This window comes from Brienomyrus brachyistius, chromosome 13, assembly GCF_023856365.1.
Source record: "Brienomyrus brachyistius isolate T26 chromosome 13, BBRACH_0.4, whole genome shotgun sequence".
Lineage (NCBI taxonomy): Eukaryota > Metazoa > Chordata > Actinopteri > Osteoglossiformes > Mormyridae > Brienomyrus > Brienomyrus brachyistius.
Genome location: NC_064545.1, coordinates 7,782,919 through 7,905,481, shown reverse-complemented (window position 1 = coordinate 7,905,481; position 122,563 = coordinate 7,782,919). Strand labels below are relative to the sequence as shown.

The 122,563-nt window shown below is 48.0% G+C and overlaps 3 protein-coding genes across 9 annotated transcripts in view; 1 reads left to right on the top strand and 2 right to left on the bottom strand.

Annotated features, from left to right (window-relative positions):
- The first annotated feature begins 10,926 nt into the window (after nt 1-10,926).
- On the top strand, nt 10,927-80,063 carry brsk2a (BR serine/threonine kinase 2a). 7 transcript variants are annotated; one of them, XM_048973477.1, is made up of 20 exons: nt 10,927-11,042; nt 32,465-32,550; nt 35,944-36,084; nt 42,582-42,698; nt 48,842-48,875; nt 49,062-49,130; nt 52,820-52,966; nt 56,266-56,297; nt 57,445-57,609; nt 58,458-58,555; nt 59,075-59,225; nt 61,908-61,973; nt 65,747-65,807; nt 67,652-67,859; nt 68,670-68,718; nt 70,147-70,270; nt 70,953-71,133; nt 71,857-71,946; nt 74,015-74,065; nt 78,584-80,063. In XM_048973477.1, exons 1-20 carry the CDS (start codon nt 11,037-11,039, stop codon nt 78,757-78,759), a joined length of 2,052 nt encoding a protein of 683 aa, XP_048829434.1. In that variant the 5' UTR covers nt 10,927-11,036; the 3' UTR covers nt 78,760-80,063. The 7 variants fall into 7 exon arrangements, with proteins under 7 accessions (XP_048829434.1, XP_048829433.1, XP_048829436.1 ...); XM_048973476.1 differs by having other exon boundaries at nt 78,536-80,063; XM_048973479.1 differs by lacking the exon at nt 61,908-61,973 and having other exon boundaries at nt 78,536-80,063.
- Nucleotides 80,064-87,612: 7,549 nt separating this feature from the next.
- On the bottom strand, nt 87,613-89,667 carry LOC125706711 (zinc finger BED domain-containing protein 4-like). Its single transcript, XM_048973534.1, has 2 exons — nt 88,651-89,667; nt 87,613-88,471 (listed from the first exon to the last, which is right to left on the bottom strand). The coding sequence occupies exons 1-2, from the start codon at nt 88,968-88,970 to the stop codon at nt 88,222-88,224; spliced, it is 570 nt and encodes a 189-aa protein (XP_048829491.1). The 5' UTR covers nt 88,971-89,667; the 3' UTR covers nt 87,613-88,221.
- Nucleotides 89,668-91,933: 2,266 nt separating this feature from the next.
- Nucleotides 91,934-122,563, bottom strand: part of abtb2b (ankyrin repeat and BTB (POZ) domain containing 2b) — a 34,975-nt gene continuing 4,345 nt past the window's right edge. Inside the window, 16 exon segments of the mRNA XM_048973461.1 lie at nt 91,934-92,822; nt 92,954-93,067; nt 93,392-93,460; nt 94,441-94,522; nt 94,607-94,709; nt 94,815-94,920; nt 95,050-95,228; nt 95,516-95,781; nt 95,920-96,055; nt 96,541-96,637; nt 96,775-96,876; nt 97,016-97,105; nt 97,194-97,359; nt 97,954-98,106; nt 102,253-102,460; nt 106,151-106,300. Coding sequence (XP_048829418.1) covers nt 92,634-92,822; nt 92,954-93,067; nt 93,392-93,460; nt 94,441-94,522; nt 94,607-94,709; nt 94,815-94,920; nt 95,050-95,228; nt 95,516-95,781; nt 95,920-96,055; nt 96,541-96,637; nt 96,775-96,876; nt 97,016-97,105; nt 97,194-97,359; nt 97,954-98,106; nt 102,253-102,460; nt 106,151-106,300 — 2,210 coding nt within the window. The 3' untranslated portion in view covers nt 91,934-92,633.

The window sequence follows — 122,563 nt, the reverse complement described above, 5'->3', positions numbered from 1 at the left end:
CTTCTCCTTTGGACGATTTTCCTTCATGGGGGCGATGGCAAAAGCTCCGTCCTATGACTGTGGATGGCCTGCTGTGCGTGGGGCCCATCCAACTGTCAATGGGGGGGGCCCAGTGGGATGTTGGGCTGGTATCGAACGCTTTTACTGCCACCTCCTTCACGATAATTAGGCGAGGGGGCTAGACAGCTTCCTTGGGGGGGTGGGGTCTGTGTCGCTCTGAGTGTTCTCGTGAGCTTAGAGGACGTGTGTGGGGGGATGCAGGTGCCCTGAAACACAGTGCAACACCGGTCTATCGTTGTCCTGGATGTATACCCCCCCCCCCCCCCCCCCCCCCCCCCGGGCACACTGGAGGCGGTGTCCCATCTCTGGTTGCTTGTTGCAGAAAAGTGTTAGTAAATGGAGTGTTGGCAGTAGTCTGTCCCTCTCTATTCCTTCATCGCCTGGTGTTGCTCCTGCAGCAGTGCCTATCCTTACCTTTCTTTTACGCAAACAAAGACCGCTATCGGCCGCCCCCAGCAGTGCTTGGTAGCGGGGGAGTGCTATGTAGAACCATTACATCAGGGTGGACGAATTATCGGGGGACCAGACATATTTATTAGTGAATTCCAGGCAGTTTGTAGCATTTGTAACATCTTGGGTAAAATTGAGTGTGCGAAGGTAATAAACAAAAACACCATTCTTGTCTCACTTCATCATCCACCCGGCATTTATCTTGTGTCAAAACATTGTCTAATTAAAATCTGCCAATTACTTGTAGCTAACCTTCAGATGATATTGGAGTTTATTTTCCCTCCTGCGTTTGAGTAACGTACAAGCTGGGGGGAGGAGCGGGGACAGAATTCTGGAAATCTAGCTGGTGTGAGACACACCAGACATGCTTTGGACACGAAGATCATTTTCAGGGAGCCCCCTGCCAGCAAAGGCCGCGAGGCAGACTACACCCCACGTCTGAAAGGTGTCCAACTGATACAGGAATCTCTGCCGCATTGAAGATGCCTTTGCATGCTTTGGAAGCTCCAAAGGGACAAAGGAATAAAGCTACCTGCATTAAGGAAGGAGCCCTGCAGGGGCGTGACTGACCCCTGGGTTGATCATCTGTAGCTTCCATCAGCTTGTTGAGATTAAATCTGGCAGACCTGGTTAAAAAGAACAAAAGCAGCCTCTGTGTTTCTACTGTAGCTCCTGAGCTCCTACTCAGCTTTTGTTAGGTTCAAATGAACTCAATCCCAATCACCATCATGCCAGCTACAAAAACACTGTTACTGTGGGTTTAAGGGATGATCGTGCCGGATTGTCCCCAGGATCCTCGTACCTGCGGTGTCCGTGGAGCATGTAGGGGCTTGGGGAGGGGGGGGGGTGGCATGTCCTGCAATGTATTCCCAGCTCTTTTCTGGTCCCATTCTGCCTGGTGGCATCTTGAAGTGGGAAAGGAAAGTGCCCCCCCCTTAGAAAAACAGCTTCTCCCTAACCTCATCATCCGTGGGGGTGTGCTTCCCCAGGCATGAAGTCAAAGGGCAGCGGCCAGCACATATTAGAGGAGCAGGGCTTCTGTTCTTCAGAGTCAAAAAGTTGTCCTTAATGCATGACAGCGCCCCCCCACCCCCCCCCCCCCCCCGTCTCCCCTCCCCAGGGTTTACTTACAACCTGAAGTTTGGTTTACGGACTGCTTTCTTGCAGCTCGGGGACACAGCAGGTAATTTCCCACAGGGCCGCTGACCTGCTTGCTGGGGGGAGTGGGCAAAGCCCATTATGTCCAATACCCCAAGACCTCCCCCCCAGCTGGGTCATGTGCAGGTTCCTGAAAGAAAGTAGTTTGATCGCTTAATGTAATTCCCATCACTGCACTTAGAACAGGACAAGATCTACTGCCGCAACATCTGTCCTCCTCTGTGCTTCACCGCCTGTCAGACCCTCCCCTTCCCCTAAACCTCTGTGCTCAGCGAATCGGAACAACTCCTCGGTTTGATTGACAGGCCCTGCCTAGCCTTATATGGATAATGATTCATCCACATGAGGAAACTTACTAAATAATCCACACCACAGTGCATTGGATGGATGTAACTGCTGAACGACAGCTTTTGGGACATTAAGATGATGTAGTGAGCGTATTTTGGTTGCAAAAATATAATTTGTCGTATATCCATGCGTGGTCTTGTCTCGAGTTGTTGAGTGATCCTGAGCTGAAACTCTTGAGTTGCGTTACATGCATTTCAGAGGGGTGGAGATCAATGTGGAGCTTTCGAGGGGGGTGTCAGCGCTGTTGTACGAGATAATGGGACATGTGTGTGACAGGTTTGGCAGTGCAGCTCGAGATGGCAGCACGATCGATACCCTCCCGTCAGGAATGAGTTTGTCATTACCCGCATCAAGGCCCGTGGTTAGAACCCCATGTTGCGCTTTGGAGGAGCCCCGCTCCCCTGCTGTGATTCGCTTGCCCTTCCTCGCTAGTATGGGGGTGGGCTGTCTCCCCATGTCTCCGTCTTACATGCAGCGGGTGGGGACGGCGGGTGGCGCGGACCCCCGCCCTAATGGGCGAGCTGCCGGGGATGTTGGCATTCTCGGCATGTCGTTACTCCTGGCGTCCTTTTTCGAGTGACATTCAGACATCAGAAGACAAGGCCCGGAGGGGGTGTCGAGCAGATGTCTCCATTTCCCTCGTGGTGGGGGGGGGGGTTCTGTCTCTCCTCCTCTTCCTCCCCCTCTCTGTCTCTTTCATTCTTAACTTGTACTTAATTCTTGATTCAGTTTGCCCTGCCAGTTTTGCTTTGAGCAGGTAAGGGCAAGTAAAATACCATTGTATCGCAGATCCCAGTGCATTGTGACCGTCTGCGCAGACCACTCTCCGCCAGTACTGATGTTCCCATTTATTTCATCATCCCCGTTCCCAGCTGTGCTGTGATTCTCCAGTGAATGTGGGGGTGGTCAGCAGAGGGAGGGGTCCTGATACTCCCTGGGTTCCTGGTTTTTTCAGACCCTTCGCTGGAGATCGGTGATACCCAGGCAGCATGGTCGAGTCACTGTGATAATCAGGAGTAACTTCTCAGGTAGTAGAGGAACTGGAGGAGAATAGATAGAGAGGGAGAGAGAAAGAGGGAGGGAGAGGGACGGAGAAGGAGGGATGAGACAGAGAAAGGGAGACAAAGAGGAAGAGAGAAAATGGGAGAGGGAGGGAGAAGGAGGGATGAGAGAGAGGGAGAGGAAAAGTAAGGGAGAGAGAAAAGAAGAGAGGAAAAGGCAGTGGGAGAGAAAGAATGGGGGAGAGGGAGGGAGAAGGAGGGATAAGAAAGAGAGAGAGCAGTGGTGGGTGCTGCTGTGAGGACGAGCAGTCGGAAGGTAGCGGTAGCTAATGGAATCTTCCGGGCAGATATATCGGCGTGTTGCAGTGTGAGTGTAATGAGCTTTCTGCCGCTGACCTGTTGATTTTGTTTGGGCTCACGGAGATGAGCTGCCCCACATGCAGTATTTCAGCGGCCCTGGGGATCTCCCCCCACCTTCTGTCGCTCATTCCTGTCAAACATACCTCTGACACCCCCCTCCCCACTCTGTGTAGCTCAGTAAAGAATTACTGTCACACGGGGCAGATTAATGGTGACTGTCTGGAGTAGAGCAGGCCCTTGAGAAAGACTATTTATCAGCAGAACCTGTGCATACTTGCTTATTTAACATTTCAATTATTTAGATGCTAAGCAGCCTCCTTTATCCAAAGAAACATGCAGGTCTTACACTTTTATTCAGCAGTTCTTACATTTATTTTGCTGGATGAATGACCTCTGTGCAGCATGAGGGAAGCACTAGCATTGTGGCCTTTCGCCTCCAAGGTCGAGGGTTCGAATCTCATCCCTGATGTAGTCATGTTGTGTGGGTTTGCTCTAGGTACTGCCTCCAGTGTAAATTCAGGTGTGTGGGCTTATTGGTGTCTCTGAACTGCTTGTGGAGGGTGAGTATGTCCTCTGCTTCCTGGGAATGGCCGCAGGTCCTCTCTGACCCTGCTCTGGGTAAGCAGTACAGAACAATAAGAATGGATGGGCTATAGAGTGTATTCCAACATAATTCACATTAATAGGCTATTAGGGATTCTTGTTATTACTGGCACAGGCAAATGAATCCTGTGTGACCTTTGACCTCTGACCCCCACCTTACAGAATCTGCCCCCAGCAAGTCTACCGCTGATGATCTTCATGGTTGCTCGCTCACAGAGCTACAGCAGATTCCTCCTGCATCCTGACTGGCTTGTAGTGTTCCTCAGTGTTGGAGATGGCTTCACGCTACCCCCCCCCCACCCCGACGGTACTGCAGAATAAAGCTGGGAATTCTGTGCACCCGCAGATGTGACAGTGAGCTAACGGCTTGCGATGGACCCTGAGAGTTTTTGGGGACCGGTGGTGGTGTGCTTGTCAAGACGGACTCTGCACGGATGGGAATAAGCTGGCATCCTCAGACGAATGCTCCATGGTGGGTGGGTGGGCGGGGTGTCTGGTTTGTATGCCAGGCATGGTTCCAGTCTTGCTGTAAATTGTTAACCGGTGAGCTGTGACGTTGGAAGGGGGCAACTGAAATACTCCGCAGAGCCCCGGGCACTGCCAGCCTGCCACCATCACAGAAGACTTCTCCTCCCTGCATGGGGCTCTTGAGCCCAGACTGGAAGATGGCAGAGTGAATGTGAAGAATTCGTGGGACTTTGCACCAGGCAATGTTAGGGGAGTCCAAAGGAGGGGAAACTCTCCCAGCTGGGGCAGCCTCCTCATCACTTTATAGAAAAAGTAACAGTGGGGTGTGTTTCACATGAACCTGGATTTTTCCCTTTGCTCTGGATGGGGTGGGGGTGCCTATGCTTACCCTCTAAACACACTCACAGACATTCACATCCACTCCCCTCTGAGCTCTGACTGTTTACCTCTCCACACACACCTCCCATTTGTTTGCTTCTCCACACCTCCAAACACCTCTTGTTCTCCTCTCCACACACACACACATACACACACACCTCCCGTTTGTTTACCTCTCCACACACACCTCCTGTTCTCCTCTCCACACACCTCCTGTTTGTTTACCTCTCCACACACACCTCCTGTTCACCTCCCCTCCACCATTATCCTGTAATTGGCCCTCTCCCGGTCTCCTCCATCTACTGGAAACTGGTTTCCATCATATCACCTGCAAGTTGGCCTCACACCCAGCAAACTGAACCTGACCACATATTCTGACTACCTTGAGGCTGGACGGTGGAGGATCTGAATGAGCCAATTTCTGGCCACGTCATTAAACGACGCGTGTTGATTTCCCAGTTGTTTTGTCTTGCTTAGCAGCACGGAAAAGCCTCAAGACACTACCTGTACTGACCTTCATGAAGCATCGTCCGCTTGAGACAGCTCAACGGAGACAAAAAAAAGTGAAAGATTTGATAAACGCTTTCCTTGCGTGTCACGTCTGACCTCTATTCACAAGAACCCCCACTGAGTCTCAGAGTTTTGAGTTGCTACTATTCCTTTTCTTTTTTTAATGTCCTACCCTCTTGTGTTCCTATTCAGGCTGAAATTATTAAATAATTTTGCATTCTCATTTAAAGCTGGATCTGGTCGGGCGGGGGGAGAGTTAGCCTCCTCCGGGCCCCACCGCCCCCCCCATTCTGTCATGGAGCCGGAGATCGGAGACGGACGAGCCAAATGAGACTAAACATGCGATCCACCCGCGGTTGTGCTTCGCATCTCGTGGAAGGTCCTGCCCCTCCCCCAGTAACGGTGGGACCTCATTAAGCACCGCGCACACTTCAGCACTCCCCGCTGACTCTGATACGTGATAAATAACTGTTTTCAAACTGAAACAAAACATTATTAAAGGAGCAAATAAAGAGGAAATGTGTTCTCTTCAGACGCTCCTGTTCAGTAATATTCTCTCTGTGCATTTAATGTTCGTGGGTTTGGGAATTTTTCACTCAGACAAATATCACCCCTGACGTGCCAGTCTCCCCCCCTTCATATCCTCTTCTGGTTTCCCCCCTGCATTCATTGGGCTAATTATTTTCAATTAAAAGTGGCCTCTCTCAAAGCACACCCATGGGGGGAGGGGCAATTAAGACCATCCAGTATTTATTTCTTTCTGCTCCTCCTGTTGGAGGACAGCGTGACAGAAGTTAATTGAAAACCCGTACTTAGGCTGAATTGCGATGCTGATTTTCCAGGGGCCCCGCCTCCACCATTAAACCCCCCCCACCCCTTCCCCCCTCAGTGCCCACCACTCTCAGGAAGGCGGGCTGGTCACCATGTCTTTGTGAATTCTCTGGATTCTCCATGGACTCACTCACGACACTAATCTAATAACTGTTTAGCACGTAGAGAACTAGTGATGTAATCCAGCAGGCCCATGGTGGTCAGGAAAGCAGCCCGAGCCTCACTAAGATCTTTCACGTGATCTCTAGACAACCAGACATTGGACTCTTGAACATTTTTACTCCTCCAAACATAAGCAATTGCCCATACCCCCCAATTATACAGTCTAAGGTCATATGCTCCTGTGACTACATTTCCCATGGTTCTTGGATGCGAAGTCACATGCCACACCTTTGCTCCTGTAATGAGTCTCTTCAATAACTCTTCTGTTTATTCAGTTTGTGATTGTATCACACATTACTGCCCCCGGTCTTTCTAAAGCAAAGTCAGTTTTCACTTCAGCCGGGAGAAAAATAGATGCAGCTGATAATTCTTGTAAAAGGGGCCGACAGATAAGTTATGCATTTAATATATTTAATAACACTGTCGAGGACATAAAAAAAATCACTACTGAAATCTTCGAAGCTGGAGAAGACTTATAAATGTTGCTCTTTATAATCTGAAACTGAATCGGAGTGCAGGGGGCTTAAGTATTTTAAATTTCACATTACTGTGAAATCACCCACATCTGAAACTCAGACACACGGATTTCCAATTAAGACCTCGGCTGTGAGTCCCGCGTGGTTTGTGGGAATGTATTCCATCTTTTCCTCGCTTTTTCCTCGGGGTTTGGAGGATTCATTTGCTCAAATAGCCCCACCCTGCCCCCCAAATGATATGGAACAGAGATAGTCATTTGGCTGTGGGGACAGTAGTGAGTGAGTGGCGGACTTTAAGCTTCCTTCATGGTCAAAAATGATATTAACAACAGTAATTGTAGTATATTCATCAATAAAAGTAAAGTGCTCAGCTTGAAAGTTCAGGGACTAGAGGAGGCAGAACCAACTAATCATGATGTCTGGGTCCAGCCACCTCCTATTAAATCTGATTGGTTATCTCTCTGAACCAATCATTTTTTTCTTCTGCCCCTCAGAACATTTTTGTATAAATAAAGATTCCGACGAGCAAGTTGCTCAAGTCTCAGGGATGTTACATGACACCCTCAAGTCTTGCTCTTTTAGGAGATGTTGTAATGTACGGCACCAAGGCTCTGTGGTCGTCAGCCATCTTGCTTACTGCGGTTCCCACAAAGTGTTTTCCTCTATCACTTTCTCCTCATGGGCAAAGCCTTGTAATCATCGAATCTCCATGACACAAAAGTGCTTCTCCCCTGGTCTTGGTGGGGTTCGTATCTGGAAAGAAAAGAAATGACATTTTTGAAAAGATAATTGAAGAGAGTGCCCGACAAAGTGTTGTAGTGCCTGGATGATATGCGTATGGACATTTACATGTTGATAATCTCAGATCCGTATGGAAATGTCATAACCCATTTTCCATGAGAAATACATTCAGATAAGTCCTTTTCCCCGTCGATTTGCCGCTCTCTATCCAGACGCATTTGCAGAACTCCTGCAGGAACTTAATGAACCTCTCTGTCACAGGGGCTCCCATGCCTGAACCGCCCCTGTTGATTGCAACCCCTGCCAGTTCTTCTAGGACTCTAGGAAACTTCTGCTACTTTTTACTTGTAAAGCAGTGCTCTGAATTTCAATGCGCAGCGTGAACTTTTCTCTGGTGTGAGAGTCTGATCTGCTGCTGGCCATGTCTCTGTCACCCTTTAGAACCTCTGCTATGAAAGGCAGAAATTCGTAAGAAGTGCAGAACACAGTGCAAAGTGATTGGCGGGTCTGCCGGTCAGTCACCTCCCATCTTGTTTGAAGATGTCCCGGTTGCCCTCTGATTGGCCAGAACTCAGCTCAGCAGGTGGGGTTTTTCCCTCTGCCAACAGAAGGAGGCAGATGAGAAGGAGAGCAAAGGGCTTGTCAGAGCTCCTGACCGCGTGTGATGTCGACTGCCTTCTCGGAAGGGGGTTCTTTGGGTTGCGGAGGAGGATTTTCAAAAGTCGGAGGGGGGGTGGGGGGGGGTGTTTGCGGTTAGGATGCATCATTGGCGGAAGGTGAAAGTGGGATCCCGCACATATTGGGTCATTCCTTGCCTTCATCGTAAAATGCAAGATGAGAGCACACGAACGGCACTACAAAGTCGTATTTATCAGTGGGAGTTCCCGAGTTGGGGAGGAAGGGGGGGGGGGTGTCATTACAACAGTCTTGGCGGATGCAATGGATAGCTCCTGTGTGAAAGGCAAATTAGTTTGAAAGTAGTGAATTTTATGTAGCGTATCATTGCACTTGAAGGCAGCAAGTGTAACAAAGGGTTTCGGTGTCCAGGCCATCCTCTACTCACGTGACTGATAGCTGAACACGACAGCCTCACCATTACCTCACCCTCGGGCCTCAGGCTTCAGCTCATCGCTGGGGGCGTCGTTCAACACTCCTGCTGGTGATTCGCTGCTCCCGCTCTGCTCCCGTAAGGAAGCTGTCTGTCCAGTGGAGCCCCCGCATGTCACTTGTCCTCAGCCTGGGATTCCTGGCTCCTCTCTGTCTTCACAGCGTAAACGAATGTCGGTACCGGCCTCTCTCTGCATTTCCAGCCACAGCTTATGGATTCAGCTCAGCTCTTTGCCTTCAGGGCTGTATGTGGGGGGGGTCAGCGAGCTGTCTGGACCTGTGGGTTTTCCTCCCAGCCACACTGCTGGACCTACACCTACCCGAACAATTCATCATATGTCTCGTGGTTGGATCACAGAAAACAGGACTCTTTCTGAGCCACGTCTGGGAGGAAGGCATTACTGCAGTGAGCCCCCCCCACATAACAAGCCCACAAACATACACCAGTATGCTTCATAGAGAAGATCGGCTCCAAAGGATCATAGCTGTGTGTGCATGCAAGCCCCCCCGCACACACACTCACTTACACTCACGCACGCATACACACAGCTAAGATTTACCCAATACCAGGTAACATTCTTTTCATATTTCTCTATTCGCTGTGATGGGGGTAGGCAGAGGAACTTTTTTTTTGCCATTCAGGTATCACCCCCTGTGGGCCTACACATCAGAATAGATGGGGGGGGGGGGGGAGTGCCCAGTGAGGGTCCCAATTTGGCATGTACGGTCATTCCTGTGGGATTCCAGTGAGCGGCCAGACTGGGAGATGGAGACACTGCTGGGGAAACTGCTCTGAGAGCCTGGTCTGGATCGGGGGGCAGGACTGGGAGGAGTGGTCAGTGATGCTGGCCGTCCAGAAATGCAGGAGTGTGTGTGTGTGTGTGTGTCTGCTGTGATTGTGTGTGTGTTTGTCTCCTTTGATTGTGTGTGTGTGTGTGTCTGCTATGATTGTGTATGTGTGTCTCTCCTGTGATTGTGTCTGTGTGTGTGTGTGAATGTCTGCTGTGATTGTGTGTGTGTCTCTCCTGTGATTGTGTGCCTGTGTGTCTCTCTCTCTCCTGTAGTTGTGTGTGTGTCTTTCCTGTGATTGTGTGCCTGTCTGTGTCTCCCTCTCCTGTGATTGTGTGCGTGTGTGTGTCTCTCCTGTGATTGTGTGTGTGTGTCTGCTGTGCTTGTACTGAGGACTCGTAGTCTGTCATGCAGAGGCATGAAGATGCGGTCTGTCCTGAGCGACATGCAGAGTTCAGATGTTCCACCTTCAGAGGCCGGGATGGCTCACAAACCCCCCCCTCTGTGACAGATCTGCTCGCTCACCCTGACGGGGGCTGCTGGCGTTTCCACTGAGCGCTGGGGCTTAGCTGAAACAGGGAGCCAAATACCTGGCTATTTCCACAGCTGGGGGCCAGATGCTGTTTCCCATGATCCTTTGCCCTCAAGTAAAGCGGGCTACCCCCCCCCCCCATCCTACTTCACAGCAAAACGCTTCGAGCAGCAGACCTGCATGCAAACTGAGCAGTCAGTTTGTTTTTATTTTAGCTGCCAACCAGGAGATGTTTACAGTGATTTACTCACAGATAGTTATTTTTTACCGAAGCCGACCTGAACCAGGCTCAGAGGTACATCAGCAGTGCCTCTGTGAGATCTTGAACCTTCTGTCTTGTTTCTCTGTAACGCATTCGCTATTGCGTGATTTCCGCATGATGCTCTTGCTAAAAAACACTCCCACGCAGAGCTCTGGCGGTCTCGGGGCCGCTCCCATCACGCCTTGGAAGGGCTCTTGGGTACGAGGGGGCGCTTAAAGCTGTATGCCCTACCTAACACTAGGGAGATCTGTGGCTTCCCTGCTCAGAGGGAGTTCAGGCGTGATAAGAGCACGTACCTGTGCGTGTTGGGGTGTCCTAACGCATCGAGCAGCGGCTTTACGTCCGCTGCTAGATGCGAGAGGAGCAGAGATTTCCCAGCTGCATGTACTGGTTAAAAAACAACCCAGGAAGACTCTCAAAATTCGATTTCCAGCATGTTTGTTCTCAGTCACCTGCTGACATTTTCTTTGCTTCACAACACTTCTGCTCCTGTCACCACGGAGGAACTTATTTGGATGTCGTGGCTTTGAGAGACAGTTTATTTACTTGGATTTATTTTGGAGCCTGTCCTTTTCCCCTGCCTGAAAGCGGTTTAGGCCTCCTGTCCCGACGTGCGTTACAGCACCTGGCCAACATGATGCTAGCACAGGCAGGGGGGCGGGTGGTGACCTTCTCGTCTGACAGATGTCCTCTCCCCGCTGTCTTGCAGGCCTGGTGAAGCTGGGGGGGTTCACTGTGTCACATGTCAAAAAGTCGCCATAAAGATCGTCAACCGAGAGAAGCTCAGCGAGTCAGTGTTAATGAAGGTAAGGAGGTGTGTGTTTGTGTATGTTCGCACATTAGTGTGTGTTAGTGTATGAGCGTGTATTTGACTGCGTGTTTCAGTGTGTATGTCAATGCGTGTGCGTGTCTGAGTATGTGTTTAATGGGTTAATGTATGAACGTGTGTTTCAGTGTGTTAATATGTTAGTGCTATTGAGTGTGCTAATGTGTGTGTGTATGTGTGTGTGTGTGTGTGTGTGTGTGTGTGTGCACATTCTTGACTCCTCTACAGTGGTGAATGTCTGTGTTGTGCGTCCCCACTGTCCTGCCCCCCCCCCCCCCCCCAGCACGGCACGTGTCCTCCGTTTTCTTCGCCTGTTCCTTTTCCTATTTGATCCGGCTTACAGGAATCACAGTCGTACCTTAACAAGGTTCTCAGGCACTCAGCCAGGAGCTGCAATCCGGGATAATGTCATTTTCAATAAAACTTAGGAAATACATTTAATATCTTATTATTTGTAGTAAAATATTATTTCCCGCCTATTCAACAAGAGAACAAATCCCAGACAGCTGACAGAAAAGCCATTTCATGAAGCTTTAGCGACATGGTGACCCATGTGTGCTTGACTAGCGTGGAAGGGGGGGGCTCAGATCCTGTTCGCTCCCCTTTATTAAGTTTGCTGTCCGTGTGCAGCTCATGAATGGTGACCCGTCTCGGCCCAAGAGACAGAACCGGATTTCAATGCCATGTAGCTAAGATGGGGACACGTGAGTTTGAACTTGACTTTTGTGGAAATCGATAGCTGTGTTCCAAGTCGTACGTCAGCATGTGGGACATGCGTCATACCAGGCTGCCTTTTGAATCTAGAGGGCAGCAAGGCTACCTTAATGCTTAAATCCCATAAGCTGTCACCTTACTCCTACCTGTTTGCTTATTGGGTGACAGCAGAGATGGAGAAACATTCTGATTGGATGGTGGGCTGTTGTAGCTTGTGGTTGGTGTTGAAGGGTTCCTTGGTGATTGGAAACTGGAAAAAACCATCCTGGCAGGTGTACTGCTGTTTGACCTTGCCAGTCTGACGGCTTGCAGACTGCACAGAGGGACTGGATGTCAAAGAAGATTTTCGAAGTGTCACCTGAACTCAAGCCAAGCTCACCTCTGCACCGTATCTGCTTTGAGTGATGTGGACAGCAGGCCAGATCGAGCAGTCTCAGATTCTAGATTCAATCACAATGGACCTGTCTTGAAGTTAGCTTAGTGTATAGAGCAATGTTTCCCAATCTGGTCCTTGGGGACCCACAGACAGTCCACGCCGGGAGGGAGCAAAAAAGTGGACCGTCTGACAGGGAGCTGGGAAGGAGCAAAATGTGGACCGTCTGACAGGGAGCTGGGAGGGAGCAAAATGTGGACCGTCTGACAGGGAGCTGGGAGGGAGCAAAATGTGGACCGTCTGACAGGGAGCTGGGAGGGAGCAAAATGTGGACTGTCTGACAGGGAGCTGGGAGGGAGCAAAATGTGGACTGTCTGACAGGGAGCTGGGAGGGAGCAAAAAAGTGGACTGTCTGACAGGGAGCTGGGAGGGAGCAAAATGTTGACCGTCTGACAGGGAGCTGGGAGTGAGCAAAATGTGGACTGTCTGACAGGGAGCTGGGAGGGAGCAAAATGTGGACTGTCTGACAGGGAGCTGGGAGGGAGCAAAAAAGTGGACTGTCTGGCAGGGAGCTGGGAGGGAGCAAAAAAAGTGGACTGTCTGGCAGGGAGCTGGGAGGGAGCAAAAATGTGGACTGTCTGACAGGGAGCTGGGAGGGAGCAAAATGTTGACCGTCTGACAGGGAGCTGGGAGTGAGCAAAATGTGGACTGTCTGACAGGGAGCTGGGAGGGAGCAAAATGTGGACTGTCTGACAGGGAGCTGGGAGGGAGCAAAAAAAGTGGACTGTCTGGCAGGGAGCTGGGAGGGAGCAAAAATGTGGATTGTCTGGCAGGGAGCTGGGAGGGAAAACCCCCATTTTTGCCTCCTTTCTCTCCTTGTCAGTTGCAGGTGGGTGAACCTTAGCTACACACCAGCCCTGATAGGCCGGGCCCTACCTGTCAGAGCAGGTCCAGAGGAAAAAAAAAAAACACCTGACTATAAATCACAGAGCGGAGGGCAGGGGGAGACTGTGTTTAGGGTCCTCCCAGTTATGCCGTTTCCGGAAGTTCTTTCATAATTAGCCCTTCTGCTGGGTTCTGCCTGGGGACCGGGGTGAAATTGAGCAGAGTGTAATTTTATGAAAGATGATTGTCTTCCACCGGAGGCGCAGAGATGAGTTATGGGGTAACCTGGGAAATACCCAAGTCTTAAAAAATGCTCACAAGAAGGAGCTTCTAGTTTGAGAATGATTGTTTCGCGTAGACGGATTATTTCGCCATATTGGCATGCATTTCAGGTCTGTTGTACTTTGGAACCATTGATTGAGGTTCAGCTTGAGGGTTTATTTATGAGTTTTGCTATTGCCTGTTTGTGGGAGCAGACAGTTGGACCTACTTTGAGGAAATTGGTCTCTTCAGAAAAGGTGTTGCCCATATTAGCCAAATCTCTGACTCCCTGGGTAGCAACACCCCTACAAAGCTCTCCTCCCATCAGTGACATGTGACATTAATGGGGATGGAGAGTCACCTACGGGACCGACGCTAGCATGGAACCAGCGTCGGTCCCATAGGTGAATTTCTGCTGAGTTGGATGGCAAGGGAGGGTTACCTGGGGATGTAGCTTTTTAAATGTTGTTTTTGTGATTTTTTGTTGTAGGTGGTTGGGGAGGGGGGGGGATGCTGCCTTTACTGCTGAATTTGCAGTTTTTCCTCCCAATTACTGACTTCCTGTCTTTCTTCTGGTTCCTGTGTTTAATGAGTACATTGGGAACAAGAAGAAAATAAATGAAACTCAAAGCTGTGAGCTGCATTCTCTTTAACGACTTATCTGATCGGGTTGATTAATTAGCTGATGACTTATCGTCCTTCAGCTGCTTGTCTGACATTCCTCAGTCGCAGAAGATGTCTCCAGTGGTGCAGATACTCTTATATCATCGCCGGCATTTATCCATTGTCCATAGACTGAACACCCAGAACAGGCTTGTCCTGGATGGTAGAGCTCAATAAATGGAACCTTACTGAGGGTCCACAAAAATCTTCTAGTGTTAGAGGTTTCACCTAAAAGCAAGTCAAACGTTTGGGGCCTCGTCGGCAAAGTCTACCAGGGGAGGCCAAGGTGACATTTTGCCAGGGGGCCCAGAATTCCTAGCTGCGACTCTGCTTACAATGGTCAGCTTTGAAATGGTAAGAGAGGGAGAAAGAGATGGAGAGAGGGAAAGAGAGAGGGAGGGAGAAAGAGAAGGGAGAGGCAGAAAGAGGGTGACGAGAGAGACAGGAAGAAGAATAAGAGAACAAGGGAGAAGAGCGGTAGGGTGGAGAGGGAATATATAGAGGCCAGCTAGCTGCCTACAGCATTGTCCCCTTGGAGGTCCCCCTCCACTGTAAAGGTGGCATGTTAGTATGATTCCTGGCACCTCTGAGTGACAGGGGCCCTAAAAAGGGGAACATAATTATAATTATCAAAAATTGTATTGGTTGGAGTTGGAGATCCACAATCAGTAGCAGCACCCCTGCCCATGTTCACCCCCTTAGGAAACTGCCTCTACCACCTTGGATTGGGAGTGGTTGTAGGGTATAGAACACTCTAGATGGGGCCTGACATTCTCCCGTGGGGGTTACAGGTGACCCCCTTTTTTCCGCATCCTTTTTTTTATTGTTCATTACAGCTCTGGGATGTGGAAGAGGATGTTTGGTCATGTTCAGCCATAATTCTGGTTTGTTGTTTTCTTCCTTTCTCTTTCCTCTTAGTGGGCAAGGCGCACATCCATTACCATTTCTGTGGAGATTCACGGCTAGTGTCTAGCTGCACCTTGATCTCGTCTCGTGTCCAACCCCCCTCTATCTTCTTTCCCTCCACGACCACCTTCTACAGCAATACCTACAATTTTCCTCTGGTGAAAAGCAATTGACAAATTTAGCCACTCGCACGAGCAACCGCCCCATGCTGAGTCGCTCTCGGTCTTCCATGCCACCCCTCCTGGTTCTGATAGGACCTGCCTTGGATCCTTGTGAAATCACACTACTCATGTACTAATACGGCACGTGGTAGCAAGAGACCCATGCTAGTTCCATGGGGGCCATGCCAGCAGACCTTACATGTGCCACAGCAAAGTATTTTTGACAATTTAGGGAGAGCCTTACTGTCTTGAGGTCCCTGTTGGCCTCTTGTTCTGCGTTCAACATTCCTCCTCCCTCACTCTCAATGTCACCTTTTTAAATGCTAACAAAACCGAGTCCCTTGCCCGTTATTAGGGGAACAGGACAGCTCCCAGGCAGGTGTGCGTGACAGTCTGCTCAGGGTCGGCCCAATGACGGCCAGAGCTGGGAGGGCTCGGTGCCACGGGGCCGCGGGGATAGGAGCACAGCGTTCTGATGGTCCCAAGCCTGGGGAACACCACGCACTGTGAACACGCCTCACTCACCAAGGATTAGACCTGCTGTGGCATGGTGTGGACATCATACACCCGAGAGTAGGATGGCTATAGGTGAGTGGACCTGGAGGGGAGGACTTGTTTCCATAGAGTCCTGCAGGAACCGTTCACATTTCTGAACCTCATCCAGGCATTGGCTGGAACATGAGGCCTTGGGGGATTTGGCTTGAGTGCAGGGGTGTGGGAGTGCATGTTTCACTGGCTTTGTGGGGACAAATTAGTCAAGCAATATGCATTGAGTTTCCCATAACATTTTATGTAAAGAATCAATAGAGATCTGTTTGCATCCCTACTTTAGTCTCGTTAGGCTTGAGTAGGGAAGAATTTGGTGCCTTAAATCAATGTTTTACTCGTCGCAAGGGTAGAGCTTGCAGATGTGTGATTGAGTATCCAATTCAGGGAAATGACGTACATGGGATCCCCGCCTGTAGCATGATTCCCCTGGACTGTGTTCCCTGATTTCAAAAGAAAAGAGAAGCAAATGCATTTCCCAGAGTTATGAGGAGTAACAAGGGGTTCTTGTCCCTCCCCCCAAGAATAATGGAGGAGACTTTACATGATTGGTGGCCTACTAGTACCCAGAATGCTCAGTGTTGTTGGCTTCCGCTAACAGACCCGGAGGTCATGTGACATCATGTTGGTGGATACTCTGAGAGAGGATATGAGCCAGGCCAGTGGAAGCATCACCTGCTGCCTGGTAGTGTTACAGGCTCTGATCGTGTTCATGGGTCAAAAAAATATGGTCACTCAGACCTGCCTTCAACCTTTAGGCCAGAATATGGAGCCGTGGGTAGACAGACAGTCTGAGACACAGCCACAGACATGCTGGTGGACTCATAAGAAAAGACCCAAAAGCTTGCTTGAGCACACGGAATAAGGCACAGGAATCGTGCGGGGAGAGATGTATGCATGCCGTAATCATGGCACCAGACAGGTCACAAGCTGAAGCCCCAAATGAATGCAAATGAGTCCCGAATAAATGTGAACGAGCCCTGAATGAATCCAAACAAGTCCAGAATGAATCCGAATGAGCCCCGAATGAATGTGAACGAGCCCCGAATGAATGCAAATGAGTCCCGAATGAATGTATATGAGCCCCGAATGAATCCAAACAAGTCCACAATGAATCCGAATGAGCCCCGAATGAATGTGAACGAGTCAAAAATGAATGCAAACGAGTCCTGAATTCTTCCAAACAAGCCCTAAATGAATCTGTACAAGCCTTGAATGATTTATTTATCACAAATGTTTGAACAATCATTCTCTCAGTTTCCATATAACACAACAATCGTAGGCTAGGGATGCATTTCCCCAGACCTTAGTGCTATAATCACTGTAACTTCAGAGAGAGAATTCAATAAAATAGCCCTGGGACAGATTAGGTCTCTGGGCCAAAGCCCTGATGTCTTAAGATCCTATCAATACCTCTACATGCGACTGATGATGGGAGTACAGCTAGAAGCACACATACTCCGTCGGTGACAGGGCGGACAATCAAACGTGCGCGAACCAAAGCTGTGAATGTTTCATACCCATAAGAGGAGTTACAGAGAGATACACTACAACATCCATGCGTTTATGGAAACACAAACATTTCCAAAACTTTAAAGTGGTAAGGGGTCCAATGAACTGGGAACTAGAGAAAACGAGACATTTTATAGAACAATATTTCAGATTCAGAAGGAATGGGGAATAACAACCTTTTGATATTTGTGTGGAGAACTTGAAAGCCGGGCTCAACTGAGTCTTTATGGCTTTCCGAAACAGTTTAGCTACATGGAGGAACATGCCAATTACCCCTTATAATCTAGACTCCGTCTGCAGCATGTAAGCGGAATTGGAGCAGCATCAGTCTGCTTTAGCTGTCCATAAGTTGCCCAGTGTGGGGCCCCTTGGCTGTCCCACCCCAATCTTGAGACCTGGGGTAATTGGTTTGGTGTCCTGCTGAGAAGGGAGACACATAACCTCTGCTGATATCTGCTGAAGAAGGTGGGGATTATCTCCACCTGTCTGCCCATCACCGCACTGTTGATTTATTTCTAGAAATCTCTTTTTAATTAAAATGTATTTTTTTATGAATACATTTTTTACATGTTTGGATTATCTATTTATTTGTTTATTAATTTTAATCCCCTCTATCCCCTAATCTCCAAATGAGACCCGGAAGCTGGTAATGATGGCTTTACCAAGTGTATGACAGAGTGTTCCTCTGTCAGGTTTTGACTGGACTTTCCCCATTTTTTTGCATTTATCATTTTTCGATACACCTTCTCGCTCCTTGCAGAGGGACAGGTGCTCAGCTGGGGAGGGTGGGTTCCCTCTCAGTTAAATTTAATTTATGGGTGGGGCTTGTCAGTCATTATCAGTGACGGGGAAATGGCACCCAGGACCTTAAATGGAAGACACTTTAAATAATTCAGCCAAAAGGGGCAGTTACACAGTTGCCCCAACCCCTTGCTCGTTCCTGTAGTGGGTGGTGGGGGGATCCAGCCCTCCCCGTCTGCAGCGTGAAACCACATGGAGGTGGCCTTGACGGCAGCCAGAGAACATGATCATTAATTCACCAAAGTTGAAGGTGTCAGAAAGGCTTACAAATGCACTAGTACCTTGTCCTTCATTGTCTTTGAAGGAGTGGCAGCCAGGAAAGGAAAATTGCATGCTGGACCTGGGGTGCAGGATTTGGGTGGAGATGGGGGGGGAGGGGATGCAGCACTGGGTGGTAGGACCCATCTCCATGCCCCACCTGCTGGAACCATCTGCTCTGAGCAGAGCCCCGAGGTCACCGGTTGAGTAAGGCGAGACGGACACTAGAGTCAGTGGTATCTGCATACTCGGAAATAATTAGCGTCTCCCCCCTGTACGCAAACAGCAGCTGAGGGAAAGTAGGCCAGATCAGGGATAAAGAAGATTCCTTACCCCACCCCTACAGGAGTGAGGATGGCCTCAACAGGAAAGGTGTTTCTCTCTGCTGGGTGTGTGCCTGTGAGTTCACACCATTTTGGCCACATTCCTCGTGATGTTTATGCTCCATTAGCTGAAGGACTCCATTAGCAATTCTTGGATACAAAGGCAACAATGAAGTACATGCAGTTTGCAGGTTAAGAAAATCCAACTTACGAACAATTCGTACTTACAACCAGACTGCCATAAAGCTTATTGTATTAGAAATTTGAATTAAATACGATGGTTAATAACGAACGCATGTATTGCTTTGTTATGCTCATGGAAACATTGTGTGGCTCCAGCGGTTCGTCGGCCCGGGAATTTATACTAAATACGAAGACAAACATTTTATGGTAATAAAGTATATTGATGGAACTACTCACATTTGCTGAGGCAGAGCAGTAATGGGGGAAGGGAAGATAGCGGAGTTCAGTGGGGGAACCGTAAAGATCCCCAGTGAATCACTGCAGACCCTGATCTTGTTATCCCAACTCGGCCTTGACAGTGATCCCATTTCCCACTTCCTGATTTCTTCACTGAGCCCCAAATGATAATGGATCGTACGCGTCTTCCCGTCGCACACAGCACAGACGAATCTCTGCATGTCGTCTAGGGAGCACAGTCACCAAACGAAATGAACCCCCCCCCATCTGTCATGTCCGCGCTGAACGCCCTCGACTCTCGATCCGATCCCAGGCTTCTGCGAGCGCTCTTCCTAATAGCTCCTTGTGTCTAACTGCTACCCTGCACTTCCCCTCATTTTGTTTGTCTCTTCTCTCCTATTGTCTGCTCCCCCCCCCCACCGGCTGTGTGACACCCAGGTCCAATTGTTTGCCAACTCTCTCAAGACTCCCAGTCAATGCCGAGGTTTGATATCTGATTCTCAGCTTAAATTCTGGCCTTTGTTCAACTTTGATTGTGATACAATTTTTTTTTCTCATGACAATGGAATTATTGAGGCCAGGGTCGTCTATGTGGCGAAGAGGCAGGGAATCAATGCTGGCTTAAAGAGGCTGGAAATAAAATCCAAATCCAAAACCTCTCTACGATTTTCCTTTGTCTTAGTCGCTCGGGCTACAAAGGACATTTGATGCGCAGAAGGGGCTTTTATTCCTAATTCATCTGGTCGTTGGGAAGACAGTAAACACAGTGAACGTATGGTAAATGGTGAGAGCTCTCCGAGGCTTTGAGGCCGGGCAGGAGAAGGCGAGAAACGTTCTATCTGATGTAAGCGTTGAACAAAAGGGATTAAATGAACTTGCAGAAAACCTTTTAAAGAATAAGCCTTTGAGCCAGTGTGTTATATGCCGTTAATTTGAAGCTTTCCAGTCTAGTCCTGGAACTCTGAATGCCGAATGCTGTTTGTTGTATAACCAGCTATATGATTAATAAGGCTTGATTTGGCTTTTATGTATTGCTAATCAAAATGTATACTTGGTTCTGTCCGTCGGTTCTGTGCTCTTATTTAACCTGATCCGTCTAAAACAGAACTGTGCGATAATAATTCGCTTTAGGTAATCTTAGCCAACCATTAGGCAAAATCACTTAATTGTTCGGGGCCTAGAAAGTATTAGGATTTAATTAAGCATGAATCCATGGATGAAATAACAGTTAATTGACCAAATTAATGTTAAGCCTTGAATTATTTATTCCAAAGAAATTAAACATTTAAGAAAATTTTTACACTTCTATTATTTATATAAACATTTACAAAATATGACGTAGCAAAGACGAATGCAAAATGAGCATAAAAATTGCCCTTTGGACTATTTCAGCCAGACAAGGAAAAACATATAAGGGAAAAAATAAGCAGAGTGCCTATTACATCATCACATGAAATGAAAATAAATCTTATTTTAGTTTTGACAAGTGGTGTGTAAATAATGGTGTGTTTTTACTGAGCAGGAAAGGAGAGAGACAGTGTAATTACGGGTCTGTATTTGGATGGTGTATCACAGTTATTATGCCAGAGGACGACTCAGGCCCTGTTTTGTCTTGGACAAGTCAAACTGTCTCTCCAAACTAAACGGGACTTCATTTAAGCGGTAAATTTGGAGCTCTGTTGTTTGAATATGGGGGGGGGGGGGGGGGGGGGGATTAAGTTCGGTAATTTTGTTTTAGGTAAAGACAAGTCACGTGGAATGTATCGCAGGCTGAGAAAACAGTCAGAACTGAAGCCATCCTTTTTGGGTGATGTGTAGGGCAGTCACTTCCTACACCCCAAAGCAGGAGAACATGCAGCATCTACTTCTAATCTGAAGAACCATAAACTTGTTAAGAGTGGGGGGCGATGATGGTGGGTGAAGGAGGTATACAAAATACTTTTAAGCTGATTCGAAATGAGACACAGCATTTCATTTTTCGTTTCGGGAAGATCCTGTTGGGATGCTGTGTGAAATGTATATGAAACAGAATGCAATGATTTAAATCACATAAACCCATATATAACTGAAAATAGAACAAAGACGGCGTTTGAAATATTGAAACTTTTTTTAAACATATTGTTAGCATCAAATTTAATTTGAGCATATATTTGTCATAAAACAATAGCATTTCTCACTTTCTTTTGTCACAATTGATATGTTGCCTTTGTTGTACGTTCAGTTAAACATGGGTTTATATGATTTACAAATCATTGCACAGTGTCCCAGCTTTTTTGGAGACTGTGTTGTGTATATATATGGCACAGGTGGCAAAAATAGCAACGACTGATGAGAACAAAAAAAAAGGAAAAAGAAAAACTGTAAATATTGTTAGAGAGCTGAGATCAATTTAAGGTGAAAATTGTTCATAAACAGATAAAGAAAATTAACACTCATGCAGTGACTCACCCTGCTTGTGATTTTTGAACCCATTCTTGCTCATATCTACATCATATTGGCAAAGTGTGCAGAAGACATGGAATTAGCTTCTCCTACTCTGCAAAACGAATGTGAGTTATTTGGACCCCGTTTGCACACTGACTGATTTACGTGATCTTTTCATGGTGAGTCGGGAGGCTCTGCATTGTTGACCAATGAAACGCAACATCGTTTGTTTGACATGTGCAGCGCCGAGTCGATAACAGGACTCATTATACGGTTGTTGAACTTGATAATGTATCAGTGATCCGGGTGCAGAAAATGTTTGTTGATTTTCGTTAATGTAATCTTACATCAAAAAATTATATCGATAGTGGAAATGAGGACCCAGAAGTGTGTGGCCAGACTTTGAGCTGAACAAAGGTTCATTGTGCTGGAAAACCAGACTGCATGACCTAAAGTGGGGCTTAAAGCCTCTAGCTGACTACCCTAGTGACCATGGTCTGTGACTTTGGTCTACATGAAATCAAGTGCTAAAGTGAGCTGCTTCCCGGAAGTCCCACCCCAAGAAACAGGAAATAATGACACAACAAGACACAAACTACATAGGAGACACTGGGGGAACTTTCTGATGAATGGTCAGCAAAATCCTGACAGAGGTTAACCTGCAAATAAAGCTGGATGGTCCTCTGTGTCTCAAGATTTCCAAGCCTCGGGAATCTCGTCATGAGAGACCTACACGGACATGGCTAGGCCTTTATCTTGGAAGTATAAAGCTCTGACCGTTTTTGTTTTGTCTGGCTTTGAGGTTTAATCATCTTCTGATGCTGTATGTCTCAGGCTGCCTGTCTGCTGGCAGTAATAGAGAGAGGACTCCTTTCTTTGACCAGCTGGCAGCGTTTGCTGGTACCATTTTTGCTAACGGTTTTACTCAAAGCAACACGCAGTCTTCTCATATCCATACAGTTAGATGGTTTCCCGTAGCAGTTAATGTTGTGTTCCTTGCCTGAAGATGTAGCTTCACGTGTGCATCTTCAACCAGCATTCTTACAGATTTTTCAGCCTTCATTTGTACTGAACTGATTTTTTTGTTTTCAAAAATAAAAAAATGACCTTTGAAAATTTTCTATTAAACTGGACTGGAGAAGAGGAAAAAAAAACGTTAAATCGTTATTGCTGACTCTGTCCCGACTCTTTCCACACTCTGCTCTGCCTTCCTCCTCCTTCTCTTGCCTTCTGCTTCCCTTGGCATGTGTCCCATTCTATTTTGTATCCCTTTGCTCTGATTCGCTGATAGGACAGCCTCTCTGTACAGGTCTGGGAACATTTGACCTTTAAACTAGCCAAGCTCAACCTATGCTTAGATCATTTGTCAAGTGTCAAAAGGGAGGAGTGGCGAAACCTACCAACTGCATGCCTTCTTCGAAATCCATGTGGAACTGGCCAAACTGATAAAATGTTTTTGGATCATCTCGAAATCTTTGTAATGGTATTTCTTGCATAACATTTATCCCACAAGCTAGTTATTGTGTACTAATACACAAGATCAAATGTCAAATTCTTAAAAACTCTCCATCTGCTTGTTTGCAGCATGTTAGTCAATCTTTAGGCTGCTACCCCCCACCCCCCTCCCCAATATATTCTGAAAGCTTCACACTAAACATTTACGTGTTATGATGAGGGTCAACACGTCCAGTGGTCATGATCACATTTGATGACACATTAACTTAGCTGAGTTGTGTTTGTGGTATTCTAACAGAAAGCAACTATACTTGTTTATGTGTTGCAATGCCTATGGAGCTGTGCTGGCCCATTCAATCCAGCATCAAGTGTAATTCTAACTGACTTATGCTCAACGCCAAACCCACATGACCCCTTCGGGTGACTCAACGCTCTTTGTTTTCTTTCACGTTTGAGTATCCTGTGCTGGTCCTTAAATGACTGTATTTCATTTTCACTTCTCTCCAATTGTACTCATATCAAATCCCCGTCCCTATTGTCTTGTCTCCATGTAACATAGTTCACCATCCTAAAACGAGCTTCACAAGTCTTGGGGTTTCGCGAACTTTCCCGAGCCTTTCATTAGAGATTGGTTAGACACTAATTTGAAGGTGATAGGATGATTCTTCAGGACAGACAGATCCAAGCGTTGGTTAATGGGGGGGATTGAGCTGCCCGACACATGTGAGCTGTCATGCATACTGGTATGGCGCTGCGTGAATCGTCTGCTTGCCTGCCTGTCTGTCTGGCTGCTACCTCCCATGCCACATGGAGGGACCGAGCTGTGATTTCATAGTCAGGTCAGGTAGATGTCAGACAAAAAGACCCGTTGGATCATCGTAGCCATAAGCACCCTGACTGGCTGGATATAGTGTTCCATTTTCAGAGGGATTGTACATAGAGCCTCAGGTGTGTTTTATTGTCAAATGCGTTCACTGTATTACATTCTAGGGCTTCCACAAAACAGTCACCTGGATGAATCTATGCTTGGCGGTGGCTGATTTGTACATCCCAAGCATGACGTGAAATGAGTTTAACGTCTTCAACTTGAGCAGCCACAACAAGCCTCCTTGACAGCTCTGAGTGTGAATGTTCTCGTGGATCACTGGAGTGCCGTCTGCAGAGCAGAGTTCGCAATGCCGCTAAGTCATTCAGACATGGCAGCAGGCAAACCGTGGGCCCCCAGGTAGGGGGTCCTCTGCCTTAGCAAGTGATGCATCATGGGTTTATTGGGGGTGGGGGTCTTCTCGAAGTGTCGTGTGGATTCACTGACACAGGGTACAGATGATTTTTCAAGTAGCTGAAGACCCATGTGGAGCAGATGATTGGGAAGCGTGAAGAGCTGCTGGTACCGTAGCATATGGGCTTGGATGAGAAGTCACAGCTAAAGGTGAGCTGGTTGCTGGGGAGAATCTAAAATCCCTCTTGCTGGATGGAGTGTTTTGGTCTTGCTGGTTTTTGACATTTCAAATGTCTCATTCACGTTTGTCACTGAGACCTTGAATTGCTGGTCTCACTGGGACCTCGCACTTTTCACTGTTTCACTGGTCCCTGGGATCTTGTTCTTCAAACTGGTCTGTGGGATTCTGCCCTTTTGTTCTTACTGGTGTCTGGTAGCAGTGAATCATGGGCTTGAATTCTAAGTTCCAAAGCAGAACCCTGTGCCCACACACACTTGACGGTCCTAAATAATGACCAGAATAAGGTCACCAGTTGGGTCCCTCCCCCACCCAAGTTTCTGTTGAGAGCTTTCAGCATGGGAGTGGGGCACTTTCACTAGCAACAGAGATTCAGTACAACCCCTGGTTGCTGTGAAGACAAAGTGACTCCCTAGTGTTGCATTTCAGCTGTGATGGGTCCAGTTTGGCAGAAAGTGCGTGTTCAGGGGCTGGTACCTGTCTGTCTGTGCTTTGCAGCCAATGCTAAAGGCTGATAGCCAGCCCACTGCAGCCTCTCGGCTCACCAGGGTCCCAGTGAGCATAACTAGTTTCTGGCTCCGGCCCAGTGTATTGCACGCCAATACACTGAGATGAAACCATTCACCTCCTGGCAACCTCGCGTCGACCACTCATTAATCTTGAAGGCTCATGGGGTGTAAGTGTAGGCCATGTTGTTATTGTTTTATTATTTTTTTATTGGGTCCATGGAATGAAGGAATGACCCCTGGACCCCCAGCCCCTACGACCTCGGGTGTTGGACAAGGTCGGCCAGAATACACTCACAGCTGCAGATTTATATCGCCGCTCAGTGCCCATTGATGGCCGAAGTGGCACTGAGTTCAATCTGTCATCACGAGTGCAGTGCGGTGATTAGGGCTGAGTGACTGCGATGTCTGGGAGACATGGGTGGGGGGCGAGGGAGGGATCTACTGTGAGCCATGGCCTGAGGACAGAAATTAGGGCCGTCTCTAGAGGAGGTGAAAAATTCTGCCCAGAATGAGTCGGTGCACTAGGGCAATGATTACGACTCCTGTACTGCAGCGAGTTTCAAGGCACAAGCCAAAGGAAGCTGTTTACCGATTGATTAACATGAATGAGGCATCGATCAGCTTGGTGCCCGATTGGGATTGAACGCCTCACCAGAATGAATAAGCAATTCTGTGGTTATCGCCACGTGCCCTCTGACCGAGGGACAGCCCCCCCCCCCCTTATAAGTCCTGCTCATTACAATATCTCTAAATATCAATTAACAAGCATTTTCTATGTGAAACATTCGTGTTTCTTGAGGAGGGATAAAACATTTTTAACCAACCCTGATCTGTTCATTTATGGCATAAAAAATAAAGTCATTACTTGCTTTGGCAATAGGATTAGGATTCTTCCACGGCCCTGAGTCCCCGTAACCCCGACCTTATTTATCTTAGCTCGTCCTCCCGTGGGGTTTCCTGCCAGCTTGGTTCTTCATGGCGCACTGCGACACAAAATCCAGTCAGCGTGCCGGCCAAGTTCCTCTCTCTCAAGTGTTAAAAGGGGTTGCGGTTTGGGATTAATTCCTGCTCTGCCACCTCCTCAGCTTCCTCCTGGGCCTGGCCCCGTGCGAGACACTTCCCCTTTAAGGGACAGTAATCTGTGGCCCCAGGGCTGGCTCAGCCAATTTCCAAACCCTCCTGCTGTCCCGTGGCCCGAGAAGGCAGGCATGCTTATCACATGTTGCATAATTGTATTTTTCCCTTCATTAAGCAGGGGAAATAATTCAGCTCATAAATATTCAGCCTCTGAGAGCTGTCCCTCCCTCAATACAGGTGCCATTAATGAGTGATGTGTGAGGGCTGGGGGCGCGGGGGGGGGGGGGGGGGGGTTACCAAAGATAATTAACATCTCAGGATTGCAGAGCAACTTGGCAGGGTTGACGCTGACCAAAGAACTGTTTTTTTATGAAGGGACGGTGGTGGTCAGGGTCATTTCTCTACAGCTAGATGTGTATGTGATAAGGTGGGGGGCATCGTTCCTTCATTGGGAACCCTGTGTTGGGTTTATATGTAGCTGGCATTCTAAAAAGATTGTATTTATAGAGGTGGGTCACATAACTGATAGCCGCCTGTGTGAAGAAGTAAGGAGTCAGTTGATCCCTTGTGGTGCTTAAGTGGCCTCAGGTCCTTCCTGTTACTTCCTCCATGTCATCGCCAGTGGATGCTGAGGTCCGGCCAGGCAGCTATAAAGGTTATGCTCCACATGCAGGGTGTTAATTAAGTAGAAACCTGCCGTTGGTACTCCGGGGGTAAGGGGGGTTTTGCCCAGATGCTTGATGGTGACCGCAGCCTGCCTGATCCCACCTGGTGCCTGAGCCTCGACTGTGATCCCTGGATGTTGCGTTGCTGAGGGGATGCTCTCTGAATCTGTGGAAGAGGGGAAAGGCTGGATGGAGAGGGAGGAAGACAAGGGGAACTTTGCTGGAGGAAAGAGAGGAGACGCAGGAGGGTGAATGGTTGACAAGGCATGCGCGGTCACACCCCCACACCGGACTGACTCCACGCCGGCAGATTGTGGGGGCGGATGAATGCATCTGCTCAGACCACATCGCTGGTGTTGGGTGTCAGCGGGATCTCCTCCATCTCATTGACTCCGGATGGAACCTCCGCCTTTCCTTACATGCAGTCTCCATGCCATCTTCAACTTCAACCCCCAGCATGTAAAGCTCATCTGTCCGAGGCCATCAGGAGCATGACGATAAGCCTTCCCTGGGCTGGGGGATGCCAGTTCTCTGCCAACAAGGGCTCATGTGGACATTACAAGTCAGGCATCTGCAGGCCTTTGGAAGAGCACGTGCAATTTCAGCATTTTCAGCCGTTGGCACAAACATGTTGCTCTCCCACTGCCCCCACCCTCACCAGGCCATTTCTCCTGAGCCCCCGCGCCTCTCGGAAGCAGCTGCTGGTACACTAGCCTGCCATGCTTAATTTATCTGAAAGGATTCTGTGACCATCTCTTCCACCCTACTGCATGTGTAGTTTTTTTTGCCCGGTGTTAACATACCATCTGTATCTCCAAATTACACAATAATTGAGCATGATGAATTGCGTTAAATTCATTTACAAAGAAGGATAGTGGGGGGGGGGGGAGTTGTTTACCTTGTACATGTGTTTAATTACGCACTGCTGCCTCCCATCATCTGCACAAGCAGAGAGATTTTGTGTGCTGGAAATTAACCAAGAGGAACACCCAAAGAAAAAGTGGATAGTACAGAGTAGCTTATTATAGCTTGTTATTTAGAGTGTCTACTGCTGTTTTCTTTTTAGATTTTGCCCGGATTACTTCTTGTTGCACACATTGGTAAAAAGAAAACGGAGGGCTTCTGGAACAAACGGAGTCAAACTGAGTAGTCTTTCAGCAGAGGAGCAGAGCTGTATTCTGAACCACCTCAGCATCACAAAGACAGACGGAGATCCATTCATATGTTCGCACATTTGGTCGGCATGGAACAGATACAGCCAACTTCATAGACGTTAATATATGTGTCAGCAAGTTCATCAACTGAGCTGATAACTGTTCATCTGTATAATCAATAATAATAACCGAGGCAACCCCGGAGACAAAATACCTTTTGATCGAATGTCACTGGCTCTTGACCTTGAAGGCATCACAGGACAGACCGGGGTGAACGAGGTGTATGTTCTATGCCATTAAGGTGAAATATTTTGTTACGACTCATGTAATTATTCACTGCAGACCCTTTTGCCACCTGCACTGGAAAATGGGCACCCGTTTGTGACAGATTTGGCACAGTCCCCTGCCATAATGACCTCGTTCACCTGATTGCCTTCATGTGTGGTGGGGGGGGAACCCAGTCAGACCCTGCCTTCTACGAACATGAGGAACATGTCCCAGTATTTCACAATAAGGTCATACCTGCAATGAAAATTGATGGATATGCACTCAAGTACAGTGTGTGGATTTTAATAACGTGCAGTTCATGTAAAAGCCATTAAGTCTGACTGATTTGGAAATTTGACTTTCTGTCAACTACGATGATGATGAAGGGAATGGAGAAGGTAGACACGTCTGTTGGGTGGCAGAGAATGGATCACGCGTGTCATTTTGTTTCCTTAGCCCTGTAGCTGTCATTCAGCAAAGAAGTCAATTCTGTTGCACATGAACCAAGTGTAGGAAAGAGGTCTTATCGCTCAGTCCTCACCCCAGCTCCTGGCATTCTTCCATCTGGACATTTAAACGCTTCATAGGAGAGGAAGTGGACTGTGTAGTGGCAGAGGGGAGGACACAGCCGGATCCAGCCTCCTCGGGTATGGTCGGTGAGCTGAGAAGGAACTTAGCGTGACAATCCACCAACCACAGGGTGGCCATCGCAACCCGGCATCTGACAAAGCTGAAGATGCCGCTGTTCAGCGGCCCCACGCCACCCGCAAGCGTGGGCCCGCTGCGTGCTGACATGTCGCCTCAGTGGGCAATCGACGCATGTCGCGCTCTCGGCCACTTTGATCATAAGCCAGCTGGAGAGCCTGGTGGGGAGCAGGCAGCCCCCTGTCAGCACGACGTCACCCTGGAGGTCTATGGCCATCTAGCTGCCTTGCTTCTCCATTAGCCAGACCAGTGGAGCACAGGCCCGCTCCCCAATCTGTGGGTCCCCGGGGACCTTGCCGATTGAGTGCCGCGTGATAACTCGGTGCCCTCAGGGCGGCTGTCAAAGTGACAGAAGGAAATGGCTTCGCCAAAACAGCCGGGATTTCTGCCCTGCCCCTGCTTTCCTGATTGGTGGAGCAAAGCGGCTTGGAAGCGAAATTCAGTCGCATCCCAGCATGCCCCACAGAGGGACCGGTCCAGCGTTCGACTGCGCGGAGTGGAGTGCTCTCCGACGATCTGTAACTCGTATATTATGCCCTCCACCTCTCTTTATTTATTTTTGCATATGGAAATGAGTCTTTTTGAAGTCAGCGGGAGGCTCCACCACGCTAAGAAGCGTGGGGTCTGTTTCCAAAAGATGAGTGGGAGCAGAGCGGCCGATGTCATGCGGGGCTATCAGCACCGGCACAGGCTCCGGGTCGCCTCAGGGTGGCCCCCAGTGTCTTGTTTCCCCACCCCCGCTGTCCAATCCCTGTTAGTAGCCCCGCCATAAACAGATAAACGATTGGAGGCGGTTGCTCACTCACGGCCATTTAAAGTGGCGGCGCAAAGAGGGAAACTTTTTCATTTGGATCCCAGCCGGAGCTCAGGGCACTGATGGGGGAAGGAAAATGTCAGGAAGTTTCCGTGACTGAAGGCATAGGAGAGCCTCAACCAGGGCAAAGATTAAAGGGAAATGTTTCATTTTTTATGCATTTTTCTTTGAGCCATTGAGGTCTAGGTGACAGAACTTTGAAGATTCTTGGCTTTGATGGTGGTGATGTTACAGCCTCCATACACACACACACACACACACACGCTGCCCATTTTCACCTGCTCTTGTACATTTTCCTCTAGGTGTTTCTGGAGCCGGTGTCACAGTGTGTGCGAGAAGATAGATCGCAACAAGTTCTGTAGTCACTTTCGATGTTTATTGACTAGTGTGGGAGCTCAGCTGCAGGGGTGTCATGTCCTGCGCCATATCTGTGGAAAGGTGTTAGAGGAAAGGTTGGTTCCTCTATTATGGGTGTGGCTGGAGAGTGAGGCCTTGACTTTGGGCGATGAGGCTTCTGTGAGATCTTGGCATGAGACAGAAGTGATCAGAACCTGTGTCTTTCCCAGCAACAGCTCTCATTGCTACCGGTTACCTTGAATAAGCTTTTCTATTCTGTGATCTGTCACAGTGTCAACACTGGCTGCCATTGTAATGAGAGGAAGACCAAGGTCAGCTGCTTATTGCTCCTTTTAATTGTTACATATCAGTTAGTCAGTGGTCCTTCTATTTCTGGTGATACATCAGTCAGTCAATGGTCCCCCTCAACAGTGAATCCAGAGGAGCTAGCTCTCCTCCTTTATGGATTTATCTTCTGACAAATAAATGCCCCTCCCCCTCATGTATAGTTATGCGCCACATATTGACATTTCGGTCACCGACGGACTGCATGCGACGGTCATCCCATAAAATGCGACGGCCATCAAATAAGATTATAATGGAGCTGAATAAATCGCCTAGTGATGTCATAACGGTCTTGCTCAATACATAATACTTAATAATAAACAAGTCTGATTTTGGTTTATCTGTTTACTATACTGTACTTTTATTGTTATTTTAGAGCAGGGGTGGGGAACCTGATCCATGGAGAGCCGGTGTGGGTGCGGGTTGTTGGGACGACGTCTTAATCAGCCAATAATAAAGCAGTGGCTCTCAGCCCCAGTCCTGGGGACCCACTGTCATTGGCTGATTGAGAGGCCATCCCAAAAACCTGCACCCACAGCATCTCTCCATGGATCAGGTTCCCCATCCCTGTTTTAGAGCCTACTCTTTATTTATAAAAAAGTTTACCGTAGCCTGATTGTGTATGAGGCTATACCGTCTAGGTTTGTGTAAGTATAGTCTTTGATGCGGCATAATGACAAAATCACCTAACAACACATTTCTCAGAGAGCCTTGTTTTGGGAAGCGAAAAAACAGCACGGGGGGCTCTCCTAAGATTCCCAGGCTGACGTTGGAGAAACTGAAGTGTCACGAGTTAGTAGAAGATGACCTCTGAGTCAGCATTGCCCCCCGATGTCCTGTGGCAGGTGTCTGTACCTGGCATCCACATCCACGATAATGGTGACTTAAATCTGAGCTGAGCGCATTGTTTTGACAGCAACACGCTCAGATTGGGTCAGATTTGTTTGCACACAGAGTTCTGGTGGCAACAAAACACATGTTTTCATCACCTCTCAACACCCGGGCATCGCATTAACTCCCCATTAACTCTCCCTCTCTACCACCCGCACCCAGCAAACAATCACGGAGGGAACCAACTAGCAGAGAGTAAATACACTTTTAATGACTTATTCATGCCTGTTTTCACTTGTTTATTTGTGTTGATCCCTCCTGAGACTTCAAACAACAGTTTTCTGGAAGCACAGTTTCTTCCAGCAACATTCATATTTCATGTGATTTTTGATATGTATACTGGAGAGAAAAGGGAGTAATTGATTGGTTTGGTCTTTACACGCGCAAGGACTTAACTAACCCCGATATACAGAGTGATACCAATACACACAACGCACTCAATGTCCTTCAGATTCGGCGTATTGCCTGAGTTGTAAGGATGAGCATTATTGAAGAAGGGAGACGCCCCAATGCCCCAGAGCTAGACAGTGACCCGTTATGCATTGTTTGCAAGAGCATTTAGCAAAGTTACAAAGTATGAAGATGGGCAACACTGCACGTTATTTGCACCCTTGTAATGCATTTATAATGCATTCGTAGAACATTCATAAGCAGCCTGGAAGTATACCTTAACAGCTTTAATATACATTGATAACATACAGTATGTTCTATATTTACATGTTGCTCGTGAATGTTCTATGAATGCATTATGAATGCATTACAAGGGTGCAAATAACGTGCAGTGTTGCCCATCTTCATACTTTGTAACTGTGCTCTGTATGTTCTATGAAAGCTTCATAATGCCTTTATAATGCAATCTGAAGATGTTAGCTGCTGGAATTGACTTGAGTTGGCAGAGCCTATATGGACGACCAAATAAGCAGACGTAGCAGCTGGAGGCAGAGGCACTATTACAGGCTGTCTCTGTATGTTTGTATCGTCACTTTGTGATATTTGTTGGTTTGATAACAAACATAAGACCGAACACTGACAACATGACATAGAGTCTATTGGGCTTGAACAAAATCCTGTGGGAATCTTTCAGTTTATACGTTTTGATCTTTTATATGATTAAAACGCTGTTGCTGTACAGTTCTGGACACTCTTTCAATCATTGAAAGACTAAAAATAACTTGGCACCAGTCTTGTCTTTGGTGTTATCTGTTGTTTGTTGTGCAGCACTGTACTATCAGATTTCATTGAAGTGATACAAACACACGTCCCATGATAAATGAAGCCGATTATCTTGGTGCTTCGCTGGACATGTCCTCTGGTGACAAGGTGGACCAGGACAGGTTCAGCAAGCTTTGCAATCATATGGTTTTGATATTGGTTATTTGCTATAGACTTGAAAGTCTTTAATTGTGACTTCATGAATTTTTATTTTAAAAAGAAACTTGCCGTGTTCTTTACCAACGCATTTTTCCTTCCTCTCTTGCAGGTGGAGCGAGAGATAGCCATTTTGAAGCTCATAGAACATCCCCACGTTTTAAAGTTACACGACGTCTATGAAAATAAGAAATATTTGTAAGTATTGTTTTTTTTCCTTGTGTTCCTGTCACCCAAACATCAGTGGATCTCGTCTTATAGGGCAGGGAATATAGAATAAAATGAAAATACTTGCTCTCCATATTATGAATAGTTTGAGAGGAACCACATAGTAAAATCAGAGAACATTCCAGAAAACAAACTGTCATGCCCTGCCTGTTTGACCCTCCCGTCTCCTTGTGACCCTGGTAAGCCATGCCTTGTGATTGTTACCCCTTGTTAATCCCTATATTTAAGTACCTGTTTGCCTCATCATCCCGTTTGGTCATTGATGTCGAGCCCGCTTGTTGCCTGTGTCCTTCTTTGTTCCTCTCCTCCTATCTTTGATCCCTCACAAACCTGCCTATTTCTAGTCTCTGTTCTTTTCAGTTCATTAAACCCCTCTTGTTTCACTACCGCGCCTGCCCTCGAGTCCTTGGTCCCGCAAGTCAGGACACAGGCTTTTCTGGCCGAGAATATATCACAGAGCTGCATTGTTTAACAAAAAACAGAGGACTGGTAGTACTAATGATTATTCAGTCACACCTAACTGGGAGAAGCTAATAGCCGCCGCTACGTTCCTGGCGTGTCTGCGTTTACTTCAGCATGTAAACATGTGCCCTTGCAAACCGCCTTAGGATGGGACAACTTTGAGTGTTTGTTCCACTTTTAGGCTTGAGTACCCTCTCGAGGGCTTTCTGGCCAATCTTGTATCAGGTCTCACTCACCTTCGGTTGTTGATCATCGGCACCCTACCATGGACGTTTGAGAATCGGCGCAGCCGTCAAAGTGATGCATGCCTGCTGCCGCAGACGGGCGTTTTGTTTAATTCGTTGCGACGTGCGTGTGCTGCCTCACTCGCATTCCCATTCCGCTCTGCCCGCCGTAATGGATGAAAGTGTAGCCAGGAATTTGTTTTTTTTTCCTTTGACTGCTTTGATGACACTGATGGATCATTCTGCCACGCGTCGAGTGTCTGACGGCATCGGATGTTACGCTCGCCTGCCGTGTTTTATTCCTCTGGTAATTTGAATATCGGGGTGCACAGGTAATCGCTTGAACACATCACTTTATCTGCTAATGGATCAAAGGCTCACCAGGGAAGGACGGCTTGTGAGGCCCCGTCTGAGAGGGACTGTGTACCTCTGTTTGGGAGCTGGGGCAGTTAAAACGGGTCCCTGCTCTCTTTGCCCGGAACCGTGTACTTTTTAAATTTACTTTTAGGAGTTTTTCTTAATTTCTCCAAAGGTAGATTTGGAGAAATGCATTTAACATCTTGCATATGTTTAAATAACAAGCCAAGTGGGAAGGGATTGAAATAAAGTTCGGCATAAACATTAGTGTCAGCGGAGTGGATGATGTTGTCACCTACTTGCGGAATTGAGCCCCCTGCCATCTGGATAAGCAAGGCAGCATGCTGAGGATCATGTTCTTTGGTGATCATGTTCTTTGGTCCCTCTAGTGCCACACAACCGTAGCTGCTGGGGGGAGAAGCTCAGTGCAGTGAGGGTATATAAGGTCAGCCATTAGACTCTATGAGTCACTCTGTGGAAGTGGGCAATGACCAGCAGATCAGAACCACTTAGGCACATTCACAGAACGTTCATTTGTTCGCTGTATAACCCACTGTGCAATACTATTTATTTCTGAGTTGGTATCATGAATTTTCTGCAACACTTTCCCTGACATTATTTGCACAGTTTCATCTATCTATCTATCTATCTATCTATCTATCTATCTATCTATCTATCTATCTATCTATCTATCTATCTATCTATCTATCTATCTATCTATCTGTCTGTCTGTCTGTCTGTCTGTCTGTCTGTCTGTCTGTCTGTCTGTCTGTCTGTCTGTCTGTCTGTCTGTCTGTTTGTTTGTTTGTTTGTTTGTTTGTTTGTTTGTTCTGGGGACCCCTAGTCAATTCCCAAACTGCATTCTTGTCATACTCTGATGTCAGCCTGTTGTGGTATTTATTTGTTTGCCCTTCATTAACGGCATTTTAATCTGCCGTGCCACGGTCATCTGATTTCAAAGAGTAAATAATATCACAGGGGTACAGAAGTTAAATAAAGGCCTAAATAAAGGGTCTGAGGTATAATTTGAGCTGCAGTTTTGAGTTTTGGGTAGGGGGGCTCTTATGTTGTTAACCCAAATTACACTTGGAAAATATTCAGCTGTTTAAATGGATATATATATGGAGAACAATTGAGCTAAAAGCATCTGCAAGCCATGTGTAATAAAACATGATTGAATGTGTATGCAGGTAATCTAAGGTCTCCTGCAGGAGCCAATTAGAAGGGGCTGGTTCTCTGCTGGCATCCCGCTAATTGCTGCTGATCTGTCAGCAAGTCGTTCCTGGTTTGGGACCAGTGCCAGAGCAGGAAAGGCAGCCCCACAGGGAGAATGATACTGCGGCCGTAATGCAGAGTCCCCTGTTTGTGCCCCTTCCCAGCGTAGGGTTCTGAATGCGGCCAGGGATCCTGGGTGGTCTGTGTTGGTCTCGGGTTCGATGGAGTGTATATAATCAATGTGAGCGTCTGATGCTGGGTGACCAGAAACTAGATGGTTTCCAGCGGCCCGAGGTTTAATTTTCCAGCTCAGAGGAGGGAGGGCAGCTTGGGAAATAAAGTTTTTGGGGGAGGGGGGTAGTATTTCGAATTTCTGGTTTGTGATGTCATAGTCGCAGACAGGGCAATGGTGGGGGGGGCAATCCCCCTGTGCCCGGCTGGAATTACATATTTTCATAGATTCTGTGATGATGTTTTCACACATGCTCAGAACAGTTTCAAACACAGCGGGGTAGTCTTACAGATGCCCCCCTCCCTCACCCCCCCCCCCCCCCCCCCCCCATTGGGACCTGGCCATGAAGTTCAGCTGGGTGCTGAGGCAGCACTCTCTCTCAAAGTTGGCTGTAAAGATCCGCAGCGCGCGGTGCAGGGTGCCCTGGAATGCACGATAACATTGTGTGCCCCCCCCCCCCCCCGGCTGCTTTAACTTCCCCAGCATGCCGATAACATTCTACGGCCCCGTGTCTTGTTGCGGCCGCTTCCCTTTTCCGGAGCGTTGCGTACGAACGTCCCCTGGGACCGAGAGAATGTCAGTGCAACGTGTCTCACAGGCTTGGAAGCCACTTTGCTCTTGTTTTGCTGGAGCAGGCATGTGGGCAAATGAATTCTGCAATGAGGTTTTAAGGGAGGTGGCCGTTCTTGTGCCTTGGGTGTCCAGCGGTGCTCCATCAGGTCAGCTTATTCCGCTTGATATTCAAAAAGATAGACAAGAACTCATCTCTTCTCCCTGGGCGTGAATGGCATCTCTATGAAAGTTACCCTTGAGGATATTGCAGATTATTTCAAAGTTTCTCACCTCTTCATCTTGGTTATTTTGTGTCTCCAGGTATTTGGTGCTGGAGCATGTGTCAGGGGGGGAACTGTTTGATTACCTGGTGAAAAAGGGGAGGTTAACGCCCAAAGAGGCCCGGAAGTTCTTCCGACAGATCATCTCTGCGTTGGATTTCTGCCACAGTCACTCCATATGGTGAGTGTGGTTTCATCTCATGCTCTTCTGAAAACCCTCCTTATGGTCTAAATGAATGTCCAGAGAACTGTCAAATCAGTGTATATTTTACGGATTAGCTAGTCATGAAAGTCCGTAAGTGAATTACACGCAAATTCTCATCGCTCATTACTACTTCTTGTTCAACCACAGATACACATTTCTGCTTTTTAAATGTCTCTATAAGTTTGAACACCAAGGGTACGCTTATAGCTGCTTTTAAAACTTATCAGTAAATACCCAATGCAGTTTATGACGTCCGTGTTGTCAGGTAATTTGTTAAAGACATTTTTAACATATTTTTAAAGATCCCCAGAACAGTCTATAAAGATTGGTATCACATAATGTTGTTTTCAAAGAACTGTGGTACACTCTGAAGTCTATTGTATCACATAACTTTATTTTTAGAGACCTGCTGTACAGTCTATAAAGACTGTGGTTATCACACAATGTTATTCTGAATGATCCCCAGTAGAGTCTGTAAAACCTGTGGCATCATGCACGGCCGGCCATAGGTGTTTTGGAGAGATTCTGCTGAGCCCCCCCTCCCCCCCCCAGAGCATCAAAAACCAGATTTTGTCACTTAATTTTTATTGAAAACATTTCAGTAACACAAGGTATCTGGCTGCTGTTTCACAAAAAAGTAGTGAAATATCAAAACTCTTTGTAAATACTTGTGATGTCATGGAATGCATGCAGAGATATTAATTCTGATTTTTTTCATTTGCTCTTTTGCACCCCCTAATCAGATCGCCTGTGTTGCCTATAGGTCAGGTTGGCCCTGGTATCATGTAATGGTAAAGACCCCCGGAACTGGTTATAAAGACTATAGTAACGCCATTTTAAATGAGCCCTGGTACAGTCTATGAAGACTGCTGTCACGTAATGTGTTCTACATTCCTGTGTTAAAGACCCCTGCTGCAGTCCATGAAGAGTGTGGGATCTGTGAATGTGTCCTACAGCTTCTGGCTGTTCTTTGCTCAATGTCGAAAACAAAACCCGATGGAACACCAGCACAAACACTCCATCTGTTCCCTCTGCTAACGGATCCGTACCCAGGGGCCCTTCAATTAGCGACACATCGAGAAAGATGGAGCCTCTGTACAGTTGAGGCCGTTCCTCCTCTATCTGCCTGTAGTTCATATTCATTTGGGATGTCGACAGCACCGTCTTCCTGGAAGCCAGATATCTCTTTGTTTTATTTTAGAATGGAGTGTTATTTTGGAACTTTGTCTTCAAAGTGATTCCTGACTTGTTCTAGCTAAGAACCTCACAGTATGTTCAGACCCTTATCCAACTTCACCAGCTGGGGAGCATTCTCACGGCACAAGGAACTGGCAAGTGGAACCAATGGGAACATCTAGGCAAGGTCTGACGTTCCAAACCTCCCCCAACCCCTCCTGATGCCTCTAGATGGCTGCAAAGCCATGTTGGGGGGTACAGCGTCATCGTGGAAGGAGCAGGAGTCTGAGGACAGCAGACGAGTGATTTATGACAACAGTCCTGAAAGTAAATACAGAATTTGAAAATGGTGCATTAGCACCTCGCTAGGCAACCTCCACGGGGCTCTATCTGAATGCAGGCCCAGCCCATTGATTGGGGTTAAGAAATCCATGCACTGTTGATGTGTCTGTTGCTTAGAAGGGTACCTTCATTTCTGTGGCAAACACTTTCCCCCCACCCATTGAAAGACAGGATGTAAGTAAGCTGTCATTGTTTGGTGGTTTCTGAAGAGCCACTGTCAATGTGGGTGGACATTCCTGCTGCCTCGTCCCCCCCCCCCCCCTTCCTGCCTCATTCCCTCGCTAAGTCAATGTTCGCTGTCATCATTGACAAATGAAGAGAATCATCCCACCTGATGACGGAAGGTTATTAGACTCCGAGGAAAATGGATAATGCCAATTAGGGGGTTTCCAGAATGATATTGAACATCCCTTGCTCCACGCACGCTCGTGATTGGGGAACGTTGGCTTGGCCCAATTCTCAGACGCGCCCATTGATGTTGGCAGTCTGGCCCACCACTTTCTGTGCAGCTTCCAGCCCCTTACCCTGGTGATGTTTGACATTAGATAAAGAGGGAGTCGTTTGGTGGCCTTGAGGGAACTCCCTCCGTGACTGTGCTTAGTTTGCTGTGCATTACATTGCTCCTCACTGCACAGCCCGCTGGGTGATGTCACCTGAGGATACCACGATCATGATAAATGGGATGCTTATGGTTTCGAAGGCGCCTGCCTTTTGTCTCCTTGGGTTACAGCCAGCTGCTTCATAGAAACTGTACTCATCACAACCCAGCCACAGTTTGCTGTTCTGTTATTCAGTGGGTTATTGACAGGGGGCGGGGCCAAGGCCATACAAGCAGAAAGATGGGCATGTTTGAGAGCAGTTGAATAGCAGGATAACCCAACCCTGCCTCTCCTTCATCACCTCCTCAAGACCACTTGTTTCCCTGGGCAACAGTTCCCACTAAGAATATTGAAGTGATACAAATCACCTCTCCGGAACAATAAGGATATCCTTGATCCTTAAAGTCCTTGTCGCTTGACTGTTCATAACTTAAACAGCCAAGGGAAATGAAGAACTATCAGGTGGCACTAAAAGAGCATCGCGGTGGGGGTGGCTGGGGGAGCCACAAGTTACCCACAATGCATCTGAAGAGCGGTTTTAACTTCAGGGCTGGAGGAACCATCTGAATGTTGGTCTCAGGTGGGGCCTCCGCTCTAGTAACCTTGAACATGGTACTTAACCTAAATTCCTTTAGTGAAATTTATATAAATTCACCCATTAAGTAACTAGTTAACTAACTTCTGCTGAAGTACTGCATGTCTGATTGGGCCCTATGGGGAAATACGGGCTTTTTTCAAAATTCTGCTCAGCACCAGGCATGAAGTAAATTTACCTGACACGACTTGAGTAAGATAAAATTCCTTTTATTAAGACAGGATGCACCCTGGAGTTGGCACCAAAGAAACCAAATATCCCTGCTGCAAAGAAGCGAACCGCGAACAAAGACGATGTTCAGGCTTTAAACATTTCTGCAGCTCCCCTGAAAGGCAATCGTCTACCACATTGGTCAGGATGGGCTCTTGTCCGCGCACAGCATGCGTGATGACCTTGTGCACCTCCGTATTTGCTGTAGCAGTCATCACCAGTTTACACCCCACCCTTGCTAATGCCTTACATGTCCCCATGTTAAACAAAAATTCTACGCAATCAGGTAAATCAAACTACCCATATCTCACCGTATATTTGGTCAATTGATGTACTTTATTGCAACACATTCATTATTCCATATGGTCCTCAATATTGGTGAATACAGCAAACACATAAGAACATAAGCCTGTTTGTCTTTGACTGCTCTCCCGTTATCTTCCTCTGCAGGCCTGAGCAGTCTGCATAGCACATGCTGTCCTATCAGGAGTGGAGGTTCCGATTGCCTTCACAAACAGGCAGTTTCAGCTCCTGGCTTCAGGGTCCGCACAAGATACATACATACACACTCTTCTTGCCTAAGGCCTAAGACACTGACAATAATCCCATAATGCACCTCTCCCCAGCTCTACTGGAATTTTCCTTCCCACGTCATTCACAGCACATTGGAAGCAGCATGTTCTTTCAAACCCTCAACACCCCATTCAGAATAATCATGTCCATTTTGGGGTCTTGAAGGGTGTTGAGGGTTACAGTTTTATGCTCGGAACCATCTGGAATGTCCACTCCCTCCTGCCAGAACATGCCATTCTCCATCCAGCCTGTGATTATAGGTTTGTCATGCCTGTCAGCTGCTTGACCACATACATACATTAGATCAGACATAAGGGTTGTCACTCCTTGGTGGAGGTTTTCCAGATGACGTCGGCGAGTCACTTGTGCTCTGCGATGGGGCTCGACTGTGCTGGCTCGCTCAGGTGGACCTTAAGTAATCCTCCTCACCTCCCTTCCCCTGGTGATACGGAATTGTGGCATAGAGGAGGCCCACCAGGTGGGGTTCTGATCTGCGGGACAGGTCCCCGTTTACGCTCTGGTTCACTTGTCCTCACCCCCACACCCCCACATCATCCTGGCCTCCCCCAGCTACAGGTGCAGCGATCCAGAAAATATCGATAATGAATTTCAGTGGGACCATGACCGGGGGGCAGACACCACTTTGCTGTTTGTGTTGTGATTGCAGCCTCTTAAGGTGGGGAGTGGGAGGACGGGGGGGGGGCGGGTGATGGTGAGTTAAAAATGCAGCAATTTCACACTTTAGCAGCGCTTGGGGTTTGCCGGAAAGCACCGGGGTGAAATGAAGACCGTTTGTCTCACAAGCTGTGTTGTATATCTCTCACAGCTCAGGAGCCACGCTGTCATGGGATGGGTCACGACCGTCAGGGGCTCACCGGCTGAGTCACGGGGTCTCCGGTGTCAAAGCCACACTTTCACACCCTGAGAGGAGTAGGTGGCTACTTGCGGGGGAGGGGGGGACAGTCCTCAGCTCAGGAAAAACCATCGTCACATCTGCATATTCATTGGACCTCGTCGTCCTGAGGTCCCGTATGGTGCCTGGCTTCAGCCTTGGCGTGCCGTGGAGTGACGGCCCCAGGGCTCACGGCTAGCCCTGCTGATGAGCCGGCTGAGCCTCGCCGCCGTGGGAGAGAAGGAGCCCGTATTTATGGGCTATCATCATTACTGGCCATTCGCTGGGGAGAGGAGACTCATTTTGCTGGCCTGCCTCCCCTGGCTGCTTGTTATTGGGCTGAGTGGAGGGAGGGGGGATTAATGGGGGTGGAAGGACAGGCTGAGGTGAGAAAACTGGGCTCTCATGACCCCCCCATATGAACCAGGTAGAGAAGAAGTGCCCCCAATCATCACAGGCCTCCATCCTGGCCACACACCTCTGCTTGCTAATCGCTAGCCGCGGTGAGCTGCCCACTCAATGTTGGTGGTGCTGTGTGCCGTTGCTTGTTGGCCCAGTTTTATGCCTGGTTCTGGGCTGTACTCACCTCCAGACAGATCTGCTTACTTGCATGTTGCTCCTCAAGGCCCTTTAGAGCTCCATCCGCCTCCGTGCCGCTTCACTCAGGCCCGGACTCACATGAGAAGATGTGGGCTGGTTTCTGCATGATTCTGTGGGCTGAGCGAGTGCAGTCTCATGCACTTAACCCATCCGGCAAGCTTGGAGAACAGGAACGTCACTGTGTTTATGTGCGGTCGCCAAGAACCGAGAGAGAAACGGCTGCCACCGAGTCTCTACGGAAAGTGGTGTCTGAACATCTTCCTCACACTTACCGGGCAAGCTGGTGGACTCGCTAATGAGTCACGCCTCAGTCGCCGACACATGTCCCCTACCTGAGCACAGTCACCGGGACACAACGGAACGATCCGACATCCTCCTTGCCGAGATCCCGAGACCTGGGGAATCTGAGGAGTCTTTCTTGCGTAATCATGCCGAAAGATCTAGTGGTGATTACTTTGTTTCCGCTCTGCTTCTAAGTTTGTTTCCTTCGGAAGATGGTGACGTCAGTCTCACCGTGAGCGGGGTGGGCTGGGGGGGAGGCAGACATTAATGTTGAGTAGGAAGCAATACCACTTTGGAGATGACGCTTTTACACACGTTAATGGAAGTTAAATGCTTTTCAAGTCCATCGCATTATACCCAATTAGGACAGGAAATCGGAATGGCGACTTGTTTGGCTGTATCCTTCAGCAGACATTCACACAGCGGGAGGGTGTTTAAATGGGAATGGCAGTGCGCCTTTTAAGTGCTGCTGGAAGAGCAGTTATTGCTATTAGGTGGTGACCCACGTTGTCCTGCCGCGGAGACTCCGCTCCCACGCAACACATTCTCAGGCCGCCAGGCCTCACAGTCCTTCCAGAGAGCGTTCTTGGGGTTCTTGGTTGTAAAGTGCTTGCAATACAAAGATCAGCGGAGGAATGCAGGGCGGGGCCAGGAGAGCATCATCAACATCACTTCATCTCTGGAATTCTGGAGCTGACCGAAGGTAGAGATGGGGCACGATCGTCTCTCTTTCCAACGTGGACCTTCATCTCCACCTCAGTGGTGACTGATACAGGCGCCAAAGGACTGCAGGAAGACGGAAGGAGGATGTTACAATCCTGCCTTTAGTTTGAGGAACGTTGCTGGGCTCAGATGGATGGCTGGAGACAGAGGTCGTCCCGTGCAAGAGTAAATGGGGAGGGAGGGCATCCACCATGCTGAAGAGGGTTTCATTTGTCCATTTTGGGCGCTCGAGGTCGTCATGTGAAATGCTGCCGTCGCCTTGTGGCTCTGAAGCGATGACCTTGCAGTCAGGGGTAGATTTGTGCAGGATAATTATCTTATTATTGCAGTATCACTATGCCATCCTGCAGAGTCATACTAAGAAATGCATTAAAATAACAAACATAGTTCAATTAAGTACCCTACATTTGGATTAGGGTGAGGGTCACTTTTTATTAAAATTGTCCTGCCCTGCTCTCCCCTCCTCCCCGAACCCTCACAGCCACAGGGACCTGAAGCCCGAAAACCTGCTTCTGGACGAGAAGAACAACATTCGGATAGCGGACTTTGGAATGGCTTCTCTGCAGGTCGGGGACAGCCTGCTGGAGACCAGCTGTGGGTGAGCAGGCCTGCGCAGGAAACGGTGCAACTGGTGTAAATGGTGTAAATGGTGTCAAAAGTGCACATTTCATCCTTTATCACTCAGCTACTTGTTGACTATATATATATATATATATATATATATATATATATATATTTCCCCCCCCCCCATTTTTGCCGATATGCATAATATCTTTTTTGCAGCTGCACTAATTCTCCCGTCTGAAATGTCATTTATTTTCTTACCCACGTGGCGGCTGTTAACCCTGGTGGGTCTCAGGATGACGCGCTGCTCACAGTCAGTGCCCGTCTGTGCAGACGGCCCGGGCGGGGTGCTAACGTTCTTTTTCGTGTTCTCTCTGTGTTTTCAATTATCATTAACTCACGGTGTGAACTTCAGAGATAATATTCAATTTTGCTAATTACTGCTAATCCTGGGCCTTCCCTGCCGTTTCCGAGGTAACAGCTGACGATTTAAAAGGTCCTTTCTGTCCAGCGTGGTGAATTAGCTGAGGACCCTGTAATCTCTATATCAATGTTTCTGTTTTTTCTTCAAAGCTGCGGGTGTCTCATACACACACACTCACACTCACACACACACACATACAGAATAAGCTGTACAGTGGGACTGCTGCCCTACCCGGTTTCTGTGTCAGTAACGCATTCTCACAGTACTTTCCCTGACACACATATACACTTATAGTTTCTCCGATGCAATAAACTGGAAAGATCAGGATCTGTTCTCATGCTTCAGGGAAAGCTGTGAGCCGAGGGTGGGGGCCGGACTGTATGATGAAGGCCAGCTCTCTCCACGCTGCGCTTTCGGTCACCCTGTGTGGAAGGGAGACTCTGCCTGCTTGTTTATTTAAATGCAGACATTCACCTTTGGAAGCGAGGCAGCCCTCCCCTCTTCTCTAGCTGTGATTGGTGGGTTTGAATTGAGTGCCAGGTGTGTGTATGTGTCAGGTGAGGGGGGGGTCATCACCACCCTCCTTGAAGTTGATTGGTCCTTTGAAGGTATGGGGGGCACCAAACTAGGCCTTGCTGTCTGTCAGCATGTTCTTATCATTATAATCCTCATGTGGAGATGTCCCCCCCTCCCCCCCAGTCCCCCTGTCGGAGGGGATCCAATGAACAGTGCCCCCCTCCCAGTGCAGACGCAGGTGCACCGGTGAACACAGCAGATAGAGAAGGTTTCAGCTAGGGCTGCTGGGGAAAATGAAGTCTGCCATCTTATCAGGACAGCAAATCGCATTTCAGCACTCGGCAATCGCAAGAGGCTGGATTAGCAGGTTAGATCAGATCCCGAGATCTTAAACGGGGTGTCAGCAGCAGATCACTTACTGCAGGCTAGATTACCTGCTGGAAATCTTTAATTAAGGCCTAGGCAGGAAGTTTTCATGGCAATCTGATCAGTGTATGTCTGTATGAGGGGTCTGAATTTCCCCTTAAATGTGTTGCACAAAAGAAACCAATTTTATCTGACACACGCACAAACACTCACTCTATATCTGTACAGTGAAATACCATCTCATCTGCTTCCTGCTTAATAGGAAATGCGTAATAGAGAAAAAACAAAAATAATGTAAAAAGATAAGAATTAATACGATTAAGATGTCAATAAAATAAGACTGCAAAATAAGAAAATAAAAATTGAGGGTAAGTTGTAAATGACGGTGTAAGCAGAGGGCCGACGCTAAACAGGTTGCTCGTTGCTGACTGGCCGTAATGTGACGTCTAAGGGTTGCCGGGGAGAAGGCTGAACCATTTGCATATGCCCTCTCCGCAAGATGACCTGCAGTTTCATGGTCTGAGAGCCCCTCTGTTCGATGGATGCGAGTCATGATGTGTGAGGTTTGATGCCTGTAGCAGGTGACCTTTAACCTCGGACACAACCAATAGGATGTGGGAGGGGCCTGGCTTCATGAAGTAGAGAGCCACAGTAATCAAGGGACAGAAGACTCTCTGTGAATACTGAATAACGTTCACATGGCAACCCCCCCCCCCACTGGAGTACTTTCCAGCCCATAATATTTCTTTCAGCATGTAAGCGGTATGACTACTTCCCTTGAGCTACTGGACCAGGGTCGCGTTAGTAGTGTTGGGGAGGGACCTTGTAATCAGCCCACACCTCTATTCTCATGGCAGCACCTCCCGCTGTACGATTTCCCGTGTTTTCCTGGGGGGTGGGGAGAGGGGTGTGCTGTGGTTATTGATTACCCCCACATGCCTGGCTGCCCCATCTCTAAGCACGAACATGACAGTTTTTAATTAAACGCATTCATCTCCAGTCCCCCCCCCCCCCCTTCCCCCCCACCTCGGCTTCCAGCTGCTTTGACACAAATGCATTCTGTTTACCGCGATTCGTATGAAATCCAAGATCCGCTCGGCAGCGGGGTCCCTGCACAGGCGGGGAGGGGGCGGCCTCATGTGGGTGCCCTTCCACGCCGCACTCCGCCGATGTTCCCCGTCGTCCGGCGGCTGAAGCTCACACACCAGAAACACATTAATAGCAGTGATGGCGCATTTCTTTACTTTCGGTCTCTTTTTGACTGTGCCAAGTTGTGTGGTAATTTTATTCATTAAAAAAAAATGCTGGTTTCCTGACCTCCTGTGTAATGAAGTGCCATTGTCCCTTGTGACCGCGAAGAACATTCCGGCTAACGTGCGTGTGCTTCCCCTCCTCGGCCTGCTGCCGGTAGCTTGCTCTTAGATCGACAGCGCTGTCTGCTGAGCCCGGCCGAGTGTGTCACATCCTGCGTAAACAGCCCATCCACACCATCTGCACCCCTTCCAATGATGGCTCTCTGATCGAAAGCTGCTTTCCAGCGTCCTATGTGACCCACGCTTGGTACCTTTTGCACAGCGTTTTTGTTCACCCCAGCAAGAACTGGCCTAGTTCCTAAAGAGCACTGTACCCCTCCCATAGCAGTACGATTTTCCACAAATTTTTCACGACTCTCCAATCCTTGTCAGTATCCTTCGGACCCTTCAGTGCCATTCGTGACATGAAGGACCTTTTTCATTTAAGAAGCAGTGACCTCCTCTCTTGCAAAGTATCCCTTTGGTTTAAAAGAAAGGCCACCTATAATATTACTCCAAAGTGTTCAAGTACTGCTACTTGCAGCAGGAGCCGGTAGCGAGGTAACTGGCAGGATGGGGGCTTCTTTGCAATCTCTCCACGCTGGACAGCATCCACATACACCAGCAGGGTCTTGGAGGGGGAAACAGTGTTGCCCAGGGCGTCTAGTTCATGCCCGACAAAAAAAAAGATGTTTGAGTTTCTACTTAAGAAATGTAGGGGGGAAAAAAGAACGATAACGTTTTTTTGGCTCTTTTAGTTTTTCGTTATTATTTATGCCTCTCTCTTAGTTTCTCCATCCGCAGATGTATTTTGTTTTGGTTGAGTGAATAGTTGAGTGTCTCAGAATGCGGATTCACTTCTTCTTGCTGCCTGCATCATAGCAGCGCAGGGATCGTGTGCAAATTCGGTTTGGGATTGAAGCGGGCTTGGATGCCACCCCGCCGAAAAGACGGTACCTCCCCATAACAGGAAATGCCGAAAGGCGAAGGGCTCTGTGGACCTCGCCGCTTGTACACCCCCATATGGGGGGACATTTCCACCAGGCCTTTCTACTCCAGGGCAGCCTTTCCACTCTGTTCTCACGTAACGCCTCACTACACCATCCTCGTTACTGTCCAGAAGTAATTTCCCTGATTCTGATTCACACCCCACCCCTTCCCCATTGCATTATGGAAAACTTGGAAGTAAACAGCCCCCCACCCTCAAGATCAATGTGCCAAATTCTGAGAATTCAGGAATTCCACTGGCATCTCCGAGTATTTATGTATTTTTATGTGTGTGTGTTTGCATGTGACAGGCGATTTTTTTTTTTCCCCCGTCGGTTTGCATTTATTCTAAACCTTTTCTCATTATGCCGCAAGCAGAGTTTGCGCTGTGCGCTTAATGCACGGCTCCTCATAATCCTGTTCCCAGGCACCCGTGTCTGCCGGAGTCGTTTGCCGGCATTATTAATGCCTCGCATTAACTCGCCGCTTGTATGTTGTGATGTAGAATCTGTTTTTAATGGGGTGTGGGTTTCAATCACAAGGATCATGCTCAGGCGCGCATCTGAAGTTTCTCAAAAGCAATTATTTATACATCAAAGCAGATCCCTAATATTGTGTTATTACTTTGCTTTACTTAACTTTGTAAACTTCCTTGATATTATATAGAGCTAAAGTTTGATGTAACCATGTTTTCGGCTCAGTTGGAGTTTGCTGGGTATGGTGTTTAGGTGGTCTTACAGAGGCACCATGCTGTATACAGCTCAGCTTGTGCTACTGGGGTTTAACTTGGATCTACCAGTTTTCTCTAAAGTTGGGCATGAGTGAACTGGAGTCACAGAATTCTGCGCAGTCTGTGAGTTTGTGCCTCGTAATGGACTGCAATCACGGAATTCCACATAGCGTGTGATAGACTGGAGTCACAGAATTTCATATAGCGTGTGAGTTTTTGCCTCGGGACATACTGGAGTCACAGAATTCCACATAGCGTGTGAGTTTTTGCCTCGGGACATACTGGAGTCACAGAATTCCACATAGCGTGTGAGTTTGCATCTTGTGACGGGCTGGAATCCCGTCCTTGGCTTCCGCCTCCAGGGTCACTTTGACCCCATACTAGGTAAGAGGTTCGGATAGATGCGCTTCTCCTGCTAGTCCTTCTCACTCTTAAAGGGTCACATTCTCTTACATTCTGGGTTCCCAGCTGCTGGTGAATAGCAGGGGGAGCAGCGTCATTTCTCACCAATCACAACAGGGCAATCAAACTGTCCTGAACCCCCTCACCCCCCCCCCCCCCCCCCCCCCAACACAGCGGCGTATCGCTGAACAGGCTGCTACCTCTCCCCAGTGACACATGCTTCTCTGTAGACATTTACTGGACTGTACTTGTGCTTTCAAAGGTCAAAAACAAAATGGGGAAATGACGTTTCTTTAAGATTTTGTGAAATAGACTGAATTTCAGTTGGCATTGCCGCAACATGCCTGTGATCTGTAAATACCTATACATTCGCTTTATAGTCTTCAGTTACGGGGCTCCATAGTTTAAGACAATAAAGAAGAATGTCAGTCGTAGCCTCTGGTAAGTCACATGTCCCTGGGAAGTGTACAGCTATAGAACACTCATCCAAATGGCTGTAGCCAGGATGCAGTCTTTGGAAAAAGCTGATTGGAGGTCTGGTTAGATTTAGTCTTAGAAAATATTTCCCATTGGAAATAAGGTTCTGCTGTCCCTCCAGGATAGACTTTTCTATTGTACCTCTCTGTATGTACTGTAGTATACAGGACATGGATCAAGGGTAAAACTGTGAACCATGGAGTTCCGCTTTGTTTAAGGCCATCTGTTATTCTGCTTAAATCACATAAAAACACAACAAACTCATGCCTTCTCAGAAGAAGCTTTAGACTACAAAAAAATTGTCAACTGCTTAATTGTGACGTGACGCACTAGCTTGTTAGAAGATTAAATAAAAATTAAAAAGGTGAGAAAGTTAGAGATCATAGCAGATGTGGATCCCAGTGGAAGAAGTGCGAGTTGTGTGTAAATTAAATGAGGTTCCCCCAATGGTGCGTGTGCAGCTAAACTAGTGTAACTAGTGCGTATTTACATAATACAAAATGACACCCGCGTTCACAAACAGGGGGCTTCGCTCGCAATTCAATGGCAGGGCTGATGCACCTCAGTGCCATGATGGGGGGGGCTTGCCTCCGGCATCATTATTCATGAATCCGGCCGCCTGGAAGCAGTCATCGACTCGAAGACTTACCGATAGGACGCCGTGCCTACGCTCTGTATTTGAGAAGCCATTAAAATCCAATTTAGCAATTAGATTATGCCAAGTGGGAATAGGGGGGTGAGGAGGGGAGGCTGTGTATCTGTCAGTAGTGTTCCCTCCTTACAGACCCTCGGCATCAGTGAGGGGCTGTTCACCCCACTGGCTGGGATGTCTCAACATTTCAGCTCCCTTGGCACCGTTGGAAGGGTTCCGGTCCGTTTTTTTTAGACTGCGGTGCGCTGCGATCTGATCTGTGTTTTCGGTGGATCTCCAAGGCCCTGATGCATGTCCCTGTGCTTTCTCCCCCCCCCCCCCCCCCATACAGATCCCCACACTACGCCTGCCCAGAGGTCATCAGGGTGAGTAAGCCACGCCCCCTCCCAATATCACCATGAAATGGACACTGCCTCTAATGTTTAATGCTTCTTTCTCCCTGCCCGCCTTCCTCTTCCCACTCCATCTGTCACTCTTGTTCTCTCTTTCTCTTGCTCCTTCTCTCCCTCCCTCCCTCCCTCCATCATTGCCATTCCCACTCCGTCCGGCAGGGCGAGAAGTACGACGGCAGGAAAGCAGATGTGTGGAGCTGCGGTGTCATCCTCTTCGCGCTGTTAGTGGTGAGTGTCCGCATGCTGTGGACTGGGCGCCGTTAGCAGAGGGCCAGGCATCGCAGTGGTGCTGCGCGTCTCACCAGAGCGACACGGTCTTATTGTGCATTTTATGCTGCTTCCTCAAGGCCCTGTGCTTATACTGGCAGAAGCAAGTCGCAAGAAACCCATAGACTTCTGCATGTCCCATTAAAACACGCCGATGCGTTAGATGCTAATTAAGTCTGCTCTCGAAGGTCCTTCTGTCTGTCTGAGGGTTGCCACACCTGCCAAGGTGAATTGTTCTTTTCAGTTAACTGCTAATTGTTAATTTTGTGTAAATGAGCGGCCATTGATTAAACGCTGTGGTCTGAGCCGCGGGAGTGAGGCACAGTGGCTGTAAGTGTCACTTATTGTTTGTGGCTGGTCTGTGAGTATGGTGTGATGGTGTGGATACGCTACAAAGCCTCCTCCATTCGCATAATGCTCATTCTCCTGTAAAACTTCTCTGCAAACTTTCCTCACTGCCGACGAGACTCTCCTGAAGTTTCTGCCCTGCAAGTAGCCCAAAGTGAAATAAAGCTTTATTTTTGGGCCCAAAGTTGCCAAACTATGAAATCCTCTCCACATGGATTTGCAGGCAGTTTACTGGGTGGGAGGAGTGGCGGGGGGGGGGGGGGGGGGGGCTTTGATTTTAGTGGACCGTGGACATTTTGAATTCTCCTCTTGTGAGCTGTTGTTCCTTTCCTCTTTATGACTCTGTCCCAAATCCCCTTCTGTTCTTGCTGAGGTTGGGTTCTGGCTCTACGGGTGGTTTTTATGAGGGAAATCCTTAAAGGAGCTCTCGCGGGTGTTATTTTGGGACAAGCCACAGACAGGCCTATCCATATTTCATGGGCCGCACACCATCCGGAGTTTACCACAGCGGTAATACTAGTAAAAGTTTGGGAGACGGGGAGATGACTGCTCCTTCCGAGACGAAGTGTGCTTGTCACTGTGAAGGATGCGCTTCCCAAATAGCATCCTAACTGTTGTTTATTAGTGCTGAAGAAGTCTAATATCTGCAGGATCACATTAGCCTTGGGACCGTAGGCTGCGTGGCTCTGCTGAGTGCATTTAGCTTATTGAACGGGGCTTTATGTGTTAGTGGGATGCTGCAGATTTGTTAATTAAATTAATTAATTATGGTGATTTTTCTTCTCTAGCTCAATCGATCAGTCTATTTATATTGTAATGTTTTTAAACTACAGCATTTACAAAGTGCTTTAAAAGAAGCAAACAAAGAAATAATTAAGTAAAATCACCAAAAACACGGGTCTTCCACCAGCCACGTTCTCAGTAGGGGACTTTAACCCCTACATCACAGGGACCTCTATCCCCTACCTCACAGGGACCTCTATCCCCTACCTCACAGGGACCTCTATCCCCTACCTCACAGGGGCCTCTATCCCCTACCTCACCAGGGCCTCTATCCCCTACATCACAGGGCACTCTATCCCCTACCTTACAGGGGCCTCTATCCCCTACCTCACAGGGACCTCTATCCCCTACCTCACAGGGACCTCTATCCCCTACCTCACAGGGGCCTCTATGCCCTATCTCACAGGGACCTCTTTCCCCTACCTCACAGGGACCTCTATCCCCTACATCACAGGGACTTCTATCCCCTACCTCACCGGGACCTCTATCCCCTACCTCACAGGGGCCTCTATCCCCTATCTCACAGGGGCCTCTATCCCCTACCTCACAGGGGCCTCTATCCTCTAACTCACCGGGGCCTCTATCCCCTACCTCACAGGGACCTCTATCCCCTACCTCACAGGGGCCTCTATCCCCTACCTCACAGGGGCCTCTATCCTCTAACTCAGCGGGGCCTCTGTCCCCTACCTCACAGGGGCCTCTATCCCCTACCTCACAGGGGCCTCTATCCCCTACCTCACAGGGGCCTCTATCCTCTACCTCACAGGGACCTCTATCCCCTACCTCACAGGGGCCTCTATCCCCTACCTCACAGGGGCCTCTATCCTCTAACTCAGCGGGGCCTCTATCCTCTAACTCAGCGGGGCCTCTATCCCCTACCTCACAGGGGCCTCTATCCCCTACCTCACAGGGGCCTCTATCCCCTACCTCACAGGGGCATGTGAATTTCACTTCCTTGCTTACTAATCATCATTGGTGATAATGTTGCTAGGTTTCCGTACAGGTGGAGGAAAACATTTTCTGTGACCAACTGGCTTAAGTAACATCGCCGTTGTGGAGAGATCAAAGTGAACCTTAGATTAATGAAGTCAGTGTGTGGACTCGGTCTTGATGAGGTGGAACAGGAGGAAACTGTTTTAATGGGGGGTTCAGTGGGTACCTCTGTTGCCTCACCTTTTCATATCCCATTTCGCTTCCACTTGCATGTTTCCTCCAGGGTCCTCTGGTTTCCTCCTGAGTCATGTACTAATTGGTGTCTCTAAATTGCCTGTAGTGTATGATTGGGTGTGTGTGCCTAGTGATGGACTGGCATCCCATCTGAGGTGTACAGTCTGGGATAGGCTCCAAGCTACCTGTGACTTTGTCCAAGATAAGTGGTTGGCTGACGGATGCAGGGGCGGCTGTTTATTTACATGATTTGCGGGCCATTTCCCAGCACGCTGTTTGCAGAACACCGGCTGCTGATTTGCCGTGTAATTAAATTGGACTGAATTTCTTCTGTAACGAAGCCCTTTGCAGCTCTTTTAAAGCTGTATCTGGAGAAGTAGGTTACTGTGCTGATGGAACCGTGAGATAGATGATGTCATGTCCGTGGAGTGACTATCTACTTTTAATGTGCTTCCTCGTTTCCAGAGGGGGCAGGGCCCATAACCCTTTCACGTGACATTTCTGTTGCCCGTTACTTAGTCACCATAATCAGCTCCTGTTTCCTGTCACCCTCCTATTTATGGCTGTGAACATACAGCACGTGGCCGCAGAGCATGCTGGGAGAGGATAATAAATACACAGCCTGACGTGGCTGTGCACACTGCATAACCCAGCTTCTACCGGAAAGCCACAGCCTTTTAGCATCTCCGCCTGTGGTGCTTTTCTTGTTTCTAAAAACTTTGTTCCCCCACCACTGGATTCAGTAAACAGGATTTACTTTGAAAGAAGCCAGGTACCTTTTCTCATGGTGAGGTGGGCTTATTTTGGTTTCTCCGGTACACACAGATTTGCTTTTTAAAGCACCTCTCTCTGCCTCCCACCCTCCATATCCGATGCCTTCACTCCCTTGCAGTTAGTCTCTGCTTACAGGGAGACACCTCGAATCCTGCCCTTCCGGGCTCGGGCTGTGCTTTGTTTCAGGGAGGTGCTGATAAACTCTGACAGGAGAATGATAAAGAACAGGCAGAGATGGAGATCATTATCACTAAAGCTGTCCTCTGCTGTTTTTTTTTCTTTTTTGTTATTTGAAGTAAAAATGCTGCTCTTAATGAAGATGGCTTGTAAACAAAAAACCTTTTAATAGATCTACAAATGATGTTTATGTTTTGTTTACCCATCCCTCTCATCAATGTCTATTTTATCCAAATGTATGATAAATGCTATCTTTATATAACTTTTTCTTCCTCTCCTTTTATTTCTTTCTCCTTTCGTAACTCCCCCTTCTTCCTATCTTATACGTCTCTCTATCTCCCTCTCTCTCCCCCCTCATTCTCCATCTCCCTGTCCCTCCCTTGTCTCGGTCTGTCCTCCAGGGCGCCCTGCCGTTTGACGACGACAACTTGAGGAACCTGCTGGAGAAAGTGAAGCTGGGCGTTTTCCACATGCCACACTTCATCCCGCCAGACTGTCAGAACCTGCTCAGAGGCATGATCGAGGTGGACGCCACCAAGCGGCTAACGGTCAGACCTGCTTTTGTGCCCCATCATCAGGCCCCCTGGGGCCTGTTAGCATCCACCGTCTGAATGCTGACTATATGTGTCTGCAGACTTGTCACTGGAACTATAATGTATTTTGAGATCAGCAATATTGGGCATATGGCTTGCAATGTCTCACTCCTTCAATATTGGGGGTTATAATTCGACTGTGTGGATGTCGCATGTTCTCAACCCTAAATTTCTCAAAGTGGGTGCCCTATGATGACGTGACATCCCATCTCTTGCCTCGTCCCCTTTCCTGGGAGAGGCCTCAAGCTGACTGCGATCCTCTCCTGGATAAGCTCTTTTGGATGATGGATGGATAGCATTTGAGATTCTAATATCTGCTAATATTTGCTAAACTCTTTGAATACATTCTGATTAATCAAGGCTAACACACCCAACTAGCCTATAGGTCATCCTCCAGGTGACCGTCATGGTCTTTATCTTCCCATATCTACTCCCTCTGAGCTTCCGGGTGTCTTTCTACAAACCGCGGCCTGCTTGATCTTCACATGTGAGCTGCTTACCATGGCAAATGAACAGTACTCCAGGGAAAATGGACAGGCAGAGCAGGGCAAACACAAATGACGACCATCCTCCGTAAGCTCAGGGCATGTGTTGTTTATTGGATGATGTAGATGCCCTCTGTCCCTCTCACCTGGGCGCCTGCAGAACAGGACGCAGCCTCTGTCTCCTTGCCCTGCACCAGATCTTCTACTCCGGGCAGACAGTGACAGTTGAGGATTTGCTGCCCTTGGACAAATGAACACCTGGAACTTGGCGAGTCTGGGTTTCCCTCACCTGGTGTCAGCCAGAGCAAATCCACGCTGAGAAAACTTCAAGCTGGGGCAAGCCGACCGTGTCTCACTCTCCAACTTTCCATAATTCCTCAGAAAAGTACAAGTAATGGGCTTTGAGATAGCCAGTCTGACCCATTGCACCCCCCCCCCAAAAAAAAAAAAAAAAACACATGGACTTGGTCAGATCTACTTTCCACTGAGCACCAGGCATGGTTATGATGCAAGACCTCAAGTCACACTGCAGCCCCCAGAAGGATGTGACATAATACCAGAAGGAGAAGGACCCAGACCTGCAGTATTACTTTGCCTGCAACAGAAAGGGTTGCCCTCTGACCTCTGCCTATGCTTGCAAGTGCACTGCCTGACCTTTGACCTCTATACAGCTGTAAATGGATGTTCTACCTGCTGACCTGAAGTAACCACCAACCCTTGCCTCTTATGCTACACTCTCTGCCCTGCTGCCCCCCAGCCCCACTCACTCCGACATGACTTGGTGCCGCTGGATCCTAGATCAGCATGGGGCACGTACGGCCTGCAGCTTTAAAAGCGTAGCAGCGCATCCGACATAACGCACCTCAGACTCCTCCCTCTCGAGGACAAAGATGCTTCCAAGCGCCGCAGCACAAGCAAAAAGCCGCAACATTTCAAAATATACTGGAACGTGGCGGCTTCGGTGCTGTGATTATCCCTCTCTAATAAATCACAGAGATGCAGATGAAATTTTCAAACGCAACCGTTCGTTTATGACTAATGAATTAATTTGGATTCTAAATTTAGTAAGCCTGCTTCTAAAATCTCGCTCTCATTTACACGGCACAGGCTCGCCGTAAGTAGATCATTGATTGCCATGGCAACCGCTCTCCAAACAAGACCTGGAACTCCTTGATATGTGATTCTTTCCCCATTACTGTTGTCTGCCTGGCCTAGTCCTGGAGTACAGCAGGATATACCTCCATCACCCAGCCCCCCCACCCAGGAAGGGTCTCTGCCCCATCCTCTTTTGACACCGGAGCCATTTTTGGATCACTGTGAGAGGTGCCCAGCGGTCACTGAAAGGAGGTCATGAAGGGGCTCATTTTGGAATTCCCTGTGGAATCCGGAGGGCTGGACCCAGGCGCCCATCGACTGTGCAAATGACACCGGCGCACGGGCGAGGGCGGGCAAAACAAAAGACCTTTTATCTCACGCTTACATCAATGAAAGAATAAACGTCCTTGATGAAAGAGAACTGCTCCCTTAAGCCCGCTAATCACTCTGATTTCTCAGTCGTGTGTGCAGGTCTGCCTGTGTGTGCCTGTGTATGTTTTTTTTTTAAAAAAAAGCTCTCAGGCGCCCCCAGTGGCCGCTGGAGAGAGGCACGGGAGTGTGCTTCAGGAATTCATTGGTCCTTTGCTCTGTCTGTGTCGAGAGCAGCTGCGTAAATGAAATTGATTGATCAGTTCAATTCAGCGCATCGCGTTAAATTACTCCAGCACATGGCACCTCAGGATCAGGGAAAAGGCTTCAGTATCGCTCATGTCACCTGAAGAGTGGGGAGGGGGTTGGGGCTGGGAATATGAACCTTTGAGGGGAGATGGGGCTTCCCCTTCACAGTGCAGTCGCAGCTGGCTGCTCTGAGCATCAGTGCTCTGCTAACCCTCAGTCCGAATGCGGTAGCCGTTTCTCCGCACCCTTCCTGATTGGTTTGCTCCGTAATTATTTCCTTGTGCCGATAATAAGGAGCCTGAATGGGATTTTCCTTATGGATGCGGAGGATGCCTGGTGACCTCCGCCCCTAATGAAGGTTAAAGGTCGTGCCATCATTCCCTTAAATCTGTCAGCAGTAACCGCACTAAGCATCTAGTATATCCAATTTGCATTGATCAGTAATTGTTTGAGGTCTCCCTCTACGGACCACTGGAGTAACTGGCTTTGAGGACAGTCATTCTAAACCCACTTCCCCCCCCCCCCCCCCCCCCCAGTCTGAGCCCACAAGAGTGTGCGGTGCTGGCAGGAGCCACAGATCCGGCTGCGGTAGGCACAGAGGATGGAACTCAGAGTCTCACAACAGCTGGATTTTAGCAGGACTGAGGCAGTGTGCAGAGAGAGATAGGTGGAACCTCAGCTTGCTGGGGCCCTGAAGTGGCGCCGAATCCCCCGATAGCACTCCGGCTCCAATGTCTCTGCCCAGTTCCCGGCTGCGGCCCTTATCTCCTGCGACTCAGGCCCGGAACATTCTTCTGCTCCTGTATGGGAAACAAAGACCGACATGTCCCATGGCTTTTTCACTGTGGCGTTTATCTTTCCCCCTTCCGTTTAGCTTTTTTCTGTCCCGGGTGAGTCAGAGGGTGATGCGTCACATGCTCGGCCCAGTGAATGTCAGCTGCTTTTCTGTGCCGTTCCTGCTCGTTTCGGTTCCCTCGCGGTCCACATCGCTTGCCCATGTTAACCTCTCCACTCTCTGTGTCTTTGCCCTCCTCTCCCTGCTTCCCGTCCCTACAGTTAGAACAGATCCAGAAGCATACGTGGTACATGTAAGTATGGCTGACTTCTCGTCGGGCTCAGGGAAATGGGGTGGGGGGGTACTCAGGATTGTTTATGTCACTGGGTGAGTAAAAATGGCACGGCAGGATGGAGACCAATCACTGAGGAGCCTGAGGAGTTAAGCCTCGCCTTGTGGCATGGAACTGATATTGCTTTGCATACTGTCGTGTTACTTCCATTAAAAGACTATGAGGCCAACTGTGACATGGGGCTCCCAGTATATGTTTCTGAGTCTTTAATTCACAGGAAGGTAGATGGTACTGTACACTGCTGAATTGACTAGGTAAAACTGGTGCAGACTGTGAAGCTGAAACTAGGTGATAGATAGAAGTGGCTCTTGATGAAATAACGGTTAATAATCAGCACCAAAAAAAAAAAAAAACAACATCATAAATCGAGTTATTTACCAGTGCCTCCCTCAGGGGCCCCTCCTCTGCCCCCCCCCCCCGGACATTCGTTCGACTGCCACCCTGCCTGATTCGAATAATGGGGTTACCGCCGAACTGTTGATGAGCTGGCCGAGCTTGGGGGAGGAATCGAGGAGGCGCGTGGGATACCGGGTGGGAGGGGGGCGACCCTGAGGGCAGGCCTGGAGAGCAGTCGGCCAGAACAATAACACAGTAGACGATGAGGTCTGGAGTGAGAAGTCCACGCGCTCCCGCGTGAGGCGTGAACTGTGCCCCACTGCCACCCAATCTCCACCTTTCCGCCGCCTGATTATGATACTGAAACATAAGTAAATAACCTTGTCTAGGCAGCCAGCTGTGGTCTAGGTCTTGGGATCAAGGCCATATAAAATACAAATTCTTTTTATATCATGTGGAGTGTGGCTGGGTGATTGGGGGCGTAGGCTTTCTAACCAGGAAGGTTGTCATTTAAACTCCTTGGGGGTCTTTTGTTGTGCCTTATAGCAAAGTACTTAACCCAGTTTGATTTTGTTAAAAGATAATATATATAAATGGGACAAGGGTAAACTGAGTGCTATAAATAACATTGCTGTAAAATTGTCTTACTAACTGCTTAAAGTTCAGTCGGCAGGATTTGTTTGCTCTTGACGTAAGGGTGATACAAGCCAAATGCGGGAAATCCGCAATAGCAGCGCTGAATGCCTTGCGTGTCATTTGGTCCTCCTGACAGAGGGGGCAAGAATGAGCCAGAGCCGGAACAGCCCATTCCCCGGAAGGTCGCTATCCGCACGCTGCCTTCAGCTGAAGACATCGACCCCGATGTGCTGGAGAGTATGCACTCGTTGGGCTGCTTCCGGGACAAGAACAAACTGATGAAGGATCTGCTTTCAGAAGAGTGAGTGAAAAGATGTGGTTTTTTGCGGGGCGACCTGAAGGATCCCCTTTGCCCCTATAGTGCCCTGCTTGAATTTGGCTTTCCCCTGAAACCCTTAAGTACATCAACAATGACAGGACTTGAGGTTCATTCATTTCATCTATCGGCAATTAACCAGTGATTCTTAAGGCAGTCCACAAGGACGCCCAGTTAGTCCACATTTTCGCTCCCTCACAGTTCCCAACACACCTGTACCAGGTATTAATTGCTTGATTGTTTGGTTCAGGTGTACTATGAGCAAGGAGAGAGCAAAAATATGGACAGTGTGGAGATCCTTGAAGATCGGGTTGAGTAACACCGTGGGGGTCCCATGCAATGTCATCATCCAAACCTGAATGCTGGAATCTTCCTGCTGCTGTTTGCTTTTGTTTTTGTTTATTAGCTGAACGGTGGCCCGTGGAAGCAGCCGTGCCTATACTTCATCGCAGAAATAGCACAATTACCATCAGTACATTTCATCCATGGTCCTTGTTACTGCCAGTGATGGATGGTCTGTAGTGGCTCTTCTGAGGCACCTCGTCTTGTAGCTCTTTCCATTAGCATTAAGAAACGCTGCAGTTAGCTGGCGGGGGCCAGGGGGGGTAGCATATCACTCATAAGTTTTAGCTGACATTACAAATCATGCAGCTCCTTTCCCTCCCATTCTGATTATGGCCATCTTGTTAGTTTACAGTCATCATCTAACGTCTTTCCAAGTGCATGCGATCGGATTGTTATCAATGTGGCCGAGAAGGTTCAACCATTTTGTCTGACATCTGAAGAAGGTCTGGTTGGGTGGAAAGCTCTGTCAATTCTCTCATTGACCTTAGTGACAACCAGGAGAAGATGATCTACTTTCTCCTTCTGGATCGTAAGGAGAGGTACCCCAGCCACGAAGACCAAAACCTACCCCCACGGAATGAAATTGGTACGTCCCTCATGAACACTTTGCAAGTAGATATAAGGATTTTAATTGTCATATGCAAAGTTCATTGCTGGGGAACTTGCTGGAGAAGAATTGATGTTTTCTGGTCATTATACTGTATAGGCACAAGTAATCTACTCCCACATCCTTGGTGGGTCCCTTCTGGTTTCAGAAGGTGGAGAAGCCAGCAAACTCACTTTCTAAGCATCATGTAGTGGTAGGAATGAGGATTCACTGTGGCTGTTGCCGTCTTGACTCGAGTGCTTATCTGTCCAATAATAAATCATTATTTAGATCAGCGAGTCTGTAATTATTGTCGTATGTATTGTTATATTTGATGTTGCCGTACAGGTCATTATTCAGACGTGACACTTTTCTAATGACAAGCTTGGGCAGATGGTTAAATCTCTGTTTGCCCTCGAGGAAACGCCAGGCCTCCAGGCAGACCACTCACTCAGCTCAATGATGAATCGCGCGTCCTCGATCCGCAATGGATGATTTACTGAACACTCGCTCCCACAGACCCCCCCAGGAAGCGCGTGGACTCGCCCATGCTGAACCGGCACGGCAAGAGGAGACCGGAGCGCAAGTCCATGGAGGTGCTCAGCGTGACGGACGGCGGGTCACCGGTGCCGGCGAGGCGGGCCATTGACATGGCACAGCACGGGCAGAGGTACCCCCCCACCACCATACCACACAACACATCTGTATCCCTTTATCATAATAACCTTAGAGTCCCTCCTATAAGACACACGTACAGGTGAGCATGAAGCCTGAGGTCAGAGCACTGTCTGGCACCCCAGGAGCAGACTCTGGGGTTAAGGGCGAAGGGAACTCCTCCATCCATGGGAATCAAATCGGCGACCCTCCCCACTTCAAGCACGGAGTCGTCCTTTTGAACACAATCTATGAAGCGGGTGGAAAAAGCATTTCTATACACATATGTACAGCGTACGGCTGTAGAATAAGACTTATGTCCTAACCAGGAGAGCACAACCCCACCTCCTGTAGACAGCCCCCCCCCCTTTAGAGGGGGCTAAACTGTCAAGATATCTCTGTTTTTAGCTTCTGTTTATGCTGACATTATGATGATCTAATAGGCCTCCCCCTGCATTTAGAATGGACACATTTTGCTTGAGTGAGTCACTTTTTATATGTGGCTAAGCTGAAAATCCGGTTTGGCTGGGTATTTATTTAGAATTAAGCTAATTAGAAGACGGAATTTGTGTGTCCCTCATCATTATACACCAGTCTGGTGTCCTGAGATGCGTGTTTCCTATAACTTATCTGAGCGGGTTGCATCCCCCAGGCTGAGCAGCGTGCATTAAGCCGTTCTGACTGACGAGACAGGGCAGATCCTCCTGTGCGCTATTTCCTGTGCCTCCGCCCACAGCATCTTCCACCATTACCGACACGCCTGTTTGATTTATTCATTAAAATGACCCTGTGTCAGAAAAGGCCCAAGCTCCTCTGCATCGGAGAGCTGATTGATGGGAAGCCACCCGCAGCCCTCCACCTGCCTGCCGGCCCCCGTTTAATACGCTGCCACCTGCTGTCCGCTCTTCCCGACATCAGAGACCTTGCCTCCAGTTCACAATTAATAAAGGCAGCCTTGGAGTCTCATGCATGCTGCTAGTGTCTGGAGTTTTTGAACCGTTTCTGCAATTAAACAGTTATGGTGAATTTATTACAAGAAAAAAAAGTATTTTCGTGGTGTGCGCTTGGTCTGTATGAATATGTCCAGTTGTTTAAGACTTCAATTTATAGGAGAGACTTGGTGCAGCCAGGTGAATGAGGGTGGGACTGGGCGGGCCCATGTGGCTAGAAGTGGGACTGAGGCATGACAGTCTGGGTAGGGGGGCGATTGGGTCGGGGCAGGTGAATAGGAATCCATCCATCCATCCATTTTCCAAACCGCTTATCCTATTGGGTCGCGGGGGGTCCGGAGCCTATCCCGGAAGCAATGGGCACGAGGCAGAACAACCCAGGATGGGGGGCCAGCCTATCGCAGGGCACACTCACACACCAGTCACTCACACACCTATGGGCAATTTAGTGACTTCAATTAGCCTCAGCATGTTTTTGGTTCGTGGGGGGAAACCGGAGTACCCGGAGGAAACCCCACGACAACATGGGGAGAACATGCAAACTCCACACACATGTGACCCAGGCGGAGACTCGAACCCGGGTCCCAGAGGTGTGAGGCAATAGTGCTAACCACTGCACCATCATGCCGCCCCGTGAATAGGAATGGGATTGTGAAATACCAGTTTGGATGTAGCAGTGGGCAGGGCTGTACAGTGGAGAGAATTCAGATTAGTTAAGCTCTTCTATTTTATTTCCATTTCATAATAACATTAGTCTTCATCATTTTTACAGTCGCAGAAGCTGAGAGAGTGGTTATGGTCTCTGGTCTATTCTGTCGGACTGTGACGAGGGATCTCAGGATCATGTTGAATACATGTTCTTCACCAGATGTCGGTTGGGGGGCATGTGCTTAGACGGTTTTGGTAGGTGCCATTAACTAGCACTCTTTAGAAATGACAGAAATGATAAGCGTACATGAAAGAAAACCAATAAAGCAGGTCATCATGAAGTCATTACTTTGACTTATACTAGCAATAAATGTTCATCGATCTTCTCTGAAAACTGACTTCACCTACTGCAGTTATTCATTAACTTAACCTCTGGGCAGACATGGGAAAAGCTTAATGCATTATATTGTGTTTTCAGTATCAGCAAAGTGACAGAATAGCGCTTTGCACACTTCAGAACACAGGTGAAATGCTAGCTCGATATTAGTCTTCTGAGTCTGTGTGCGAACTGAATCGAGAGCTGGAAACTGCTGGAATTCAGTCAATTATATTCACAGTTGTTGGGTCTGCAGTAAAGCTGGCCAGTGATGTCTTATCCTTAAAGTCAGTAATGCATCCTCTCAGTCATATGTCTGGGAGCCATGATTTCTGCCAAGCCTGCGATTTCGATATCAGCTCAGTCTGATGGCATCTGGTCCAGATGATGTTCTCACATTGACATGTCATCTGTCCTCTGGGGTGGTGTTTACTAACCTGGTCTTTGGGGACCCCCGGACAGTCTATGGATCAGGTTGGGAAATATTGGACTGGGGGATGCAAAGCATCTACACTGACTAACACAACAACTCAGGTCACTGGTCTCAGGTCAGCTGTGGCCTGTAGTGGCTGGGACAACATGTGAGACATTAGCGGAATCCATTGGCCAGTGTGGGGACTCAGGATGACAGGCCGGTTATCCTTCTGTCCCCTCGAGAGGCAGGTGATGCTGTGGAAACAGCTGGGTTGTGACTGACTGTCTGTCGCTTTGTTTCCCGCTGTAGTAAGGCCGTGTTCAGTAAAAGCTTGGATATCACTGATGCCAATTCCACACACAACAAAGACGAAAGGTACTCAGTCTTTCTCTCTCCCCATCCATTCCTTGTAGCATAAAGATGCAGTGTGACTTTTCCGTCCTGAACTTCTGAACATACAAATATTTCAGCACCATGAAAAAGACAGATGGAAATGTATCCTAGACAAACTCCAGCGTGAAAATTGTCAGCAATTTATGTCCAGCATGGTGTTATTTCTAGCACCTGTGATGTGGACTCGACGTGGCCATTAAGAAGACAGATATCAGAGATGTTCTGTTCAATCCAGGATGCAACGCCCCACCCCACCCCCTCGCTCATTAAGCCACTCCACTTTATTCTTTTGCAAATTTCTGCTGCGGAAAATCATCCAAGATGCAGTACACGCACATCCTGGTCCTCCTGTCGTGGACGTGCTCTGTTCCAGTTCTGTCCTCAAGGTTCCTTTGGGATCTGGGAGTCGCAGTTTGGCGGTAATTATCCCAAAACCTGTAACAACGGCACTGGAAACAGCAGTTTACCAGCCAGATGTCTCTTGGATTGACGGTACTATTGGGGCTTCCGAGGGAGCCTGAAGTTTCCCTGTGTGTTCCGGAGGAGGGTCTGATGGTCTGTATGAGTAGGACTCCAGTTCCACTGCTTATCGGATTCCCTGTGGGAGGATTCCCCTGGAGGTGAATGGATACTACAGGGAGAAGTCCCTCCAGTTTTGGAGACCTTGTGTCTCCCCTGGCCGTCTCCCTGCACATCAAAAGCATCTCATCTCCCTCCCCTTGCCTTTCTCTTTCCGTGTGAAGTATCCTCTCGTCTCATGACAGTTCCCAGTTATAGGTTAATCTCTCCTTTTTTTTCAGTTCCCTTTCATTCTGTACATTTCCTTCCACTCGTTTGTCTTTGCTGTGTCTGTCACGGCTCTCCGTGTCCATCCAGGTCATCTTCTCGAAGACCTTTATGTCGCAGACCTCATGTCCTGGGAGCAAGTTTTGATTTTTTTGCAGAAGAATATAGCAAATTATGTCCAATGGTAAGCCGAATCAGGCACTCTTATCAAGAGAAAAATCAGTGATGGAAGTGAAGAATCATAGACCAAAGGGATCAAGTTTATATATTCTTGATTAGCAAATTGTCTATTTTTCCTACCTGGTGCTGGGTTGACCCAGCCGTCTCCTTTTTAGAGGTGTGTCCAGGAAACCATCCCCTGCATCTTTATACTACATATTACCGAAAAATTTTGCTCCCTCCATTCTGCTTGGCTCATTTTGTGCTTTAAATGTTTTACGTTCGGTTTTCCTCTTTTTTCATTTGATCCCGGTACACGTGTCTCCGCCTACCTCTTTGCTTGACTGCTGTGTGGCAGTAGAACCTGCTTGTGTTCTGTGTGTGGTATGGGGAAGTGCTTTAAGCCAGGCCCTCAGAATCCCATCCACTTAGTAGAGTGCAGTTTTTAATCTCATATGCTGTAGTCCCATTACTAGAAAGGTGTGGGTAAACTGGTGTAGAGTGGCTGTTCCTTCATGTTATATACATATTGTGATACGCCTTTAAGTGTGTGTGAGTGTAATATTAAATATCCAAGCCTCCAGTCTCTGTTTCCTGCCCCTTTTGATAGGTTTTCTGAGATCGTCTTTACTTTGTGGAGCTTTTTGAAGTTAATACTGAACGGATATTTGGAACAGTTAATATTCTGACTGATCACCCCTTTGATCACAATGGGTAATAGCAGTAGCTGATAGCGGCTGAAGTGAGCTGGCTATACAGCGTTCCCACAGTGGATGTCCCGCACTGTATTCTGCTGGATTTCTGCATGAGGAGTGGTGAACAGGCCTATTGTTTCCACTCCTGGCTGTCAGGAGCTGGAGAGCCATTTTCCTTTGTTAAGAACCATAATGGAGCAGAGCATGGCTGAGATGTTTTGCTAGAGCCTTGTAAATATGCATGGTGGTATATTTAAATATGATTTACTGGTTCAATTTTCTATTTAACAAAAAAACCAGTGCGTTCATGGGTAATTAAGCCAGGAAACCTGATTAGAAGCACCAAACCGCTGTGATCCATGGGGGCCTGTCTAGAGGGGAAAATTCTTGGGGGGTTACATAAAGAAACAAGAAAGGTTAATGAAATGTGAATGAAAAATGAGGAAGTGTTAGAGTTTGTTAAGGAATATTAAGATATGACTGCTGACAATTATACAGATGCTGCCTTCCAGACCTACTCACTCACACTTTTACAGTCGTGTTTCTCTCGTTCCCCTGCCCCCGTGTTTGTAGCCCCCTTCGTTAGTGGTGTCTGTCTTCCATCATATTGGACCCCCAACCCACACCAATCCTATTATGTTGCAAATGTTTACACTCAGGGGCCCTTGATATCATCCTAACTTCCCCCCTTTATGATGGGCCTGCTCCCCTCTTCAAAGTCAGCCAAGGCGTTGGTCACATGACCAGAGAGATGCACACAGGACAGGATAGTCTCCCTTGTCATATAGCCTCCGACCTAACCTGCAGCCAATCAGCCCTTGAAGCCCACTTCTTCCTGTTGCAGGTGCCGCCAATGGCCTGCGTGAGAACTTCATTGATCTATGGGTAGCCTCATGCTCACTGGAGGGAGAAAGGCGGAATCACTTCCTGAATTAGAGAGAAACTACTGTTCTGTCAGCTGGCGCACATGTCCATCACTGAGAACGTACCTTTAACAGCCCTGAATCACACAGTCCTCTTAGGTGTCACACCAGAGACGTCCAGATACCGCCAACTAGTGACAAGCATCTGCATTTGGCTGGAAAACGTTTTATAGCTAAGTTGGCAGAATAGTCTGATTTCAAACAGCTCCAAAATATAAAAATAATGACTCATTCATAGGTAAATATGTGTGATAGTTGCACCTGGTATGCCTGTCATCTGTTGATGTTTGCTGGCCTTGTTAAAGTCTTGTTTGGAAGATTAGAAGATCGTAGAACCTGAGTTTGTATTAACCTGGTTTATCAGAGTTCAGCTTCCTGAAGCAGTCAGAGGTATTTCTTACATATCTGATTTAAATCATTTCTAGTAACTCACTAGCAGATGAGTGCTCCTATAGCAGACACTAATTTATTCATAAATACCGGTTAGTCCCCAATGAGAAGGTCTCATGTTGTCCTCGCTAAGGGAGATCTTCCCAGAGGGATCGTGGGTGGTGCTCTTTACCTCTCACAGTCGGATCTTCGCCCGGCCTCCTTTCTGTCCTTCTGGCCAGATCTGCACCCGTGAGTCAGCACCGAAAATCTGCTACCAAGCTGGTCCTGAGCTGTTGCATTACTGTCACCATACTTTGACCTGCGGGCAGTTTTTTTTTGTCGCAGACTGACAGCATGGGTGGGGGGGGGGAGGTTCTGGATGGTTCTGCAGAGGCAAAAAAAAAAGAAACACTTACTACTTGATGAAGAGGGATTGTCAAAGTGATGGTTTGTTTCCTAAATCCAGGTGGTACTCTGTGATTCTCCACCCCCACCCCCCCCGCACATTATTGTTTTATTACAGACAGCTGCCGTTGCCCCCCCTTACCCTGCAAGCTCATGGATAAATGGGCTTGTCGTTAGGTAGCCATCTGAACTCTGAGATTAGCTGCTGTTTTGATGAGTATCTCTGGGTGTGTGTGTGTGGAATGAGGAGTTGTGACCTATAGACATGCTCTGCATCCCTGAGACCCCTCCCCCCCCCCCCCACACCTGCTCACTGCTGTCGCCTTGACTTATCTCTCGGCTGCACTGCTGTCCATGATGCCCATCCGGCCCTCCTAACGGGCTCCCTTTCTGTGCTTCTGTCTGACTGTTCCAGGTCGCGGTCCATCAGTGGAGCCTCCTCGGGCCTCTCCACCAGCCCCCTCACGAGTCCCCGGGTAAGTAAGCCTCCCGGCCCATGCGTGACTAGCCTTTGCAAGAGGCTCAGCTGCTGATCAAAAGCAAAGCACAGCTCAACACTCCTGCAGGACCCGTGATTATCCCTGTTTTTCTATCTTCTAAATCAGAGAAAAGTGCTTGGTTCATTAATACCACATATCCGGACTGATTTGCATGGTGAGATTATACAAACTGACATCAGCATTTTATTTATCCATTTATTACTTTTCCCCAGCACCTGTCTATCTCAAAGGTTGACAGTTGGACTTGAACTCATCGTGAAGTTTTATAAAGTTATCACCAGCTGGCCTGTATTAGGTTAAACTTCAGCTATCAGGAATCACACTCGTTACCTCATTTTGATTTGTGTGGCTTGCTGTGACCAGCTTGCTGGAGCCTTCTTACAGGATTACAAAGTGCCTCAGAGAAGCGAAGGAGCACAAAGTCTGGGCATTTAAACTCTTCTGTCCAGAGAAAGGCATGCTTTCCGCTCTGGCTGGTGAGATGGAAGGGAATCCAGCTTAGGGAACGCTGCAGAAAATCCCACTTTGCCGATTACGCTGAGGGATTGTGCTTGTTTGGGAGGGCTTACTGGTTTCCACCCCGCGGCTGACTCCCCCACAACATGGCGCTCTCCAGCTGTTCGATGCGGAATGCCTACCCACTCACCAACTTAAAAAAATAGCACCGGCAAAAGCAAACATATCGTAACCAGCTGAGCTTCTTTCATTCGTTGAAAACAGCCAAAAAAAAAGTACAGAAACCCAGGAAGTACAATGCATGTACAATACAGGACTTTTTATTGGACTGAAAGATTTTTTTAAATTAAGATATGACTGTATTTATTGATCTTTGCTGAGAGTTACTTCCCGGCATCACTGCGGGTCACAGCAGCACAATCCTACCCCAGAAACAAGCAGATTGGGGAAGGCAGAGTGTCTGGCATACCCACTTTGGGTGGGGCTTGTTTCCAGCGCTGCGCCTCCGTGTCCTCATCTCCCCGGTCACCTGTGTTGTCACTTCCTGTTTGCGACCCGCTTGCTTGGCTCCCACTGGCGGTGTACTCCAGCTAGAGGAAAAAGATGTTTCATTTACATGTTTGTGTCTTTGTTTTTGCGTTTTCTCTGTCTTGCATCTTGAACTGCAGTGATTTTGTGATCTTCTGTCGTCCGGTTGCCTCTGGTTTGGCTAAATGCATGTTCTCCTCTGTCTCTCTCTCTCCGCACTCCCGTCACTCCTGCTTTTTGCTCTCGTGCCTTAATGTCCCACCATCCTCTTTCCTCCCTTTTTTCCCCTGGGGGCCTCGTCGCTGCCTCCCCGCTGTGTTCCTCGATCCTCTGTCACTCCCTGTCTGCATGTCGTTGGGTCTCTTACCCTGCCTCAGCCTGTTAGGAAGTGTTTTGTCTCTCCCCAGTCACCTGACCATTGCTTCTCCCCAGACAGTAGTCCCATTCAGTCCCTAGAGCCCTGTCTTGAACAGGGTGACGCCCTCGCCATTGACTCCGCCCAAGTAATTGCCATACCCCCTGCATCCAATTCCAGGATGCAGACCCTCCCTGCCAAGCCCAAGGCGGCTGAAAAAGCCTTGCAGTCTACCCGGTCCAATCCTTTGCCGAACGCGGTCACCACTCCCTCTGCCAGCAAATCTGAACCTGTCTCACCTTTCCAGCAACTTCCTCCCTGTATCCCCAGCAACACCCAGGCATTCTGGCCCTCCCGGCCAATGCCCCCCCAGCTGTCAGAACCCTTCATGCAGGCCGGCCCGGTGCCTCCCATTCGACTACGCCATGTCCAGCCCATGCTTGGGACTGACCGCAGCCCAAAATCTATCCCCATCATACAGGTGACCCCTCACCCCTCCCCTCGGGGAAGCCCTCTCCCCACTCCCAAAGGAACGCCAGTGCACACTCCAAAGGAGAGTCCAGCTGGCACCCCCAGTCCCACACCTCCCCCCAGCCCCTCCATCGGTGGGTTGCCCTGGAGGACTCGCCTCAACTCCATCAAAAACAGCTTCCTTGGATCGCCACGCTTCCACCGCAGAAAACTGCAAGGTACTGCCGCACCATTTACTATTCTCATGGAGTTCTCTCCACATGTACGTATCACTAAACCTTTCAGCTGGCCTTGCTGCAAAGACCTTGGTGATAGATGATAAGAACAATGGAGAACTGGATCGTACTAGTACGCTGCCGCCCTGCAGTCCTAGGTCATACCCTCCGTTGCCAAAGCACCACAGACAGGCGACCTTGCATGAGCTCAGTAGCATAGTAGAGGTGAACATGGGCCACAAGTAGGTGCCCAGTTTGTCCTCTATGACTTGACACACTGGTCTGTCTCTTAATCTCCAAACTGAGCGTTCAATTAATATCAGTCATCCCCTTGGTACAGATCTAACTCCAGCAATCTAATCCTGCTTCTCATGAGCAAGGACACGTCACTGGGATGGGCGTCATACTCCCATACATCATACTCTCGCCTGATAACCTTTGGGGTGATCAGATATTACTATCTGAGGGTTCTGACTAATTAGATGATGTTGAAGCCCTTTTATCCTGGATACATTAAAATTGCTTAGATTGTGCAGACATACATTGATTCTGTACACATATTCTAGAGGGCCTGCTATTGCACAAAGCCTTATTTTAATTTTATTAGTTTTTAAATTGATCTATTTTTGTTCATGTATAAATAAGAACCTGACCTGGTCTTCTGACGGATCTCCCTTTGCACGCTTTAAGTTAAGATGATTTTTTGGCAAAATTTGCAATGAGGAACAATGACAGATGTATTTGTATACAAAACTGAACCTGAATGTTGGAGATTTCGATCTGAGTGACGTCTGACCCCCATTTCCCTTGCAGTTCCCACACAAGAGGAGATGTCCAGCCTCACACCAGAGTCTTCCCCAGAGTGAGTTGTACTCCCTTCATATTCTAGTCATTGATGTTTAATTAGCTATTTTGCAGTGCGATTTTATGACCTACTTCTTCACACAAACGCTGGTAGCTCCCAGTGCAAACGTCAGATTGAAAAAAAAAATTACCTACGCACGACCGATCGAAACACGATAACAGAACAATTTCAGCATCATTTAAAAATGTTTGTCTTTGACACTGGCTTTGAAATGAAAGCTCTGGTGCTGCTTCTGTTTAATTCAATGAAATGTAATGGAATTAATTTTATGGGGCTGTGTTTACAGGGTGATGTAAACACTTGCAAATATTCATCCTCCAGTCTTCACACATGTACCCTACGGAGCACAGTGCCAACAGCAGCACTGTGGCATACACGCATATAAACTTGCAAACTCAGGCTTACATGCACATGCACGCAATTAGGATCCTTCAGAAGGGAGATCTAGCCTCTGAACATTTCAGCGTTTTTGTTCAACTCCGTTGTGCTGAGAATAATGTTTTTTTTGGGAGATATCTGGGAGCTCATGCTCCCCTGAGGTATTCTTACATACCAAGATACTCCACATGGGGTCCAGAACATCTCAGGTTCATTTGTGTTGTAACATGGGAGTCCTAGTTCAAAGGCATCTTTAATCTTTAATTCCCACTCTGCCACTAAGGTGGTTACTTTACCAGAACACTAGTGTTTAGCACCCAGCTGATATTCATTCTTCGCCCCACACTACAGGGGGAGTGATTACACCTGCTGCTGTACCTGACATCGTTCAGCACAGCAGCGAAGCAAAGTGTTAGAAACTTGCAACCATCAAATGCTGCATCTTTTCCTGCGGCAAATGCTCAGAATTAGACTTTTCTCTCCTCACACTTGCGGGGCCCAGATCCATCCGCCATGGTCTGAACCATGTCTGTTTTACATTACTGCCCATAAATCACTTTTCAAAGCCTCAAATTGCTTTTGTGTCAATTTTAGAACATATGATGCTGTTTTGATCTTTTTTTTTGCCAGTAGAAAATGGTTTTAAAAAATCTCATTTCTTTTTTGCGACCTTAATTCAAAAACAACTCGGGGGAAAATCGGAGTGAAAAGTCTAGTTTTCTTTTAAATTTTTCAATACTTATGGCAAGTCAGTATCTGTTATGATGCCCCCTGTCATTTTTTAAAATTTTGTTTAATGTTATGTCTCACCTTTATATTTCATCTGGCCACTGTGTACAGATGTTTTTCTTATGTCAGTTTCCTTTTGAGTCATAAGTTGTATGTTTATTAACCATGGGTGTTCTTTGGCTGAGGGAACAGAAGGTTGTCTTGCTTCGGGGTCACACCCATTCGGAGCTTTGGGAACTGATCTCCATTCGTGGTGTTTGAGCTGCGGTGTTGTAAGTGCAGTGCTGAAATAGGTATGTTGTGTTTACCTCCTTGCAGACTTGCCAAAAAATCCTGGTTTGGTAACTTTATCAACTTGGAGAAGGAGGAGCAGATCTTCGTGGTCATCAAGGACAAGCCGCTGAGCTCCATCAAAGCCGACATCGTGCACGCTTTTCTCTCAGTAAGCCCCGTACTTCAGCCAGTCCCTCTCCCCAATCCCTTTTCAGAAGCTGCCGTTCCGTTCGATCCATCAGCATTCCAGCCATGGTTTTAAGGACGTCTGCTCCATTGTGTTTCCACTTTCCCTGCGTGTGACCGATTTCGCTCCCGATCAGTGGAGAAATCAGCACCTGGTGCCGATCATTAGCATACATATACTCCGTTCTGATCAGTGCCCATTGAAGACTTGCCCACGCCGGGCTGTTTTTGGTCGAACTTCCGAGCTTTGCCGGAGCAGCTCTGCGAGGTGTGAGTAGAAGCCTTCCCGGGAAGAATGTGTGCCTCTAGGTTTACCTTTGAGCTTTTGTGTGAAGCTGTTAAATTAGCAGGTCAGGATCGGGTAAATCCAAAGCCTTTCTCAGAGAAATATATATCCCATGGTTTAAGCTGTCATGTCTTGGAGGTGGAAAAGAGTTCCATTACCTGCATCTTATGAAGCAGAGACCCCTGCACTTCCCTAGAGCTGCCTCACGGGGTCAATTTAATAGCTTCTGTCACAGTTCAGTCCGTGACAGTTGGACGTGAGTTCACTTGTTATTTACGTTTCCCAAGAGGACAATCACTGCTCTCTTGTGTCTGGGTTCTCCCTCTTTTCACGAGATGCACATTTATGAAAACTGTACCCTCCATCTCCCCGTCCTCAGATCCCCAGCCTGAGCCACAGCGTGATCTCACAGACGAGTTTCCGGGCTGAGTACAAGTCCACCGCCGGGCCCACCGTCTTTCAGAAGCCCGTGAAGTTCCAGGTGGACATCACCTACACCGAGGGCAGTGGGGCACAGAAGGAGAACGGCATTTACTCGGTCACTTTCACACTACTTTCAGGTAACCATGGTGCCGTCATGCACACCCTGTCCAATCGCACCTGTTCACTGGGGTGTCGCAAATGCTGGAGGGAGGGTGAAGAAGGAGGCAGAGAGGTAATGAAAACAAAAAGGAGAACGTGTGAAAGCGAGGGGGGTAGAGAAAGGGTGATGGGGCAAATGCCACAGTGCTGGCCACTGTCCGTGGTTCTGAAACGGAATTGCGTCCCTTTCAAAGCTCCTGACACTTTATCCAGATTTATGTTTAAAAAGTTGGCTTTATAGGGCAAAATTTAAAGAGAATCAATGGGGCTGCGTGTTTTCCTTCAAAATCACAGGCTACTCTGACCTTGCTGTGTCAGACAGCAGTACTTTGGTCCCCTATGCCTTAACATTCCGGTCTGATCTGGTCACAGTCATTACTACTGCTGAGAGTGCGTCCTATTAGGGTGTCAGGAAAATCCCAAGAAGAACATTCAAGAAAAATATAGGATGAGGGAGTGAGTGAAAAGAGTTATAAAACATCTGTTTTCATGCCCCACAAGGGGTACCACTAGATTTTGGGCCCCAAAAACCCATATCATATTGTGCCCCCAATCTAGACCTATCCACTTAAGTTTGAAACTATTTAGGGCCCCTGTCCTAACTTTTCCTCTCTTCATGATGCCCGTGTATAAATAGTGTTCATAGAAGGTAAGAGTATTTGAAAGTACGTAATTCAATCCATGGTGCCCTTTTATGGCAGGGCCCAGCCGGCGTTTCAAGCGGGTGGTGGAGACAATCCAGGCGCAGCTGTTGAGCACACACGACCAGCCGGGAGTCCAGCAGCTCTCTGGTGAGTAGGGCCCGGCTGGCATTCGTCACGGCATCCTCCGCATGCATGGCGCACACCAGCCTCTGCCCTCCGCCATGTTCAACGCTCAGCCCAGCACCGCACTGCACTGCCGGCCTCCCTTCTAGAGGGAGTTTCCCTCCCCCCCCCAGCCTGCCCCCACCCCTCGTGGCCCGTCACCCCTGACCCGTCGTTGGTAGAGTCTAGGTGCGGTGACCTTGAATCCAGTCGCCCTTTCGCTTTGCACTACTCTTCATTGGCTCCCCTTATTTCCAACAAAAATAAGTCAGGGTTGAAACGGCATGAAAAATGGCTACACCCGTGTCCCAAACATGGCATCTGTGCTAGTGCCCATCTGCTCTCAGGATCAAAATATCTTCCAGAACAAAAGAAAAAAAAAGCTGGCCAGTCGAGGGACTTTTTCATTGAAGGATTCACTTTTCTGAAGCAAGTGGGACACGCATGGGCTACCATGAGGGAGACTGGCAGGGAAGAAGAGAGAAAACCGAGAGAACGAGAACCCCCCCCCACCCAAACACACATGTTCCCTGGCATGTCCTTGTTCACCGTGTCATTTCCTGGTACTGCTTCACTTCCTGGTATTAGCCCCCTCTGCTGGCGAGACAGGCCACTGGCACTGTGTTTCAGATCCACACGTACTGACCAGACAGGAAGATCACAGCATGCCAAGCTGGAGCGCTCAAAGCAGCTCAATTTGTAACAAAGCAACGATAACTCACACTTGAGAGATTGTTTTTCTTGTCGTTTGATGTACCTTTGGTGTTTGCCCAAAGACAGGTGTGCCAATGAGATGCTGAATTAGCTGCCACACAGGGGCTGATATCAGGAAGTCTTAGGCAGCAGGTAGACTCTCACCTTCCATCTAGATGTCCCCTCCACACCACATATCAGAAAGCTTGGTTGAGTCTCCACCCCACCCCACTCACATGCCACACACCTCATCCCACGCTGTCCAGCTTGCCATAAACTGCTTGGTGGACTCTAGTCTGGAGTCACATGGAGAACACAACAGTCTAGCAGCCAACCGTCAGACTTTGCAGCTTACTATTGGTGTCTGTATTGAAAGGTGCATGAGATTGGACGGCGGCGTGACTTGAGGAATATATGTTTTTTTTTTTTTTTGATTCAGATACGATGCACAGGTTAACAGGATAGCAAAAACATTAGCTTCAAATGCACTTTGCTTATACTGCTCAGAGTTTTCAGTGTCATCTTCGAACACCTCCTAATGGGTTACAGTGAGATCTCGTGTGAAACCAGCCCACAGTCACTCACTGCTGGAATCAGCAAAACATTATCAGCAGCCTGATTCTACAGAGTGGAGCAGGGTGGAGCTGATACATTTGCCTTAAGCATAAATAAATAAATGCTATTTCGAGTGGTTTCACCAATATCAAAATGCACTGTAAGAGTTTGTTTATGCGTGATTGATTAAGACGCTTACGACAGATTAGGTTGACTTGTGTAGTGTTCGACTGAGGAGGTGAGTGGAGGTCAACGGTGCCTCAGTGAGCTGCAGAAGGTGAAGGCGTCCCTGGTTTGTAAAAACGAAGCCACAGGGAGAAGTTCACGCCCTGCTGTTATCGTGTCGCTGCCGCTGTAGCCAGAAGTGCGTTCCAGCTGGCGGCCATTCAGCTGTCGGTTAGGGACAAGTGGAACCCTTCTATCTTTGCTTGAATAGCTGCGGGGCAGTGTGGAGGCCACAGTCTCTGGTGCAAAAGGGACTGATGCTGCTTCATGAAGCATACGTCTGTGGTCCTCAGAGAATGGAGCGTTTGGTGGCTCAAGTCAACTTCATATTGTATGTAGGCCGATGGGGAACCATTAATGGACCGGTTTTAATTTCCCATAACAAGGAGTCTGATTGTTTGAGGACATCTTCAAGGTATGAGCCTCAAAAACATACGGGCAATGTTGGTCCTCGGGTGGAAATGGGCCAAGTGAAGGATATCTGAGCTCTCATCTCGTACTTCGGAGAGCATGTTGGAAATGGATCTTCCCTCTTGAAGTAAGACCTTTCAATGTCCCTCCCCCTCCCCCGTGACTACAGACACTTCCTCTCACTGTTCGGAACTGCTGACGGGGAAGTTCTCCAAGTGTGGTAAGAGTTCCCCAGCCCATGTACTGGTAACCCACCCACACTTGTGACATGCATGTAATACCCTCCCTCCCCCTCGCCCCACCACCCTCCTCCCCCTGCTAGGCTTCTGGAAGCTGCCACCCTTAAATCTCTGCCCCACAGCGCTTTGCATGCGTTGTGTTCCGCAGTGAGACCTGTGCAGCCTCTGCTGTTTTGTGGGTGCGGTAAACTCTGCAGACGGTGAAGGTGACGTGCAAACCACAGTGAGTAGGAGTGTTTGACTCGGTGGGGCTTCCAAAACATGGAGAAGTGTGGTTACCGGTCTGGGTCATACTGCGTCTCGTGTTTATGTAAGAAACGGAAACGTTAATAAAAGCATTTTCCTGGGTAATGAGCGTTTCACATTAAGGATGGAGATTGATCCCAGGGGTTGATAGTGGGTCAGGCTTTATCCCACATCCTGCTGGTCAGACTGCATAGGTCAGGCGTAATCCTGCTATTTCTACATGGCTGTCAGGACACCTGCCTCCTGCGGCCCCTGGCGAACTTGCCGCGTTTGTGTTCCTGTGTTACAGGGAGGGACTAGCCTGTCAGTACTGCCACCGTCAGGACAAGAGAGAGTGATGCATGTCCCACAGGCCGTTCTGGGTTTTTGATGCATTGCAGGCATGGGGGAGGGGGGACAGGCAGCGGTTTTGGGCTTAGCGGGTCATGTGTGTAGATGTAAGAGCTCGGATTAATGGCTGATGCTTCTCCAGGCCAAAGCCTGCAGGGCTTGGAGAGACTTGCAGTGACAGAGAAGGGGGGGTATGACAGGAAAGGGGGCTTTGTCTCAGAGGACCTCTACAGTACTCCAGTCCAGGAAGCTGAGTGTATCTCCATGTAAATGAAACTGGAAATGAGGCGTGTGACTGTGTAAATGAATGTGAACGTGAGTGTGCAAATGTGTAAATGAAGAAATGAAATCAGCCGTGTGAGAGACTGAGATAGCGAACACAGATGTGCACAGGTAGAAATCGCTCGCTCTCTGCCATCTCCCTCCGTGAGGGGCTCCTTCGCCCCCGTCCCAGAGGACAGAGGCACGGGGTCGGGCATACTAACGACAGGGACCCGGGGTGAAGAAACAGCCGAGTGGAGACGGCAGCCGTGATTCTGCATAAGGGAGCAGGAGCCATCGAAAGGCTCAATTATGGCAGATCATTAGCGCCATCCGGGGGCAGTGACGGTGCCGTTCGCTCAGCCACCGAGGGCTCAGAGAAGTCTGAGGGGGCGGAGAGCGAGAATGGAAGAGCAGAAGCCTGCTGCTGCGGAGGAGGTGGAGGCAGCTGCGTGATGGATTGTGGTCATGTGACCCACGGCACTGCGCCCGCTCCTCACTTGTTACTAGGCAAAGACTGTTTAAAAAAAAAAAGCACACAGGCAGCCGAATCAGGGCTCACCTGACTGAAATGGTGACTGTGCTCTGTCCGTCCTCAGGACCGTGACAGCGGGGGCAGGCTGCAGTGCTGCCAGCCATTACTCCAGCCCGATTTGTGATTCTCCCTGGCAGTGGCAGACTCATTCTCCGTCCGCAAAGAGATGTGGCACTCGGTCGGGGCGCATGTTTTGCCGGTATTCATTTACCGGCCTAATTAGCCATACTTTTAGGCTGGAATGTGTCCAGTTATCGCTTTTGCGCGGCACGCTCGCCATCCCACCGCGGCTTAACGCCGAATCGATGGCTGCCCACTCACCGCTGGGCAGCCTGTCGTTAATCCATTTGTCAGTTTAGAAACAAGGCCTCTGCGTTGAGGGAGGGAGACATGAGCCGACACCAAACTGAGCGATGCTCAGGACCTCAAAGCCTTATAGTGGCCCAGAACTGCTGACTGCCCACCCTCGCACCTACATTCAGGTGAAGAGTCAAACAGAATGATGTTAGGTTGGATGCTGAGATCCTGGGGTGAGCTGTGGTCTGGGTTGGTCAGGTATGCACCCCACTTTCTCCAGGCATGGAGAATCATCTGCCTGTCTCTTCAGAATTAGCCTTGTATGCTGGATGTGCTGTGCTTTTCCTGTTATCCTGCTGGCCACCCTTTAGCAATGCTAATGGCAGCCTGTCTGTTCTGATCAAGGCTCCTGGCTCACCTGAGTATGGATGCTAAATTATAGCCACGGGTCAGACTCATACAGACGCTTTCACATCTCCAGAAGACTAGCCTCTGCTGTTTGGTGTGATCCCAGATTCCCCGTTCTGTGTGAGACACCCCCTGACAGCCTCTGAGGTGGGAAGGACAGCGGATGGATATTTAAGAGTTTTCCGGCCTCCTGGGTTTTGGAGCACTGAGGAGCATCTGCCTCATGGTGTGGTGTCATGGCTGGCATCCATAGAAACCGAAGGGGGACCTCTCATTTGCGGAAGATGGGGGTTAATTGTGCATCTCCCTGCTTTTATCGTTGCTGCTCTCTCTGGGTAGGGGGTGGATCCATCCATCCCTGCCCCACAAAGCTCACATGGTACAGTCCAGCTTCCGCCTAGGGTAGGCTTTGCTTTCATTTCTGGGAGAGGTTCTGGCACCACATAAAATCCTGAAATGCCAGTGACTGGATGGGGCTCTACTGCCACTTCAGCAGAGAAGGATGGAATGCGGAGGTAGAACAGACTGACAGACCTCTATATTTAAATGCCCAATAGTGAAATTAGCTGGAAAGGACAAGTTTGGCAAATTTATGTGTCTGCTTAAATATGGTGTTTTGCAGTACGCTTGGAGTTCAAATCTAGTTTGATGGATGGGAAACAGCAGTAATTAACGGATAGGATTTTTCCATCTTGCTTGACGTTCTTGTCATTGCCCCATTCTCCCTAGTGTATCTGCCTACATGGCTGTTCTTCGCGCCTTTAAGCCCCTTGGCCGGATCGCATGGCTGTCAGTACCGCCCAGCAGCAGGTCGCGGCCCCAGGACCAGCTGTCAGGCCTCGTTTCCACATGTCTGAGTGACTAAGCGCCTTTGTTTCCATGGGGGATATTTTGAAAGGCGCACCGCTCACAAAGTGATGGATGCTAGAATCCAGTGCAGCTAAGATAATTTCTGTTTCATATCCTTGACACCGCCTCGAAATCAGTAGACAGGCTGAGTGCTGGGAGCTCTCAGTGGACCAGTTACTGAGCTTAATTTCTGGTTTTAAGCTTTGATTACTTGGTTACTGTTGGTGACAGTCAACAATATTCCAAATGTAATCCCCAATATAGACAATAAAAAGTTCATCTACAGTTCTTCCTTCTGGAACCAGTTTTTCTCTGTTTTTGGGGTTTATTCCCCTTCCTGGTTATAGCTGCAGAGCTGACCTTGTTCCTGGTTGCCAATTTTACACACTATTCACTGTAATATATTTCTGGGTATTTTTAGTATTGACTGGCAACCCAACCCGGGTATACCTCAGCCTTGTGTCCTGTGCTACCTGGGTACCATGTGACTCCCCCCAGGACCCTGGACACTTGGAAGATGGATGAAAGCATATTTTGAAGTTTATTCTACAGATGCTCCCTGGGTCACGATGGTCCATGTCACAATATTTTGACTTTACGATGGTTATTTTAATTTCTTTCTTCTTTTCACTTTAGTACATTATTCAATAAAATACACGACATATTCGACACTTTATAATAAAATAGTCTTTGTGTAAAATGATTTTGCCCAACTGTAGACTAATATAAGTATTCTTATCATGTTTAAGGTAGGCTAGGCTAGGCTAGGCTATGATGTTTGTTAGGTTACGTGTGCTGTTTTAAAATGCATTTTTGCCATACGATTTTTTCACCTTATGACCCCATCACAAGCTGGGGTGCATCCGGATATGTTGACTGAGAAGCCATTTAAAGTGTCTAGTTCAGAAATGGATAGGCAAGCTGTCGACTGGAGCTTCCTTCACCCGTTACTAGTTGTTTGAAGTAATAAACAGACCCTATTCAGTACAAGTTTATAAAGCCCAGCTGTGCTGTATGTGTGATTGTGCGCTAGCATGAGACAGAGTATGAAGGTGGAACCCACTCCCTACCCCCCACCTGAACATGCCTCACGCCGGTACACATGCTTGCCCAGTCGCACTCCGGTTACACGCAGTGGAGAGGGGGAGAGGATCCCTCGTTCTCTGGAGTAAAAGGCAGGTAGGGCCCAGGCTTTCTCACGCTACAGCACATCCTCTCCATCCCCTGCCATCTGGGCCTGAAACAAGGTGGAGACTCCGAGACCACAGCACAGAACTCACCCTCCTGAAACCTGTCGTTTTAAGTCGCGTTCCAGGCTCTTCTGACATGTGGCTTTATAAACACCACCCCCTCCTGTTTGAATGTGTCTCAGCCTGTGGCTCAGAGTCTCTCTTGTACCCCTTTCACCATCACACCCTCATCCTTTCACTCCCCCCACCCCCCTTCCACTTTCTTCTTGTGAGCCCCATCGTTCATTGGTTTGTTTGTTCTCTCTCCCTCTTTTTCTTCCCGTCTTTGTACCTAGGCAGCCCATTGAGTAACTTCTTTGACGTAATTAAACAACTTTTTTCAGACGAGAAGAACGGTCAGGTGTCCCACCCACCAGGCACACCCACCAAGCATGGCGCCAGCGGCGGGAGGCGCGACGGCGAGCCTAATGACTACGGCTCTAGAGGAGACTCAAAGTGTCCCGCTGGCAAAGAGAAAGCAAAGATGGTGGCACCCTTTGGGACACAGGAGCAGCCCTAAAAAAAGCCATAGCAGATTAAGATAGCATAAAATCCGCGTGAATCCAACGGCGCCGGCAGGAGAGCTAGTGACTCACTAGTCTGCTGTAAATAAAATTGGAAACTATCCGTAGATGGTATAACTTTTATATTATGGAATGACTGTAAATAGATACAAAGCAAATATTTTAAAATTAGCACTTGTAAAAAAAAAAAACGGCTTCCCCATTCCACTTCCCTCCCCTCCACAGGAATAATCGCAATGTTTTTAGCTATTGTTCTGTCCTTCTGTTTATTAATTTTTTGTCTCTTCCCCTGCTCACCTGTGTGATGACCTGACTTGTTTCTGCTGCTAGGAATTATCCAGAAAACGTATTAAACCAGCCTCCTGCTCCTCCTGCCCCCGTGCCGTGCAGCGCGAGATGGCCATTTGTTGACGGAGGGCGCTTTGCGAAGCCGGTGTGCGAGTTACCGAGGAAACGGACCCCCCTCTCGACTTCACACACACCCAATCCATCACCCCAACCACCCTCCTCCCAGTCTCCGGCAGAGCATCGTAAAAATGACCGCTCTCACACCGCCGACCTCCTCGCGTCTCCACCTAAAAGAAGATAGACGGAGGCGGAGGAGACAGGTGACGCGACGACACGTGCCCATCCCGCGCTGTCCCTCTCCCGCACGCGCACAGACAAACCCGCACGCACGCACGCACGCACGCACGTGCGAACTCCCGGGGTGTATAAGAACAATAGCAAAAGGAGGCAGAAGAAGATGGAGCACCGGGCTGTCAAAGGCGGACTTGCAGGCCTGTTTTCTTTTTAACGTACACTTTTTGTGCAAATAACCGGGTTTAAACTGGCAACACCCTTGGTGAAAAAAAAAACTGTACGCCCCCTTTCAGAAGCAAAAGGGGGTCTGGAAAAGTATTCGGGGGTGAGTTGCGGATGTGGGAGAGTTGATGGGATTAAGCAAATGAATGATCTATTCTGTTGTACAGGCTGAATATGTTTCTTATGTAAAAATGTCTAGTTGTGACACTGTTTAGCTTTAGGGTCAGATTCGAGAATTGTGTTGCCACAATCCCCCCTCACCCCTTTACTTTGGTATTTTCCTGTTAATCACTTATTCGCTTTTCGTTCAGGTTCGTTATCCCTACTCGCTGTTACCTCCACCCACCTCCAATTTTTATGTGAAAGTCTCTGGTCTGACGCTGTCAGACAGGGAGAGAAATGTATTGGCTGATCATATTGGATCTTTATTATTTATCTTTATATATCTTTATTTGACTTTATTTGTGTCTTAATTTATTAAGTGTTGGCTATATATATATATATATATATATATATATATATATATATATATATATATATATATATATATATATATATATATATAAAATGTTAGCCAAGGTTTTATTTATTTACTTCCTGGTGTCTTTTAAAAGAGGCAACACAGTTTGGTTCATATGAAGAGACAAAGTTTTTTTTCCTTTAATTTTGTCCTAATTTATTGGAACTATGTGAACAAATGATATTTCTTTCTTTCCCAAATGCGAGGAAAAAAGATATTGTAGTATATGTTTAAAAAATAATAATTTACCAGTAATTTAAGAATGTAGACTAGCCTCTTTCTGAGGAAATTATCTTCTATTGATATTTGTCAGTTTCATATCATTGTGTGTGTTCGGCAGATTAAGGGAAAAAAGACTTGAACCGCTTTTCTTGTAAATAGATGAATTTGGGCAATGAAGTTCTTAAGGGGGATTCCTGCTCTGAGATTTTATCTCGTATTACTGTGTGCATGTCCGATACAACTTTTCTTTGCATGCTGTTTCTGTAAATGTTCCATAAAACCGTCACTTTGCCGTAATCGCTTTTCTCTTTCACTTTATTTAAAAATAATCTTCGCTTTCTCTCCCCCCCCACACACACTCTTTATGTTATTTTTTCGTCTCTCTCTGCCCCCATCCCCTTCTGCACATACTAATCAATGCTTCCTCTACACTGTAAAAAAAAATAAAAATCTATATTAAAAAGGCAGATTCTCCCACCTACACAAACCCAAGTGCAAGAAGCGGAAAGGGGATTATCATCTTGAAAATATTCTAATAAAGCAATACCTGTTGTTATCCTCTTTATTTTGTACTTTGACATGAAAGGTACACAGGATAAAGACCTTTGCTGGTCGTTACTGAGCAGGAGCATACTCCAGATGTATCCCCTTGTAACAACTGTGAACAACTGCAGTGGAAAAAACAATAATAAAACTCGTTCAGTTACAAGGCGTGTGTTTGGCGTTCTGTGTGTGCTCCGGCGCCGACAGCCTGGACTGGTTAGCGACCGCCGCCGCTGCCTCTGGACCCGGTTTCCTTTCTAGAAGCATCCAGAGGATATTGAAAAGCCAGGAACGCATTCCCTCCGAGTTAACCGGAGTTCAGCATGCCGTCACATCTGCCTGGGGTGAGTAAATCATATTTCCCACCTGCTTGTAAAATAATTTAGGTATTAAATCAGGCAGCTAGTGAAAATAACTCATTAACAAAAATAGGGTTTTATTTCAGAATTAGTTTCAGCAAGTACCAAATTTTTGTAAAAAATAATTCTGCATTTAACAATATGGGAAATGTTTAAGCTACAGTATCTGGAAGTAAAGTTTGTATGGATCCTGCTATAAAAATACATCAGTATGTTACTTCTACCTGCTGAGTATGAATATTGAGTATGTATACCTTTAGATAATCTTTTATAATTTAATTTGCATAATAAGAATGCTGCAAATTGCATTAATGTGAATGTGCATACTGAGTATAGATGTACCAGCACTTCCTGTTCTCAGTGAATGTTGTTTTTCAGCTGATGTCTGTCACCATGGACAGCTCTGAAATGTACACTGTTGACAGACTAAGTTTATGCCTTTCTTTATACATTGATTTTACAGGCAGTTTAACATGTATTCAATTAGTTTAAATAGGCACGTAACTACTGGAATAATATTACTGATCTCATCATTATTCCTCTTATTTTAATTAAGCGATATCGATTCCCGCTAGTAGAGGGCAGTTCCAATTGTCTTAAAATTGGTTTTATTTTCAGTATAGGTGTCTTCCAGCTTCCCCCAAAAGTCCAAAGACATGCATTTTAGGAGAACTGGTAACTGTATTATCCACATGTTTGACCGTATGTATGCACGTGCCCCATGATGGACCGGCACCCCATCCGTGGCGTTCCCCCTACCTTGTTCTCAGTGCTGCCCGTGATTGGATCCAGGCTCAGCGTCGCCCTCTACTGGTTAAGCATTAGATTTGTGTGGAAAATGGTTGCCTAACATTTAGCGGAATGACACAAGCGGAGTAGGTTATTGCCACGTGCATGGCGTAGAGGTGCTGGACGTTCGCTCTGGTCACCCTGGAAAGTGCACTTAATGGGAAGTGGTTAATGGAAAACTAAAATGCGAAAGGTGCCCGACGACGCCGGTGTGTTAATGCTTGAAATCCAGGCAGGCCAGGAAACCTAATAAGGGAATTCTAGATAAAAGAATTATAATTCACCTGCAGTTTTTTTTTCTTTAGCTATGATTTTTCTCTGCCGGAGTTGTCTTCTGTCATGGTTCTAACTGGTTAATTTGTAGTTGACTGTTTGCCAGTGTGTAAAGCTAATGCACAAGTTCTCGGTGAGGTATTTATAGCACGAAGGCTGCACAGCGGCTCGATCAGTGAATAGACCGCACTGCGCCTTCACTTTTCTGGGTTCATCTCCACCCCTTACTCTGGGTCTGTGCATTTTCACATTCTTCCTGTGTTGCATCGGCTTCCTCTGTATACTCTGGTCTCCTGTAGCCTGCAAGTGCCATGATGTATGTTGTGCCCTGTACTACCTTATCATGTACTGGTTAACTGGTTAGAAAATAGTGGATGGTTCCTAGTAATAGTTACCAGTGCAGCATGTCTGCAATTTTTTTTTAGTTTTGTAACCTATTGATGATACATTCATACATTTTTTAAAATATTTTTTTAAAGGGCCCCCTTTTATTTCAAATAAGAACCTTTAACCATAACGTTTTTTTAAGTAAGGAAACGGCCAATGTGTTATTTAAAATAAAACATCATAAGCGTTTCGGCAGCAAGAATCAAGGAATAACGTGGGCAATCCTTCTTAAAATGACTCTCGCTCTCTCTCCATGTCGCGCTTGTGCGTAGAGCCACGATCCCCACACAACACCATCTTTTATTGAAAACAGCTGAGGCAAGTAGTTTTCTGAATTTTAAAGTGGGTATAAAATAAGTATAAAATGTGTTATAAAGCATATAGCCAACGATAATTAATAAAGGATTTAAGCATAATATCCCACACGCACCCCGGCCTGTAGCTGGTAGAAATGGCGCTATCCTGCGGCCTACAAGATAAAAGCATATGGCACCAAATTGGAATCAGTAGTCTTTAAAAGAAGAAAATACATTACATCAATTTATTAATGCGATTTTTAAAGTATGTTTTAAGGCATAATAAAACTTTTAACATTTTTAACGGGGTCACCGGACGCGTCAAGCTTTTCTAGCTAGAGAGGAAAGAGGGTATGGCAGTTTTAAATGGTAAAAGTAGTAGTTATGTATTGTTAAAGGGTTATTCTTTAAACATAATGTACTATTTTATATCGGTAAAACACAGCCATCCTGTATTTAGGGGGATTTATGCGTATTGCATGTCTAGACATATCAGTCAGCTAATGTCTGCGGCAGTGGGTAGCGAGGCATCGGCGCAAGAGTTGTGAGCGATAAGCCAATGAGAAGGAAGCGTCAATTAAAGAAAATGGCCGCCGGTTGACAAATTGTTGCAGGGTGCCTGCAGAGTGCCTGTAACACCTCATTTAACCGCAGGTCCCGAGTGTGAGAAGCACACAGCCAGCAGCCCCATCCTGGCAGAAAGCACATTACCTCTATTTGTTAATCTGTCTGATTTGTAAATAGTATCAAATAATATATTCGTAATTTAAATAAAAGTCGATCTCTAACACCACAGCTCTGGGGCTCTGGCATAGGCCCGGACGTCCCGCTGCGGGCCTGGGGGTTGGATGAAGTACAATTGTTTAATCAGCGAGATAAAGTGCCGTAACTTCAACGGTTGTATGACAAATTAGTATAAAATTTTAAATCAATAAGATTTAAGTAATAAAACAATTTAGCTGTATTTTGTTAGTTTTATTTTAAATAAGATACTCCCAATTCATTATTAATTTAATAGCTGTAGGAACTAGTGAGCGGTATTTAGCAACATACTTCAGAAACATCTTCAACATTCCAATATGGAAGGTAACCGATTTCAAGCAGATTTAATAAAACAAGACACCGCAAAGAGGGCGTTCGATTAGGAGAAGGCGCCGTGCGTAGTCCTGGATAGGAACTATAGTGAGCGGTATTTATCTACGTACTTCAAAAACATTTTAAAAACTTTGTTAGACTAATAGCTTAGTTATTTTAATAATTTAAGGGATAAAAAACATTTGTCATGTTTGTCAATGTGTTATTTTAAGTAAATGTGTTATTTTCTAACGGCAAAAGCCCTGTCATCATGTTTTAGGTGTGAACCTATACGGTCTAGCATTATATGGACTAGCAACTGTCTCTGGGGGAGCAGCCCCGGATAGGAACTATTAAGCAGCATTTAGTGATAAGCATCAAAAACACATGTTTAAAAACTTTGTTATTTTAATAAATATGTTTTTTCAGTAAATGTTTATTCATGCTCATTCGCACAAACACACACCCCGGAGGTTGGGGGGCTTTAGAGTTTAACTTTAGGTTGGTGATCGCGATGTGTGACCAGACACAAAGTTGCTCCTTTAATGTCGTCCTTAAAAGGATCATACTTAAGGAACAGCACAGCGACACACACAGCAGGCAAACGGGGGGAGGCCACACACAGTAGCATAGTTACACAATGGCTAGGGACACAACAGGATGACATGTACAACAGGATACACATGACAATATGGAAATACACTATATTGCCAAAAGTATTGGGACACCCCTCCAAATAATTGAATTGAGGTGGTCCAATCACTTCCATAGCCACAGGTGTATGAAATCAAGCACCTAGGCATGCAGACTGCTGCTACAAACATTTCTGAAAGAATGGGTCGCTCTCAGGAGCTCAGTGAATTCGTGATAGGATACCACCAGTGCAAGTCCATTTGTGAAATTTTGCTACTAAGTATTCCATGGTGAACTAATAGTGGCATTATAACAAAGTGGAAGAATAACAGCAACTCAGCCACAAAGTGGTAGGCCACGTAAAATCACAGAGCGGGGACAACACATGCTGAGGCACACAGAGTGCAGAAGTCACCAACTGTCTGCAGAGTCAGTAGCTGCAGACCTCCAAACTTCATGTGGTCTTCAAATTAGCTCAAGAACAGTGCATAGAGAACTTCATGGAATGGATGTCCATGGCCAAGCAGCTGCATCCAAGCCTTACATCACCAAGTGCAATGCAAAGCGTTGGATGCAGTGAAGGAAAACACGCTGCTACGTGGTTGTTTCTCAGAGGTTGGGCTTGGCCCCTTAGTTCCAGTGATAGGAACTTTTTATGCTGCAGCATTCAAAGCCATTCTGGACAATTTCATGCTCCCAACATTGTGAGAGCAGTTTGGGGATGGCCCCTTCCTAATCCAACATTGACTGCGCAACAGTGCACAAAGCAAGGTCCATAAGGACATGGATGAGTGAGTCTGGTGTGGAGGAACTTGACTGGCCTGCACAGAGCCCTGACCTCAATCCGGCAGAAGACCTTTGGGATGAATCAGTGCGGAGACCCCGAGCCAGGCCTTCTCATCCAACATCAGTGCCTGACCTCACTAATGCTCTCCTGGAAGAATGGTCAAAAATTCCCATAAACACCCTCCTAAACCTTGTGAACAGCCTTCCCAGAAGAGCTGAAGCTGTTATATCCGCAAAGGGTGGGCCAAGTCCTTATTAAAGCCTATGTATTAAGAATGGGATGTCATTAAAGTTCATGTGTGTGTAAAGGCAGGTGTCCCAATTCTGAGGGGCCACATAGCAAGTTGAGTCTGAACCGGATCTGGGTAAAAAGTTGTTCAGAAATCACCACAGATCTGTAAACTGGATCTGCTCTGACCCGTACGTGTTTGAGAGTCAAAATTACGAAAAGATGAGCTCCGAATGGGACTGGTGAGTGGCTCAGTGGACTAAGTCGCTGCGCTTGTGATCAGAAAGTTGAGGTTGGTGGTTCAAGGCCGCCCTCAGCAGGATGGATACAGGATGGGTCCTTGGATGCGCTGGCTGACCCTGCAGTGTGTGTGTGTGTGTGTGTGTGTGTGTGTGTGTGTGTGTGTGTGTGTGTGTGTGTGTGTGTGTGTGTGTGAGAGAGAGAGAGAGAGAGCAGGATCAGTCAGTGTGCTCAAGGGTCTGTCCTGTAACTATTCCGCTGAGGGCGGGCTTGAGCACACTGACCTGATCACAAGTGCAGAGATTAGCCACTCACCACTCTTTTTTGGAAAAAAAAAAAAAAAACTTTTTTTTTTTTTTTTTTTTGCGATTTGCTCTCATGTCCCACCTGTCTCTCTGTGGCCCCTCCTCCATCACTGTGGCCCCTCCTCCATCGCTGTGGCTGCTCTGCTGATGCTGGATTTGAACCAGCAACCTTCTGATCACAGATACAGAGGCTTAGCCTGCAGCGCCACTCACCACTCTTACTTGTATGTTGTTTTTCGTATATATGTCTTTTTTTCCCCAATCTTGCCAAATAAAGGATTCGCACACATGTACCACCTATCTCTTCTGCCAAGGTTGGGCTTGAACCAGCAACCTTCTGATCACAGATGTAGAGGCTTAGCCTGCAGCGCCATTCGCCACCACTGCTTTGATACTGTGTTTTTCGTATATATGTTTTTTTTTTCCCTATCTTGCCAAATAAAGGATTCGCACACACGTAGCACCTGTTTCTGTGAGGTTCGAACCAGGGACCTTCTGAATCGCAAACACAGTCACGCTGTGTTTCGCGCCACCCTCTATCCTCTGACCCAGCAACTGTTAAGGCTTTATTATGATGATCTGCCGGGTGACATCACAGCAATAAAAAGTACTACTCTGTGAGGCTTGAACCAGGGACCTCCTGCCTACACATCACAGCCCTATACTTTCACCGACCGAAAGTTAAACTCTAAAGGCCCTGACCACTGGCGTGTGTGTGTTTGTGCACATGAACATGAACAACCATTTACTGAAAAAAAATCTTTTTATTAAAATAGCTAAGGCTTTATTCAGTCAAAATTCTTAAAAATAACGCCAGCGGTTAAACAGGTCGTTATAGTCAATCTGTAGTCTCGCTGCATAGTGGATGACCACTGACACTGTTGAATTTGGACTATGTTTCATTAACTATCAAACAGGCTGCAGCTCAGTTACCATTGTCAACTTAACATGCTACTCCAGCTAGCATCTCAAATCAAACTTGTAATGATATAAGCTGGAGCCATGGGGCATCCTTGTAGGATGTCTTTATTAAAATAACTAAGACATTATTCTTTAAAGTTTTTAATGTGCATTTGCTGCATGGTGCTAAATGCAGCTTACTAGTTCCTATTAAATGTAATTAAATAGTGATGTACACCTTCTTTAAAATAACAAAAATGTATCCTAAATTCTTACACCCTTGCCTGATTCCACAGTTCCTAGCCTACACTTATGTGCCCCCCATCCATGTAGTGATGGGAATTCCGGCTCTTTTGGTTCCCAAGTGGCTCTTCAGATTTTTTTGGTGCTTAAATGAATTTATTACCAAAAATAATGTAAAATTATTAGTGAAATGAATTACTAACATACAAAACATACATTGTATCAAATGTTTATTAATTATATGGCTTATAACATGGAACAGAATAATACATTTTAAGGTACAAAAACAAAATCATCTCAATTTGAGAAAAAGATCCAACATTTAAAATTATTTACAGTGAAACAACATAAGCTTAGAGAATCACAAAACAAAATATAAATGATGTGTAAAACAAAAAAAGTAGCATCCAGGTAACAGTTTTAGCTTTAGTCTTTAAAGGAGGTTGGCATTAAGAAAGACCAAGTGCCTCAGCTTTGAGGGGCTGATCCTGCTTCTTCTCTCTGTTATTATCTGCCGTGTTTTGGAGAAGATTCTCTCTGAGGGGACTGATGTTGCTACAATGCACAGTCTCCGTGCCATCACATGCGTACGACGTGGGTAATCTGAAGCCTTGGTCTCCCACCAGCTCAGCGGGTCTGCACTTCTCTGGAAAAGAGGCTCCTCAAGATACGATCTCACTTCCAGCGTTGCATCTGCTGAGGGATTCATTCTTGTAGTGTCTCCAGTTGCCCGTTCTTCAAAGAACCTCCAAACTGCAGATATGTGTGGCTCCTCTTGTTCATCCTCTGTTCCCTTTTCTCCCTCTTGGCCCCCTGGCAGTGGAGCCGGCTGGTCGTATCTTACCGCTGCTGCACTTATTCTCTGAAGAGCTTTATCAGTCGCTCCCTGTTTTCATTAAAGGCCAACCTTTTGCATCTTGGGTCAAGCATGGTGGTTTCTGAAAGAACACTGTTGTATTCTATTCTGTGAAACTTTCTGTCCATGGATGCACAGAGAGCAGCTACTAACTCTGCCACTTTCCCTGTGGTCACTCTGGTCTGGTGCTCAGCTGTCACTCTCTGCAGACCCTTGCACAGGATCAGCATTTTGGAGGCTGTAACGTCGCTGAAAATGAGTAAAGAATAACTGTTAACATTATGCTTTGTTTTATTTAAAAGTGTATATTATTTCCATTCTTGTCTAATCTACTTTTTATACCAATAATTCAACAACTAATAAAAATGATAACTGAATAATAGTATTAATAACAATAATAATAATGTAATAGCATATGTACACTGTACCTGTGTGCACTGATCTCCACAGTGACCTGCTCAAATGGCTTCAGAACTGTGCATGCCTCCTGCAGCACCTCCCATTCCTCTCGTCTCAGAGGATCAACTGGTGCACTGATAACAGCCAGAGTAGAGATGACTGCACCCTTGGTCTCCAGAATCCGTTTTAGCATATGAAAGGTTGAGTTCCACCTTGTAATGCACTCCTGTTTGAGCCTGGGCTCAGGCATGCCCATCTGTCGTTGGGTAGATTTGAGCTTCTCTGTGGCTGTTGTGCTCCTGTGGAAGAATCTCACTATCGCCTTCACTTCATCCACAGTGGGTTTCATCACCTTCAAAGCATCTCTCACAAACAGGTTAATTGTGTGTGCAAGACATGGGTGGTGGGTCCATGTCAGGATTTTAATTGCTTTAATTATGTTAGCTGCATTGTCACTGACACAGCAAACCACTTTGTTTTCCACACTTTTGCCAGTTTGAGCAGCTCCTCTGCTAAGTGTGTTTATCACTGAACTCAAAACAATCCAGAAGACAGGACACCATCTTGAAATTTTCAATAAAGTGGCAAGTAACTGACATGTAGGATGTGGTAGTGGTGGGGGGATGTAGTGGGGGGGAACGTCCAGCAGTCAGTTGTCAGGCAAACTCTCTCTTGCAGTGAAGCACGTTTTCTCTCATATATGTTTGGGATAATTTTGTGGGAGAGAGTTTTCCTGCTTGAAATTACATACATTTGATTGAGAGCATGAATAAAGGTTCTGAATCCTTTGTCTTCCACAATTGAAAAAGGTTGGAAATCACATGCAATCATTTTAGCCAATTCCTCATCAATTGTGTTCTGTTTTACTGGAGTCGTAGCTTTTTGCACAAACTGTCTCATAGAGCTCTGGGTTGTAGGTCTAGGTGGTTGTGGTGCTGTACTGGATGACGGTGTAGACAGTGACAAACTGTCTCACAGAGCTCTAGGTTGTAGGTCTAGGTGGTTGTGGTGCTGTACTGGATGACGGTGTAGACAGTGACAAACTGTCACAGAGCTCTAGGTTGTAGGTCTAGGTGGTTGTGGTGCTGTACTGGATGACGGTGTAGACAGTGACAAACTGTCTCATAGAGCTCTGGGTTGTAGGTCTAGGTGGTTGTGGTGCTGTACTGGATGACGGTGTAGACAGTGACAAACTGTCTCACAGAGCTCTAGGTTGTAGGTCTAGGTGGTTGTGGTGCTGTACTGGATGACGGTGTAGACAGTGACAAACTGTCACAGAGCTCTAGGTTGTAGGTCTAGGTGGTTGTGGTGCTGTACTGGATGACGGTGTAGACAGTGACAAACTGTCTCACAGAGCTCTAGGTTGCAGGTCTTGGTGGTTGTGGTGCTGTACTGGATGACGGTGTAGACAGTGACAAACTGTCTCACAGAGCTCTAGGTTGTAGGTCTAGGTGGTTGTGGTGCTGTACTGGATGACGGTGTAGACAGTGACAAACTGTCTCACAGAGCTCTAGGTTGTAGGTCTAGGTGGTTGTGGTGCTGTACTGGATGACGGTGTAGACAGTGACAAACTGTCTCACAGAGCTCTAGGTTGCAGGTCTTGGTGGTTGTGGTGCTGTACTGGATGACGGTGTAGACAGTGACAAACTGTCTCACAGAGCTCTAGGTTGTAGGTCTAGGTGGTTGTGGTGCTGTACTGGATGACGGTGTAGACAGTGACAAACTGTCTCACAGAGCTCTAGGTTGTAGGTCTAGGTGGTTGTGGTGCTGTACTGGATGACGGTGTAGACAGTGACAAACTGTCTCACAGAGCTCTAGGTTGTAGGTCTAGGTGGTTGTGGTGCTGTACTGGATGACGGTGTAGACAGTGACAAACTGTCTCACAGAGCTCTAGGTTGCAGGTCTTGGTGGTTGTGGTGCTGTACTGGATGACGGTGTAGACAGTGACAAACTGTCTCACAGAGCTCTAGGTTGTAGGTCTAGGTGGTTGTGGTGCTGTACTGGATGACGGTGTAGACAGTGACAAACTGGCACTTTCAACAGTTGCAGTTGACAAACTGGCACTTTCATTAGTAGCAGGTTCACTTGCTTGTCTTTTTTCTTCCCACTGCACTGACAGATGTACAGTTCTCATGTGCCGATGCAGGTTATTTGTAGAGCCTGTAAGGTATGATATTTTAACCTTGCACGCTCTACACTCTGCCTTTGTATTGTCAATGTAATTGAAATATATCCAAATTTTACTCCGTTTCCTGCGCTCACTCATTTTGTTGCACTCATTCCCTCCCGTTTTTCTCTCTCTCTGCGTGCGATTGCTGTATTTGTCTTTGGGTGCGTTCGACTTCAAGCAGCCGTTTGCAGCACTGGCTTAAAGCAATGCATTCTGGTCCCAACGCAATGCATCATGCTTAGATTTTGTTCGATTTTTGCCGGCGCTGAAAAACGTCACCACTCGTAACCATGTCACATGGTACAAAAACCTGGCGAGAGCAAGACGACTTAAGACTTAAAGCCCACAGGAGCCTGTGATCGTTAACTTCAAAGAGTATGATACCATATATGGACATAACCCCTCGACCAATCAGAATAAGGGATACGCCAAAGCCAATAGCAATAGCCAAATGAAGCTCCGCCCAAGGTACCACCTAATATCTCTTAATTCTCCTGCTCATGGTTGTGAGTTAATATTAATGCAAGTGGAATGTTTAGAAAAATCTTATGGACTTTTCCTTTCTTAGGTGCATCTGTTTGGTCCACAGTGTTCCACATGTTAAAGATCGGAGAAACTAAAAATATGTTACAGAAACGGTGCATGGCAGTACCGCCAGAGAAGCAGCAGGTGGAGCCAGAGTAGCGGTATTTAAAACGAGGTTATTTCACCCAGTAACTTGTATTGCCGTCTTCTGTTTGCATGTTCACCAAAGTGATACAGGCAGTTCTAGACTAACGGAAGTAATGTAAAAACATTACGGGAGTCAAATTTACCTTCCCATACCATTCGAGACACCTTTTATCTCAAAAACTCCTAGCAATACATACTAAAATAAGACAAATAAATGAAAAGATAAAGTGCAAATTAACTTTCAATTATACGTCATCTTTCTGGGTTAGGACTTTCTGGGTTAAATTCTACGTATCTTGGATATTTTGTGCAAGTCGAGAGGAGCCTGTATTGCAGCTGTGTGCTATAGCAAAATTTTATAACTGAAAACAGCATACTTGTGTGGGCATATGGGTGTATGCTGTGATGTCATTTTCCCTTTTCTTGACCAACCCTTAGCTATGTTAACAACACTGTCCTGGAAATGTCTCTGCAGTTTGGAAAGGTGATTTATTGGTTACAATATCTGCAGCACCAGGCTGCTCACGCTGCATTCATCTGCCTACCCACCCTTCATTTTAGATGGAATGAGCCTTCTGCCAAAGAGAAAAAGCTGGTTACCTAATGGACAAAGTTTGTTTTTTACAGAAAAGGCATCTCTGATATGACATCGCAGTGACGAACCAAAGTCCTTATGCACTTAGCTGTGGCCAGAGTTTACACTAAAGATGGCAGATCAAGCCTGTCAGAGAAATGGACAACAAGTTTTACAGGATATAGGTAAACCAACTTGACTCTTACATTATTCAGTTGCAATGAAATATATCAGGTACCGTTCTTGGTAAATAGTTTTTTCTCCTCTCCTTAAATAAAAAAGTTTTTTTTTCACATTTTAAACAAGAAATATTTACATTATCAGCATTTTACGCTGATGATAATATTTCAGTCTTTCTGTTACAGGGGAGATTTTCTGGGTCTGTTCTCCAAGAAACGGAGCCGTCCCTGACCACTGGAGGGCAGCACAGCCACGTTTTTCATGGAGCCTCTTTCTCTTCATGTGCTTTTCTCCTGTCATTAAAAGGAACTTGAGGCATCTTTGACCAGAGCTGAGAGCATTAAAGTTATTAAACATGTGCTGACAGACACCCGCAATCCCACGATGCTCTGCGGTCACTTCCCTCGATGGCCGCCTCACACACGGGACGACACATAGAGCGAGTGCAGCCGGCGTACAAGCATGGCCTCCATTTCCTCCAGGGGGGAATCGCGGCCCCCCGTCCCCAGAAGCAGCATCCGGAAGGCCTCCAACTCCAGCAACTCGGGCATGTGCTGCAGGAAATACGCCTCGCAGAACGCACTTAACTCCGCAGCCCCACGGACCTGTAGAGACGCCGAGAGAGATGCCCCCCTCCCCCATCAGTTAAAACAGTAAGTTGTAGCCGCAGAAGATTCCTTGTGATTGGATAGAGTTTTCCACCAATCCTAACCTTTGACCCTTCAGATGGTCTCACCTTGGCAATCCTGTAGATGTTGACTGCGCTATCCGGTCTGATGCTCTTAGTACACAGGATTTCACAGTGTCTCTGCAGTGCCCCCAGCTGGAATAACTTGGCCACTGACAGCAGCTGGACGTGGTTAAAAAAAGACGACGTATGACAGCCATACATTACACTATTCTCCTTTTGTACATTTACTTCCATATGTTTCTTGTGGAGTAAATCTAATTGTGCTGTATGTTTGAAAATGAAATCACATACATGCCAGAGTACACGACAGCTCATCTGAACCTATCGTTTCGCTAAAACCCCAGCACATAACGAAGGCGTAATTCTTCTACGGTGGTACCAAATTAATTAGCATTCGGCCTCAAGCCAATTACCCAGGATTAGGCTGTTAAATGTGAAAATCACACTTCTGACTGAGGAAGGCAAGATCTGGGACCTTCTCACCTCCAGAATGTCAGCCACGGAGGCCTGCATGGCGTCGGCACTCCCACAGTACAGGTAAGACATCATCATCTGAAACAAACAGGCATTAGCGGCCTCGGTGGTTCCAGTGCTGAAGGAGATGCATGCACTGGCGACTGTACGCTTTTCTCCCGGGGGGTGCTAGGTGAGAGGCCCCGACCATCCAGATAAATACGTTTGAAAAAAAAAAAAGAAATAATAATGTATACGTCTAGAATAAATTATTACACAGTGAGATGCTTGAAAATGTGGCTTGTGTTAGTCATAATTTTAAAAAAGAAATGTATTTTATTGAGTTCCAATAGCATTTTCGTCTGATCCATAGAGGGTACAGTTGCACTCCTGGTAAAATCGCCTATGGATGCATGCAGAGAAGACCCCACCCATGATTGAATCCCAATCTATTTGACCAGATCGACTGACTGTAATGGCCAGAAATCCAGTGCTTGGGAACCCACGCGGTCCACGTTTTTGCTCCCTCCCATCTCAGTGGACTGTCTGGCAGGGAGCTGAGTGGGAGCAAAAATGTGAACCGGCTGTAGGTCCCTGCGGACTGGATTGGGAAACACTGCCCTATGGTCATATCAGCAGAGCATGACTCTGAAGCCAGCACTGAGGATACTGCCTCTTGCTGTAGTTACGGGCATGCTGAACATTACAGCAGTAACTGTAAGGCAGCCCCCACCCTCCCAACATCTTTAACATCCTCCAGCTGTGGCCCAGTGTTTGCTGCTTACATTGTGCAACTGAGTCACATATGTTACTAATGAAAAGCCCCCAGTGTTTGTTTGCGTAAATCCTCTTGTGTATTTCCTGATCGCTGCTGATTCGTTTTTGGTTACTCTCACTGAATAGGAAAACCTATTTAAGAGAATTACATTTTTTTTTCTTTTTTCAGTACGTTCTTGGCAGTACTTAAGGGGTGACAGGAACTGAAAGGGGCTGGCAACGGCGACTCAGAGCAAAACCACAGACCCGTACATGCAAAGTACATCTGCAAAGTAAGCTGCTTCTCGTGACGACTGGCTTACCTGGAAGGTGCTGTATTTAACGTCGGGGATTTCAACATCCTTGGAGCGCTCCGGTTTGCAGGATCCCAGCAGGTTCCGGAACCTGAGCGGACACGGGGAGGCGTTTTAGTGGAGGAAAAGGGAACTGTGATCTTCACCGGTGTAAATCTCGACAAGCATGGCTCACCTTTCAGAGGCTGTTATCAGCAGGACCCTGTGGCCATAGAAAGGCCTCCCTTCCACCAGGAAGGTCACATCTGACATGTCCTTGTTGTTCAGGAAGTGGGGATCTGGGCAGTTGGTTGAGAGGAGTCAAAGGTTTGCATTGAAGACAAGATCCATTGACCGGAGCAGCTTGATCCCTCAAGTAAGGCTGTGGTGAGAGGCTGCCTTACCCAACTGGGCTGAGAGCGCCACCTTCAGCTCTGCGATGGCTGGCAGGGGAGCAGAGCCGTAACAGTGACTGAGGATGGAGCCCACCTGAAGATTTAGCGCCTCATTCTGGCATTTGAGGGGGGGATAGTTTGTGTTATTTAAGTCTGTGCTCTTACTGTGGTGTTTAGAAATGGCTGGATTTACACGGCGCCCCCTGCTGGTGCCCCGCAGAATGTGCATTGTGCTCCTGCTCACCTTGCTGGTCTTGAGGATGGAGAATAGGAGGGGCAGACCGACACAGACAAGCTCCTCAGAGTACTCCTCCTCCCGGATGGTGGTGAACTCCCTCAGAAGTGTGAGGGTGACGCCGGCCCTGGACTGCAGCTGGGCGCTACGGAGGGACTCGAGCCAAACGTGGAGCTTCCATGGCACGCCTGTAGGGCGGCGCAGCGTCAGCGCTCACCCTTATTCTCTTGACCCGTCAGACTAACCCACATTACCCACTAAGCTGCAAGACTGAGGGTCCACCCACTCTCCTTATAAAGACCTCATTCATTTGGGGTTATTGATTGATCGGACTTCCTGTTCTTAGAAAATGCTCTTGTTTTGACCTCTCCCCCACCCCACGCTTTCTTTAATAAGCAGTTCTCTCAGTAGGGGGGAGTACTGCTCTATTTAGCAATACCCCCCAAATCGAGCCGTTTCCATGACAGCAGCTTACCCAGTGACCTCAGCTCCATGGTGACATCCAGATAGCCGTGCTCGGAGCTGTAGTAGGTGGCCTCCTGCAGGGCCTTCATGCGAGCCTTGCAGAGCCCCGTGGTCCCTACGTCAGCCAGGCAGCTGGGGCTCAGCGGGGGACATCCCCTGGGCCAGCCCCCCTCCCTGCCCGCCTCGGCCTCCACCCCCTCGGCCAGGATTTCCTCCAGGGACAGGACGTCATCTTTGGCTTGCTGGGGCTGAGTCAGTAGCTTCCTCAGGACGTTTCTGTGACCGAACCCCCCACCAGAAACAGTTGGGTACAGATGTAGCTATTAGGACATTGGCCTCCAGGTTAACACGTACACCTGCCAGAAATGGGGCCCAGTGTCGCCCCCCCCCCCCTCCACACCACCACCCCCTCACCTGTGCCCATGTGCTGCAGCGTGGCTGAAGCAGTTCATGTCCTCGTAGAGCGACGACGTCAGGGCAGTGCCATCCCGCACCCTCAGCAGGGGGTCTGCCCCCCGTGCCAGCAGCAAGCTCACCATCTCGTAGTTACCTGTACGGTGGGGGGGGGGGGGGGGCAAACAGGCTCTGAGTCAGAGAGACCGGGCAGGCTGACTGAGGACCCCAGCTGGCTGCCAGCCACGAGTCTGATATCTGCAGCGAGGATTTTGGATTTATTTATTTTTTTTGGTGGGGGGGGTGGGGGGTAGGGTTTACAAATTTGTCAGGAATGTGGATGGGCCTGGTTTCAGTTCTACTAGTACAGAATGTCAGACTCAGCTGTTCCACAGCTCCATCCGGCTGGGCCTCTGTATCTTCCGGTTCCCAAGTGCTCCAGCGCTTAATTTGGCTAATTATTATTATTACTTCAAGTGATGCGACCTCTTGCAGGGGAGCCAAAACAGAAGGCAGCCAAGAAAGGAGTGCATGGGAAACCAGTGAGAGAACCACCGTGCAAAATTATAGAGGTGTGCTCAGCGAAGCGTCTGGATTGCACGATGACAGCCCAGCCACTAGGGGGCGGTGCGTCTCACTCACCAGCTGCCGAGGCCAGCTGGAGAGGAGTTTCGGCACAGCTTTCCTGTCCGTTCCTGGCGGCAGCACCTTCCACGTTGGCACCGGCGTCTAACAGGAGCTGAAGACAAAAGGAAACGTCTGGAAATTAACCAAACTGCACCAAACTGAGGGCAGGCCTGTTCAGATGAAGCAGAGGGACACCCCCCCCCCCAGGGTCCTAGCTTCCTCGGATTGCTGCCTCAGCTCCCATCTCACCTGCACTACCGAGATGTGCCCATGCAGGACTGCGAAGGTGAGGGCGGCCCAGTGCCGGCTGTCGGGGTGGACGGAGGGGTGCCTCGGGGAGCAGCCGGGGACCTGGAGATGAGGGGCAAGGTCACCAATGCGAGTGGGATGGCCCCGAGACCATCGCTGTTTGTTGTGTTTGTCATGATATCAGCCTGAAAGCACATAGTCGCTCTGATGGCTGCACACTGCAGAAGGTGTGGATATTTACCGCCATGTCCAGGTTTGCTCCAGCATCGATCAGCATCTGCACCAGGGCCTCATCCCCCGTCGAGCAGGCATACATCAGTGGGGTCATGCCCTACACGCGGAAGAGAGAGGAAGGGCTTATGTTGTACTGCAGTATGGTGGATGAAGACGTGTGGGGTTTCCCATTCTGCGAACCACACCTGGTCGTCCATGCTGTTGACGCCATCGGGGCCCAGCAGCTCAATGGCCTGGCCAATGAGGTCGGTGCGGCCACAGTTCAGCATACGGAAGCCCAGGTCCAGCTGGAACTTGTCGGTGGCGGCTTTGGCGTCCAGGCGCTTGAAGGAGCTGAAGCAGCACTCAGGCCTGGGAGGGAGCGAGAGGATGAAGGAGGGAAGGAGGAAGCAAGGAGTGAGGGAATGAGGGATAGAGCGAGAGGATGAGGGAGGGAAGGAGGAAGCAAGGAGTGAGGGAATGAGGGATGAGCAAGGGAATGAGGGAGGGAGGGAATGAGGGATGGAGCAAGAGGATGAGGGAGGGAGGGAGGAAATGAAGGATGGAGCGAGAGAATGAGGGATGGAGGGAGCAAGAGGATGAGTGGATGGAAAGGGGGAAGGACAGCAGTTCATTATTACATCCCAGCTGTTGCGTTTAGATACAGTGGGATCTGTAAACAGAAAGACTCTGAGTGTCTGATCTCCCAGTCATAGCAGTCAGTGTGTCTCTTGTTTAATCTACAACAGCAAGCCTCAACACCCGAAAAATCCTTTCTCATTAGTGTCCCTCTTGAAATGAATGTCATCCCACACGAAGTTGGCAATAAGGTGCATGTTTGACTGATCTGCCATGGTAGCTTTCTACAGAGACCTGGTAAGAAAAGGCGGCCAAAGTGCTGTTTAAAATCCTTCTTAAACTGTTCTAGGTGTTCCCCAATACAAGCAGTGTCTCTTCATTACATACTTCAGCTGCCGAGGCTCGCAGTCCAGCCCTGGGAGGAGCTGCCTGGCCGTCTGCCTGACATCATCACTGTCGACCAATGGGCTGCGGCGGTGCTCGGCGTGGACGATCGCCACCCGCATCCACTCCATCAGAGGCGGGAGCAACAGGAAGGGTCTGGGGGGGAGGGCAGAGCAGGGGGCGGGGTCAACAATTCACTGTTACATTAGCAGCTAATACGTCTGTCCCTGCACCAGCTGCCAATCCTACTGTTTACAGGCAAATATAAAGGGGGGAAGGGAGGTCTGTGGTCAAATCAAATGCAGAGAGCCCTTTACCCTGAGGACGCAATTTAAGAACCCCTTGCTTTGAACACAGGCGTCGTTTTGGAAGCTTAAAAGTTTTAGCAGCTAAATGCAGAATGTGGGATCAAAGTCACAGGTGCATCGGTATGGATGTGGAGACCCTTCTCAGCGTACGACTAACATCGCACAAGGCTGGCAGTGTAAACCAATAGGGGGAGCCAGAGTGCAGGGTGCCAACACAGCCGCAGCATGGGCAGAATGAAGAAGAGTGCCGCTTTGGGCATCCCCCGTTGATGTATGTGAATTACGCAAAACAAAATAAATGTTTATAAGATGTATACATAATGAATGAGTTCATTTTATAGACTTTGCCTGTGCTTGTCTCCAGTGTGACTCTTAAAAAAACAGCGTTTTAGACTTACTTTTTCCAGCCTCTAGTCCAAAGTCAGGAGAATTTGTTGTCCATGTAAGAATTTACATTCATTTTACAGTGACTGGCCCCTTCTCTGTTCCTGACGCTCGTAAACTCTGAGCATTAAACCAAATACCCACATACTGTGCCGCTCGAATCCTCACAGGGGGACATGAGTTACGGGACTTTCGCCAGACACTCAGATTCTCTTTGTGTTTCCTAAGTACAGCACCAGAATGTTCTCCTGTCTCAGGGCAAATAAAGAAAAACTTTATTAAGGACAGGTGCGTGCTACCAGGCCTGTGTGTGAGTGGTAAACTTTACCTGATGGTTTACTTAGTGAACATGCTGATTATGGATAAGCACAGTGGCCTAAGCGTAATGATAATTTAAGGGGGGGTTTCGGTGACTCAGAGCCCAGTTAACACGTCTGGAACGTTACTACACTGGCAGAGGAACACGAGGGTCTCTGGGGGGTGTCACACTGGATGAGGCGACAGGCTGCATTGCCGACAGAATTTCGGCTTTCATTCATACCCCCCAGGCGGGTATGTCTGAGCCACTCGCTCAGACCCAGGTTTTAGGTAATGCCCCCCTCCCCTGCCATTTTGCTAGGCTCAAGCTCACTCGGGAAGCCATTCTCTCATCCCTGCTATTTATTCTGACACCAGCCCCCTTACAAACCAGCATCCCTGTACCTAATTATGGAGACCACAGCACTAACCCTTACAGCCATAACTTAGCACAGAGAAGATATATGTGCTGGTATAAACAGTAGAGAGGGGGGTCTCTGCTTGGCCTGGTGTCCCACTGGGGGGGAGGGGGCAGCTGAGGCCGGCTGACCCTTATCCTCTAATCTCTCAGCCAGAGTTGACTCTCCCAGATGCAGCCCGGGTCTGATTTCAGGTCACCCCAACACCTCAGCAGGCGAGAAACCCACCCCACCCCCCAGACAGGTCGCCGCAGACCTAAAGACATGCTGGTCTTTGTTCCTCGTCCCCTCTGCATGTGGATGCAGGGACACCACCCTTCTACCGTGCCTTTATATGGAAACTGGACACCCACTATACCTGGGGTAGAGTCCCACTGAAAGCACCTTATACATACTGGTGTGCATCATTAAAATATACTGAAATACTTTACATTTAACTTATTTTGCAGATGCTTTTGTCCAAAGTGACCTCCTGAGCTAAACAGCATATTGCAAACACATGACTGTCAAAGAGTCAACTGGCACAAGTACCTCTAGGCTGAGCTTTCAGTGAACGCATAGCTGCAGGCATTAGCAGGACTGGGGCAGAAGCTACTCAGCAGCTTCTAACAAAGTAAGAGCCTGATAAGACTATTCTGCGGCCAGTAAGTGCAACATGAGATTCACAGAACATCAAGTGGAGGACACTTTAAGATGCTGTATTTCGGGTTAATTTGGCATGGGAGTTTTCAGCAGGTCTCTGACTGACGGGGCCCCGATGGCTGCAGCCGTCTGACTGACGGGGCCCCGATGGCCGCAGCCGTCTGACTGACGGGGCCCCGATGGCCGCAGCCGTCTGACTGACGGGGCCCCGATGGCCGCAGCCCTCTGACTGACGGGGCCCCGATGGCCGCAGCGGTCTCTGATGTTTTTCCATTCATGGTTAACCAGCACAGACGTGACCCTAGAGGTCAGGCTTCCTCACAGGTCAGCTCTCTCTCATTACTCTATGCTGACTCCTAGTCTGCGATGCAGACACCCCCACCTCCCAACCATTCCTTGCCTTTGCACATGCACTGCCAGTTTCACCCCTTCCCAGCCCCCACAGCTAACACCTCCGTTCTCGTCTCGATGGGAGTCTCACTCCCAGAAGGACCCACCTTCCTGTTAATCATTTCAGTACTGGAGGGTAGTCGCTGAATTTCTCCAGATGAGGAATTACATCATCATCATCATCATCATCATCATCATCATCATCATCATCCCAGAACTGGCTTCCCGTCTTTCATTTAAGTTTCTAATGAATGTGATGCACCATCACAGTTAAATTTTTATTACTGGGGCCGAAGATAGTTGGGTTTTGCACCTGCACCCACCCCCTTGGGCCTCACACAGCACAAAATGCAGATATCTGAGGCTCCGCCCACGAGTGGAAGTCGGTGGGGCTGACAAGGTCATCCTCTTTTTAAGAAACCATTGGTTTAGTCTGCCTGTGTTTACAGCGGAAGCACACAGCTGAGAGAGCATTTGGCACATGGGCTCTCACAGATAGACCATCTCCTCCCTCACCATCTTACGGAGGACCCCAATGCAGAGTTTCATACACCTTTGCACATGCCTGTGCTGTTTCTGTGTACCTCATATTTTCAGCCAGCCAGGACTGATAACTTACTCCAAAATTCCCTTTCTCAGGACAAATTCCAGGGGAGTAACTGACCAAGGGTCATGATTGTAATTAGCGATAGGATTTGGCAGCGAGCTCCGTTCGAGGGATTTCGCGATCGCGGCATTCCGGGGCAGGCCACATCCTGGGGAATCTGAGAACTCCACATGCCCTCAGAATGCTCAGGATAAGGTGCTCTGCTCTGACGGGGTCTGCCCACCTTTGTGCCATGCCATGCGTGGGGGCCGTACAAGAGGAGTTGTTCATCACTTATGAACCAGGAAAACTGAAAGAATCCTCTCTGAATGTGTAAAAATAGCACAACCCACTTTGGCCAATGGCAGGGCATCGGGATGGAGCAATAGAGCACAACCCAGTGAGGCCAGAAGCACAGCATTGGGGTGGAGCACAACCCAGACAGGACAGGAGCACAGTATGGGGGTGGAGCACAACCCAGTGAGGCCAGAAGCACAGTATGAGGGTGGAGCACAACCCAGTGAGACCAGAAGCACAGTATGGGGGTGGAGCACAACCCAGTGAGGCCAGAAGCACAGTTTTGGGTTGGAGCACAACTTAGTGAGGCCAGAAGCACAGTATGAGGGTGAAGCACAGCCCAGTGAGGCCAGAAGCACAGTATGGGGGTGGAGCACAACCCAGTGAGGCCAGAAGCACAGTATGAGGGTGAAGCACAGCCCAGTGAGGCCAGAAGCACAGTATGGGGGTGGAGCACAACCCAGTGAGGCCAGAAGCACAGTATGGGGGTGGAGCACAACCCAGTGAGGCCAGAAGCACAGTATGGGGGTAGAGCACAACCCAGTGAGGCCAGAAGCACAGTATGGGGGTGGAGCACAACCCAGACAGGACATGAGCACAGTATGGGGGTGGAGCACAACCCAGTGAGGCCAGAAGCACAGTATGGGGGTGGAGCACAACCCAGTGAGGCCAGAAGCACAGTATGAGGGTGGAGCACAACCCAGTGAGGCCAGAAGCACAGTATGGGGGTGGAGCACAATCCAGTGAGGCCAGAAGCACAGTATGAGGGTGGAGCACAACCCAGTGAGGCCAGAAGCACAGTTTGGGAGTGGAGCACAATCCAGTGAGGCCAGAAGCACAGTTTGGGAGTGGAGCACAATCCAGTGAGGCCAGAAGCACAGTTTGGGGGTGGAGAAAAACCCAGCAAGGCCACTTGCACAGTAACAGACTGGAGTGCAACCAAGTGAGGCCATGGCACAGTAAAGGGACCCAGCGTTACCTCTCTTTGATGAGGGCCATCCGGGGTGGGTCCAGGTTTGGATTCTCCATGGATTCCATCTGTGGGCAGCGCAGGAAATAGTAGAGGGTGTGCAGGGCGTCGGGGGACCAGGACACGGGCTGCTGACGGGCGTGTCGCGCGGGGCTGAGGCCGGGCCGAACCGCGCTCAGCCGCTGCATGTGGTGCATGGCGCGCGACACCAGGTCACCTGACCAAACACAGACACACAAGCCATTACTCTCCCATGCAAAGCTCTGCTACCAGGATCCGTCAGGAATATATGTAGATGGACCGAAGTCTGCATAACATTACAACCTTAGAAGAAGCTTAGTAGTCCAGGAGCATCTAATGTTGAATTACCAGCTGTTAGTTGTTATAAACACATACAGGCATGTGCAATGGACAGCCATGTAGGACAGCACTGACTCCGCCCCCAAGACTGGACCCAGACCACAATGCCTTTCCTCCTGCAATGAGCAGCACCTCTGCGCTGAAGCCAAAAGCCAAGAAAGAAAAACACACACACACTGCCATAAGGAGCACTGCTCACTGAAAGGCGACCCAATCACTGTGTCCCAGGGGGAGGTTTCGGTCAGGGAATTCTCCAGGGCTACTGGTAAAACAGGAAGACTGGGGGGGGGGGGGGGCGATGGTCGTCAGGATCTGTCCTGTTCATCAGCAGGCAGCTGAGCCCGTGGCCATCAGCGGCATGGCTGGGGAACATCGGGAAAAGCGTTTGGGATGTGGAATCTGGCCCGAGTGCAGGGCGAGAGAGCGCCGTAACTTAAAAAAAAAGAGGGAGGTAGGAAAATAATGGATTCATTTCTCATTAAACCCAATTACTTCATGGTTAATATTTTACTGGATAGGATTGGCCATGGGTGTGTGTGCATGGCGGGGGGGGGGCACACAAAGCCCCCCCATCTCCCGCCACTATATGCGTTTCCAAGCATTCTTCTTTTGCCAGCTGGGAGGCAGATCAAGGCCACTTTTGTATCGGAGTTTAGCTCTCTGGGGGCCTCGGAGTAACGGCAGCCACAGCCCCCCCCACCCCTAGCAAGGCGGAGACATTTTCCCCATCATTAGCGTGATCCAGAGGGACGGCGGGCTGCTGGCATTCGCTTCTGCAGGAGAGCCAGCTAAAGGGCCACCACAATCGGCGTGGGACCCACAGCGCCCCCTTTCCCGACCGCAAAATGACCGTGTGGACCGGCTCTCCCCCACAGCGCCCCCTTTCCCGACCGCAAAATGACCGTGTGGACCGGCTCTCCACCACAGCGCCCCCTTTCCTGACCGCAAAATGACCATGTGGACCGGCTATCCCCCACAGCACCCCCTTTCCCGACCGCAAAATGACCGTGTGGACCGGCTCTCCACCACAGCGCCCCCTTTCCCGACCGCAAAATGACCATGTGGACCGGCTATCCCCCACAGCGCCTGCTTTCTCAACCGCAGAATGACCGTGTGGACCGGCTCTCCCCCACAGCGCCCCCTTTCCCGACCACAAAATGACCGTGTGGACCGGCTCTCCCTGGCCAGACCCTGGCCAGCTGTTAGCAGGTAGCTGGCCCCTCCATTGATTAGCCTTGATTTGCATAATCGTACCAAATCACATTAAATCTAACATGTTAACTGTAATTATTCCACAGAGTTTTAACCATTATAATCATTCTCATACCTTGAACAAGATCAGCTTCACTGCGGGATAAAGTTATTTCAGTTCAATTTTAGTTTATTCTGTTATTTGTTTCTCAGCTTTTCTAATGAGAGGAATATGTTTAATTAGTATAAACAATCAGTTTCAATTCAATTCAATTCCTGGGTACTATAAATTTTAAGAGACAAAACAAGACATATATTCAGAGATCTTTGCATGTATTTCGAATATAACGTAAAATTTCAATATATTTGAAGATATCACTTTTGAAACCTTGAATTAATCACAATTAAAAATGTATATCTCAAAATGGACAGATGCATTTTACGACAGAGATGGTGCTCTCCCTGCCAGGAGGTAGTACCTCCTGACCCCATCAAAGTGTCCTTGAGCAAGACGCTGAACCCCAAATTGCTCCCGGTGTGCAGGTTGGCACCTTTCATGGCAGCCTCTGCCACCAGTGTATGGATGGGTGTGTGAATGGGTGAATGCGAGGCATGGATGGGTGTGTTAATTGTAAAGCGCTTTGAGTACTCGTAGGAGTAGAAAAGCACTATATAAATGCAGTCCATTTGCCACAGTGCTCAGTTGGCCCAGATGATGTGTCGATGCCCGCTGCTGGCATGTGCTCTGGATGGCGGTGCCAGGGTACCTTGGCCGCCGGCAAGACCTCGGGGAGGGCAGGCCGAGGTGACGCACAAAGGAAGCAGTCAGACAGGGTGTCTGTCAGGGCATGTGTTTTTACCCCGCTAATGGGCTCACTTCTGTGAAGGTCCTCTTGTTGTCGAGGGACACATGATGGAGTGTTCCATAATTTGGGGTGGGGGGGGATAACCCCCATGCCGACTTTCTCTGCCCTGCACTGCCAGGCCCACCCCCGAACTTCTGGTCCGTGCTGTAGCCTTAAGTGTAAGCAGGGCCCAGCTGGACAGAGGGGCCTCCGAGGTAGTCGGCGGTACAAAGCGACACCCCGCAGAGGAAGGGGTCTCGTGCCAAACTGAACGTTCCATCAGGCTCAGCATCCCAACACGACGCGGGGGTCTCTGCGCTTCACAGCAACCAATCATACCTGTTATCACCATGACAGATCCCCCCTCCCCCCCCAGGTTTAATGAAATGGATACATTTTTATCAAAGTACCCCTTCAAGCCCCCTGCCGCAGTCCTGGGGATGCCGGGGACTGTGGGAAGGCTGCAGTGCTTAACTAAGAAAGGAAGTACGCTTCATTATGCTTGTTCATTATGAATGGCCTTGGAAAATTAGCCATTATACTGGCCAAGAACCAGGGTTCCGAAAGATTCTTTGGCAGAGCTAGGATACTGGGGTTAATGGTTTATGTGTTCTGGCATTTGAAATTTATTTGAGCTGATAATTGACTTTTTACTTTAGATTTTAGTTTTCGCTCCAAGTGAGGTCAGTAACTATACAAAGACATTTGCTTTTATCCCCACAAGTCTGAAACGTCCTACATATTAAAAAAAAAAATGTTTTTAAAGTTCATAAAGGTTTGGTCGAGATTTCCTAGGTAAATCTAAGAGTGTTCTGTGATATATTTGATTGTGGGGAGTAGTGCTCTTTCAATATTAAACATCTTTAAACCATAATAGCACTCAGAGGTAAAAGTGGCTGGAGAAGATTTATGTAAAGTGAAGACAAAGCGGCAGTATGGAGGCCAGATGCTGCCATCCAGAGGAAGTGCCGTCGTTAGCGACACGTCAGCGTGAAAGACCATGCCTTCCACACCTCAGGCCAGATGTACTGGATAAAAGCTACTGATCACTGGGCCCCCTTGTCCTGTCACTCTGATAGGGGTGATGTAGTGCACCCAGAGGGGGGTACCTGCCTTTCGACTTTGGGGGAGTAGCGAGGGAGAGAGAGGGAGCGAGTGAGAGAGAAAGAGAGAGAGAGAAAAAGCATTCAAGCTACTGCCAGGATGCAGCCCATTGAGGGAGATGTTACCGAAGATCTGGCACAAAACCAGGAACAGGGAACTGAAGACAATAACAAATGTGCGGCTTTTATCGTTTGCTTTGGCAACTAGTCTACGGATCCTTTCTTCCATTATCTTTGACACCGGAACTGAAGTAGTTTCACAAATGGAGTGCGTCCCTTTTGCTCATTTGCCGATTTACCAAGGCGCAAAAACTCGCTTTTGTATCTGAGAAAGAGGGGCAGCCGCCGGAGACTGCGGGCCGAGGGCCATCAGGTGGGGTCCGGTGGGTGGAATGGGCGCCAACTCACTGAGCTCAGAGATGCTGCCCACACAGGTGGCCAGCAGGGCCTGTTCCAGGGTGCGGAGCTCCAGCTGGGCGTAGGCGTCCTCCCGGCTGTCGGCGACGGACTGCTGACTCTCCGTGTAAGGGCTGAAGTGGGCCGGCAGGGAGAGCACGCCTGGGAAACAGGAGCACAGCACAGAACCTTTATATCTGGCATCTACAGCACGGAAGCCCAACAAGTCACTCAAATCACACTGACTTTCCATTTCAAATGATTGGTGACATCATCAGTCGGCCTCTTATGTCGTCATATAAACCCCAGAGACCTGCCAGGCCTTGATGTTAGATCACCTCAATCCGAGCAAAGCACTGGTTACCAAATGAGTCAGAATTCGCCATACCCACACAGCTCGTTGAAATATCAGGGAAAACACCGTTTCCAGGTCAAGGGTGGGTCTGACGACAAGGGGGCAGCCATGGCGCATGCAGAAACGCGGCCACACGCTGGCACGCGTGCAGGAGAACCGTTTGATCACAACTGTTGGCCACAAAATAGTGATATTTTAAAATCAGTGGAGCATGTTTTATGATCGAGGTCGACACTAGGGAGCTGTTAAAAAAAAAAAAAAAAACCATAAAGCTATAGCAGAGTAGCTAACCGCTGCAACACGAACGGCGAGCCAAGTACGGACACCCATGAGCTGCCTGCCTCTCGCGTGTGAAGGTATCGAGTTTCGCTGGATGCACAAATGCAGAACTCCCACGCCATGTCATTCTTTTTACTCCTGGTCCTTCATAAAGGAACGTCCAAAACTGTAGAAGACTAAATGTCACGGATATCACCGTTAAAACACTGCTAGGAAAATAAGCACCACATGAAACGGTCTACATTAGCAAATCGATGTTAATCAGTGAGTCTTCCAGTGTGAATCTTAGTGTCTTACCCATAATCCTTTGTTGAACACCTTAAAAAGCACCCAGCTGGGCAAATACTGAGATGGCTGCATTGCATGTGAGTGAATACTGCCCAGTGACATGCCCACAGTCCTGTTCCCATAAAAACCCTCAAATAGCCCCATTAATATCCGGAGTTTTAATCTTCACGGTCGAGAGTTTAGACTAAACCGGGGCGATTTTAGCCAGTGCCCTTATGGCACTGCATTCAATGGTACAGACCAGCTAATTATCCTACGCGTTTGTGGGTGGTACTGCAGTTTTGACATGACATTAAAAGCAGACCCTAATCTTGGGGGGGGGGGGGGCTGGTAGCGGCTGGCGACAATGGGGACAGGAAGCCTTCCTCGAGCACTTTTTTGCAAAAGTTTTGTTTTCGTGGAGGAAAAAAAAAAACAGTTTTGTTATAAATTGGAAAACCAGTCTCTATGGAGCCAAGTGAAAATAAGCGCTGGACCCAAGAAAGCTGGGAAACACACCTATTGCTTTGAGCAATTCCCGTGTTAGCGCAGGAGGTCAGGCGTTAAGCCGTAAATGAGCGTTCTGTGCAAGTCGGTCCTGGGGGTAATTAGTCCTGCTCAGTTCAGTGAGGTGGAATGGCCTGTGTTTGGTCGGTGGGCTTCGCCCCTCAGACTCCTGCTGCTGTGTGAGATAAGTGGCGTCACTCTGGGAATTGGACAGCCTTTCCTTCCACAACCCAGGAGATGCAGGATTCCCCCAACAGCTCGCAGGCACCTCCTCCTTCGATTGCCATGACAACGGGATGTCCCGACAGGCACGGGGCTAATAGGGATCCTTTGGGTGTTGGGGGTATAGATAATGCCACCCATTAATCAATATTAAATCATGCTGCCCTGCCCTGCACCCACCCAAACACCTACGAAAGAAAAACTTTAAAATATTTTTCTGTGATGCTTTTCCAGCCCTAAAGCTGCAGAATGTTTCGTCACATATTTTCCTATTACCACGTTTAAAAAAAACATGAAGCAAATGTTATGCTATTTTAGTATTCACTTACAGACAGTTTACAGATGTATTACTGACATCTGCGAAGTCGCGCTTCGCACAGCTCTCTGCGTGCATTATGGGAAGGAAGACAAAGCTAAAGTGTGATCATCCCATGGTAACGTGGCCTTTCACAGATCATCTCGTCAGCATCCTGCATTCTTGCTCAGCTAGGCGATGGGCATGCCGGAAGTTTCCTAGTTGATCTGGACATTGGTAGATGATCCAAAAGTTTTTGAGACCGAAAAGGGAAACTTCGGTGTGTATTTGCGCAGCTGGTCTGCGTATTTATGCAGCTTTATGGAAGATTTAGCGCTTGGTAAATGTGGTGACTGGACCAGGTGGGGGGCAATTGTAGAGCACCTGGTCAACGGCCCGGGTCATTAACCACAATGCTACCAAGGGGGCGACCTCAGGTATCCTGGGCTGATGGGGGTGGAGGTCACCCCCCTGTCCTGACCCTAGCTCTTCATTGCTCCGCCTCACAGCAAACATTAGCTTAAGCCTTTTGACGGCTCGGGGTATGAAGACTCCTGCTATGGCTTTGATTTATGGAGGGACATTAAGTGAACCGAGCCCATCGCTTCATATCTGTTCCGGTATTTATTTGTCAATAGTCTCTGCAATAACATCTTCACTGTACTATGTATGCAACAACCATAATAAAAAAAAAAAAAATCTTAAACCTAACTTTGAAAACCACAGACTCCCATCTCATTCAGTGTTGAATGTTCCTTCTGTAAAATCTGCAGTGTTCATTAAGACACAAAGAGGTACAACAGTGTGTGTGTGTGTGTTATATTACAAATGTCCCCACAATGTGATAAACACACAGAAGGAAAAACGTATGAAAATCTGTGACCGTGATAGAAAAACAAAAATTTCCAAAAGCCTTTTACTTTGTTTGGTAACTTACGGTTAAAGTCAGGGCTCGAGATTCTGAGAATTCCCAGGGATCCACAAATCCAAGTACCCCCCAACATCATTGATCAGTGCCCCCACAACCCCCACCCCAGTACCCAGCAACAGCCTGAAGCCCAACTTTAAAACATGGGCAGGAAAAATGCCTCAGGGTTAACAGTAAACCTTTGAGGAAGGAGGGGGAAGGAAAAACAAATAGTGGCCTTAAAGATTCCTGAACTGTAAATTCCTGCAGACAGGCTCAGTAACTCCACAGGTTTGCTTTAGGTGCAAGTTTTAAACACACCTTACATTTATAACGATTGGGGGGGGGGGGCACAGCTTAAGCCTACACTGCTACAATGTTACTACACTGGAGCTCCACCTGATACCTCCCCACAGGAATTTTATTTAGGGACGTGAATGTCAAAGGAGAGCATGCAGCATGTCAGAGCCCATGGTGCAGTATGACCAGAAGTATTCAAGTGCAGAAAGATGCTGATGGATGCGAAGAGGAAACGCAGTGCTGCTGTTAAAACACTGTGACTGGGCCGCTCTTCTCAGAGGCACTCCTAAGCGCTCCCTTTACTACATCCTTGTTTTATGCATACTTATTTTTCTAGCTTTAACGGGCTTAGCCAAGTCCAACTAAACACTTTCATGTCTCTAGTCTTTTTACACCTTGAGGAGTCATTGAGTGGTTATTGGATCAGCCATAAAACCCTGGTACTACCTCGTCATCTTCTGTGTAATCAATCTGCATTTTAGTAACAGTGCATATAGGGAAATGCACACTACTATTCACTTGCACATGGTAATGAGTGAGTTCTGTGTTCCTTTAGGTTATACAAGCCCAGCAACTGTCCGTCATTCCGGACCGGTCAAAGCGAGGCTCAGCCACGCACGCCAACAGCCGCTGCATGCCCCGTGCTCACCGTTACCTCAATGATCCATTGAGCATAATTAACTAAAAACAGCAGCTGTTAATTAGCCAGCATGGACACACCCCGGGGCTGAACTGTCTACTCATTAACACGGATTCTTCTGACATATTTGTTTGATAATTAGTGTGATGTTGTTATAATTAGCCGGCTAATGCGTCAGGTTTCATGTGTATTTTAGCGTTGGGTTATTCTTGGAAGGGACACGTCATCTCTGATGAGTTTGTTTTTGGAAAGACCATAGAGACAGTTAGCAAACAGCCTATCTGGGGCCTGTGTTTCTGGGCTCTGAGATTACAGTCACAGGCATCGCCCTCCTCTGGCAGGCCTGTGGGAGATTCCCCGCCGCTTCCGGTGACGTGCGGCCCATCCACCCCGAGCCGTTAGCAAGAACACAGCGAGAACACCACTGCTGACCTGGAGCACGTTTCCGGGATCGCGCTCAGATAACATTCCACCTTTCTATCAGGGATTGCTGCCCGTCGACTCCGAGAAGAACAAAAACAACATCTGGGAGAGATGTGGAGGGTGGCAGCTGGTCGAGGGCAGAAAACCACACGCCCTGAGCAGAGGCAGACCTCTCTGGCCACATGGATGTGGAATGTGGGATCATCTCACAGTGGCTTCGGTAGCCAAAACACACACTCACGTGTTTACACACGCGTGTGCGTCATTTTCTAGGGCAGCACTGACATCCATGTGTGTTTATACGTCGCCCTAGCAAATTAAACACACACAGTACATATACACATATATTACGCTGTTAGTATATCATATGATTACTAGAAGAGCACAGTATGCTAAAATTCCACCTGTTTATACAGCCTGATACATACAGACACACACACATGTTTTGTATTAATATCTTTGTAGGGATTGTCCACTTATTTCTATTGGAAAAATCTTAATCCAACAATGGCAACCCTAACCCCTACTCAGCCCTAACCTTAACGATACGTAACCAACAAAATACAAGACATTTAAGTTTTTTTTTTCTTTATCGCCATCACAGATTTTTATAAAATTGAGTATCCCCTTGTGGGGACCAAAAAGGTCGTCGGCACAATATTGTGGGGACAATCGTAATATATATACAAAGGCCTCAAAACACACACACACACACACACAAACACACACACGCACACACACACACACACACACGGGGTGGGGGCAATCTCCACTCGGAGGGGCCGGTCCCATGTGCGGCTTACCCACAGCCCACGTCACCGTCGGTCCCTGTGGCCTCCAGAAGTGGCCCACGGACCGCCCACCCCTTCCCGGGTCGCACGGGGCCAGAGGCAGGCGTGGATTTCCACATGCAGCCGTTGGGGTGGGGGTGTGATGCTCTTCTGATTGAACTAAAGCTACAAATTACAGCTGGCTGTGGCTCGCAAGCTCCTCAAACCAAGTGGCCCCATCAGGATGAGTTGGGCTAATGAAAGGAGAGAGGAGACCTGCATTTCCACACTGCTGCACTGCCGCCAAATCCTCCGCTCGTTCAGAGAGAAGCCCTGTGTCGTTCTTTTAAACATTGGCTGTAGAAAGACACCTTCAGAGAGCACAAACAGTAAGGCCTCGCTCGTTTTCCTGTAGACTGACTAGCCTGGGTATAGAGTCACATTTTTGATTTTGATCTGCTTTGATTTGATTTTAATCCCCGAGACTGATAAATGCATCCCAGAGTCCCCACTTTCTCCCGCACTTTCTCAGCTGCACCACACCCAAAATCCCAGCCCAGGCCGTCATAGGAACAGGGCGACAACTCCCAGATCCTCAAGGGCTATTTCAAACTAGCAAACACCTGTTTGAGCCAGTTCACCCAGGCCGAAACCACCACAGGGAAGTCTGGAGTCCTGCAGAGGTTTCCCTCCCCGTGCCTCCCAGAAACAGAGCAATGCGGCCAAACGGGTTGGATAAAGCGAGGCAGCTGATTGGAGACACACTGTCTAAATCAGGGGCAAACAGGTCGATCAGTCGAGTGAGCGACAAGACAGATACCAGGGAGGGCTGGACCAGATAGGTATAATTAAACTAGAAGCGACAGGACTTAAGGTGGGCAAGCACCCACACTGAGTAATGTAGCAGGAGGGTAAAAATAGTACTTTCCACCACTTAGTCCCTCTTATCTCAGCCAGGACACTCTGCGTTTAATCTGTCGCTGGAAATACCCCAGTAATCAGTCATGGCTATAGCTCATTCCTGGCTGACCTGCCAACAGGGGTCCTGACAGGCGTCCCGTGACGCCCTAAGGTCAGGCACGCCACGGACGCCTTCACACCTCCTGATTGGTGACACAAGGATATCCGAGAAGGGGCTGGCATGCACCCGGGAAATCTCCTCATTAATCACGCGGACAAGGCAGATTGCAACCGGGTGCTGGAAAACGCGAGAAAAAGGCAGGGAACGCCCTCGTCTCCGACCTCGGCAGGAGGAGAGAAGAGAGAGAATAGAATCACGACTTCTATAGTTTAATAATAGGTCTTACTTTCATTTAGCTAAAAAAAAGGGCATTTCAGATGTTTTCCTAAAAGCACCAATCTACAGCAAGGCTGTGGTAATCTTTGGCCATGCCAAGTGTCTTAAGCACCCAACCCAAATGGAGAACGGCAGCTTTTAATGGCTTTCTGGGCCGGCTTTTCGGGTTGACGCAGAGCCTTACTGTACGGGATCCTCAAAATGACCTCATCAAGGGCCATCCCTGGGGATTCCATTCCAGCCCAGCAGTGGGTGCCTGTGGCTTTTCATTAAATTTCCAATCCCCTGCTTAAGAAGAAAAAAAAAGAGCAATGAGGTCCCAGCCTACCACTGACGCAGATGGATTTGTGTTCTGCATTACACTCAGAGTAGGCCTGGTTCCTCTCCCCTAACGAACTGCACACGACCTGCTTTCCCCTCCACTGCACGAATCATAAGTGTTTACATAAAACGGCAAAATCAGAGCAGAACAATGAGTGCAGGCACAACGAGGAAGAAACTGCCAATGTGTGTAACAGATTTAATCGCAATTCTTTCACACAACTTAATGCATACAAATTTGACACAAACCCAGGGCTACTTCTGGTGTCGCTACTGCATGAATCCTGGTAGGCAGAGTCACACATGTAGGTAGAGAGTGAGGCACCGGTTTGGGAAGAGGATGGAAGAGACGCCTGCCTGATTTTTCAAGGCAAGTAAGAAAATTCTGAAAAAAACAAACATCCACTAAGGTCTGTGGCCTTAGTCTTGGAACAAGTGTCTTCAGTTAAGACCCAAGTTCGACACAAGGGGGCCGTTTTACCGAAGGATAACCGACAACACGGCCAATTTATCTTGAAACAGGAAGGTAAGTAACAGCTTCCCCAATCGGTTCCCCTCCACTCGTGTGATCAACCTGTGCTGTTTTCCCTCCTGCTTCCTGGACACAGTGTAACAGTCAATCGCACAAGGCGGCCATTCTGAAAATGCGCACAGTCACACTGCTGTTAAACATCTTGGTTTGTGGCCGGCCGGTTAGGGGGCGGGGATTGGGTGCACAATGTAAGCACACATCAGTCTCTAGAAGTATGCCAGCACCCACCCCCCCCACCACCACCACCACCACCAAAAAAAAAACAAAAAAAAACTCAATCTGGTAGCCCATCCAAGCCAGCTGGTCCAACTCTGGTTCGCTGCTTAGATTATAATTTGCAGCTCATCCACAGATATGTCCAACTGGGCTGGTATCCTGACCAGGACGTCTATCAGGCAGGACAGACTGTTCCATTTTGTAACGCTACATGCACAGCATCGTCATTTCTGCAGGGTCCTGTGGGGGGTTGAAACTAGAGTCTGGACCTCAGCCACGTAACACTGAAGTCCCAAACTCCACGTACACAGAAGTCAAAATAACAGAAAATTACTTCCTCTCCCCATTACGGTGCTTCCTATCTCTCCAAGATGATCTCCAAGAGTCGAGAAGGCTACACGATGGCCGTTTTCCTTCTCACCCGTCACGTGATCATTAAACTAAACACTCCGGGGCTCTGCTGCCTCCACTGCACAAGCCCATACCCTGAAAGCTGCACCAGGTACTCGGAAAAGAAAGAAAAAAACTTAAATCAAGCAGGAGAGAACGGAGAAGGTGTCACATTCAAAGGCATGCTCTGCCTCACTGCCGTAACTCCCCAAAAATTTAACACTGTAGAGTGTTAAAACCGAACTCTGAATCTTTTTTTAAAAACTAAAGCAGCATGTTCGGTTTCTCAGGGCGATGCAGCCGTCCTTGTTTCACGAGTCCAGTTTACAAGCGTTCAGAGTCACATTCGCCTTATTCAGAACTCAGCACTAATACCACACCGGGGCGGCTCGTCTCCCCTCCCCTCAATGGTGCGCAGCAGGTTCCAGCCAGGAAGGAGAGCTAACCTCAGTTTCCTGGCAGACTGCAGTGACATTCAGTGAAATTACACCGATTCTCCTACACCGCCTGTAATTACTGAAAGCTTGTTCTCCTCTCTGGAGACATGAGCCGCTCGTGTACCCTGGGGCAGATCGAAAAATGCCGGCAGAATTAAGAGTTGAGAAAAAACAAAAAGGATTGGCTGATTTTCTGTTCCATCACAGGATTACCTTAAGGACATCTGAGCTCTGCTGACAATCTGTAAAAGGTCCAGCTTTCAATCATAACTCTTGGTCAGCTTGCTGACGCTACCCTTGGAATTTCTGTCCAAAACTGTGAACAGTGACATAAGCTCTGCTGTGATGTGTATGAATTTTGGCTCGTCTGGTCTGAAAGCGCAGTCCTTGTGCAGGCGCTCTTACTTTACTTACATACCTCGTCTTTTTATCCGTTTGTCTTGCATTTACTAATACTGCATTATACTTGAATTGTACTTGGATTCCATATTTTATTTTGGATTATAGCATTTTCTTTATTTTCGGCCCGCATCCAGCACCAGCGCGCCAGGTGTGCAGGTCGCATCCGGCACCAGCGCAGGTTCTGTGACAGCATTTCCGCCTGCAGTATCCCCTTTTCCATCTTCCAGGCTACCATCACAGTCACTGCAGCTCCCATTCCAGCACAAGGGGGAGGGGGGCTGCCATTGTCAACTCATAAATCCCCCCCCCCACACACACAAGCAGGCCAGCAATCATTTTCTTTCCATAACCCTGAGGGGCAGTAAAATACCTGTTGGAACATAATGGAGGGGTCATGCTGCCTGTTCCTGGCTTACTGAGCAGCCACCCCCAGCCATACCAATCCCCTCCATGACAGGAATGGGTAGGAGTGCCCCACCGGCTAGCCAACTGGACAGGGCTACCACTGCCACGGGGTGGGGGGGGGGAGAAGTACCCTGGCCAGCGCAATCAGATAGCGAATGGGAAAAGCTGCCTGTGGAACTCAGCACGCTCCAACCTGCCCCCCCACAAGCCCAAAACAAGTGAACATTTTCCCGGCGCTGCACTTCACTCTCTGCCAATGTCCATTTTCCATTTTTTGGACATTTCTTTAAAATAAAACACAATCTCTAAGGCATCCCAGCTAAATGCATTTCCCGATTCAGGGTAAAGTAAAGGTCAGCCGTTTTTTTACCGAACACATTATCCATTGTGACAAAATAATTGCTGAACAATTATTACTGGTGTTTTAATGAGCCAAGAGTCTCAACTGTAATTAATAATTGGGAGCAAAACAATAACGAGGAGCAGAGGAAAAGAGAAGAAAAAATGATGAATTAATCAGCAAACCCACATGCAGCTTTGTACCAAGTATCCACTTGTACTAAATCACTATATTTTATTGGTACGATACACACTGATCAGCCGTAACAGTAACATTACATTGTGCAGATCCTGCTCTGACCCGTCGAGGCCTGGACTCCACAAGACCTCTGAAGGTGTTCTGTGGTATCTGGCACCAAGACGTTAGCAGCAGATCCTTTACGTCCTGTAAGGACCTCCATGGATTGGACCTGTTAGGCCAGCTCATCCCAAAGATGCTCGAACAGACTGATATCTGGGGAATTTGAAGGCAAAGTCAACACCTTGACCTCTTTTTCATGTTGCTCAAACTATTCCTGAACAATTATCGCAGTGTGGCAGGTCACATTATCCTACTGAAAGAGGCTACTGCCTTCTAGGAATACCATTGTCATGAAGGGAGAGTACTTGGTCTGCATTAATGTTTTTGGAGGTGATACATGTCAAAGTAACATCCACATGACCCGAGGATTCCCAGCAGAACACTGTTCTGAGCATCACACTGCCTCTGCCGACTTGCCTTCTTCCCATAGTGCATCCTGGTGCCATCTCTTCCCCAGTTAATGACGCACCCACACCCAGCCATCCACAAGATGTAACAGAAAATGAAACTCATTGGTCCAGGCTACCTTCTTCCATTGCTCCATGGTCAGGTTCTGACGCTCATGTATCCATCGTTGGTGCTTTCAGTGGAGGACGGGGGTCACCACGGGCAATCTGACTGGTCTGCGGCTGCACTGTCTGTTTTTACACCTTTCTATCATAGCCAGTATTAACTTTTTCAGCAATTTGTGGTACAACAGCTCTCCTGTGGGATCAGACCAGACGAGCTAGCCTTCACACTCCCCATGCACATCAGTGAGCCTTGGGCACCTATGACCCAATCGCCAGTTCATCAGTTGACCTTCCCTGGACCACTTCTGCTAGTTACTGACCACTGTATACCAGGCACACCCCACAGGACCTGCATTTTGGAGATGCTCTGACCTAATCATCTATCCAACACAATCTGACCCTTGTCAAAGGCACTCAGATCCTTACACTTGCCCAATTTTCCTGCTTCCAGCACATCAACCTCAATAACTGACTGTTCACTTGCCTGTTATACAATGGCAGCCTAATATAGAACAGCGTCCTTGACAGGCATCATTGTAATGAGATAATCAGTGTTATTTACTTCACCTGTCAGTGTTTTTCATGTTATGGCTGTACAGTGTGTACTTCATACACAGACCTGTGAAAGGTGGTTTCTTTGGGACACGCAAGCCAGAAGACGAAGATCTAAAACATAAATAAAAAGTTTCCCTGTACAAACAGCTGGTTAATTTGGTGAAATTAAATAACCTAATCACCCAAAGTTCCAGGAAACCCCAGTCCCCCTAAATGTCATCCAGACTAGTGACAAAGTTATATTTTAATGGACAGGTCAGTGACCGCAGAGGATCATGGGATATCCAGCTCACCAAAACAGAGGATTCAAGTTGCGCTGGGTGTTTATACTATACCCCTGCTTTTCAATGTCTTCCCAGCTAGGTGCTATGTAATCACCATTCTGCCTGTCTAATATATGCTCTGGGTGATTCTGAAGTAACACTTAGTCAATAGCCAACTTCATAGCAGTCTAATCGCTTGACATTGGCTTCCATTTTGGGAAGCCAACCACTGAGGAGCAGAAATGTGGGCAGGAGGCAGAGAATTCAGTACCATCACAGGCTTAGAGCCTGGCCAGAGGCTGAGACGGTCAAGGCGGTGGCCAAGCTCGGGGGGAGGGGGGGGGTTGGGCTAAGATCACATGATCCATGATCCTAAGATCCATGAGGGATGATGCTTACTGTCTTTCTCTCTCCCTCTCCCTCCATCTCTCTACCTCCCTTTTTCATCAGGGTAATTACTTCCCCAGCTCTCCCCTCATTTAAAAAAAAAAAAAAAAAAAAAAAAACATTTCCAAGCTGCTGTTCTTCTCCGCCTTTCCCACGAGTTTCAGGATAACGTTCCAGGTCTTTTGTGGTTCTTCTGTCAACAGCGAGCCAGAGGAGCCTGGCAGGCAGTAGATAGCCTTCCCCGGGGTACCTGGGGGGGGGGTGGGGGAGGGCATATTTCTGCAGACGGAGGGGCCACATCACATGTGGGCACCCAACACGGCCATTCAGACATAAAAAACAACAAATTACTTGCACAACGTGTCCTCTGTGCAGCCGCTTGGATCGGCCTCAGATGCTGACTGTACATGGAACTTATCCTTTCACCTTTGCATATCCAAAACCAACCGCTTTAATTTTAAGTGCTTACATATTCAAAATCATCCCATTTGGAACGAAGCATCAGTGATTTTTAAACCTTAGTTTTATGCATGCTATAGCAATAGGATGTTTAAAAATGTGTTCATTTATAATTCTGGTATTAATAGTTACCTGTGCCAACTATAGGACTGGACATTTCATTAAAGCATATTTAAAAAATTAGCCAATGCGCCCTATGGAGGACAGACCAGGATCTTGAACGGAGAGAAGTTTGTCACAAAGGTACAGCCATCTGCTTTTCTAAGGCTCGGGAGATAATGATATTTCAAGACTTCTGAGAAAACAGAGGGATGTGTGTGGTGGGGAAGGAAAATGGAGGGGGGGGCAAGGAGGGAGGAACTCACTCATCCTCCGCCCCCCCCACATTCCATCTCACCCCCTTAGTTATCTGAGGAATGTGAACCAACTGATGCAGAACAGGTGCAACACATGTCCCGCAAAGATAAAGGGCACTGACCACGCTGGCCACAGGTGCCCGAAGAACAAAACGCAGCCGAGTGAAACATGTTACCTTCAGTCAGTCTGGTCCCCATATCTTCTAATTCCAGCAAATGCAGCTGGACTGCGCTATAGGCTCTCCTAATTTGACCACTGGCCCATGACTGTTTAGATCCAACGCGTGCCAATTTAATTCGCTAAACTATTTCCTCGTGCGATCTCTCCCTGGCTGGCAGGTTTCTTGAAAACCCCCCGGGCTTTAAAAGAGAGAAGGGGGGCTGCTGAATGGCTGCAGTATGCTAGTCAGCGTGCTGTGCTACAACCGTCACATTTACGACGTGCCAGTCCTACAGTTCCGCTTGGCCTCCTACGGGCAGCTCGCGGGCGCACAGACTGAAGGGCCACTTGTCCGCTACTTCAAAGTTTTAAAAACTTTGAGGTGTGCGATTAAAAATAAGGGAAACTGGGCAGTATTTTCTGCTCTGGGACTGGGCAAAATTCACCAGATGAATAAAACAGAGGAGGAAGTATCACTGAAAAGGAGAGACTTTCTTCACGCTGTTCAGCAGGGAGGCATCTGCTTTCAAAGATGCTCAGCAGGCCAAGACCCTAGATAGCATGGAGGACCACAATTAAGATGGCACTTACTAAAAGCATCACGGTTTTAGTGCATCTTCAGACACAATACGGATCTACTTAAAGACCAGTCCGTTCTGTCACAAGCTCCCAGACGAGCCCTAAAATGACCTACCACCTGACCATCTCTGATGCAGACAATCAATGGGAGACATACTTAACCCGAATGTACCATTACATCATTGACGCTGGGGAAGTGGATTTTAAAAAAAGTCACCATTCAAGCTTTTCATGATATGCAAAGTTAGTCCCCACGGCCCCACAAACCTGTTCTGCCCAGGGCAGCTGTGCGATTCTGCGCGTTAGGACTCGTGTCTGTTGAGCCATCTTTGGACCCTTGAGCAAATCCCTTAAACCAGATTGCTCCAGAAGGGCTGGACGCTGGCCAACCCTGTGTTGTGACCTTCAGTATCTATCAGTATGTCTCACGGACAGCAAGATGGAGTAGTGAAAACACAAATATCCCCCCAGCAGTGTCTAAAGTATCAATATTACCTTGGAAAAACTTTTCAAACTGTGTAAACACATCAACTTGAAGTCACAATACAACACAGACACCCCTTACAGTCGCATCGCCAGTCCTGAGGACAGCGTGTGTCCTGCCCCCTTGGACGCTCTCGGTGACAGATGTTATCAAGTCCCACAGCCTCTCCACTCTATTCCACTTAAAGAAGCAGATCATAAGGGGCAATCAGGAGAGGCAATTTGCCAATCAAATGGGCCAATTTGCTTACTGTTAGCCTGACCAATAAGTGTTGGACTCCTAAGAAAGGACGCAGGCCGCCTGACAGCAGGGAGTCCCTCTGTACAATTGCCCCGGGGCAGCAATAAAAAGGCCTCATGGGGGGGGAAATAGATACCGTGGATACCCTTCAATAAAATCCACGCTGGGGGGTGCTAAAAGCTTATGCTTAGGTAAGACACACACCACTGGGCACACAAATTCACTCACCGGTATGAAAGAAAACAAAGCAAAGAAAATGAAGCTACTTATGTGGTGAAGGATACTATCCACTGGGTATTAAAGTCTTGGCAGCAAAAACCTGAAGCTCCGAGGAGAACCAGGATACCAGCGTCACACATGCTGGAGGAAGAAGTCAGGAACAAAGCTCCCTCGGTCTTTGTGAGCCAGCGCCTCCCGCCGCAAAAATTATTCCATTAGCAGTCGATTTTCTCACGGTATTCCAGAGGCCAGCACGGCGGCAGCTAACAGCCGGAAGCGAGTAGGGAGCCTTTGTATGCTCTCCCGCCGCTGGCTGGCCTTCCATACAAACAAATGCGGCAGAAATGCTAATGCCTGTGGGTGGAGAACCAGCCAGGAAGGGAAGCGGGGCTGACCGAGGGCACCCCACTTTCCCAGGGGAGCACGGAGGTCCCCTCCCTGTGGCTAGCATGCTAACGTCACGTTAAGGCTGCGGTCCCGGAGCATCGCCAGCAACATCCTTGGCACAAGTGGACGGGACGGGGACCAGGCTCTCCTCACGCCAACCTCCAGCGCCCCGAAGCCAGCCAGCCCACTCCAGGGACTACTGCTTGCGGGTGCTTCTGCGCCAAATGCACACTAGAAATATGGGCGTCCTCTCTATACGAACTCCGGCTAAACATGGCGCGGGAATGTAGCCCTCTTGAGCGATGCAGCAAACCAACTCGGCCTCATTCCAGACAGCAGCCCCTACAGCCCCCATCCGGGGTCACGGCCCAACATCCCGACTATCCCAGCGGTCCAGGTTACAGCCCGCGAGTGGGATACAATAAAGAGATGGGCTCATTAACATTCACTTTTCCTCCCCCATCTGCAACGTCCAACTGCAATAACCGTGTCGGACAGCCGGGCCTCCGACCATGTTTGTCTGAGGGGATCTTGGATTTCCTGCTACGGCAACAGACTGTTCGCTTCCTGATACTCCGTGGATGTGTTCCGCATCAGGAAGGTCGCTGACCACACAGTCTGCATTTCCCGCCCCTGGAGACGACTGGATCGCCCTGGCATTTGCTTAATAAAGGAGGAGTTTAAAGTACGCCGTCCTCCTCTGTTCTCATATTTACATACAATACACATTTAAATTACTTGATGGGGGGGAGACTTCTGCTGTTAATTCACTGTATTTCCCCAAAGCTGAACAAACGCAAACTCTATAGCCCGTTGAGTTTAGTTAGACATGCTAAGGGCTTTCAGAGGTATCACCTATTGGGACTGGGCTGCCCTAGAGCAGGGGTGGGGAACCTGATCCATAAAGGGGCGATGTGGGTGCGGGTTTTTGGGATGGCCTTTCAATCAGCCAATAACAGTGGCTCCCCAGAACTGGAGTTGAGAACCACTGTTTTATTACTGGCTGATTGACAGGCCGTCCTAAAAACCCACACTCACATCGGCCCTCTGTGGAACAGGGTCCCCACCCCAGGCCTAGAAATTACAGCTAAACCCCTTAGCTGGTGAGAAATGCATCCTGGGAAGCAGGAGAGGGCAGAATAGAGGGGGTGGTGAGTCAAGGAGGAGGGAGAGACACTGAAAGTGCAACTATACCCTGATGTAGCTGGAACCAGCAAGCAGATCCAGTCAGCAAGCACAGGACCTTTACACTGGGTCGTTTGATGGGCAAACTAGTTCCCATTTGGACAGAGACCTCCCAGTGTTACGCTGTGAAGGCCCCTTAATCATAGGGGTGTTGCTGCACTAACAAGCAGATACATGTCCATCTAAGGACGATTAAGTCATCTAGACCATTAATGTTGATATTTTTCTTGCTGAGCTGACTGATAGTGACACCAAAAGAACCAAATAATGGCATTTTTAAATCCCTAAGCTAGAAAACAGACAGGAATGTTAGCAAACACTAACTACTTCTGGGTGGGGGGGGGGGGTGTCCAATTAAAAATAAATAAAACCTGGCTGTGTAGAGTGGAAATTTCCATTTATTCCTTGATGCAATATAATAATATAAAGCCATTATCCCATTAGATGCTTATTTTCCCTGTTATCTGTCTGTAATTTCCTTATGTCAATACACCATTTGTAAGTGGAAGCCATTAAGATGCATTACAGGACGTCTATAAAAGAAACGATGCTTTGTCTTGTGAAAGCGTATGGAACATAGAAGGATGATTCAGCATGGCGTAGGCCTCGTTTCCCGCAGTGTAAATCTCCTTCAAAATATATTAAAGGAGGGCTGTGGAAGCCTGAGAGCGAAGGACCAGTGGCGGAGCTGGTGAAAGGTCCTTTTCTGGGTGTGAGTGATTCTTTGTTAGGCTGGAGTCCGCCTGTTCTTTGCTTAAGGCATTTCTTTGAGGTTTCCCATTTCCCCCAGAAGCGCGGTTGCTCGCGAAAGAAATTAAACGAAAACTGAGATGAAAAAAAACAAACATGCCACACAAATAAAGGTCCAGTTATTTGTGCGGCTCCTCTTTCTGTGCGCCCTCCCCCCGGCTGGATGGACAGAACGACTTCTCTCTTCGTTCGAGTTCTGTCAGACTTTAAACCCGTTGTGTCATTGTTGGCCATCTTCCCTCCCTGCCCGTGACTTCCTGTCTGGGGCTGGTTTCCGTGGAGAC

Excerpts from the sequence above, each read along its gene's own strand:
- brsk2a (XM_048973476.1), top strand. Across the intron at positions 65,808-67,651 it reads GCCCCCTCACGAGTCCCCGG|GTGACCCCTCACCCCTCCCC; the intron begins GTAAGTAAGCCT and ends CCCATCATACAG. Across the intron at positions 70,271-70,952 it reads TCGTGCACGCTTTTCTCTCA|ATCCCCAGCCTGAGCCACAG; the intron begins GTAAGCCCCGTA and ends CCCCGTCCTCAG.
- LOC125706711 (XM_048973534.1), bottom strand. The coding sequence starts at position 88,970 with ATGAAACCCACTGTGGATGAAGTGAAGGCGATAGTGAGATTCTTCCAC. Across the intron at positions 88,472-88,650 it reads GTGGAGATCAGTGCACACAG|CGACGTTACAGCCTCCAAAA; the intron begins GTACAGTGTACA and ends ACTCATTTTCAG.